The 144,179-nt window shown below is 40.6% G+C and overlaps 1 protein-coding gene across 1 annotated transcript; it reads left to right on the top strand.

The window, feature by feature from the left end:
* Positions 1-42,904: 42,904 nt before the first annotated feature.
* Positions 42,905-143,385, top strand: rap1aa (RAP1A, member of RAS oncogene family a). The gene is made up of 8 exons (XM_052034482.1): positions 42,905-43,006; positions 107,095-107,180; positions 112,078-112,146; positions 116,673-116,729; positions 119,324-119,464; positions 133,904-134,047; positions 139,764-139,879; positions 142,765-143,385. Exons 2-7 carry the CDS (start codon positions 107,124-107,126, stop codon positions 139,848-139,850), a joined length of 555 nt encoding a protein of 184 aa, XP_051890442.1. The 5' UTR covers positions 42,905-43,006; positions 107,095-107,123; the 3' UTR covers positions 139,851-139,879; positions 142,765-143,385.
* Positions 143,386-144,179: the final 794 nt, after the last annotated feature.

Genomic DNA, 144,179 nt, shown 5'->3' with positions numbered 1-144,179 from the left:
CAATCCATCTCAACTCAACTATACATCCTTCAATTCCTTTCTTCCCCATGAACTTATTCAGTTTTCCTTTAAAGGGTATGCAATTGAGGTGGCAAAGAGGTGCAGCAAGCAGATCTGCTGCTTCATAGCTCCAACGACCCAGGTTCTGTGTTGACCTCAGATGCTTTCTGTGTGGAGGGAGAGAGACAGACAGAGCGTGGAATTTGCACATTCTTTCTGTGACCTGTGGGTTCCCTCCACGTGCTCCAGTTTCTTCCTACATGCTAACGACTTGTGGACCGGTAGGTTAAATGGCCACTGTAAATTGTTCCTAGTGTGTAGGTGACTGGCAGAATCTGGGGAGTTGATGAGAACATGGGGAGAATAAAATGGGATTGTTGTAAATGGGTACTTGACGGTTGGCACAGACTCAGTTGACTGAAGGGCCTGTTTCAGCATATATGACTCTATGACAATCCAGTAACGCATTCTTCATTCTAACCACTTCCTTGATTGGGAGTGATAAACACTTCATCCAATGCATCATAGAGTGATATCATACTTATTTACATATACTACAAAGGTGTTTTGAATTTATGAAATTTTCTACTTCAGAAAGCTGTACGTGCTCATTCTTTGTTTACTATTGCTGGCTCCCTCATCACCAATGTCCGGGGGGGGGGGGGGGGGGTCACCACTGACCATAAACTCCAGAGGGGTAGCTACCAAAATAATGTGGCTACAAAAGCAGATCAGATCCTGCTCCTCCTTCTCAAGGGCAATTGTGGTTGGATAATAAACAGTCACCTTGCCAGCAATGCCCAAATCACATAAAATGAACAAATAATAAAAAATACTTTGAATGGTTAGTCCCTTTTGGATGCATGTTTGGATAAGACTACAGAGACTTTCCATCACAGACCTTATCAGCTGTCCACAAATCAAATGGGTTCACAGTGTAGTTACATCCAAAGAACTTTGAAGCAAAATAGTGGAGCAATTTCACTTGAAATATTTTGGGATTGCTAATGTGTATGCAGTAGCCCATAGTTTTGCCAATTGGCCCAGAAGGGACAAGGATCTGGAAGGACTAGCCAGCAAGTGCACAACCTGCCAAGACCACAGATTACACTCACCAAGAGTGCCAATCCAAATGCGGATGTGATCCATGGGGTCATTTTAGTATGATTCCATAGACTACTGTGAACAATGTATGGATTGTCAATCAAAATGGATTCAAGTAAAACATATATGGTCTTGCAACAACACTGAGTGCACTGTAGAGGAACCGAACATCGTTCTCACAATGCATGTCTCCCTGAGAAGATTGTGCCGGATAAGTGTCTGCAAATTTTGTTCAGCAGTTTGTGAAAAGAAATGAGTGATCACCCTCTCCTCACTTTCTGGCTCCACCTGCCTCTTATTTTTCCTTTTCTGTTTCCACCTATCACCCACTTGCCTCTCTCTCCCAACTTCACCCCTTCCTCTCCCTCACCTGGCTCCTTCCACCCATCATCCTTCAAACGTCCCCTGTCCGCCTATCACCTGCTGGCCCCTGTCTCACCACTCCCCCTCTCCCCTTTATACTGGCTATCTTCCCTCTCCACTCTCAGTCCTGATGCAAGGCCTCGACCCTAAACATCAACAATTCCTTCCCCCCCACCCCAACAGATGCTGCTCGACCTGCTGAGTCCCTACAGAAGTTTGTCTTTTGCTCCAGATTCCAGCATCTGCAGGCTCTTGTGTTGTTATCACTTCACATCTTCTAAACATTAAATAGAGAAGCTGAGAGATCAATACATACAGTGAAAAAGGCACCAAACAAGCAGGAGTCTTCTCAGAGTCTAGTTCAGCCAAATCTGGAAGTGGAGGTGGAAGAAAGAGAGTTGAAACAAACAGCATGATAAATGCTACGGTGGGAGGAGGTTCAGATTGTTTGATAAGGTTCATGAGCTGACACCATCAGGCAAGTCAGAATGAGAAAATAAGATATTCGAGAGTCTGTGGTGATATATAGAACATAAAACATAGAACATAGAACACTACAGCACAGTACAGGCTCTTCAGCCCACAATGTTGTACCAACATTTTATCATGCTCTAAGATCTATCTAACCCTTCCCTCCCACATAGCCCCCTATTTCTCTATCATTCATGTGGCTATCTAAGAGTCTCTTAAATGTCCCTAATGTATCTGCCCCCACAACCTCTGCAGGCAGTGCATTCCACGCACCCAGCACTCTGTGTATAAAGAACTTCCCCCTGACACCCCCCTCATACCTGCCTCCAATCACCTTAAAATTATGTCCCCTCGTGTTAGCCATTGTCGCCCTGGGAAAAAGTAACTGGGTAACTGAAGCAAAACGGGAGATCTTGAACTCCTGCCACACAGATTGGGGATGACGGCATGCCTGTCCCATGTGATGTGGGAGGGCAGATATGGTTCCAAGAATTTTCTCATAAGAGGAGGCAAGATATTCAGAAAGGTTCACATAGGCCTCTTGATTTTAAAATAAGATACCTGAGAGACTACTGAGGGAGATGGTCAGTTGAAATACCCTCTTGAAGTGAATCCTAAAATTGTTGAAGAAAAATTGACACAGAACATAAAACTGAAGGGAATTCTTACTGATGCTGAAACAGAAAGGATCCAGAGATCAATGAAGCTCTTGGATATGGGCTATTCAAGTCAGCTTGGTAGATTCTTGAAACATTCCTTCTGAGAATTTGTAGTGCACTCATAATGGTTCAAAGTACATGGAGACAACAGGATATTCCACTCAACCAGTGTCTGTTGCAGTTATCCTCCTTGAGACTAAACAGCTTTAACTTCATTTATCCACCCACAGCATCTGTTGAGTCTCTAAGATCATCTCAAGTGATGCTGATACAGTTATAATGATCAAAGAGAATTCAGAACCCAGTTACTGGTTAAACTTGTAAGTTTGTAAATGTTTTTTAATAAGTTTCACTATTTTCTTTGAAAAGGGAAGCTGTGTAGTATATATGAATAAGTATGATGTCACAATACAATATATTTGTAAGATATAAGGTATCTTTATTAGTCACATGTACATTGAAACACACAGTGAAATGCACCTTTTGCGTAGAGTGTTCTGGGGGCAGCCCGCAAGTGTCACCACGCTTCTGGCACCAACGTAGCATGCCCACAAGCATTTGATCATGCCTGTGTTATTGTGCATGCCTGTCCAGTCCGAGTAGAATCAGCCGCATGTTTTAGGGATCTCCAGTATTCTCCCATATTACCATGCACAATTTACATGTTACTTCATTGCTTCATTCAGACTAAGAATCCGCAGGGCAATTTACATTACCCCCTGAGTGAAAAAATCTCTCTTCATATTTGTCCTTAGTGGCTTGCACAACATCGTGAGACTTTGGCCAAGGGTAACAACCTCTAGGCATCTATCAGGTCGGACCCTTGCAGAATCTTTCTCACAAGCTCCAGATTCTTTCACCATCCACCCATACTTGGGGTAATTTACGGTGGCCAATTAACCTACCAATCTGCAGATCTTTGGGAGGTGGAAGGAAACCAGAGTATCAGGAGGAAGCCAACAAGGTCACAGGGAGAACATGCAAGCTCCACAGAGACAGCACTGGCGGTCAGGATTGAACCCCAGCTCGCTGGAGCAGTGAAAAGAGCTCCAAGCAGCAGGATGGTCTCCTCATCTTCGTGAATGGTGTGATTTTCTTCCAATTAATTTTGCCCCAGGATGGGAAGATTAACATTGGGAAGATGAGGAAGTGAAGATCTCATGACAAGCATTTAGGACAAAAATAGCAAAAAAAAACAAATGAGCAGAAGAATGGTGCAAGGTACAAAATAGTCAACCTCTCCCTGTCCAACAGTTTCCTGGTGAGCGGATTAATTTCTGGTCACCCCGCAATTCAACACTCAGGATTAGATTGAAAAAATAAGAGGGTTGAAAGGGTGTGGAACAGGGTGGATAAATGAAGTTAAAGCTGTTTATTCTCAAGGAGGATAACTGCAGCAGATACAGGTTGAGTGGAATATCCTGTCATAGTCTCCATGTACTTTGAACTATTAAGAGTGCACTACACATTCTCAGAAGGAATATTTCAAGAATCCACCAAGCTGACTTGAATAGCCCATATCTAAGAGCTTCATTGATCTCCGGATCCATTCTGTTTCAGCATCAGTAAGACTTTAAATTATTAATTGAATTATTAATCAGACAGGTTGCTTTGTGAAAATAGAGGAAAGTTAACCACAGGTCAAGCTTCCAATCAATGGTTTCCGTTGCATCCAATTGATTCAGATAAAGCAAGAGATTGTTTCCTTCAGCAAGATGGATTTATTAGCACTTTCCTTCTCATTTAATGGAACAACTTGCATTTGTAATAAACATTGAAACGTAGCGAAGCTATCAAGGTGCTTCACACCAGTGATGTTAAATAAGCTTGATACAGAACTGCTTAAGCAGATTTTGGGACAGGTGACCAGAAGGTTTAACTAGAGCCAAATTTAAAGAAGCGTCTTAAAGGAAGAGAGAGAGAGACACACACATAGAAAGCGAGAGGAAGGACTGAGAGTATAGAACCAGGCAGGGGTGGACAGTAATGGTGTAATTGAAAACAGGGAAGTACAAGAGGCCAGAGTTGAAGGAACTCAGAGATTTCAAAGAGTTATAGAGATTGGGGGAGGTTATAGTGATTGGAGGAAGGCTTGGCTATGGAGAGATTTCTTTCTGATTTAAGGAACCAACTCATATTGGATCATAGTGGATCCTCCATGTAGTGGGAAATTCCAGCTACCATCTATCATCATACATAGCACTCTTGCCTCAGAGGCAGAAGGTTCCCTCTATCACTATGCAGATACCTTAGCATACTACAGTGTGCGAGTGAGGAGAGAACACAGGAGCTGAGATCTTATCTTCTGTACAAGGTTCTCTCCTGTTGCATAATTTTGAAGGGAAAAAAGTTCTCCCCAGTCTCCTCATCAATATTTATACCTCAATATTACTGAAGGAGATTATCTGTTCACAATCAAATTGCTGTTGTGGGAGCTGGCTTGTATAAACTGGCTGCTTCACTTTATACTTGGCAATAATGTTCACATTTCAAAAGAACATTGTTGTGAAGCATTTTGGAACATCTTGAGGCTGTGAAAGTAGCTATGTAAATGCAAGTTCTTTCACTCCTTATCTCCTGAATCATTTTACAAACACTAATGTACTTCTGAAATGTAGTCTCTTGTTATATAGTGGAGAAAGTTTTAAAAATGAAACTTGATTCCACAAAGAACAATCAGTGCTCTAGTGTTGCTGAGCAATGCTTTTGCTCTTCTTCAATAGAACTGTGAGTATTTCAGATGAGATCTTGGTTTAACATCAAATCTAAGTCAACACAGCAGGAGAAAAGTAAACCTAGATCATCTCTGGAGAGTGGGACTCAAATCTGTAAGTTGCCTAACTCAGCTTTTTTTATTTCAGAAATAAACTTTATTCATGACAAAAAATCTATACAGAAGGAACAAGCACAACGCAAAACTTTTTGAATGTTCTTAGTGTCATTTGGTCGATACATTAGTAGTGTTAACACTTTTTTTTAAACCATAGCACCATTGCCACTCAGGTGGCCCCTGGGGTGATACACCCTTTCGTTGTTTGAGGGGCTTCCCCCACCCAACTCAGTCCGTCCATGTCCGGTAGTGGAAGGAGCCTAGACTGTGGGTCCTTCCCCACAGAGCCTTCGTGTTGGCTGCACTGAGCTTCCGTGCATCCCTCAGCACGTACTCCTGCAGCCTGGGATGTGCCAGTCAGCAGCATTCCCTTATGCACATCTCGCTGTGCTGGAAGACCAACAAGTTTCGGGCAGACCAAAGAGTGTCTTTCACCAAGTTGATGATCTTCCAGCAGCACAGCTCTTTAAACTGTCAGCAATGTTCCAGTGTGAGAATACTTTGAAAAGCCAAGTTTTTCTGAATTTTTATCAACTAATGTAAACCAGCCCATTTTCATCAACTACTCCCTCCACTGCAGGAGTCTGTGGCATCCAGCTTGTTTCTCCCTGAACTTGTGGTTTTAAACAGGATTTAATTTTCATTCTGCCAATGAGAACTGAAGAAAGAAATGTTATTTGAGGAAGGCAATGAGAAGTGGTGTTTTAGATCATCAAGACTAATGAATGGATTAACACCAGTTCATGTACCTGAATAAATTATTTAAATAGCTTTAACTTCAAAGCAATTATGAGCAGTAACGTCCACATGAGAACTATCGGAAACATTGCCACTCCTGATAATGATCATATATCCCAATGCTAGTGAAGCAGTTCTGATGCTGTGATATGCATCCTTCTCATTGAACTTTTGGTAATGGACATTTTTTAATTCAAGTCATATTCCTCTCAGTCACTTCATAAGTAAGTTTACTTACTTACACAATGGAAACTTTTGCAAACATTGCTCTCTGAACACAAATCGAAATAAAACTCCAACCTGAGTGATAGCTCTGCAGTCCCAAGATATTTAATGATCAACTTCTCTGCTTTAGGTTGAGGGCTAAATTACATTAACTGTTTTCAGAATGACATTTCATCCCATTATTTTCTCCTTTCCTCCTCTGCAAGTACCAACTGAAGAAAAAGGAGCAGTATAAGGCAAAACTACCAACTGAGCCAGTCCACATCCAGTAAGAATGTGTCTCATCTTCTACCTCAACATTACTATATCCCTATTCTCTTGATTTCCTTAGTATTCATGAATTCATCAATCTCAGACTTGATATACTCCACAACTGAGCATCAACAGATCTCTGGAATACAGAATCCAGAGCTTCTCAATTTTCAAAGTGAAGAAATTTCCCCTGGTTCTTAGTCCTAAGCAGCCGACTCCATATCCTGACATTGATCCAGGGGAATGAGCCTTGAGATGACTAAATTGTCAAGCCCTTTAAGAGTTGGTGAAGTTCACAGTTACTGGCAGGATTATAAGATGTTCTTCCTGTATCTGTGGGTTTAGACAATGGGGGCTATATTACTTTCTTGGCTGAGGTTAGCTAAGTCAACAGAAACTCAGATAATGAAGCAGCCAGTCTGTGACCACATAGCATTTGCTGAACAACATTGAGGCTTGATTGTAACAAGGGCCAAATAATGACCACCTCCAGCAAGAGAAAGTCTAACCATTTCCCATTATCTACAAACAAAAAAAATCACACACTCCATAACACAAGGCCACTCATTGACCACAAACAAAATCATAGAATCACAGAATAATAAAGCACAGAGGCATTAGGTCCATTAAATTTGCCCTGAATCATTAAAAAAGCAAAATACCATGTTCCATTGTTCCATTCTTTCCTCATGTACCAACAATTTCATTCCCCAAGTATTTTACTAATTCCCATTTGAACACTGTTACTTAATCCACCATCCTTTCAAAAATGTATTCTAACCATTCTTTACGTAAAATAATGTTTCCTCATGTTACCTCTGATTCTTTTGCTGACCACCTTCATTCTGTGCCTTTGGTCAACTTTTCAACCATTAGGAGCAGTTTCTCTTTAAATTATGTAAACATTCCATTATTTTGTCAAACTCCCTGCCGTTAGAACAACCCTAGCATTGCTGCTCCATGCAGGTAGCTGTGATCCATCATCCCTACACCATTCTACTACACTTCTTCGCCATCTTCTCCAAAACACTTCCTGTTGTTCCTGAAGTGTGGTGCCCAGATTTTGACTCAATACTTCAGCTGGAGCCAAAGTAATCTTTTTTTACATATATTTAATTCTATCATAACATCCTGAGATTTTTATTTTATTCTCCTTAAATTAATCCAGATTACATGTGCTTTTGTTAACCTATCCTATACCTTCCAACATTCTGTGCACCAGTTGTCCCTAGCTGTTCTTCTTCTTGCATCTCATTTAAAATTGTCCAATTTAATATATATTGTCTTCCCTCTACTCCTCCGAAATTTTACATTGAATGTCATCAGCCACAAGTCCTCACATCTTATTAGACTGTCTTTGTTCTCTTTAAGTCTATTTCTATCTTTCTCACTCTTTACTGCACTTTCAATTTTTGCGTCATCTGCAAATTTCAGAATTATGCTCTGAAGCCACAAGTGTAGGTCATTAAAGTACATCCAAGGCAATTGTGTTCCTATGACTGAACACTGTGGACTTTCACTGTGTACTTCCTTCCAATATGAGAAACGGCCATTATCACAACACTATTTGCTTTCCTGCAGATAATTTTTGTGGGAATGTTGCTGTTGCATGTTTTAACTCCCTGGATTTCAATGTTCCCATTAAACCTAATGTGTGATATTTATCAAGAATCTTTTGAAAGTCTGTTATATGTTATATGTAATATCAACTACACTGCCATCTTCCAACCAGTTTATCAAATGATCAAAGGCCAAAGGTTGATTATTGTCGGTCAGATGCTGTGTATTCTGTAATGAGTGCCTCACTTGAATCCACAAAACTTTTCTATCACCTAGAAGGGATGTCAGGCATATGGTGGAGTTCCCTGCATGAATTCACCTAAACGCAGTGCCAATAACTCCAAAGAAGCTTGATATAATCCACAACAGATAAATCTGCTTGATTTGCAGCCCATTTACTATCTTAACCATCAAATCCCTCAGGCCCTGGAATGCTATGGCTGCAAATGTGTGCTATCTGCAGATTATAACAGTGCACTCCAGTAACAAAGCATTCCTTCTTTGATAGCTCCTTTGCAATTGGTGTTGGAGGGCAGGACATCACAATGATGGACATGCAGATGATAATTGGAAGTACTTGGAGGACAGGAGTTTGATGGAAACAGCAAATTGTGTGGAACTGGTCCAGAGAGATTTGCCAAACCAAGCACTCTTCCTGTGATACCTGTAAATGGATTGATGATAGATATGGGGCAAACATGCATCTTCAGAGGCACCTTGCACGTGAGGCAATTGTGACTCAATGGACGAAATGCTCTTCTCCTCTGCTGCCAGTTCTACAAATTTCACCATTCTGATTCAATCTGATTGAAGCTTGAAGGAAAATTGGGCAGTGACTCCTCATCAAGTTTGTCCTGTACCTAATCTAGCAGCAACTGCTACTGAATCTGTGGAGCCCAGGTTATGCCTCCCTGCTTACTTAGGATCAGAATATTGTTGGATGTGGTGTGTAGTCAAGCTATCTGCTGCACTCCCACTTGATTGATTTAAAATAAGAGCTCAGAAACAGAAAAGTTTCTCCAACAACAATATTTACTTAGCTGCCTGAATCCAATGCAGCACAAGTAAATGAAATTAGATATAGTTCAGTACTGGGAAACACATACTGCATGTGTTTTAGACAGAAAGGCGTTAAATTTCTTTTTTTTAATATGTAGGGGAAATTCCATGATGCAAAATTGCAGAAACATTCATCAAAGATATTAGTCATCGCTATGATGTGACCAATTATCTCTGTTTTATCACTCATCCCATCAGTGTCAATTAAGGAGATATTTATCACTCCACATTGCGGCTTGTGACCTGCACTCCGTGAATGTCATAGAGTGACATTCACAGAGAGGTACAGCAGGGAAACATGCCCTTCAGCCCAGCAAGTCCATGCCCACTGTTAACCCCCCACTTACACCAATATTATGTTAATCCCACATTCTATAAACTCCCCCCAGATTCTACCGCTCACCTACACACTAGGGACAATTTACAGTGGCCAATTAACCTACCAACCCGCATGTCTTTGGGATGTGGGAGGACACTGAAGCTCTTGAAAGGAACCCATGCGGTCACAGGGAGAACGAGCAAACTCCACATAAACAGCAGCCGAGGTCAGGACTGAACCCAAGGCAGTGGCTCTACTAGCTGTGCCACTGTGCTGCCCTAAAGACTAAACCATGTTTCCATCCGGAGAACCAAAGGACTGCAGATGCTGGAATCTAGATGAAAAACACAATGATGCTGGAGGAAATCAGCAGGCCAGGCAGCATCCGTGAGAAAAGCAGGCAGTCAGGACCCTTCTTCAGGACTGAAGATAGGAAAAGAAGAAGCCCAATATATAGGAGGGAAAAGCAGAGCAGTGATAGGTGGACAAAAGAAGGGAGGCAGGGTGGGCACAGGGTGGTGATAAGTAGATGCAGGTAAGAGATAGTGATAGGCAGGTGTGGGGAAGGAGGGGAGAGCAGATCCACCGGGGGATGGGTCAAGAGTAAGGAGAGAAAGGAAAAAAAAGTAGAAAAAGAGAGCCTAGGAAAGGGAAGGAGAGAAGAAGCATGGTTGGGGGGGGGGGGGGGGGGTTTGTGGGGAAGGAGGGTGAGGATTAATTAAAGTGGGAGAATTCAATGTTCATGCCGTTGGGCTGCAATGTTCCAAGATGGAAAATGAGGTGCTGTTCCTCCAGTTTGTGCTTGGAATTCTCCTGGCAGTGGAGGAGGCTGAGGACTGACATATCAGTGTTAGTGTGGGAGAGGGAGTTGAAGTGACCGGCAACGGGGAGATATAGATTGCTGTTATGGACAGAGTGCAGGTGTTCTGCAAAATGGTCACCTAGTCTGCGTTTGGTCTGCATTTGCCAAGTTCCTCCAGAATCATCGTGTTTTTCATGTTTCCACCCAGGATTGAACTGGGCACCTTTCACATGTACAGCAAATGTGATCACCACTACACCACAGAAACCATAACATGTTCATGCATCTGCCTTTGTTCAGTGGTGGAACTCCTATCTTACAAAAAAGATCATGGGATCCAAACCTCACTCCAGCTATCTGAGCACATTATTTACTCCAGTTCACTATTGGAACATAACTCGCTTACATTTTGCATGCTATTAATAGGCAGGGATTTTTTTCATATACAGAATGTGGACATTGCTGGCATGACCAGCATTTATTGTCCACCTCTAATTGCCTCTGGGAACTCAGTGGTGAACTGCAGTTCACACCATACCTTTATTTTTAACGTACTTCTCAACTTGTCCTGCCGCCTTCCAGGATCATTATACAAGTATTCCAAGTATCTTTGTTCTTTTAAGAATTTATTATGTCATTTATATTGCTTCCTCTTATTGTCATTAAAATTATTCTGGTTTAGATAGGGCAAATAGTGGGAATGAATGGTTCAAAGACTAGGCAATACAAATTTCAAGCTTTGGGCACAAGGTGCAAGGGAAAATTTAATCTGGTATTCACTTGACTTAAGAATGGTGGAGCAAGAATCAATCACTGCCATCAAAACGGAATTGAATAAGCAGTTGAAAGGGAACCATGTGCAAAGCTATGGGGAAATAGCAGGGAATGGGGTTGGTAGAACTGTTCTGCGTAGAGCCAGCATAGACTTGATGTGCTGAATGGCTTCCAACTGTCTCATAGCAATTCAATGATTCCTAACAAAATGCTGTTGTACCTGCCACATGTCTGACCAAGTCTTTGTCCTCAAGTTTTTTACTATCCTCCTGTTACAATTCTGAGTTTTGTGTCATCCGCTGACATTAATGTCATGTCTGGCAATCCTAAATCCAGGTAAGAAATCTACTAATATATACCATGCGGAACAGTGGATCTAACCCTGAGAGACAAAACTGCACACTTTCCTCACAGGATCACAGTTTGTGCACAAACATAGACACAGAAAGCACATTAAGTGGGAGGTGCCTGGAACACACTGCCAGGGGAAGTTGTGGAAGCAGATACGATAGCAATGTTTAAGAGGCATTTAGACAGACACATGAATAGGCAGGGAAATGAAGGTTATAGACCACATGCAGGCAGATGTGCAGTTTAAATTGGCATCATAACCGACATCGTCAAAGTTGAGTTTATTGTCGTATGCACAAGTGCATGTATGCACAGGTGCAATGCAAAACTTACTTGCAGCAGCATCACAGGTACATAACATCAAAAACACAACATTCACAAGAAAAATATAAATTAACATAAATTATACAAAATTATACAAGAAAGAACACAAAGCATTGGGATTATATGATCATTATTAGAACAAAAAAAAATAAGGTCCATTATAGTGGTGAATGTGGTCATAGTGTTGCTGTACTGAGGTACTGATTAGGGTCGTGCAGGTTGGTTTAAGAATCAAATGGTTGAAGGGAAGTAGCTGTTCTTGAACCTGATGGTGTGGAATGTGTTCCTGTGTTGTGTTGTACTGTTCTATGTTCCATGTTAAGTCGACGCACATAGATGCACAACATCTTCGCTTTCCAATTCTCAGGTAATTTCATATCCGGGCAATCATTGATGCTTTAACCCTGGAGCTTCATTCATATATACTTGGACACTACCTGTAGGGTGCAGGGAAAGTGAGGAGTTAACATGGTCTGCTAATTTCAGTGAGCTACCAGTCAGTTTTGAACCGAGGATGGAAAATATAGACAGTGACCAGCATTAGGTGCTATACTGCAAACTGGCCATATTCAACCCCCCATACCTCATCAACAACAGAAACCAATCTTAACCCAAAATAATCAATTTAATTGCAAGTTGTTCAACACCTGATGATGAGCTGTTCTGGGATCAAAGTTATCTCATTGTATTTGATGGGATTTTGGAATCTGACAAACGGCCATTACTCCGGCAAAGTGCAACTCTACAATTAGTTGTGACCCCAAATCTATCAAGCCTCAAGCTGATTCATAAGATATCTTGATAATAGCCCCTATTTTAATGTTACCAATCATAAATAGGTTTTATTTTGATCCCATGCAATTGATTTAACTTGCCATCAGACCGAATAAATAACAGGGACCAGAGGTAGAGAATTGGTCATCACTAAACTTATTAAAGAACTATCATCTAAACTGAGCAGGCTTCTATAGTCAAACCAGGATCTGAACTTTACACTTTGCTGATGCTGCTTTCCATCAACTTGGCATAAGCTCGCAATCTTACTTATTATCCAGTATCACCTGCCTGGATATGGTAAGTTTTGCATAAATCCTTTTCCCTTCCAAGTTTCATATCCTTCACTTGACAGAAGAGACTACAAATGTGGGAATCTGGAGCAAAAGTGAACTGCTGGTGAATGGGTCAGGCTGTGGAGGGAAATGGACAGTCAATAATTTGGGTTGAGATCCTTCATCTAGATTCCATGTAGACTCCATGTGTAGAGCTCCAAACACTGCGCGTTGTCCCAACTATCTAACTTTAGAAGCCATAATCTAATATTATCTTATAATATCTAATAATGTCTTATCCCACTGGCCCCTATAACCCTCCTTTTTCCCCTCCCCCGCCCTCTCGATCTGCCCATCACCCACACATTCCTCACTCCGGTTCCTCTCCTCACCTCCTTCCCTTTAATCCATGGTCCACTGTTCTCTCCTATCAATTCCATCTTCTTCAGCCCTTTCTTCAGTCACTTTCACCTATCACTTCCAAGCCTATCCCCCCTCACCTAGATTCACCTATCACCTGCCAGCTGTTGCTCCACCCTCTCCGCCCACCCTTTTATACTGGCTATCCCCCCTCTTTCTTTCCAGTCCTGAAGAAGGGTCTCGACCCGTAACGTCGACTGTCCATTTTCCTCCACAGATGCTGCCTGACCTGTTGAGTTCCTCCAGCATTTTGTGTGCCACTCCATAATATCTAAACCCTGGTTGCTCTGCTCACTATTAGCAGGCCTCAATGGTTATTGGCAACTAGGACTCTTGCAAATGTTTTCCTTCAGACTGTGGAATCTAACAGTAATAGCAACCTCAGTACCACCTCTGGAGATTAGTCAGCACAGAGCAGGAGATGAGTGAGGGACTTTCTGGTCCTCTCGTCTCAGTCACACAGTGGCCCACAAGTGCAACTGCCGCAAAGTCGATTCAGCAAAAGAATGCTAGAAATATGAAGGATGCAATTGCACAGGATGAGATTGCAATAGAAATTAAATTGTTTTTCTATAATTTTCTATAATTAGAGAGTGGTGAGTGTGTGGAATGGGCTGTCGGAAATGGTGGTGGAGACGGATACGATAGGGTCTTTCAAGAGACTGTTAGATAAGTACATGGAGCTGAGTAAAATAGAGGGCTATGGGTAAGCCTTGTAATTTCTAGGGTAGGGACATGTTCGGCACAGCTTTGTGGGCCGAAGGGCCTGAATTGTGCTGTAGTTTTTCTATGTTTCTATAATTCTGTTGGTCATGATGACTCTGTTATGACTCAGTATCAGCAATATATGCAACAAGAGCTTCCTGCTGATAAAAGTTTACAGAATCTCTTGTTTTGTGACCTCGGGAGCTTTGGGAGCAGCTATTGTCACAATGTAGGAAGCAAAGCCGTCCGTTTGTATCTGGCAACATTGTACAAACAATGATGTGATAATAAGCAGATAGTCTGCTTTTGAGGGTTCATTACTGGTCAGGACACAAGTGAGAACTCTCTTCTCTTCAACTGATGCTCTGGGATATTTAACGTCTTACAAAGAAAGCAGATATAGCCATAGTTTAGAAGTTCCTTCAAAAATACAGGATCAGCATTTTATTTCCTCAGTAGTGACACTGGAGCATAGCTGCTGATGGCACAATGGTGGGAAAAAGAGCTTAGAAGAGGATTTAAAGAGGATTTTAAAAAGAATTTAGAAGAAGCCTGCAAAAGGACACAAACAGGTTAAGTGAAAGTGCGAGAAATTGGCATATGGGGTGTATTGTGATATAATATGAGGTTATGCATTTTCATAGTAAGTATAGGAAAAACACACCAGCCCAGAATTTGGTCAGCATTTCTGAAAGCTTGCTGGTTAAATAGTGCATGATGGCCCAATATTTTGATTGTGGACACATCACTTATAAATTATTCATCTGCTGCTGAAAAGGCCTTGCGTATTTATTGCCTTTCCATCGTGCTTATTGCAAGGGGGTTAAAATACAAACGTAGACCTTGTTAGGCATTGGTGAGACTGTACTTGGAATGCAGTAATGGTTGCCATACCCAAGAATGGACATACTTACCTTGGAACAAATGAAGAGTAGATTCATTACATTGATTCTTAGGTTGAGGAGATTGTCCTTTATGGACAATTGGCCTATACTCACAAGAGTTTAGAAGAGTGATAGATCTAACTCAAACATGCAACATTGACAAGGTAGATGCCAAAAAGTTGTCTTTTTTCCATCTGGAGAATCTAGAACCAGTCTCAGGACACGAGGCCAAGCTTTGTAAGCTGAGTTCAGAAGATTGCATCAGATGGTTCTGGTTACCCAGTTGTTAAGTTTATTCAGAGGTGAGGTAAGAAACAATATATTTGGACAGCAAAGTGCAATTATGGCACAGCTTCATGATTTAGTACATGGTAAGCAGTTTCCAGGGACTCCATGGCCACCCATGCTGGTATTTCTTGTGCCAGAGTGGATTTTGTGCTCAAATCTCTGGACTAATACTGTTTTTTTTTGACAAAACAACCTGAAACATCTTAGACTTTTGCCTCCTCCATGGAATCTTGTATCTTCCTCAGCATCAAACACTTCATGGATCTGTACAATTCTGTCAGTACAAGTGGCAGACGCAATGTTCTCAACCTCAGAATCCTCAACCATCCATTCTGGGGAAACATTCATTCCTTTAGTTCTCTCATTCATCTCTGCACAATAACTTACATTGTACATCTTTTGTCACTGACTGCACAATGAAAAAATTCTCACTAGAAAAGTTAGATTACAACAAATTTTAAGATGCAAAGAAAGAGAAGGCTATGATAGGGCAGAGGGCAGGAGAGAGAAAATTATAGAAAAGAGGATGGACCCTGATGAAAGAGGTTGTTAATGGCACTAGGCAGCAACAATAGGCAGGTCTGGAGGAGGTGTAAAAGGAAGGCAAATAAAAATTTGAAATTACCGACAGAAAAGAGGAGATTGAATAGAAGGAACTGTGTATGTTCGAAGCGCAAGATTCAAAGGCAGGAAGCGCTGATTAGCCAAAAATTACTTCAGGAAATTATCTTCCCCTATTCAGTACATCAAAATAGAATATTTAAAAATACTCCACTACATTTCATCTGGTGGGAGACTCGGTGACAGAAATGCCATTGAATACCAAGGCTTGGTGGTTGGGCTCTCTCTTGTTAGAGATGGTCATTGTCTGGCACTTCAGTGGTGTGAATGTTACCTACAACTTATCAGCCCATGTTTGAATGTTGTCTCAGTCTTGTTACAAAGCAGGCATGGACTGCTTCATTTGTTGAGGAGCTGTAAATGGCATTAAACAATGTCCAATCATCAGCAAACACTGCCACTTCTGAAATATGATGAATGAAAGATCATTGATGACACAGTCGAAAATGATTGGGCCTGGAATATTGCCCTGATGAACTCCTGCATGGAAGAGAACAGGCAGTGGGAATAATATTTACCTCGGAGTTTGCACAGACATGATGGGCCAAATGACCTTCTTCTGTAAATATCATTCTATGACTCAAGGTTCTGTGTCCCTGTTGAAATAGCTCCAAATCTTGGACTGGAAATTCACTAGTGCAGAGTGAGATGTGGTAGATGGCCTTTGCACAGTTTGTTGATTACCATCTTGATCATGGCCCCACTGCAGCAGAACTCAGCGGTGTCCAAAGCTTCAGGCCTTTCCACACTTTCCTTTCTGAACACACAAAGGAAAGTCTCAGGTAAAACTTTGGGCATGTGGTCTGGTGGGTGATCTCATGGAGGAGTGAGGGCTGGCAGTCACCTTGGGTTTGATATGGGCTTGGGGGCTAATCAGAAGTACAATTGGAGCCTGTGGTAGTGATTGGTGGGGTGAGTTCCACTATCATTTGAGGGGGGGTAGATAGGGGTATCAACCATTGGTCAAGGTCATTGGAGGAAGTGAAGGTTGGTGCAGTCAGTGGGGAGTGAAATGTGTGTGGGGGGAATGGGGCATGTGGACAGCTGCCAAGGAGACCTGAATTTAAGTGGACCTATTTTTGATCCTCAGTGCTGGACTAAGTCCTGCTCCAGGAGAAGTAGCAGTGCCCTTAAAATCTGGCTATTCTGAGAGTACCCATTGACAGCAAATATTGGAAAACTAGGTAACCCTCTTAAGGAGAACTGCATGGGGAAGGATGTCATTGTACTGTATGCGCTCCTGACACAGAAACCATGTCATTTCTGCAAGATCAAAGCACAACTGAAAGTTCCCAGTCAAATTTCCAGAGTGAAACAGTGAAAATGAATGCAGTTGAGTTCCAGTCTTGAAATAGCCAATTTTATTCAAGTAATATTGGGGGAAAGGAATTATGTGATGGAATATCTAGGCTCCTGCCTTTTCTTATCAGAGTGTCAGTCAAATCTCCATCTATAAGATTCTTAAGAACTTGGGGGCTTTCTGGAAACTATATCTGCACTGACTAAGAAATTGCCTTTTTAACTACAGATCTCCTACTAATTCATTTTATGCAAATTCTCAGTATTAAGGAAGTAACAAATGTGTCAATCAATGCCCTAAAGTCTCAGCCCCTGAGCTATATTGTACATTGTTTTCTTCCTAGTCGGACACAAGCTGAAATCTGATCATTTGTACTTTCACTGTCAGCCTCAGCCCTGGTCTGCTTCAACCCTAAGGTTCTTGAGCATGTGACTCTTTCATAATTTTGTAAGACAGGAAGTTTTGCACTGTGACCCCTGACTCCTCTGCTGTGTGTGGGGTTGGCCTAGAGAGCTGTCAGTTAAGTGTGCCTTTGCCATGGATGTAAACCTCCTTCAAATTAATTCGTGCAAAGTTCAGTGGCTGGAACATTCTTGTCTCTAAGCAGCGAATGTTTGCTAGCTTGTTTCCTTCTACTGACTCAAGAGAAATACTCCAGCTGACTTCTGATGCTAATGTTTAGAGCGTGTTTGTGTCCTGTGGATTAAAATCTTACAAAATGAAACTTAGCTTAACATCACATTTTAATATAAACTGTACCATGGCATCCTTAGTAAGATGGTTAAAAATTGCATATCAGCATGTAGCTCTCTGCCACTGAGTTAGCCTTTAGCTGAAGTATTTCCAGAACAGAAAGCTCCCTTAATGCATTTTACTTACCAGGATTTTGCCAACAAAATAAAGATATGTAGTTATGGGGAAAGTTGGATAGGCTGGGCTTGGTTTTCCCAGGGGCGAAGGATGCTGAGCAGTGACCTGATAGATATATCAGGCATCTGAGATGTATCAGGCATCATAGACATAATGAGAGGAATAGATAGGGTAAACTGTATGGATATCAAAAACAAGAGGGCATAGGTTTAAGGTGAGTGGAAGGAGTTTTAAAGGGATTTGAGGGGAAAGTGTTTTACATAGGGAGTGGTTGGTATCTGGAATGTGCTCCCAGAGGAGGTGGTGGAATCAGCTACGATGACTATGGTTAAGAGACATTTAGACAAACACTTAAATAGACAAAACACGGAAGGATAGGGACCTAATGCAAGCAAATGGAATTGGTGTAGATGGACAAAAAAGGTTGGCATGGAGATGGTAGGCCAAAGCACCCTTTTCTGTGCTGTACAACACTATGCTCCTACAACTGTAGTCTACATTTAGTGAATTATTGGAGGATTAACCAGGTTATCATTAGGATTTGGGTAATAGATAACTTGAGCCCAATAATAATGAGTTTGGAAAGATGTAGTTCACCAACCTCTTTTGGTTTGCTAAATATGTATTGAGTCTAACTATAAGGCCCAGTCAGACCCCTGCACAGGACCCTAGTGAATCCCACTGGAATAGATGAGTGGTAGAAACTGGGGGAGCTGATGGAACTGTGAGGAGAATAGAATGAGGATTGGTGTATATGGGGTTCATGATCAACATGGTCTCAGTGGGCTAAAGGGCCTGTTTCTTACTGCATGAGTATGAAAATGGGCAAAAGTGCCCTTGCAAAATGGGAAGAAGGAGAACATTTTAAGTGTATCAAATTCAGTACCTATCGGGGTTTAGACTCATTACTCTGAACCGACACTACATTGTATAATCTCTATCAATTTGATAGTGAAACCGTTTCACGTTGACAGAAGCTGCGAATAACAGCCTAACATTACCAGGAAACTGCTGAAGTTAATTAAGTTCAAGGATCACCCTGTTGTGATCTAAAATGATACTTTCTGTGAAAACATCAGAACACACCAATGGAAATAACACAGCCCCTTCATGATAGTCAGATTCAGAAAATATCCAAAGAAATATGATGTATTCTTTGATTAGACAATGACCTCATTTGCTAATAATTTTCATGCACAAATAATACTTAAAAGCAGTTTTACCCAAGTTAGATTGTGCTTGTAATATTTCCAGGTGAAATTGGCCCAGGCAATTCCATGCACAATCCACTTCAGTACATTTAAAACAACGCTACAGAATTTTACACACAGGATTATGCATTGAATGGGACCTATGCAGTTCCTAGCAGATGTTGCATGAAGAGCTCGCAACTGCTGTGTCATTACCATGGTGATCATTGGGAAATGTTTCAGAGCTTAAAGTACTCTTGTGGTAGCCACAGAACAGCTGCAGAAAGGCTCCCATAGAGACGAAGGAAGATCTGAAGGTGAAACATGGTAATCTTCCATATGTCTGGGCTCTACCCATAAGATGATCTGCCCTGATTAACTCCTGCCCTATGAGTGCCCTGGGTCACTTCAAAGTATGGGCGGTGATCAACACACACAGCAAAAATGTTATTTGAAAGAAGCTCTGTGACCAGTGGTGGGACTGCCACTAATGTAGATTCCATAATACTAACCATTGAAAACTAAGGCTGAGAGATGCTGCGTGCAAGACATTAATGTCACAGTGCACACCCTTTCATTAACCTCTCATTGCCCATTCCTGCATGGTCTGATAATTTTTTGCTAATGAAAAGACATTCAGGCAGGTAAACAGATGGAAAGGTTTGGAGGGACCTGGGCCAAACGCAGGCAGTTTGGAGGGATCTGGGCCAAACACAACTCAGTTAGGCGACTTGGTTGGGGTGGACGGGTTGGGCCAAAGGGCCTGTTGTCTGTGCTGTACAGCTGTATGACGCTAATGAGGAAGTTAGAAGGTCGCATCCAAAATCTCTGATTTCTATCAGCAATGGAGGAAACAGCTGGTGTGTTACATCTAATGTCACTAGGTGCATGAATGAAACTGGGAAAAGGTCAGTTGTGCGAAGATGAATTGTGCAGGGAAGCACTTGTGCCATTTTGCCAAAGAGCATGATTGCTAGTATGATCTAGCCTGGGAAAAATTGTTATTTTTTTGCCCAATTTGTGCATGGAAAACTTAAGAAAATGATTCCAATCTCAACTCTCAGATTGCATCACAATATTCCTTTGGGTATTTCCTGAAACTGAGGTTAACAAAAATATTTCCGTTGATATGTTCTGATGGTTTCATGGAATATAAAATTTTAGATGACAGGTGATCCTTGACTTTAATTTACTTCAGCAGTTTCCCAGAAATGTTATGCTGTTATTCACAGCTTGTGTAAATGTGAAACAGTTTCAGTATGTCAATGCAAATTATTTAATAATGTTGGTGCAAAGTAATGAGTCTAAACTCTGATAAGTACAAATTCCATGTACCTAAAATCTTCTGCTCTTCCCCCCCTCCCCCCCCCCCCCCATTACAAAGACATTGATTCCATCATTGCCTGTCACTGAAGTTGCTTTTCTAAATGGGGAAGCTTTCACAATTACTGATGGTAAACTCTCCCAATACTGTTTGATTCACAGGGGAACTTTATCCTGCCCTTCTACTGGTATCTATCCATTAGTCATTATATAATAACAGGAGGGAGAGTCCAACCAGTTTTGTTTCCTCAACAATGCAGAACTAATCCAGAATGAAACCTTGTATCTTGCAGGTTTGGGCAGTTTAGGAACCTTACTGCAACCCGTGTGACAGTGAAGCACTTCTTAATTTCATTCCCAATCTGTGGACATTGTTAGCTTTGCATTTCCCGCTGCCTCTTGAGAAAAAGGTATTAGGCTTCCTTCTTGAGCCTCTGCAGTCCATGTGGTGAACATACTGATATAATGCTCTTTAATACGAAGTTCTAGTACTTTGACCCAATCATGATGAAGGAATGGCTAAATATGTCCAAGCTGCGATGCCGTTTAATAGAGGAGAACTCAGTAGCAATATAATGTGCTTTCCTTGTCCTGCTGCATGGTAGAGGTCATGGATTTGGGAGGTCATGCCAAGAGGCCTTGTTGAGTTCCTGCTATGCATCCCATAGCTTAGCTGGTTATACATGCAGAGCAACCACTCAGGAACTGCTATTGTCTTCAGTGAATGAGGCAAGAGAAAGGAAATATAATCAGCCTAGGTTGGTCCAGGAAAATACATCCCAGTAATTACTGTCAGAAAGTGGATGCATGATTAAATTTCATTTGAAGATAATTTTAGCTTGGGTGTCCAGAGTCAAATTCCCCAATGAGTCTCAATGTCTTTATTTGCATATACATATTGCCAAAATAGTGGAAGTTGGCCAGAATTCAAATAAATATTCCCTAATAACACTCAGAGGGAGGATAGGGACAAAATTGAAAAATAAAGGAGTCCAGGATGTGGAACACTTCCTCAAAAGTCGTCCACCATGAGTTTTTGCAGGTGGGTTGCTTCTCTGCAAAACACTTCTCAGATAATCCAGCTGTGGAAGAGGCCTGAACACAGCACACTGATTTCCCTTCTCAGGTGTATTTCCCTTGCGGTCATTAAATTGAGGAACATTTGTGCTGAGAAGTAGAGCAGTTTTCATTTATGTTTAAGCTTATTGCTCTTAAGCTTGTCTGTTAACATCAAAGATAGATGAGAAACAGAACCATTCACAGTTGGTTCTTTGAGCACAAGGCAAGAAGAGTTCCTCCAGGGGAAAGAAAAGAGCAGATTGTTCTTTGATAATGCCTCTTGAGATGTTTTTTGTTCCTCATTAAATCCACATCATTAATGTGAGTGCCCTCCACTCTGTCTCATCAAGCAATTCCAGCACAAGTATAACGCAGGATAAATACACATTGTCCCATTAAACAATCCCAACAGATGGTACCAAAAACAATCCATAAATCACCCCTAACACAGTATAATATCTCAAGACACTTTACAAGAATAAAAATTATCTCTGAGCCAGAGTAGGAGACGTTATGTCATGTAAATAAAAAAATTGGTCAAAGATGTAAGTAGAAATAGAAAGGTAGGAAGTTTAATTCCATAGTTCAAAACCTAAATAACTGTGGGGTTCATCATGTGTATGATGGGTAAAGGAAGAGGAGGGTGCTCAAGATTCGTTGGAGAAGATTTGTAAAGATGGGGAAGAGTTGCAGAAATGAAGCTTATCCCCACTTCTGTTGTTGGTCACCTGGTGTAGGTATTCCAAGGTATTCTGACTCGGTCTAACAGCAAGGCATTATGATTTGGTGATATCCATTCTATCCCATCACACCTAGACTGATGCCCTAGCCTTGCACTCTACCTGCTGCCCCCAGCCTCCCTTCCCCCACCACTCTCATCCTAACCTTCCCACAAGGCTCTTCTAGAAACAATCTGAACTTTTGAGGTCAAAATGTTGTGAGCAGGACAGGTAATGAAGACAGAGAATTGTGTACCTACCAAATCTGGACTGGCGTTGTGTGCAGCTGTGGGGATAAATGCAAATGGAAATTAAATATGCAGTAGATCAGAGATCAAGATCAGAAATAGGAAGATAAGTTGTTATCTTTGTAACAGAGATTCTCCCATTCCCCTCCATAACCTACATTAATTTTATAAAGAAATTCTACCTTTGAATTCTTCCTCCAAAGCTAAAAACATTGCATCTTACACATTCCTCCTCCTCACATACTCATCTTGCTGATCTATTACAGTCTTGCCCTTCTAACATTTTTCCTATGGACCTGAAACTGCCAGAAGTGCCTTGCCTGCCACCTTCCTTGATCTACCAGCCATTAAAACCAAAAATTTGCATCATCTAGCTGCCACTTCCTGATTTGGACCATCTACTCACCCCACTTCTCTGGTGTTCTTTCCATATAGACAATGGTCCCTTCACTGAGATACCTCAGATTCACAGAAGGTGCAGATAGGAAATTAACTAAATTCTCTCATTATAGTCTTACCTAGGTGTGGTAGACGAACAGAAATTAAGGATTACAGAATATGAATAATTTGAGACGCAATATGTTCCCAGTGGAGCATGCTTGGCAGGAACAGACTATTTGGAATGCAAGGTTCCCAAAGCTGCAGGTTTGCGGGCCTCATTCTGGGTCAGTTGTGGAGAGATTTATTGCAGGGATCAGTCATCAGTTTCGTTAATGTTGTGTCTTGTGACTACCAGGATGATAGAAGATGAACTGCATAGACTTTGTCCATTTTTCATCCTATAATTCCTAGTCCGTAAAGTTCATACTTAGGTATGTTAATTGACCTTGGCTTTGCCAACTACTGGGGTCTGCAGTTAATCGCACGGTTTGGGCTAAGAGATGAACATTAATCCGTATCTGAACTTCAGGCCTGTGCAGTAATCAGTCTTGGAAGTGAAAGTATATGGGCATCTGGTCAGAACAGAAATAGGCAATTTTATTGTCCCCAGGATGTGGGCAATGGTGGCTAGTTGCATACTATTGCCCATCCCTGGTTTTCCGAATATAACCATTGCACTTAGCACTTAGGTCATTTCACTTAGCGTATGGAACTGCAGTAATACGTGGGCTGAATTGAGGTGTGAAATACTAAGTATTTCACATCACTTTAACTAACGATCTTTGGATTGCTAGTCTTGTGCCATTACAATTAGTGGAGAAGAAGTGTTTGGGGAGGGGGATGTTTGACAACCTTGACATTATGTGTCAAAAGCACATGGAGGCCCTGTGTAAATGGCAGAAGAAACAGACTATCTCACAAACCAGCCACTCATCCACCACATTAGCCACCACCTACCCCAAATGTGAAAGTCTGCTGTTTCCACCTCAGAATTCACAAAACCAGAGTGGGAGTAAATCATTCTCAATCACGAGGGTTACAAGGGACTGCCTAAGAAGAAGAAGAAGAAGAAGAAGATTGTCAATGTTTGTCCATGATGCTTTCCCATAGGAAATTAACCAACTAGCATCTACAGTCTAGGTTCACAATATGAAGAAGGAGTTTTTGGACAGGTACCTGGTGATGCTATGGGTCCATTGTCTGTACCAGTGCCCTTAGGATAAAGAGGAAAGAAAAGAAAATCAGGGAAAAGACAAATATTTAACCCACTAAAATGTTTGCTAAAGGGTTAACAAATCCCACATCCCACTAACCTGAACTGAGTCAAACAGGGAAGTTAATAACCTGACTGAACAAATATTTCTTCACTTGGTTACAGAGAGACTGCACTGTTGCTAAGCAATGGGAGGCAGGAGGTCATGTTCCCCTAATCACTGATCCTTCCAAGGCACTGTACTTGTTATTTTATAGAATAAAATTCAAATAAATTGATAAGATCTTCATCAACTTGGAACCCTGGGCAGTGGGAGTAACTACTTCTGTAGAAAACATTCACAGAGACAGCTTGTATTTAAGTTTAATTGATTTACCAGATATAGGGCCACGTAGGATAAGGTTCTTGAAGCACTGGTAACTCTGCAGGAGCATTTCAGATCATATTAGCTTCTAATATATATCAGCAGCCTCTCCATTTAATGGACTGCTGCACTAATAAGAAGAACTGCAAATTTTTTTTGTGGCTTTTCTCTCAGTGAACACAAATCCTATTTACATAGGACTGTTAATGCAATAAAATATTCTAAGTGCTCCCACATGGACATTTGATAAATTTGACACCAAGCCACATAAAAAGAAATTAGGTCCAAGCACTTGTTTGAAAAGTTAGTTTTTAAGGAGAGTCTTAGAGAAAGAAAGAGACAAAGGCATTTAGGGGAAGAACTCAAGAGCTCAAGGCCTGCATTCTCCATGTGTGAGACTAGATGAATCATAATTCAGAACAGGGAGACATAACATTGCAATTGAAGGCTATGATATGGCTTCCATTGGTTGATTGAAATAAGTGTTAGATAAAGAAGAATGAAGAATTGGAGGAGCACTGGAAGTTCTAGAGTTTGTAGGATTGGAGGAAGCATTTGGTAGAAAGGGCTGAGTTTATGGAAGGACTTGAAAACTTCAATTCGTTAGCGAATTGGAAGTCAATGAAAGTCAATGGGCATAATAGTGACAAGTGAATGGGATTTGGTGCAAAGTAGTATGCAGCCAACAGAATTTTTGATTACACTATCCAGGGTGTTGGAACACACATGGTTCTCACCCAACATCTATGTATTTGGCAACCAGAACTGGCCAGTGTGTAATCAGGGGTGAGCACCTATGGCTTTTTGTCCTTTGCCTCTAAGCTAAAGGTACGGAGGACAATTAAAGCACACTTATTACCACTATTGCAGGGTTCTGTTAATGAAGAGGATAAATTAATTTGTAAGAATGCGTCCAATTTCAATTTGTTGTCTTTATTCCTGTGATTGAATTCACTCTGCTGGAATCTTATCCTTATTGGAATTCAACAAATTACCAACTGTTTTTTCCTTGAAATGCTTGATACGTGCAATCAGTAAGAGAATGAGCCAGATTACATCTACCACACTAAAGCTGACCCACAACATCCTCCACTATTCCCTATTATTATTGATTCTCACTATTGAAATAGTGCTGTAATAACGTCTCCTGTCAGCTCCAGATTTGTCAACTATCCATTTTTTTAGAAACAGGAGGTGACTATTAAGTCATCATAATGGTCATCTCTAGTTGAGTCTGCCCCACCATCCCATTGAATCATGTTAATCTGTATTTCAAGTCCATAAGCATACTTTGATACCATAACCGTTAATATCATTGCACAACAAAAGTCAAATCATTGTGATTCTGAAATTTTATACTGATGCCCTGGACTCATCAGGTTTTTTGGGGACAGGGTGTTGGATTTCCAAAGTTTTGTCTGATGTTTCTTTATATCACCACTAAACAGACCACCTCGAATTCTGAGTTTGTGCCTCCTTGTTCTGGATTATATGGAAGATTCATTTGATCTATCACACAGAGAGCAAAATGGTAAACAACAACAACAATGATTTTTTTTTAATAAGTACCTTTTTTGTAACAAAACATCCCAAGGCACCACACAGCAACATTTTCAAGCAGAGCATGAGACTTCAATATGATAAGAGATTAGGGCAGGTGAACTAAAGCTTTCTCAGAGAAGGAAGAGGAAGCTGGAGGGTTAGGGATAGAATTCCGGAACGGATGTCCTTGACGGCTGCTGGTGAGGCAGTAATGAAATTCATAGATGAAACTCTATCCTGTACTCAATTATATTTTACTGAGAGGTATTGCACTCGATTTCAGATATCAATATTTATTGTGCATTATAGTAAACCTTTCAAAAGCACACATATTAAATTCACATTCTGACTGCTGGGACAATTATGCCAATCTTAGCTCATTGGTAGCATTCTCTGTCATGCAGAATTTAAACTGACTGCTCATTGCAGTACCAAGAGCTGAGATATTACATTTAGGTCCTTTCTGTCTGTTCTGATGGATGGAAAAGCTCCCGTGAATGGAGGAGTCCTCCTGCCCAGCATCTATCCCTTAGCTACAAATTATCTGGTCATAGCATCATGCAGAGTATTCTTGTTTTCTGTATGACAACACTTTGCATGCATTTCATTAGCTGTGAAGTGCTTTAGGATATCCTGGTTATATGAAAGCTGCTATAGAAATGTAAATTCTAATAAGCCTTTTATTTAATTTTGAGTAGTGCTTGAAGTATAAACATTATACACCTGTTTATTAGACCCACAACACCCCCAGAATACAACTTGTGAAGTATGATAATGCATTACAAAACCTATTGATTCTGCATTATATCCAATTAAACTCAATTGTGAATCATCTATAGAGAAAATCCAATCTTTGTTCTCAGCATCAAAAGACAGCAGCCTTTTAATTTTAATAACAAAGTCAACTGGAAAGCCTGCAGGAAAGAGCTTGAATCTATATTGTGCCTTTCTTGGCAGTCAAAATCTCTTCATAACCGATTGATTTATCTTAGAGCGCAATCAACGTTAGTGCCAGCAAATTCAGACAATTTGGATAAGGATAGGGATGAGGATGGGACCTTGGGAGGATTCTCCTTCACTTCTCTGAATAGAGCTGTGGGATTTTTACACCCATCCAATAGACCTTCAGTTTAATGATTTATCCAAAAGACAGAGAACTAAAAATTATACGGCACCTGAAATTTATTGATAATTCGTTGACTAAACTCTCACACACTTAAACACTTAAAAAATAAATTTTGTCAGCAACATCTTACCATTTTGGAGCTCATTGAAGAAGTTAGAAGGGCAGTAAATTGGGGGACGGGAAGAGAGGAATAGTAGAGAGAGATGCTTGGAGGAAATCATGATCAGGTAGCGGGTAGACGGTACTGGGGGGAACGAGGAGCAATTGAGAATAGGGATGTGCTAAGGATATGGGAGATGAGATCCTAAGGTGACAGTTGGCAGGGGTGCAGAGGATCAGTCAGACGTCATCATGGGATTGAGTAGGGGATATGACGGGATCAGTTGAAGGTTGGGTTGAATTGTATGGGTTTGAAGATGGGCATATCAGGTGGAGTCTATGGAAATTTTAGTTTTGTGTCATGGTGGGTTTGGTTGGAGTCAACATTTGGGGGGAATTGGTCAATGATCAGAGTTTGGGGAGAGTTTGAGAAGCAAGGGCTTGTTCCTTCCCCCTGACCAACCCTTGACTGGTTGGGGGAGGGAACAAGGAAGGTCAGGTTCAATGGGGATGGAGAGTCTGAGGTCACAGACAGCAAGCATAGGAGTGAGTGGGGGAAGTATTTACTAAGAAGAATGCTTAAAGGCGAACCAACCTGGGAAAAGGCAGACACTTGGGACTTCATTCAGCCCACATAAGGTAATTTTCCTTTCTAACTAATGCCAAAGCAGCCTCAACTCTCAGTGTGGAGTATACTTTTGTGGTCCTGTACATGTCAAAAATGTTGCATTGTATGCCATTTGACATTTTGTGTGTCCTATGCAAAGTGAACCTAGAACAATACTCTAGAAGTGTATTGGCTGTACAGAACTCTCTCAGTTTTAAATTGCTAGGCTAGGGTTCATCTTGAAGTGTCACAAGAGGAGGTTGAACTTTCACTCATTAAAAGAGAAGATTACAATTAACAAAGACAAGGAAACAACAGTATATGGTCTAGAAAAAATAAACTGGGAATACTAATTTGAATTAACTGTGCTGCTTGGACATCATAGGGTTTCTTAACATACTTTCCATGTTGATCAAGTTCAGAGAACATGTAGCATGTGTGTCAGAAAATACAGGACAAGGGACTTCTGATCCTTTTTGATGTCATTAAATTTGTAAGGTTTTCTAATTACGTCGGAGAAATAAAACACAAGAGACAAGAGAAACGTGATGAACATCCATCCACTTAGCCCAGCTAACTTGGTCCACACCTGTACCCAGCAGGTGGAAAGTATCTCCATGTGTCTGTCAGTCAAGGCCAAGTGTTCAAACTCATGTGGAAACAAAACTGAACGCCCTTGGGTTGTTATTTGCATTTTGATAGTGGAAGGACAAGCTAAAGTACTAACAACATTTTCTACTTGCTTCATTATCATTGGAATAGAAATTGGAATCAAAGAAGATTCATCTGTCCCATATGCCATATCTGAGGCGAGAAAACACACCATCAACAAAAATACTGTTTCTCTAGTTAGAGTTCAGTAAATCTTGCATTCGGATTTATTTTGGTTTCCAAGTCAGTAACAAGCATTTAGAAGGCCAGCTGTGACCCACTTAGGAAAATAACACTTCCTCAACACAGCCCTTGGACTAAAGAGAAAAGGAACACTCACTTCTTCAACATTGTGTGATATTTCCACTTTGCCCCCACCAACCACTCTGTAGTTTGTTTCTGTGGGTTGCATATTTATTGCTAATTTATGCTGAATTGATTGTGGTCATATGCTTGGAGGTGGGGGAGGTGCTCATGGGTTTAACACTAGATTGAGTTTGCAAATGTGTTTGATAAAGGGACCTTGGCAGCAGCAAAAAACATCTCTCCCTTTTGGGTTAGTCAGTGTTCAGATTGAGTCTCAGAGATGAATGGTAGTTTCTGACAGATTGCACCACCCGCTTGGTTCATGCCATGTCCTACATTCAGGGCTTGAATTCACTTTTGAAATGGTTCCCCTACTTTTCTACAAATGCAGTATCTGTACTGACAGGATGTGTTCTGTGGTTCTTGTGCCCTAGAGTGATTACCGTTGACGATGACGAGCAACTTCCTTGTTTTCCCTTCATTTCAGAGCTATGTTAGCATTACCAATTTAAAGGAGAAGTTTGCCATTAAGCACCTGAGCTGTATGTTACCACCCAGAGCTCACAGCCTTGCAGCCATCCACAGTCTGATGAATGTCACCCAATTTTTCCTACTTACTTTTTACAGTGGAATAATTGAGTTTGGTTCCGCTTTCACAACCCCTCCCCCTCCACCCCTTCCACCCCATCTCTCTTAGCTCTCAGTCACTGTGCTGTAAATCTTGATCGTGTTCATCCTGTTGAGTATTACATATGATATGATTATGGACACACACTTTCCACTGATTAGGAATACAAGATGATAAGAGGCACAGATCGAGTGGATAGTCAGAGACTTTTTCCTAGGGCAACAATGGCTAACACGAGGGGACATAATTTTAAGGTGATTGGAGGAAGGTATAAGGGGGGATGTCAGGGGTAAGTTTTTTACACAGAGAGTGGTGGGTGCATGGAACGCACTGCCTGTAGAGGTTGTGGGGGCAGATACATTAGGGACATTTAAGAGACTCTTTGATAGATACATGAATGATAGAGAAATAGGGGGCCATGTAGCAGGGAGGGTTACATAGATCTTAGAGCTGGATAAAATTTCGGCACAACATTGTGGGCCGAAGGGCCTGTACTGTGCTGTAGAGTCCTATGTTCTATGTTCTATAGGAGCAACAGTAGGCTATTATGGCTCTCATGCTTTTTATTAACATACAGATGTATGGAAACGATGAACAGAAAAAGACCCACTCGTCCATCCAGCCGGTTGAATGTAATTTTGATGCCCTGCACAATACAATATACACATTCCTCTTACATCTGGAGCCCCGTAATCTCCTGAGAGAGTACAAAAGAGATAAAATCCCAGGTGTAGCGACTCACCGTCCGAGCAAGCGAACCGGCTCGGTGGTCGGGTCGCGCGTCGTCGGAGCGGCGAGGCCCAAGATGGCGGTGGGCCTTCGTCTTCCCCGAGCGACAGGGAGAACCCGCGCGCGGGAAAGGTTTGATGACGTAGCGTATACGTCATTGCCATTTTGAGTGGGCGGGAACAGTCTCTCTTAAAATGCCCGCACAAGGCGGGAAAATAAACTAGTTCTTGTTCTGAAACCCTTCGACTAGTGTCTTGTTTTCACATTGCAGTAGCAGTCGCTACATTGGTGACCCCGACAGTCTGAACGGACATTGGACCCGCACAACGGACTACAACGCAGCAGCCAACGCAGTGGCACTCAAGCTGCCCACCTTTTGGACACTTCGCCTCAGCATCTGGTTCGACCAGGCCGAAGCACAATTCCACCTTCAGCAGATCACCTCCGACTCCACAAAGTACTACCATGTGGTCAGCTCTCTGGACCAGGAGACAGCTGCCCAGGTCGGAGACTTCATCCAGTCTCCTCCGGAGGAGGATAAATACCCAGCTTTCAAAGACCTTCTGATTCGGACCTTCGGCCTCTCCCGTCGTGAGCGCGCCGCCCGCCTGCTTCATCTCGACGGCCTGGGGGACAGATCCCCATCCGCCCTAATGAATGAGATGCTGGCATTGGCCGAGGGACACAAGCCCTGCCTAATGTTCGAACAGGCCTTCCTCGAACAACTACCTGATGACATTCACTTGCTGTTGGCCAACGCCAATTTCAGCAACTCATGTGAGGTAGCTGCCCGGGCAGATGTCCTGTGGAAGGCCAAATGCGAGAGCGGTTTGTCCGTCGGCCAAATCACCAGGCCGCTAGCCCAACGCCTGCCTAAACCAGTCCCAGCAACTGAGTGACCAGACCCCAGAAACACAGATGACGACACTGGCGACCAGCTGTGTTTCTACCATCAGAGGTGGGGCGCGGAGGCCCGTTGATGCCGCCCACCCTGCGATTTTCAGGGAAGCACCAGGGCCAGCCGCAGCTGACGGCTACAGCGGCTGACTGCCGACAAAGCCTCCTATTCGTTCAGGACAAGCAGTCTGGGCGGCGTTTCCTCGTCGATACTGGAGCAGAGGTCAGTATTTTGCCCCCGACCGGCCGCGATACTCGTAACAGGCAACAAGGTCCTGTAATCAATGCCGCAAACGGTGCAACGATTCGGACTTTCGGTACCCGTACACTTCAATTACAATTCGGCAGCAGCTGTTTTACCTGGACCTTTACCCTTGCCACCGTTGCCCGACTACTCCTAGGAGCCGATTTCCTTCGGGCCCACAACCTGTTAGTCGACCTGCGAGGGAAGCAGCTAGTCCACTCCAGAACTTTCCAGACCTACCCCCTGGGAGAAACCAGCCTACCAGCCCCGCGCCTGGACTCCATTTCCCTGTCTGGCAACGAGTTCACCAAGCTCCTAGCCGAATTCCCATCAGTCTTGGCACCTCAGTTTACAAATTCTAGGCCAAACACGGGGTGTGACACCACATCATTACCACAGGGCCACCCCTTCATGCCCGAGCACGACGACTACCTCCAGACAAGCTCCGCCTGGCAAAGGAAGAGTTCCGTCACATGAAGGAGCTGGGGATCGTTCGTAGGTCAGACAGCCCCTGGGCCTCCCCCCTGCACATGGTCCCCAAAGCCACCAGTGGGTGGAGGCCCTGCGGCGACTACCGCAGGCTGAATGATGCCACCACCCTGGACCGCTACCCCATCCCTCACATCCAGGACTTCGCAGTGAACCTACATGGGGCCCGCATCTTCTCCAAAGTGGACCTCGTTCAGGGATACCACCAAATCCCGGTCCATCCGGATGACGTCCCCAAAACTGCGATTATCACCCCATTCCGCCTCTTCGAATGCCATTCGGCCTTAAGAACGCCGCGCAGACTTTCCAGCAGCTGATGGATGCGGTAGGCCGAGACCTGGACTTTGTGTTCATTTACTTAGATGACATACTAATCGCCAGCCGTGACCGCCAAGAACACCTTTCCCACCTCCGCCAACTGTATTCCCGTCTCCGTGATTTTGGCCTCACGATCAACCCGGCCAAGTGCCAATTCAGACTTGAATCTATCGATTTCCTCAGCCACAAAATCACCAGCGAGGGGGCAACACCCCTGCCCGCCAAGGTGGATGCTATTCGCCAGTTTGCCCGCCCCAACACAGTCAAAGGCCTACAGGAATTCCTGGGGATAGTCAACTTTTACCATCAGTTCATCCCTGCAGCAGCCCGTATCGTGCACCCTTTGTTCTCACTGATGACTGGTAAGGGCAAGGATATCGCCTGGAACGACGAGGCTGCGGTTGCCTTCATTAAGGCCAAGGATGCCCTTGCAGACGCCACGATGCTTCTAAACCCTAGGACAGACTTCCCAACCGCCCTCACGGTGGACGCATCCAACACCGCGGTTGGTGGAGTACTGGAACAACTAATCAAAGGCCGTTGGCAACCCTTGGCATTTTTCAGCAGGCACCTTAGACCACCCGAACTGAAATACAGCGCTTTTGATCGGGAACTTCTAGTTCTGTACCTGGCGGTCCAGCATTTCCGGTACTTTCTAGAAGACAGGCCTTTCACGGCTTTCACTGACCATAAGCCTTTGTCCTTTGCCTTCTCCAAAGTCTCCGATCCCTGGTCAGCTTGTCAACAGAGACATTTGTCCTACATTTCCAAATTCACAACGGATATCCAACATGTCTCCGGAAAGGACAATGTCATTGCTGACGCACTTTCCAGACTAACCATCCACAACCTGTCCCTGGGTGTCGACTACACGGCCCTGGCTGACGCACAGCAAGCCGACAACCAGCTGCCCAGCTACAGAACCACAGTCTTGGGCCTGCAGCTCCAAGATTTCTTGGTCGGTCCAGGTCAGCAGACCCTCCTTTGCGACATCACAACAGGTCAACCCCGCACTATAGTTCCTGCAGCTTGGCGGAAACACGTTTTCAACTCGATACATGGGTTGGCACACTCGTCCATCAGATCAACTGTCCGACTGGTCGCCAGCAAGTTCGTCTGGCACGGCCTGCGCAAACAGGTCAGTGAGTGGACCAGGACTTGTCTGCACTGCCAGACATCGAAAATCCAACGACACACCAAGGTCCCGCCACAGCAATTCGAGCCTACCCATAGAAGGTTTGACCACATCCACGTCGACCTCGTTGGTTCTCTGCCAGTTTCAAGAGGAGCCTGGTACCTCCTTACCATCGTGGACCGGTTCACGAGGTGGCCAGAGGCAACCCCTCTATCTGACATCACGACTGATTCCTGCGCCCGGGCGCTGCTCACAACTTGGATCTCATGTTTTGGTGTTCCGGCCCACATCACTTCAGACAGAGGCACCCAATTTACCTCCAGCCTCTGGTCTGCATTAGCGAACATGCTGGGGACGCAGCTGCACACCACCACGGCCTACCATCCTCAATCAAACGGGTTAGTGGAACGTTTCCACCACCATCTAAAATCAGCATTGATGGCCCGCCTGAAGTGTCCTAACTAGATCGATGAACTGCCTTGGGTCCTGCTTGGCATATGCACTGCCCCCAAGGAAGACCTCCACACTTAGTCAGCTGAACTTGTGTACGGGGCGCCCCTGGTCATCCCAGGGGATTTCATACCAGCCCTTCGGGACCAAGGGGAACAACCCACGGCAGTCCTGCAAAGACTGCGCGAGAGGCTCGGCAACTTGGCACCGATTCCCACTTCGCGGCATGGTCAAGCCCCATCCTGTGAGCCCAAGGAACTATGAGACTGTAAGTTTGTTTTCATTCACAGGGGCACACCTCGGGCACCGTTGCAACGACCATACGAGGGGCTGTTCCGAGTCATCAGGAATAATGGGTCCACCTTTATTTTGGACATTGGGGGCAAGGAGCAGGTCTTCACGACGGACCGCCTCAAACTGGCTCATTTAGATCTACAACAACCGGTCGAGGTTCCAGCACCATGACTCAGAGGCCGATCTCCTAAGCAATGGCTAACACAGCCCGTGGACCTTGGGGACCGTATCGCCGGTTCTGGGGGGGGGGGGGGTTGTGTAGCGACTCACCGTCCGAGCAAGCGAACCGGCTCGGCGGTCGGGTCGCGCGTCGTCGGAGCGGCGAGGCCCTAGATGGCGGTGGGCCTTCGTCTTCCCCGAGCGACAGGGAGAACCCGTGCGCGGGAAAGGTTTGATGACGTAGCGTATACATCATTGCCATTTTGAGTGGGTGGGAACAGTCTCTCTTAAAAGGCCCGCGCAAGGCGGGAAAATAAACCAGTTCTTGTTCTGAAACCCATCGACTAGTGTCTTGTTTTCACATCGTGGTAGCAGTCGCTACACAGGGAAATTAAAGAAAAACCCTTAATCAAACCTGATTGATCAAACCTGACGCTGGTTTGTTTTAGTTACAAATTCAAGTCATTGGTCTTCAGATTTTATTATTATTTCCTACACTTACAACTAAACTTTAAAAGTAGTTAATTCCTGAGAAGCACTTTGAGATTTTGAATTCCTGAAACATGGAATTTAAATTTGCAGAAACAATTACAACATTTAAAAGGCATTTTTACAGGTACTTAGATGGGAAAGGAATAGAGGGACATGGGCCCAATGAGGGCAAATGGAATTAGTGTAGATACGCATCACATTCAGCATGGACGAGTTGGGCCAAAGGGCCTGTTTTTGTGCTGTACAACTCTGACTCTAAATGCAAGCTTGTTTTTCAAATACAGTTCCACTCTAATTCCAGTTCACTGTCTTTCTGCACTAGCTTCACCATACACATTCAACATTCAACAAGTGTACAACAGATCAAACTTGCAAGTAAAACATTTTTTTTCTTTCTTTCTTTCAATGACACGATGGCTGAGTTCTATCTCAACAAAACTGACTAACGGACTGAGAAACAATGTATGTCAGCAAACATAGAGATGAGAGGAAAACAAGTTGGCGCAATTTAGATTTGGAGAAGAATTTTGGACAAACCTGCCTAAGGAGGGGCAGGACTAGAAATGGTCCCACTGTGGGGTAAAGAGTCATTGTGAGGAATATGGAAATTCTAATCATGAGGATGGGAGATTGTTAATTTTACTAGATTCTATAATCAAGGGAAAATGTAGCCTACTTTGAGATTGGGAATTCCAAGTATTTTTGTGCCTCCCAGATTTTAGAACATTGGAAATAGATTGAAAAATCCATGATGGAAATTATATTTCACACTGCTCCAGTTACAGGGAAGAACAAGATCAGAGAAAAAGTTCAGGGCATTGGATTCAACTAAAGGGAAAGACCTGATGATATTCAACTCAGTATAACTCTTGGTGTCGCATGCTCTACAGTCAAGAAGAACAAATTAGACATCAACATGTGGGTAAAAAGGTTTCTAAGTTCTTAAACAAATGGTCTGGCCTTTATCGGAACTGGATCTGATACCATCTACTTTCCTTTCCCCACAGTCATGTGAGCTCTCTCTTGCTTTGTGGAAAGATCACATGACTATGGGGAAGAGAAAGTAGGTGGAGTAGAAAGCTTTTCAAACAGGAAGAAGAGGCAAACTGATCCACTTCTTTGATAGCAATGGATAATACAGATATTAAGCCATCAAAGGTTGCCAAATAAAGACATAGCCTTCTCGGCTTTACAACCCTCATAGGCAGCTAGCCAAGGAACACTTATCTCACAGGTCTGGAGATGAACAATGAACATTTGCACAAGCTGGAGGGTAATAGGGTGAGCATCACTAACTGGACTAAAATGGCTAACAAATACTGGCCCACATACAAAAAACAATATTTAAAAAAAAAATTGTTGAAGGGTAATTTCAGCCAATGATTTAGAAACCTGCCATAAACTGTTCTCTAGGATAGGACTTCACCCAACTCTGTGTCATTTCATCCCTTTCCACCATCCCACCCCCTTCCCCGCGGTGCATGCTATCTTCCAAACAAGTGCAAGAGGCCTGTCTTTGTCATATTATCTCACTCTAAAATTGGGAAATCCTGAATGTGAAGCTGAGCCCATCAATATTTTCTAGCTCTGATGATTACTATTGTCTTGGACAGTGAATAACTACTAACTTTCTTCGGAAATAAATGTCAACATTTGTCCACAACTGAAATTCTCAGAGGTCTGTAGCCACCCATGCCATCAAACAATAAAGAGCACAATAAGACACAACTTATCCAAGATAAGATTATCTTCCCAATACGGTTGTTTCCTGTTTTCTCCTTTAGCAGTGAGCATTTATATGACCCATGGCAGTGTGTTTCAATCTATCATTCCTTAAAGCAACAGCTTATTATGAAGAAACATTCTGGAAATATTTTTTTCAGTAATTTGTAAATATATTGTGGTGAAGTAAATTGCATTCATATGGGATAGAGGAACTATGCATTATATGAAAAGAACAAAAGAAATCTATTCTATCCTGGAGACTTTTTTGCCATTCAATTAGATGATGGGTGGTTTACATCTCAACTGCATTTCATTATATTTACTCCTGATTTAGATATCACATAAAATTATTGACATGTCTTAAAAATTCCAAGAACTTCAACATCCACAGCCTTTCCCAAATTTCTGCTACCTTTTTGCGAAAAACGTTTTTACTCATAAATGGTCCAGCTCTAATTTTCAGTTAATCTTTTTTGTTCTGGATTTGCAAAGGAAACAATATATTTGGCCTAACGATTCCTTTTAACACATTAAAGACTGAGTTCAGATCATGCTTTAACCTAAATCCAAAACATCAAGCTGATTTAATTTTCTCTTATTTCTGCCGCTTGGATTTTAATCCATTCTAAACTAACAGAAGAAAGACTTCCCAATATCATTGATGTAACAATCCTACTATAAGTTTAATCAACCTTACCAGGTCCATTTCATCACGTGCCCTCAGAACAAAGCTTACCAGCACTCAATTGGTAACATCATTTAGAGAGACCATAAGAATAGAAGGCAAGGGGAATAGGAATATTAGTTGGTGTAGTAGAAAATAAACCTGAGGCTGTGGTAAACATATCTGATTGGAGAGAAGTTTCAGCATAGAAACAGATCTTCCAGCCCAATAGGCTCATGCTAATACACATGTGCTTTACTAGCTCTTCACCTTAATAAAACTAACACCATCATCACATCTTTTTAAACCAACACTATCATCACGTCCCTTTATTCCTGTCTTCCTCATTGTTTATTTAGCTTCTGCTTAAAAATAATTTATGCTATTCACTTCAACTACCCTATGTGGTAGTGAGTTCCACATTCTCACTACCGTTTGGGATTCCCCTGAATTGCTTATTTGACTATGAACCATAGTTTTGACTCTCCCTTTCCTTATGTGTGGCATGAAGCTTGTGGTCTGGTGGGCAACAGTGACCCCTTCCCTCATGAATGTTCTAATTTCCCTCAATAATGTTAAAGTTGTCTTTGTAGGATTCCCTCAGCCGTCACTTTTCCTGTGAAAAGAGCCCTTGTCTGTTTGTTGATGGTTATAGTCTGATATCACTCTTGTAGGCCTTAAATAAAGGGAGCCTTACACTACATTGCACTCGTCTGGAAGCCGTCACATTTGGCACTGGTGCCACAGTGCAGTAGAATTCCATTGATAATGCTGTGGGCTATAATAAAGTTTTTACTCAAACAGGGAAATAATCTTGAAACAATGGAAAAACTCATTACAAGATGCTTGAGTCTGGATTTTTGGCTCTAATCCATCGCGTTAGGACCTTCCATAAAATAAATGTGTCCACACTAGTGTCAAAATGGGAATCATCAAAAATTTAGCCATTGGGCTCTCCCTGCTTTTATTGGGAATCTATTAAAGAGGATAACAATTTAACCCACAAACAATTTTACTCCTTCTTCCTCCTCTTAAGGGTGATGAATTACAATGTTTAAAAGACATTTAGACAGGTACTGTACATGGACAGGACATCTTCAGAAGGATATGGGCCAAATACAGGGAAATGGGATGTTCAAGTAGCAACTTAGTTGGCATGAAGAAGTTGGGCCGAAGGTCCTGTTTCTGTGCTGTATATCTAGATGACTCTATGAAGAATTGCTTCCATACCTGCTCTCTGGGTTATGAGGTGGCAATTCAAGCTAAGTTCTGCAGACACTGCCACAGGAGTGGCAAGAAGTGCCTAATGGAATGGGCGGGTGGCTAGCATGGGAGGCAGTGTGTTCTTTCTGTCATTTTTATTGGACCTCCTTCTGCTTCTGATGAAGAAATTAAAGGCTCTGAATATCATCCCAGATGCTTCTTCTCCTTTCTAACCAGTCATGGGCTAGGCACTGCCATGAATTGGTGAGAATGTTACACTTCCTTGAGGAAGCTTTGAGGGTATCCTTGAAGCATTTCACCTTGGTGTGACAGAGGTCAGAACAGAGTGCCTGCTTTAGGACACTGGTGTCAGGCACGCAATGAGACTTGACCAATGGGGACGACTGAATATAATTTGAGCCCTGATTCTAGGATATTGGCCTAGCAGAGACATCAATTTTGCTTTGCTTATTCTCGCGGTGGAAATGGAGAACTTTATGAAGACAGTGTTGAATGGTACTTTACTGACACTTTAAGGTGTTTGCTGAGGGTAGTCTATGTTTCTGAAATAAGCACGATGGAAGCGACCAACAATGCCCAGTAGACCTTAATGTGCTGAGTCTGAGGTCTTGACGTCTTGATCTTTGAATACTCTTTTCTTTTCATGACTAAAGGCTTTGCCGGTGCATAATAGTCAGTGGTGATCTTCGTCATTAATTTCTGCTTTCTCTGGGATGTGACTCTCAAGATATGGAAAGTTGTCCACATTTTCCAGGATCTCATTGTAAGCCTTTGTGGTTGGTTGGTGGTATCATGTATTAGGGCAAGTTGATCGAGGATCTTTGTTTTGCCAATATTTAACTTAAAGCCCATTTTCTCCTATGCTTCAGTGAAAGAGTCGGTTATTAGTTGGACTTGAGCATCTGAAAATGTTTGCACAAGTGTCACCTATGAGCTGCAGCTCAATGACTGAAGTTGGTGTCACCTTGGTTCCAGAGAAGACGTGACATTGTTGTATAGTTACATAGAACATAGAACACTACAGCGCAGTACAGCCCCTTCGACCCACAATGTTGTGCAGAAATTTTATCCTGCTCTAAGATCTATCTAACCCTTCCCTCCCACTGCATCCACCTGTGTTAGGCCTAGTATATCGGTAGGAGGAAGCCATTCAGCCTTTGAGCCTGTCCCCCTATTCAATTATATTATGGGTGATTACGGGAGAGAACAGTTAGATGCATATTAACGCACCTTAACTCCTCCACAGCTATGTATCGGACTACCAGAACGTGACTCCTGCTGCTACAAATTTACAAGGTGGGCTCTCTGGATTCCGGGTCTTCCATCGGGGAATCCCATGGATTTCACTGAGCCTTCAGAGTTATCAGTATGCCATCAGTGATGGACATGTAAAGGCCTTCTTCTCAATCCAATCTGTCCCCAGGAAATTCTGATAGCTTGCATGATAATTACACTTCCCACTCCACCTTAAATCATATGATTTTTGTAATTTGTCTATTTGTTGTATAATTTTTCAGTTGTTGTATACTGGTCAAAATCTTTTGCCCATAATGACAAGCCCGTTGAGTCATAGAGAGATACAGCATGGAAACAGGGCCTTCGGCCACTGAGTCTGTGCCAACTATCATGCACCCATTTTTGTATTAACCATCTCCTAAACCTTTTAGTCTTCCCCATCTACACATCAACTTTCAACCTGTCCGAGACTCTATCATTTACTTACACAAAACTTGAAAGACTGAGGAATTGAGGGTTATGGAGAACTAGTACAGAAGAGGAGTTGAGGCCAACATAGATCAGTCATAATCACATTGAATGGAGGGGCAGGGTTGAGGGGTGAATGGACTGCTCCTGTTCCTATTTTCTTGTGTTCATGTGTTCTAGTATCCTATGGCTCTCTGGGTGAGCCTGCTAACTTAATTCAATGAAATTATAGCTGGGAATTGACTACCTAGATTGGGGTGACTCAAACTTCCATTTATTACCAGGGGGGCAAGAGACCCAACCTAACAAAATGAGCAGAATTTTAACCCAGATCCTTGGAAAGGAAGAAGGAATGAACTTATTTGTAACTTTTAAGACCTAAGATGTTCCAAAATGCAATGAGGAACTTTTGAATTGTGTTCAATGCCACATTTTAAGAAGATATGGTTGCCAACTTGCTCACACCAATATTCCTCAACAACAATAGATAATTGACTGGGACATTTGGATTCAGAATTTGTGGAACACTTTCAGATATCACCATTGTTCTTCTATAAATAGTACAGCGTGATCTTTTCTGTTCAATTAAGAGACTTAAGGACAACTTCTACCCCACTGTGATAAGACTATTGAATGGTTCCCTTATACAATGAGATGGACTATGACCTCATGATCTACCTTGTTGTGACCTTGCACCTTATTGCACTGCACTTTCTCTGTAGCTGTGACACTTTACTCTGTACTGTTACTGTTTTTACCTGTACTACATCAATGCACTTTGTACTAACTCAATGTAACTGCACTGTGTAATGAATTGACCTGTACAATCGGTTTGTAAGACAAGCTTTTCACTGTACCTCGGTACAAGTGACAATAATAAACCAATACCAATACCAATAGAGAGCATATGTGACTCTGGTAAGCTAAACAGGAAAAGCTTGTGTGTTAATGAATTCAACCACCGCTCCTTCCATCTACCATTCCATGTGAGCCAGTCCATATGGACTGGTTGTAAAATTTGGAGGCTCAATGATTTGTGCAGGTCATGAGTGTGTGTCTCTTAATTCTGTAATTGTACAAAGTATTAACTTAATGACATGTCTAATGGTTGATGTGATCTTGCAAGTGTGCTGAGTCCAACTTAGTCTATGTTTACTGGTAGCCATATTTGAGAACTCCAGTATCTTGCAGCAGATTGCAAGGTGTGCTGGATATTTTGTTAAAGTGGTATGCTTATCTTCATAGTACTGCTCAGTTGAGTGGTGCTTTGTATTGGAGGTCAGCACCACCACTGCAGTGTGAAAGTGCTTAAACCTCCTGATTTAGTTTGTGTGTTTATATCTAAGTGTATTTGTACAATGAGTTCTTCTGACTCTGTGTGTGTATATGTGGTGCATGTTTACCTGAGAAACGCAAGTGAACCAGCAGCAACAACTTGCATTTCTATAGCAACTTTAACTAAAAAAGGACACTTTAAAGTAACTCCTTTCACAACCGTTGGATGGGCCAAAGTGTTTTATAGTCAGTGTATTGCTTTTTGAAATATGCTCACATATTGTACAATGCAGAAAGTTCTGGGTTCAGTCTGCACTCAGGAAACTCTCATAGACTACAGGGGTAAAGATCAGATAATCTGTTTTTTTCAAATGATATTGGTTAAAGAATTGACATTGGCCAAGATATGGAGGAAAGTTCACCTGCTGTTCTTCAAATTAGAATCAAGGAATCTTTAAATTTCTTTTGAGATAACAGATGGTATCTTGTTTAAACATCTCCGTTGAAATTCAGAACCTCTGCAGTGTTCCCTCATTACAAGGTACGACTTAGTTTGTGTTTGGAGTTGATAGATGTGTATGAGAATTGCATGAGAATTGATTTATTCTATGTGAGTTTGTGAGTTTGTTTGTTTATGTGCAAGTTTGTGAGTGTGAATCTGTTTGCTTGTGCGAGCTTGGATGTGAGTTTGAGTGTGTTGAGCTTGTTTGTGTAAGTGCTTGGGTAGGTGGACATTGGTCTGGGTGTGTGGATAATTGAGTTTGGGCCTATCTGAATTTGGGGTGTCTGTGTGTGTGAGCACTCATGTACACATTTGGGTATATATTAGTCTCTATTAGCTTGTGTGGGATTTTTAGGTGTATAAATAATTGTATATGTGTGTTTTAGGTACATGTGTACTGGGGTGAATGAGTGCATTTAAGCATGTGACAGCATGGATGAGAGTTTGGGTATCATTGTGTGTGTGTGAAATGGTGTGTAAGTTTGGATGTGTAGACTTGGTTAGGTATGATTTTAAAGTTTTGAAAGGGTGTGTGAGTGAATTTATATACACATGAAGCGTTTGAATGGGCATGCATGGAAGTTGTATGTGTACAAATATGTGTGAGTCAGTGTTTGGGGAGTGTGACAGCATTTGGGTTAGTGCATACAGTTGTGTGTGAATTTGAATGTGTGAGTTTGGATGTATGAATTTATAAGGGCGTGAATGAGTTTGGGAACATGGGTAGTCTTGGTGGCGTGTGAGAGCTTGGGTGTATGTTTGTGTTTGGTGGCTGCTTGTGAGAGTTTGGATTTTTATATTTGGTGACTATTATGTAAGAGTGAGTTTGGGAGTTTATGTGTGACATAAAGGTGTAGGCATGAGTTTGGGTGTTTTATGTGTAAGTGTGCATCAGGCTATACATGTATGATTTTGGGAGTGGGTATTTGTGTGTCATTAAAGGATGTTTGACCGTAATGTTGGGTGTGTGTGTGTGTGAGCTAGAGAGAGATTAAAAATGTGAGAGATTAAAATTATATGTGTGAGTGCGCGCGTTGAGCACGTGTGAGTTTGGGTATCTTTGCACGATTGTGTGTGTGCAGGAGAGAGACAGAGATGAGGGGTATGGGCCCGTGTGTGAACTTGGGTGTGTGCCTTTGCTTGTGGGGCCACTGCCGCTTTAAGAACTGTTTCCCTTTTAAGGCGCGCCAGAGCGAGGCTGGTGGTGACGTTGGGAGGGAGCTGGAGCGGGTGCAGCCGGAGCCGGAGTGACAGGAGCGGAGCGGACGGAGTGAGCCCGAGGTACCGGCTGTTGGGGGGGGGGTAGAGAGAGGAGAGCGGGGAGGGAGCGTGGCCGCAGGCCACCGCACCCCGGAGGGAGGACGGGCCGGTTGCGGCAGAGTAGGGCGGGCGGGCGGGACGGAGAGAGGATGAGGCGGCGGTCCGGCCAGGCGGCGCTGCTGCTGGAGCCACCGCCTTCCTCGTATCAAGCGGCCGCCACCGCTCCCCAACAGGCCCCGGAGCCCCGGGGGGGGGGGGAAGCAACCGAGGGCGTGTGAGACGGGGCGGGCCGTCACCCGGACTGGGCGTAGTTGGGGGAAGGGTGGGGGGTAGGGCTAATGACCCCGGTCCCGAGTGGGGGGGGGGGGGTAGTGGTGGCCCAGTCACTCTGGAGGCGAGGCCGCTGGGCCTGCTCCTCCTCCCCGCAACAAGCCAGGGCCCGGGAGCCCAGGGAGTTGCGCCCTTTGGCACCAGAGCACCCTTGGGTTCGGCCCGAGGGTGGGAGAATCGAGTGCCTCTGGTGCAGCAGACACTAGTGTGGCTGGGCTGTGTCCGGGCACAAGTACATTTTTTAACCAATAAATGTCAGGCAGGAAACCCCTGCAAAGTTTATCACTATTGAATTTTTTTACCGGCAAAAGCGAACATGCAGGTTGGGAAAAACCAGCAGAGCGATGTAATAAGCTTGTGAAACTTTATATCTGGAAAAACTCAATTAATTGGGCAGCATTCAGAATAGAGTGAGTGAAACAGGGTTAACGTTTCAGGTCAATGACTTTTCATCGGTCATCGATCTGAAACGTTAACGCACTCTATCTTTCTTTCTGTGACCTGAATATAACCAGCGCTTTATTTCCGTTTTCCAGCATCGTATTTTTTGGCTTTTCAATTAAACTTTGTTTCTGAGTCTGTTAAGAAAGCAGCGTGGTTGAAAGTTGTATGGTGTCAGGGTAAAGTTGTAGGCACAGATGTGTATTGGAGTTGGTTTATGCTGACTTGTTTGGGTTAAGTTTAGTAAAGAAAAATCCCAGTATTTGCATCGATCCACCTTCGATGATGGAGTAGTTAACTTGAAGATTTTGTCTGCTTTTTGCCTCCTTGTGGGTTAAGCACTTCTTGTAGTGACATGGTGTGTAAATAGATTTTGTTTCTTTTTGGTAAACATACTGAACACCCAAATGGTGGAAATCGTGTTGGGTCACTTAGAAGAAAATGTGATGTTTTAGGGAGGTCCCAATTATTATTCATTTTTTAGCATAGGTTTACCATTTGTATGGTCCAATCTAGAATATTTTTCAAAAGATATTTAAAGAAGCATTTTGAGGGAACATGCCTATTGATTTAATTTGGTGCATTTAAAGCATTTTTTTCCTGGATTATCTAGAGAATTGAGTAAATTTTATTTAATCTGATTTGTAAAATCTGATGTACATCCTCTTGAGTAAGAGAAGCAATTACTACAGAAATGAATGTAAGCACATTGTATAAAATGCTTTCTTGCCTTGCCTGAATGTTCTACCTTCTAAATCAGGTCATCCAAATGTGCTGTCCATATCTTAATTAACTCTGTCCTGTTTACCCACCATCCTTCTGCTTGCTGACCTACATTGGCTCCCAGTCAAGTGCCACTGTGATTTTTAAAATCTTCAGTGGCATTGCCCCTCATTTTCTGTAATCCTTTCCAGCTATATGACCTTCTGAAATATTCTGATCCTCCAGTTTAGAAGTCTACTTGAGTATAAAATTAAAACTTGACCATGGTCAAACCAAGCCAGAGTACTTATAATTTTTTCCATGCCTGACCTGGAGGCATTTGCAGGAAGAAAACAACTTCCTACATTGCTGTTGATCAAGAATGAAAAACACGTGTGGTAATACAAAGAAAATTGTCCTATTCTGGATGAGGTACTGAGCTGGGCTGGCACGGCCTTGCTTGAACCCAGCTTGGATTGTTTGGTCTTGTCAGACTCTGGTTGGGACTGTATTCCAGTTATAACCTCTTGAGCATCTCCACTTTTGATCACTTCACTATTGACTGCCAATATAATCTCTAGAATTCTCTTACACTGCCTCCTTTTTAAAACAATTTTTAATCCTACTTTTGTCATTGAACTTGATATTTGCTCATCTTGGATTAGTGTCAATGATACTGCTCCAGTGAGGTGTTTTGGAGTGTTTAATATCACTGCAAGCTGTTTTGCTGTGGTTTACACTAACCTTCTGTCCTTGTATGAAAAGGATAATTCCCTAAATATATGGATGAATTTTAAGTTCTCAAAACATCTTGGTTGGTGATGTGGATGGGAATGGAGGTTTTCTTTGGAGAAAAGTTGTAGAGTCTGAAAATCTGAAGTGGACTGTAAGCAGTAAAATTTCAGTAAATTGAAATTAAAGTTGGTATCTGTACACGTTGTTTGACCTTAGTATTTCCATTCCTTTATTTGAATTCTGGAAACCTTTCCATTTATACAAATTTTAAGACCTAATTTCTGATTTATTTTTTCTACATTTTATTAATATAAATAGCTTGAAATGCTTTGGAGTAGTGCAGGTAGAACTCTAATTTTAAAGATGTGGTGTATTATAAGAAATTTGTTACTACCTGTGACTTCTGTGTGTTGATTGGCTGCTGACTCCTTCCTTATTCTGTAATGTTTATGCAAAGATCCCCTTATGATACAGGCTTCTGATTAGTGCTTTGTAAGTCATTACTGTTGTCCTGAGATGAAAATGGTGGAATTTGGAAATATAGCTTCAGTTTTTTTTTGATGCCATAGTTTTGAAATCCTGCATAAGTTCAGTAAGCAAAATGGGTGAGTGTGAAAATTTGTCTACCTGAATCTGGCAATGTAGCAATATAGGTTTTCTGAGTAGCTCAGAGCACTGGAATTGTATTCCATTTGGGGGGGGGGGGGTGAAATACCAGTGGTTTGAGCATTAAATACTGTCCAATGTTAACTTTTTATGGCATAGTGTTATTTTAAAAAGACTTGCTGTTTCTGATGATACAGTGTAGCAACATGAAATTGCCAGTGAAGTGGGTTTTCTGTAGTGATAATTTCAAATAAATTAAAACAAATTTTGCCAATGATCTAACCTTTTTTAAAAGGTGGCTGAATGGAGTTATTGGGTTCATCTTGGTGTATTTAAAATGCATGCCCAATTCAACTTAATTAGTAATGCTTTTGATAGATAAAAAGGGATCTTTGTGGTTAATGCTTTATTGAAATTGGTATGTTCGGTGCCTAATGCCTTTTCAACCAAATGAGATCCAATTTATGTTTTATGCTTTTACATTTTGTTCTAATAGTTAAGTTGGGTGCTGCCTTCTATAGCTACAGTATTAAATGCCTTCTGCAACTACAATATTAGCAATAATTTCAGTATTAAACCAGATGTTGAATCTCACTGCAGCTGAAATGATTGCTTTTTGATAATGCTCTTGCTGTACCAGAAGAGTATCACAAAAGCCTACATGATTTGAAAGAAGCTTAAATTTTAAAAAAAACTAGCAAAGCCTCTCAACTTGTGGAGTTGAGCAGTATTTTGAGAAACCATTTTAAAATGGGGCGACTCGCAAGTTTCAGTCAACCTTTTCCTGCTAGAATGCGATTTGTGCAAGATGAATATCGATCCTTTCGATAAATTGAATGGTAAAGTCCATGTTTTTTTTGCTGCAGTTGTGCCATCAAATTGCACACTGACTGTTGGTTACTGTCATTACAAAACTGACGGGTTCTTGGATGTGTTCCTCGCCCAGGAGACGCTTAAAGCAGCATGTTTTGACTTGAAACTAAAAAAAGTGTGAACTTCCTGCATTCGTATTAACTGTGTGGAATTTTTTTTAATTCAAAGGAGGAAGCATTCTGCTTTGTCTTGTGCACATCCTTTTTGGATAATTTTGTACAATATGGAATAGGAATGTTCTTAAAATGGCATTGTGACAATTTAAACTTGTGCAGTAATTGGGGTAAAGGGTGAATTACAAATCTTGGCTTTTCAGTTTGTTCCCTATTGTACAGTTGCTGAGTTTCACCCTTCCCTATAGTCTTTCCTTCTCATAATTGAATAAATCCTTATTAATTGACTTTCCATGAGATTTGTGTTGCAAAACCTTTTTCCTAAGTTGCCTGCTTATAGGAAAGTAGGACCTGGTGCAAGACAACATGTTCTCACTGATAACTTAGTCCGCTGGGAATTGTAATAATCATAACAATTTTGAATTTGAATCCCTCCATGGCTTTTCCTGAAACTACCCTGTAACTTTCTTAATACAGCCTGTGAATTCTGACTAGTTCTGGGATGTTGGGTATTCACCTCCCCACTATTGATGATGGAACATTGGCTGTCAGTTCTGTTATATTCAGCTCGCATGTAAATTGCCCGTAATGTTACTTCACCTCTACTGTAAGCTATTTTCCTTGCTCATCTCTTGTATTTCCATGCACTCCAGTTTTGTGCTTGGATGTTTTGCACAATAAAACCAAGTTGTACCTCTTAAACTTCTGTGCGCACTTTTTTTGAAAACAGCCTTGGGCTACAGGTTCTGCAAGCCTGGAACCACAGTGCTCTGATCAACTGCATCCCGACCTTCCAGGATTTGTTTTGTTTTGGGGGGAGGGGGGTGGTGGAAGCAGGAATGGGAGGGAGTAGGAGGGAAGAAGCATATTTAGCTTGCAGAAATCATTTGCTCTTGTAACATGCTTTGTGTAGTACTGTCCTTTTTTGTACAATTCCTACATTTGAAATATTTTTGTTTTTTAAACTTGGCAGAATTTGATTGTCTCAGTTTTTGATGTCAAAAGGATGTGGAATATCCTTCAGACATTTTAATAAAAATAAATAAAGCACTATGATTTATTCATAATCTGTGTATTGGCTATCTTCTCATTTTGTAGATTGGAGTTGGTGAACAAATGATTAGTGGAAAGAGGCCAGAATTTCTACTTGAACTTTTTTTATTGCCCTCTACCCTACTTTTATTTAGTTGTTTGCTGAGTGAGTTAGTTGAAGTTGGTGGATCAAAATGGGGATACGAATGCTATTTTTGCTGCTCTCCTATCACAGTGACGGTGTATAGGTTCTGCATGTGGAAATGGTCAAATCATCATGACTGGCTACTTGGGTGTGATTTCTGACTTCCCAGTGCTTATGGAATTAAGTCTCTTTACTAAGTATCAGATACAAGGGAAAATTTAGATACCAGATGGTTTTGGCAAGATACAGGTATCAAATTATGTCTTTATCAAACATGTCCCTTGAAGATTGTTTGTTCTCTTTTCCCCTGTCCTGAACCCTAATTAGTAGAAATAATCTGTTGGATCCCTTTGTGTAATAAAACCTGAAGATATTTTGCATTCCTTGGATACTTATTTTGAGGTACCTTGTATATTTTGAAGTCACATTATCCATGTGTGTAAGTGCCATGTTGATATTTAGTGAAATTTCTTATTTGATTTTATTTTTTGAATTTAGACTTGGAATTGCATTATAATCCAATTTCAAATGTTGTGTAGACACAAGAGACTGCAGATGCTGGAAATCTGGAGCAACACAAAACGTTGGAGGAACTCAGCGGGTCAGGCAGCATTTATGGAGGGAAATGGACAGTTGACATTTTGGGTTGAGATGCTTCAACAGGACATGTCCTGATGAACAGTCTTGACCTGAAACCTTGACTGTTCATTTCCCTTTATAAATGCTGCCTGACCCCTTGAGTTCTGCCAGTGTTTTGTGTGTTGCTTTAAACATTGGCTCAAGGGTTACACCATGAATTTAAAGTTTTTTCATTTATAAGCTAACTGAGATATTACAAGTGGTGGAGATGCTTATTTTTGGAATTTGCAGGCTTAAAGATGAAACCTTTATTAATGTGTAATGTGTTCAGACTCTGTTGTTGAAAACATTAGATCTACACTTTAGTTGAACTTAAATTGATCCAAAATACAAAATATTTACTCCAGTTATATGAGAGACCCTTGCATAGCTCCAATGATGAACTTGAACTTGGAGGTCAACTTTTTTCAAAGAATGAAATTTATGCAAGTTATAATTCCCAGTACACTAAAATTTGTCGAAAGCAATCGGTCAACGTGTGGCAAAAACTTTCTCAGCTCCTAATTTCTTTGACTTCTATTAAACAAGTCAGCTTGGTGAGAGTGCTGGTGATGTGCCCTCTGAGAAGCAGGATATGAGTGTTTGGATCCAGAAATGAAGTACACCTTTCTGTGATGTCAACATTGGGTGATCTGATGGTCAGCCAAATCATTTAAACATCTAATGGTGGTGTTTGAAGGTTGTTCTAATAATGTCCTGAGCTTTATCATCCATCACAAATGGATTAATTGGTCATTAATCTGCTTTTAATGGGACTTGCTGTTTGCAGAAAAGCCTTAGCACATTGTAGGTAATAGTTGTAATGTAAAAGGCACTCGACCATTCTGGATGACTGAGGCAATATAAATTTGCAAGTTGTTCAAGACTCCTTGATCTTTCCAATATAATAAGGTCTGTTGCAAATGGAAACTAAGAAGCTCTGCTCTGCCCTTCCCTTTCCCCTTGAGGATGTATTTGTAATCTTGGCATGGTACCAGAGTTATGGGATACCTGCTTTGTGTGATTGAATTTAATTTCTTCCTAATATTTGGTAAATAAAGGAGCCATATGAAAACTGAACCCATTGTTTTCATCTGGCACAAATTGTGTTCTTTGGCTATTGACTCAATTCCTCTTTAAGGCTGAATAGGATCTTGGTCTTTAACCCTAAGTTTCTGACCATTCTGGCATCATCACTAAGATTGTCTGTTTCCACCTTTTGCAACATTGTCTGACTTTGACCCAACATCATTACTGATACCCTCAATCCATCTTTTTGATGTAAGATATTTATCAATGTACATTGAAACACGCAGTGAAATGCGTCTTTGTGTTACTGAGAATGTGCTGGGGGCAGCCCGCAAGTGTTGCCACTCTTCTGGTGCCAACATAGCATGCCCACAGATCCTAACCTGTATGTCTTTGGAATGTGGGAGAAAACTGGAGCACTCAGAGGAAACCCATGAAGATAGGGGGAAAATGTACAAACTCGTTACAGACAGCGGTGGAATTGAACCCAGGTTGCTGGTGCTGTAATATGCTATTGTACTGCTGCCCCCTCCCTACACATAGACTTGCTTATTCCAATGTAGTCCTGGCCAGTCTCCCATTCTTCAGCCTCTGCAGTTGTGAACTCCTTCATATTATGTCCTAACTTGTGCAAAGGCTTACTTATCATTGCTTGCTGACTCCTTTCAGGCTCCCAGTCCAGCAGCAGCACCTCATAATATTCTCATCCTTTACAAAATGGGCAAAGCCAGAGGGATTTATTTCCTATAGTCCTCTGAGATCAATTCATTGGAAGAAGATTGACCATGCCTTAATAGAAAAGGGCTACAGCTGCCTTTTAATGCATCCTTTAGTTTGGCTCCTTCCATCATTAGTCAGCATGCATTCAGCTGTGCAGGCTGTAATCTATGGAATTCTCTCCCTCCATCTTTCTACCTCATTCCTTAAAACTTATCTTTTTATCTATTCTAACATCTTGTGGATTGCTGCCAGATTTTAATACTGTCATGAAGCTCCTTTTGGGTATTTTAAATAGTTCAATGCAAGTTGTTGCTTACAGTTTGAATAAGTCTGTACACTTTTCAATTTTGGCAAGTCCCCATTATTCTGTAGCATAGATTTATTATATTGATTCCTGGGGTGAGTTGACCTATTCATTCTTAAAAGCATGATAGACTTTCAGCATCTACCTAGTCAGCTGCTGCTTGTTGGAGAATTGAAAAATGGCAAGCATAGCCTTGGAATTAGGGGCATAACCCTTGGGTCTGGGAAGAACATTCTTTAGGATTGTAAATCTTAATGCTTCCACCATCATGTTAAGGGTTTTGGGCAGGATCAGCTATGATTTTTGAATGGAGCAGGATTAAGGCATGTTGTGGTCTGAAATCTATCTTGAAAAGGGGAAAGTTGAGCAATAACTACTTCTCTTTGGTACCAGTTTTCAGTAGAATAGTGTTATTTTAACAATTTTTGTGCTGATTGATTTACATGCTTAAAGTTGCATTAGAGAATTTAGGATTATGAACTTCGGGGTATAAAGAGCAACTATGCCCTGCATTTGAGTACTTGGAAGTATTTGGAATTGCGCCCCATTTTTGAGCACCCCTTCCCTTAAAGCCACACCTCTCCCAGTAAAGAATTGATTATTTTTCTATGATGCTGGCTTTTAGCAACCAAATCATACAATGGTTTATGGCATGAGGCCCTCATTTGGTCCATGTTAACGTTGACTCCTTGGAGAGCAATCCATTGTCACATTTTGTTTGCTTTTTCCTTGTAGTTATGTAAATTATTTTCCCTTGGGTGCCTATCAAATTCCCTTTTGAAATCCCAGTTGACCACTTGATATCTTGTGTAGCATGTTTCAATACGAGCAATCTGTCTGTTGTATGATGATTCTTGGATCCACCTTGTTTTAGCACATTACATCAATTAATTTTGTAGGAATAGCCAATTTTCATTCCATGTCAAAGACTAATGTGGGATAATGAATATGTCAAATTATACCTTAAACCTGTCATGGTAGAAGATTGGATTTATAGTATTGAAGAAAAATTCCATATTTGATTTAAGCTGTATGGAGTTTTCAACTATCTTTCTTTTAAAAGATAGCATTGGAAAATCAATGCTGGAATATTGGGCAGTATTTGGAAACTGCTTAAGTATTCAACTATCTTTTTGATCAATTGACTACATTTTCTGCAGGAAAATAGTGCAGAACTGAAACACTGGTCAGCAATTCACATGCCTATGAAATGATTACTAAACACTTTCAAAATGTACCTGAATATTCTTTCACTTTGAAAATAATTGTTAGATCTCACAACATACTTCTGCCTCATGGAAACTAAAAATGTGATCTTCTTCCTGTTTGATGCAAAGAGCGCCAGGGTCTTGGGTCAGAACAAATTCTACTTGGCATCGGTTTCCTTAATTCCAGAAACTTGATTGTATAATGTTTTGTCCATTTCCAGGATGTTGGCAACTAGGTGAATGAATCCAAGTTGAAGTCTTCCCTCTGGGGAGTTTCCTTTTTGTGCACTTCTGTGGCATTAGCTCTTGTATTTAAACTGGTTAAATCTGTTAAACTCACACATGCCTTGCCTATTATACAAATCTATTTTGACACAAGAATTTGAGTCTGTACTGAACTTTTCAGTTACACTATATAGATATTGGTTTTTGGAACCTCGTTAACAGTTTTGTACTATCTGTATTCCATTATTAATTGGGCAGAAGGTTTCTTTTCAGGGATGGTGAAAGTGATGCAGTGACATTTGGCTTGCTTCCCTTTTTCTCTGCACCCCATCCATATGGCAAAAATGAGGTACTAATAACAGAAAAGGAAATTAAATGCTTATCTTTCATGAAGATAATTGGTGGAGGGAGAAGAGGAACTGGTGTTTTAGATGCTACATTATTTTTAAAAGAAAGGTATTAGATTCAAAAAAATGTGCAAAAGTATTTGTTAGCCTTGGGTAATGCCAAGGATGGGAATCTTTCCACTGACACTGAAGGTTAAGTTGTTTTGTATTTAATTTGGGATTCTGCTAGGAGGTTACTTATTAGGAAGCTGCACTTTCTTTCTCCCCCAAATGAAAATAACTTGCATTAAGAAGATGAAGTGAAAATAGAAAATGCTGGAAAAAAACTCTGCAGGTCAGGCCACATGGGGAAAGAAACAGAGAACGCTTCCAGTTGGAGACACTCAACTGAAAAGGAGTCAAATGAAGCTGGTAATGCTGCAGTGAGGTTGGGTAGAGATGTCTTTGGGTAAAACAAGGATAATCCTGTGTACAGCTTATTCCCATGGTCATCTGGTCAGTGGGTGAATGGGAGCAGTTAGACGGTGAGAACGTGGACAAAAAGAACCTAGACAAATGAATGTGGCAGTTGTGAAATGTAGCGTATGAAAACGAGCCCTGCAACTCAGGAGAAGAGGTTGGGGGTGGCGGGGGGAAGCTAATATTACAGTTGGATGACTGATTCTGAACTGTACTACATCAGTGCACTTTGTACAAACTCAATGTAACTGCACTGTGTAATGAATTGACCTGTACAATTGGTTTGTAAGATAAGCTTTTCACTGTATCTTGGTACAAGTGACAATAATAAACCAATACCAAATACCAAATTGAGTTGCATGAAGTTGTAGAATTCAATAGAGTCCACAAGGCTCAAAGATGGAGTATTGGCACTCTTTGCTGCATGGAATGAGTTGGGCAGGTTAAAATATTTTGAATGTGAAGAAAATATTCAGAGTTGAGGTTGGGAGGTGCAGCTGGATAAAATTTCATAGAACTTTTAGAAAATAAACAAGTGATGGCAATTCAGCTTAACATCTTCATTCTGACCAAAGAACAGCAGTCAACCAAATCCCAGTCCATTGTAGACACAAGTGACTGCAGATACTGGAATCTGGAGCAACAAGCAATCTGCTGGCAGACCTCAGCAGGTCAAGCAGCATGGGGCGGCGGCAGGGGGGAGAATCACCTGGCTCCGCTTGTCTTTTTTTTTGCCATGCACCTGCCTGTCTCCCAATTCCATCCTTCCAGTGCTTAACCTGGCTCCCCATCATCCTTCACCACTCCTTGGTTCATCAATCACCTATTGGCCCCTGTCCCACTACTCCCCCTCTTTATATTAGCTATCTTTCATCTCCACTCTCAATCCTGATGTGGGGTTTTGACCTGAACTCTCCTTTCATCCAGCACATCAACCTTTTTATCAGTTCTGCCAGCTACAACGAGATCCTACCACTAGCCACATCTTCTCCTCCCCATCCATTTCTGCAGGGACCACTTCCTCTGGGACTCCCTGGTCTGCTCACACCTGACCCCTGGTGCTTTCCCCTGCAACTGCAAGAGGTGCAACGTTTGTTTCTAGACCTCCGCCACCATCCAGGGACCTAAAGCGCCCTTCTGGATGATGTAAAGATTTGTGTACTTCCAGCATTTGGTGCTCCCAATGTTGTTGTTGTGCATTGAGACCAAGCACAGACTAGTCAACTGATTCACATAGAACCTGCACTCTGTCTATAATGAGCTCCCAGTTGCATGCCATTTCAATTCCCCTTCCCATTCCCACACTGACTTGTCTATCCCCTGCCTTTTTCACTGCCAGGCTGAGGTCCTGTGCAAACTAGAGGAACAGCACCTCGTTCTGCCTGGGTTGAATATTCCAAATTCATGTAAACCTTGCCTCTTTTGTCTTTCCCCCACTTTTTCATCCAATCCACCTTCAATCCTCTCATTTTTGTTCCCTTTCCCATATCACCTTCCCCTCCTGGTTCCATTCACTTATTACCCACACATTTTACCTATTGGATCTCTTCTCCACCCCCCACTTTCTCCCTGCCCTCCCCCCATCTTGCTCCATCTGCCTTTTTCCCCCCTCTATCTCCACCCCTCCCCCTCTCCTACCTGGTTCCATCTGCCTGTCATCCTTCACCCCTTCTCGCTTTACTCCTGGCCCATGTCTCACCATTCTCCCTCTCCTGTTTTGTTCACTGGCTGTCCTCCCTCTCCACTCAGTCTTGATGCAGGGTTTTGAACATAATTCCACCCCTTCCCCACCTCCCCCCACCTCACAGATGCTGCTTGACCTGAGTCCCTTCAGCAAATTGCTTCTTGACCCAGACCATGGTATGCAACATATCAAATGCCTTCCCTAAAAGGCTTTTGTCCTTTCCTTTCGTGAGTTCTGGAATCTTATGCCACCTTGCTTAATCTGCATTTAAATCTCTACTTTGTTAGCTTTGTTCCAAAGTTGGCCACCTGCCTAACCAATCCTCAACTTAAAAACTGACTGCTTTAGCATGCATTATTCTACCAACCTCCTATGATATTTCAACTGAGCATTATAGTGCAAGTACAACCAATTCATTAAATTATTTTAAAACTGAAGCAGGAGATTCTGAACTTAGTTCAAAAACTGGCTACTTCAGTTAAATAGAATTAGCCAATGAATCGGCTTGTGATGACTGCCATATTTTTACTTTAGTGCATAGCCACCTGTTTAACCAATTTTCCTTATTGCCCTTATTCATTTTACTTGAGGGTTCTAAATATAAAATAGGGAAGAAAAATGTGCACCACAGTCTGAACAAGGAGCAAATACAGTTTGAATCATAAAAGAACTAGCATTTTTTTCTATGTGCTAAGGATGTCCTGGACTGATTTGCAACATGTGAAGTATTGTTGAGACGTGAAGGACAATTTCCCTGCAGCAATATCCTTTCAACAGCAATGAAAATTTTTAAATGAAGCTTGTTGATGTAACTTGTGAATCAAAAAACTGAAGATCAGGTGAGATCTTTGAACTACTTGGGTCAGGCGAGATTTATGGAGAGTGGTATTTTCAGTTTAGTCACTAACCTAATAAGTTAACACCCATCTCTCAGTAAATGTTTGACCTAATGAGTATTTTCATATTTATTTCTGGTTTTGAGTATAGACTGTATTTGGCCTTTTTCTTCTCAGACTGTAAGGCATTTTATTCTAGATCATGTTTTTATCTGATGCAAATATTCCTCTTAATGGCTTGTTTTGGATAAAGACTTGGAAAAGTGGGTGTAGGAATAAGTGAAAATCCAAAAAAAAATGCAAGAAATCTGAAATACTGCTGGACATACAAGTTATATACCATCTGTGAAGAGGAATAGAGTTGATGTTTCAGGTCAATGACCCTTCATTAAAACTTGGAAAAATGAGAAAACAATTTTTTTAAACTGCAGAGAGGGTGGAGAGAACTAATGAAAATATCTTTGAAAGGGTGCAGGCCAAGGTTGGGGCTTTTAGTCCTGTTTACTTAATAGATGAAAGCAATTGACAGAAGAGATTTTGGTGGGGGGGGGTTTGATGGTGTCCAAATTAACTTGCTAGAACTTGGACATGTGGCAGTTGCTAGAAATTGAACTGCAAGCATGCTGTGAATGCCGAGCATATTGGACAGCATCTGTACAGAGAGAAACTATTGACTTCAACAATTTTCATATAACAACCTTCTTGTTTTGTCAGAGCTGATCAGTTCTGATGCAAGAACACTCACTTATAGTAAGTATTTCCGTTTCCAGTACTCTTTCTATTTCAGGGCTTTGGAACAAGCTTGTTCTTTATCCAGGCTCAAGTTCTAGCTCCTTCTGTTTGCAAATCTACAGTAGGTTTACTTGTAAAGCAAGGTACAGCAGAGTATCTCCCACTTCATTTTTGCCAGAACTTTGTAGTTTGTGTGGTCACAGATGGTTAAATGTATTGCAGCATTAACTGAATCTCATTCAAGTGATTGTAATCAGTATAGATAGATTTTTCAAATTAGAGGTCTCTAAAGTTACTTTCATCCATTTGATACAAATGAGGGAACTATTGATGCAATTATGCACCATAATGTTTATTTGATGGACTGAGTTAAAATGTTGGCTTGCTACATGTTATCCGAACATGGTGCATATTTTTGTGACCTGCATTATAGCAGCAGATATTTCACTAGACTTAGTGTCCATTAGTCTCTTTTTTTTGCAGCAGTATACATGCCAAGTACTGAGAGTTGCATTTTCCCCTCCTTGGAGCAACATATTCAAGAATACCATTAAAATCAGTTGTACTTGTACCATGGCCCCTGTTGGGCCATGTTGGAATCACCATACCTTGAATGAAAATGGATTTGTGGCGATTCATGTTTGTTTTGCATTGTGATCATATTTTCCAGCACATTAAACCAAGTATTTGTGATAATGATGAAATTGATAAAAGAAATTTGAATTTGTCCTTCAGTGGTGCTAACTTTTAAGGAGTCACTGAAACAGAAATGTGCTTTTAAAAGGGAACTGTATATCTTGGTTGGAAGTAGGAATGACAGTGAAGCTTTATCTGCTGATTTAGTCAGATGCTGTGTAATTTTCTTTCCTGTAGTTATTTTGAAATGCTAAACTGTGGGGAAGTTGGTTACTGTTCTGTGAACTCAATCAAATTGACAGGAATCACACTGGAAAATGTTCATGTATCTGCAGTATTGAAGCTATCTGCAGTATTGAAGCTATCTGCAAGCCTACTGTGGCAGTAACATTTATCAAATCTTATAAATCTTTATACTTGGACTGAAACTGGCCCTAAATAGAATCTTAAAAACAAAGTGGAATATTGCTGAGAATGAATTATCTTCCCTGCAGTAGAAAAATGTGAATACCACAAAATTGATACAATTAATTTTATCTCAACTATAAAATTCTCATTTTCCTAGAGCCAGGAACTGAGATGAACATTTTTACAATTTTTCTAATCCTTAATGTCATTAGTAGACAGTTTTATAATTTGCCTTTTGTAAAGTGCATGTATTGTAAAGGTGACTTCACCTTTAAGTGTAAATATTGAATTGCATGATATAAAGAAATTCTATTCTATTATACTTGTTATTGTGCTGTCCCTTTGAACCTCACCCTGTTTGAGCTACTTGATTTTTTTTAAACTCCAATAGTTCAGAGTTCTGTTCTTGTTTTGGTGGAAATCCATGTTCATACTTGCTGGTGACAATGGCTTCACTCCTTGGTTTGGACAGATAACTGTTTGCAGTACTGTTATTGATATTAGTACTTTGTTCAATATTGCTTCTATCTGAATGTTAAATTTTTCTACCTGCTGTCTTCTCTTGCAATCTTCATTTTGGGAACAATAGGTGAAAGGCTGTACAAATAACTCGTATAAATTTATCAGTGTTCTAATGGTGGAATAAATGGTGCATCCTTTTTTATACACCAGTGTAGGTTTGTTTGGCAGTGGTCACTGCTTGAATAATCCAGACTCATTTTGAATAGCTGTAGCTCAGATTTTGAAGAGGCAAATTCTCTAAGTTTTGAAATTTGCCTGCCAATCTTGTGTGGTATCTTGTGCTCCTTTGGAAACTTTGCCAAAAGGCAATAATCGATGGCTGTATAGTTAAGTGTCATGTATAATTATGCAATATTTGTGCTACTGTCTTTCATGTGAAGTCAAACTCATACCTACATTGTCACTTGTTAAATGTATTTCTCCAGTTGTTAACCATATTTTCTTGGTCTGGAAAACCACTTGATGAACATTCATTCTCTTTAAGATGGAGATTAGTGTGAGAACCAAGTTCCACAACTTAGTGAGTGGTGAGGTGGAAATGGCTTGGCTTTAATTTTTAAGAAGCTCTCTTGGATTTTCCACATTCAGAGGAAATTATTAGCCAATAAGTGGGTACAGAATTGAAATGTGATCTTGTAGCTTGGACTTTAAATATGGGGAGAGATGGGATAGGCTGGGCTTGTTTTTGCTGATGCAAAGGAGGCTGAGTGTTGACCTGATAAGTGTAGAAAATTAGAAGGGATATGGGGTATATAGTAAGAATCTTTCTCCCCACAGTAAGAGTATCAAAAATAAGAGTGTTGGGTTTAAGGTGAGAGGAAGAAGTTTTAAAGGGGATTTGAGGGAAAGCTTTTCCATACAATGTCAATATCTGGAATTTGTTGCCAGAGGTGGTAGTTGAATCAGAAAATCAAATTGCTATATTTAAGAGACATTTAGACAGGCAAGGCATAGGAGGATGCAGGCATGTAAATTAGTGTAGATTGGGCAAAAAGGTGATGGTGGTGAGCCGAAGGGCTTGTTCCTGTGCTGTACAACTGAGTAATCTGATGGCAAGAAAAGTAACAATGGAGTATGTTCTGAGATGTAACAGATGTTGGGTGTAAAGGGATATGGGAGAGGTTGGGTGTTCACCTTATAGAAATTCTGTTCAAAACTTGGATCAAATTTACATTTTTAGAAAAATAACCTCTAACCTCTAAACTTTTGGTATCACTATATCTGGTCTGCATCATCTGAGTATCTTTCAGTGATTAAGCATTCTTAATGAGTTTTGACAGGCTTGCAATGCAAAGGGCACCTTTTTTTTAAAAAAAACACACCTTAACTAAGCCACTTCAGTTTATTTTAGGTGTAGTCACCTGTAAAGAACACAATTGATTGGTACAGTGTGATAATGACTTGAAGCTCTTATTTCCTCAATTATTATGTATTATCCTGGATAGGAAGTTATTCATTGTTCTGTATTCTGTTATGCTCACTATTTCAATCTTGCTTGTAGTAAATCGACCAAGTTCCTTCCTGCCTTTGCAACATTATTTTGGTCTGCCTCCACTGTGGAAGCAGAAAAGTTCGCCACTAGTTATCCTTTGCTTGTATGTGTTATAATAGGTCCAAAGCCATCTTTCCCTTTACCGTTTTGTATTATTATTTGCAAGAAAACCCTCCTGGACCATAAGCTCCAAATGTGTTGGTGTCAAAGGATTTGGTTTATGTTTTCAGTTGTGAGATAGCACCATGTCCAAATATAATGCAACTAACTGTGACCAGCCCCTGAGGCATATAGAAGCTTTCAAAAGTAATACAGCACAATAAGAGTAAGATTAAGGTGGCATCTTGCCCCCAGAAAATGGAGTCTGTTAAATTGGGCACTTTGATTGTAGGCATGCTCTTGTGCTGAGTAACTTGACCTGAGTTCCTCCAGTGTTTTGTGTGATGCCCTTGTGCTGACTAGATGTATCGCAGCAATTTGTATTTTCTGTAGATAGAAAATATTAGACTAGATTCATTTCAAAAAGCAATCTTTGGGAGACTTGACAATTTAGTGTGAATTTGTTTACTAGTTTGAGCCACTGTAGATAATGCATGTAGATAATGCAGTTTGTAATTATGAGTAACTTGCATTTAATTTCTTTTTGCATCTTTTTGAAGTGCTTCATGAATGTTTGGCCACTTGTGTAGTGTCTGCAGGGCTCCGTGCAGTTCTGTAGTGTCTGATCCTACAGCTGTGGGGGAAGTGTGCTAGGATATGTTTATCTTGTAGCCATTGTGTTTAAAGCTCTTTATACTAATGTGGTGGTTAAGACTAAACTGAGCTGCATATAAAAATCCCAGTATTTAGTACCATTGATCCATATACTCAGCCATTTTTTTCTTGCAATTTGAGGTTGCAGTGACAGTCATTGTGAGCCAAGTTTATTGTGACAACTTTTTTTCTATTTGAGCACCCAATAAGTGTTCAGGGTCCTTCGGAAATGGGACCTGCCAAAATGTGTGCACAGCTTTTTAAGATGTATAGCCAAGGCATTTTTTCATTGACTGCATCTGGGAATGTCAAAGCACGAACTTAGCTGGGTTAATGGAACAAATTTTAACGTTTCTCCACTATGGTTAATCTGAAAGAATTTCAGTATATTATGAATGCACAGACTAATGTGATAGTTTGGATTGTTTGTACATGTGAATTAACACCATTATTAATTTGTCAGGGCCCATGTTGTAGCCAGGACGATACATTGGGCCCAGAAAGGCAAGGCAGTGAGAATGATTCCAGAAAGAAATGGGCCTTTTTGGCTGTAGATCTATTCTGGCACATTTGCAAGCTGTTGCTGGTTCTGTAGGACATTCAGCAGTATCCAGAGATCCAAGAACCATTTGAAAGTAACTAAAGGCATATGGATTCTTGGAGTTGGTACAAAAGCCAGGAAGTTTTGCTAAATTTGATAAAGCACTAATTTGGTGCCATTTGGCATATTGTGTCCAATTCTGGCCATTGTGCTTGGGAAGGATGTGAAGGATTTGAAGATGATTTAGATTTACCAGAATGGTTCCAAGGATAAGAGCTTACAGTTGCATGAATAGACAAGATAAACTGAGTTACTCCTTGGAGCAAAAGAGACTTTTGATATTTCAAATTAATGCAGAGTTTAAATCTCTTTCTAGCAATTGAAGGCTTTTTATTTTGAAGGTGTAGAATTTCTGGTGAATGTGAAAAATCTTCAATGTAATTATGATTTCAAATACATAGCCTGGGAGAGTAGGGATAATGGTTCAGCAGTAGCCTCCAAAATGGAATTGGGTGAATAAATGGAAGGGGGGTGGGGGTGGAGGGAAGAAATGTACAAGGATATGGGAAATGATGATTGGGATTAGTTTTTTTTGAAGGAGCTGGTTCAGTCTTTGTGGGTTAAGGCTCTTTGAATAATTCTATTGTCATTAATTGTTTTTCAGCTAAACTATTTTGTGACAGTTAAAGAGATTTGCATTTTGAAGTGTATGCCATTGGCTTGGGATTTGTGCTTGAGGCTCTTGGTCTGAGGTTTCATAGGTTGCCATGTTGAATACCATTCCTCCATTTTGTAGATTTGGAACTATTTACACATGGGACTCTGGGTTAATGCTAACAAGCTACATTTAAAACAAGTAGATGGGTAATTGTAGTTGCTAATGCTAACATCAAAGTATTTAAATAAACAAATTGGGACCTTGGTGTGAAAATTGCAGTAATGCTTCCTGTGCTTTGAGGCTAGCTTGTTGTATGCAACACTGACCACCACCACCATAAATGTGCATCATTTCTTGGCCTTTATTTAGGGAAAATAAATTCACAAGACAAGGGAGCAGAAGTAGGCCATTTGACCCATTGAGTCTGCTCCATGAGTTAAAGAAAAAAGGAAAAAAAGCTATTCCTTTCTAGCCCCAATTTCCTGACTTATCCCCATGATACCTTGACTAATTAGATAACCATCGATCTCCTTAAATGCCTCCACTGCTGTACGTGGCAAAGAATTCCATAAATTCACTACCCTCTGGCTAAAGAAATTTTCTCATCTGTTTTAAACCAGTACCCTCTAATTCTAAGATTGTGCCCTCTGGTCCTGGACTCACCCACCAAAGGAAACAGCTTAGCCACATCTACTCCGTCCAGTCCTTTCAACATTCTAAATGTTTCTGAGGTCCCCTCTCATTCTTCTGTACTCCAGTGAGTGCAGTCCAAGAGCCGACAAATGCTCATCATACGCAAGCCCTTTCATTCCAGGAATCATCCCTGTAAATCTCCTCTGAACCCTCTCCAACATCAGTACATCCTCCCTAAGATATGGGGCCCAAAACTGCATGCGGTATTCCAAATGAGGCCTCACCAGTACCCCGTAGAGCCTCATCAACACTTCCCTACTTTTATACACTATACCTCTTGAAATGAATGCCAACATAGCATTTGCTTTCCTTACTGTTGATCCTACCTGATGGTTAACCTTTAAGGTATCCTGCACGAGAACCCCCAAGTCTCTTTGTACTTTTGTACTTTGAATTTTCTTCCCAAGGTGCAATTTGAGCCTATGTAAATGAGGTGTTATGATTCTCTTGAAAGCCTGGTTACCTTTTGTCTACCTATTGTGTGACTCCTGCAGCCAGCTTGTCTGAAATTCATAAATCTGCAGTGAGTTTTGATTTTTTTTTAAACCCCCCCCCACCCCATGTTGTTTTGGACAATTGAGTGCTTAATGCATTTGACTGATTACAACAGTATGTTTTAAAAGAAAAAAATCTTCCTTTAGTTTCATTCGACCATTGTGTAGGACAAAATGGATTTGAAAAGGTTGTCTTAAGTGATATGAGCAAGCATTAGTGACTTTCTCTATTGTTGATTGTCACTCATCAGCCAATATAGAATGGGTCTGTACAGAAGCGATCCAGTTGCATCAGTATTAATTGGCAGTTTCTACAACAGAAAACACCATGGTGCAAGATGTGCTTAACATAATTTACTTTTGGTCAATTTCTCCTTGTATCAATTAATATTGGCTAATCTGAAGAGAAATCGATTATATTACTAAAAAGAATTTGTAGGAGTGAGTTTATTCTTTACTGAAATAAAGCTTGTATCGACCAGAAGTTACCAGAGCTTTGTTTCTGGCGTTTTCTGGTTAGTGGTGATGATTGCATAATTTCCCTATCTGTAGTTAAGGCCCATTTTATGGGATAAGGAAGGACTTGGCTCTTCAGTTTTGACATTGTAGGAGTTGCTGGCAGCAGCCAGATCTTGGTTTTCAAATCCTGGCTGCTTACTATTTTAGTCCTGTTCTGTGAAAACAATATCTCTGAATCTATTTCTTGAATTGTAGAAATAGCTTCAGAGTCTACCTGTGCACAGAATGAACAATTTGATTGTGGTTACAAGTGTTTCTGGCCCCCTTCTCCAATGATGCATCGGTGGTACAATTAATGTCTTTGAAATCGCCACCTAAATTCAGACTTTAAACTGGGCAGAGTTGTTTATAGAAAATGGCTCATATCCATGAGCTGTGTTTTGGATTCCTCCTTTCAGTGTTCAGTATCTTTTTTGCTTCCTGGCATGGACTGGAGGATTTTTCCCAAAAGAGATCTTTAACATTTTGTATGATGGAAGAGGGAGAAGGTAAATTGCTGAGTTTCAGATTTTCTGTATAACAAAAGATAGCATTGCAACCTGTGTGTTTTTTTTTTAAAACCATAATCTTTGGGTTGGTGGCCTTTCTTCCATTATATAATGTTTGCAAATGTCTAGAATTAAAATTGCAGAGGTGATAAATGCACTTTCTGTATGAGATGTTTGTTACAGGGAGATCTTGTACATGGAACAAGTTACAGATAAAATAAACCATGTCTATTCAAATCCGTATTTATTGCCAACACTATTCGTAAATTTGAGGTTGTTTTTGAGTATGGGACTTACGGGAAATGGCATTGTAATCAAGGTACTTAGTGAACAGGCTGAAAAAAAAAGCAGGTACAAATTGCAGCAACTTCTCCCAGTAAAAGCAAGGTTACTTTTCTGGGAAAAGGCAGAAAGTGAAAAATAGTTGCATGTAACTTGATCCTGAAAGCAATCTTGACACTTGCAGGAGTATAGTCGTGGACTTGAATGACAGGAATTGCCTAGTCACTTACATCCTGGTTGCTGATAGAATTGTCACCCTTTGCATCCTTCCAAACTGCATTATCTTTTAATGTTAGGTATATAGGTGGATAACCAATGGTTGAGTACCCATACAAATTCTTGCTGGCACAGGAATAGCTATAGCTGGTGCTCAAAGGTAGCACGTGCAAAAATTTGGTTTCGAGCCTTGCATTTTCCCCAGCAAACTATGATCTGATATGCTTGGGGTTTTAATGGGGTTGCATGATGCAGTCTCAAAGAACGAAGAGCTGCTTTTTTTCATCGTGACTTGCATTTAATTCCTGTGATAAATGTAATTTGACATTTCCTGCTCGAGACCAAATATAAATTTGCAGCCACAGGTGGTAGTTGCCTGGTTTCCGCTTGTGCTGCTTGCTGTACACAACAAGACCAAATGGTTTCACAATAATTGAGCAATTAATGGTGAGGTTCATGTTTAGGAGTTGTGAAATGTCGCTTTTCAACTTTCTTGCTTGTGAAAGGGCTGATCAGTGGCCTTAATTCTGTTCAAAATAAAACTAGCCCGTAATTTAATACTTCTACTGCAAATGCTGATAGTTGCAGCTATTGTCCTTTTGTAAATGTGCATAGTATCATTCATGTTCAAGTCTTGATATCATGTTTCCATCCATCAGAGCATCTTTTTTAACCTCCTGAATATTGTAATGACTGTTCCAGTTTTGGCACTTGATCTGAAACCCTCACCTTTTTGTCTTTTTGTTACCTGTAGAGTTGATGTTCAAAACTTCTAGTTAACACCCATCCTCTAGAATAATGCAGTTGTCTAACTTGTGCCTTCCTATTCACATTGGCAATGTACTTTTCATCCAGTTGCAATTCCTTGCCCCCTCCTATAGTCCTACAACTTGTCTCTGAAATTCTGATCTATTGTGTTATTCTTTCTGTCTCTTGATTCTTTTGCTCTTTTGAATGTCCCTCCACTTAAAACCCATAACTTGGATTTCTTTTGGCTGTCCTGCCAGGCATATGCTTATTTGAAGTGGGACAATATAGTTAGTTTGAACCTTGGTAACTTCTATAAATTACTATGGCTAAGAGACTTGCATTCCAGAGCCACAGTGAGAGTGCTGTCCCTCCACATCTAAGTAGCATTTCACTGAATTTAGTAATAAGGAGCTGTGGGGAAACTGAATTAGACTGGGGGGGGGGGGAATAGTGATACCTACAGAAAGGATGGTTGTATTTGATGCTCAATTCTGCTCTAGGACACTTCCACAAGAATTCCACCAGATGATGTCCAGGTTCAGTTGTTTTACACATTCTTTTCTCCTGAGGTCAGAATTGGCCTATTCACTTGATTGTGAAGATAATTGAATATTGCACCACAACTTGGGGTAGCCCATGCCTGTAGGACATGAAGAAAAGCATTGGCTAATAATTGGCAATACCATGTGCCAGGCAATGAACATGTCCAATGACTGAGTCTAACCACCTTCAAGTGGTTGCAAGAGGAGTTAGAAGCTAGGTATCCTGTGGAAAATGACTTGGCCACAGAATACAAGTCAGGAATCTGTCATTGGAGAAATAGTTCCAACAGCATGTATTTAATGCCATCCAGACTAAAACACCCTGCTTGACTGCAACTACATTCACCACCAGCATGGTTGGCCTTGTGTATACTCCAGATACTCAGCAAGGCTTTTTCAGCAGCACTATTGAAACCTGCAACCTCCACCAAGGGCACCAGGCATAAGGGCACATCTTCATTTGCAATTTTAAAAAAACACACCAAATACTGGAGATACTTGGGTTGGGCAGCATCTATGGAGAGAATAAAAATTAAAGTTTCAATTTGATCGTTAAACAGCACTAAATGAAAGGATGTTGACCTGAAATGTTAACTGTTTCTGTCTAGAGATGCTGTCTAACCTCTATCATTTCACTTTTGGATTTCCAGCATCTGCATTTTTTTATTTCTAACCATAATCTGCAGGTTCCCCAAGTTTTTAATATCATTCTGACGTATGACATTGTTCCTTCATAGTTGCTAGGTCAAACTCTGAAACTCCTTGCCCAATAATGTTAAAGAACTTTCACAGAATTACTAGTTAATGAAACTAACTCTCAACTTGAGTTGCTAGTAATGACCAATTTGCACTCCCTTCCACCCCATGCTCAACAGCCTGCAAACGAATAACACACCTTTTTGAACATCTGCCTTAACTCCTGGCAGTAACAGTCTGTTCATGACTACTCTTGGAAACTAGTGGAATTTTTATCTATTCATTCAAGGGATGTGGGCTTTGCAGACTGAGCCAGCATTTAATTGCCCATCCCTGGTTGCCCTCTAGAAGGTAGTGGTGGTGAATTGCCTTGAACCACTGCAGTCCTTGAGGTGTGGGTATACCCACAATAATGTTGGGGAGAGTTCTAGGATTTTCCCCCAGGGATGGTGAAGGAATAGCAATATGTTTCCAAGTCAGGATAGTGTGTGGCTTGGAGGGCAACTTCCAGGTGGTTTTCCTATGCTTCTGCTGCCCTTGTCCTTCTAGCTGGTAGAGATTGTGGTTTGGAAGGTGCTGTCTAAGGAGTCGAGTTGCTGCAGTGCATCCTGTAGATGCAGTAATCTGCTACTAATGTGCATTGGTGGTGGAGTGAGTGAATGGATGGGGTGTCTATGAAGCAGACTGTTATGATGTATGGTGTCGAGCTTGTTGAGTGTTGTTGAAGTTCCACTCGTCCACACAAGTGGAGAACTATTCCATCATACTCTTGACTTGAACCTTGTATATGGTGGGCGGGAGTTGGGTAAGTTGCTTGTTGCAGGATTCCCAGCCTACAACCATATTGTGTATATGGCTATTCCATTCAGTTTCTGGCCAATGGTAACCCCCAGGATATTGATAGTGGGGGATATGATGCTAATGCCATTGAATGTCAGGGGGTGATGGATTTATTTTTCTCCTGTTGGATATCATTGCCTGGCATTTATGGCATGAATGTTACTTGCTACCTATCAGTCCAGGCTTGGATATTGTCCAGGGTCTTGCTGCATTTGGTTGTGGACTTCATTGTTTGAGGATTTGTGAATGGTGCTGAACATTGTGATTTGAAGGAAGGTAATTGAAGCAGTTGAAGATAATTGGGCCGAGGACACTATCCTAAAGCTCCCCCATCATTGGATAGTGAGGATAATTGTGCAGGTTGCTCCTCCAGTGAGCTGTTTAATTGTCTGCTACCACTTGCAACTGGATGTGGAAGGACTGCAGAGCAAAAATCTGATCTTTTGTGTGATCATTTAGCTCTGTCTATTTCATGCTGTTTTGTTATCCCAACTTTAAGTTCCCACTCCTGTCTGCTGCAAAATCTGTGCCATGGATTAATTTTGTTAAAATGCATTTATTAGCAGTATACTGCCAGGGAGAATTCTCCTGACTCTCATGCAGAGTCTTTATCGGAGGTCTCCACAATAGAGGGGCCGATATTAATTTATACAGTGCTTGTCACACACTTAAACAATGCGACTGCACCAATTTCAATTGGGGAGCCTAAGATTCACACACATTGTTTAAGACAAACCTCACTCATTGTTTAGTATAATTGCCTTACAATCAAATTCCAGACACAGTAATCACCACCTGGTCTTGAGTCGGGGGCTTGTGTGCGTGGTATTTTTTTCATTAGTTATATGTACGGTCACAATTTCTTAACCCTTTGGCATGCAAGTAGTCCTGTCTTGTCTTCACCAGGTTGATTTCTTAGTCTGAGGTATGCCTGGTGGTGCTCCTAGCATGCTCTCCTGCACTCTTCATTAATTAGGTGTGATCCCTTGGTGATGATAGAGCGGGAGAAATGCCAGGACATGAAGTTGTAGATTGTGGTTCAGTACAGTTCTGCTGTTGCTGATGGCCCACAGTGCCATGTGGATGCCCAGTCTTGAGTTGCTAGATTTGTTTGAAGTCTGCTTCATTTAGCATGATGGTAGTGTCACACAAGTGTATTTTTGCTGAAGACAGAATTTTGTCTTGTGCCACTGATACTGTCATTGACAAATGCATCTAAGACAGCATTGGCGAGAATGAGAAAGTAGGTTTTTCCCTAGTTGGTTCCCTCACCACTTGCTGCAGACACAATCTTGCAGCAATGTTATTTGGCACCTGGCCAGCATGGTCAGTAGTGTTGCTGCTGAGCTACTCTTGGTAATGGACATTGAAGTCCCCCACCCAGAATACATTACACCTTTTCCACTATCAATGTTTTGATCTATGTGGATAGTATTAATTCATCAGGTGGCGGGGAAGGTAGGTGGTAATAAGTTTTCTTGCCCAAGTTTAACCTGATGCCATGAGATTTCCTGGGACCCAGAGTAAATATTTTGGACTCCCAGGGCAGTTCCCTCCTGACTAATATAGCACTGCCACCTCTGCCTTGCCATTGGGACAGAACATATCCAGGGATGGAGATGTCATCTGGGACATTGACTGAAGGTATGATTTCTGTGAATATAACTGTCAGGCTGTTGCTGGACTAGTCTGAGACAGCTCTCCTAATTTTTGGCACACTCCCAGATTTTTGCTAAGGAAGACATTATAGGGTCAACATGGCAGTTTTTATCATTGTCGTTTCTGGTGCATAGGTTGATTTGGATGATCTGCCTGGTTTTATCTCCTTGTGGCTCTCTAGTTTGTTACAACTGAATGGTTTGATAGGCCATTTCAGAGGGCAGACCTTTTGCTGTAGGTCTGGAGTCGTGTCTAGGCCAGACCAGGTAAGGATGGCAGATTTTCTTCCCTGCAAGACTTTTGTGAACCAGATAAGTCTTTACAACAATCAACAATTGTTTTCATGGTCATTAGACTTTAATTCCAGGTTTTGAATTCATTAATATCTGCTGTGGTGGGATTTGTCCCCAGGACCCCAGCACATTGCTCTGGGTTTCAAGATTATTAATCCAGTGAGCCATCGCGTCCCTGTGAAATCTCATTGCATCGGGTTAAAAGTGCTATATGTTTCTGGTTGTAAATTGGAGCTGTGGGTGGTTTGATACAGGTTGAACAAAGGAGATATGCTTTCTAATTTGTCCCAATGGCACCTTTTTTGTCATTACTTCGTACTTCAATCCAGAGTTATTTAGTGTTTTTGGGGTTCACATTAAACAATCCTGTTGTCTTCAGGCATTGTGTTCAATTGCAATTTAAGTTGACTTGTGAAAAATCTCAATTTTGTAAGCTTCATTCATTCATTGCTCCATTGTTTTTTTAAAAAAAAGTCCATGCCAAATGTATGTAAAATAAGAGATCCTGCTTGTTGCCTTTGGGGAGATGCATGTGTCATGTACATTGCAGGATAAGTTTCAATTATTTTCTAAATTGTACTGAAGTCATATTAAATTCTCATTGCACAAGCATTTTTTTTTGGTGTATTCCAGTCTATGCACTTGCTATTTGTGTTCCCTTGTTAGTTGAAATTAAAGTGGATTTCTTTGTGGTCAATACTTGTAATGGGAAACTCTAAATTGCAAAAGCACTTTTGCTGCACATGTGCAGCAAAAGCACTTTTGCTGCACATGTGCCAAATGCCCAGAATATACCACTAAAATCATGACGTTTAAGGTTATTTGAGCCATTGTAGAAGGGATCTTTTTCCCCTAATACAGAAATGATGAGGTGGGTGGTGCTGTGTAGAATTAGCACTAAAAATGTCTAGCCTAGCAAGTGTAAGTGAATAGCATCTAGTAAAGATAGCTTTGAAACGTTTACTCAGTTTATTGCAGATGTCAACTTTTTAATAGTTTGGACACAAAACCTGCACTGATACTTGCAAGCCAACGAAAGGTGTTACAATTAAACTTCAGGATTTGAAAACGGGCATAAGGAAGTCTTATTGCAATCATACAGGGCCTTGGGTGAGATTGCAGGTAGATGTCAGGGCTAATAAAAACAGGCAGGAGCGAAGTAATAGACACAATGGAATGGACAGTTTGAGGTGTATGTATTTGAATGCTAGCAGTATTATGGGTAGGGGTGATGAACTTGGCATGGATCAGCACATGAACTATGATGTTGTGGCCATAAAGAATTGGTTGAGAGAGGGATAGGAATGGATGCTTAATGTTCCAGGGTTTCTTATCTTTTAGAAAAGATAGGGAGGTAAGAGTGGGGGTGGAGTTGCACTAATCAGGGACAATATCACAGCTGCACTCGGGACATAATGGAAGGCTCATTCACTGAGTCTATATGGGTAGAACTCAAATAAGAAAGGTGCAATCACTCTGGGGATAATACTACAGACACCCCAATAGCCACCAGAACATTGAGGAACACATGCAGGCAGGAAAGGTGTAAAACTAATAAGGTTGTTGTGGGGGACTTCAACTTCCCTAATATAAACTGGAACTTCCTTAGTGTAAGAGGTTTAGATGGGACAGAATTTGTTAGGTGAATCCAGGAGGGTTTCTTAAATCAATATGTAGATAGTCCAACGAAAGGAGGGGCCATACTAGACCTGGTGTTCAGTAATGAGCCTGGCCAGGTGACTGACCTTTCAGTGGCAGAACAGTTGGGGAACAGTGCCCACAACTGAAGTTTTAAGATATTTATAGATAAGGATAAGTATGGACCTTGTGGGAGAGTATTAAATCGGAGCAGGGCAAATTACGAGAGCATTGGGCAGGAACTAGGGAGAATTAATTGGGAACGGCTGTTTTTGGGCAAGTCCACATCTGTCATGTGGAGGGTGTTTAAAGACCAACTGCACAGTACAGGACAGGTATGTTCCCTTAAGAAGGACAAGGATGGCTAGGTAAGAGAACCTTGGATGTTGAGAGGTGATGAATTTAGTCAAGAAGAAGTATGTAAAGCTTAGGAAGCTAGGATGAAACACAGCGCTTGAGGATTATAAAGAAGCCAGAAAGGAACATGGAACATTACAGCACGGTACAGGCCCTTCGGCCCACAATGTTGTGCTGACATTTTATCTTCCTCTAAGATCTATCTAACCCTTCCGCATAGCCCTCCATTTCTCCATCATTCATGTGTCTAAGAGGAACTCTAAGGAAATTGGGAAAGCCAAGAGGGACGATGAAAAGTCCCTGGCAAGTAGGATTAAAGAGAATCCCAAGGCATTCTATACATCGAGGATAACTAGGGAGGGTTTCAGACAACTAGAGGATAAAGGTGGAACATCCACTTGGAAGCGGAGGATGTGGATGAAGTCCTTAATGAGTACGTTCATCAGTATTTACCAAGAAGGACATGGAAGATAGGGAGATCAGTAGGGAGCATGCTAATAGGCTAGGACATTTCGAGATAAAGGAGGAGGTAGTATTGGGTCTCTTAAGAGATATTAAGGTGGATAAGTCCCCAAGGCCTGATGGGATATACCCCAGGTTATTGAGAGAGGCAAGAGATGAGATTGCTGGGGCCTCGAACAATATATTCATGTCCCCTCAGGCCACAGGCAAGGTCCTGGGGGACTGGGGAGCAACTAATGTTGTTCCATTATTCAAGAAGGGAAACTGATAATCCTGGTAAATATAGACCAGTGAGTCTCGTGTCAGTGGTAGGGAAGTTACTGGAGAGGATACTTGGGGATAGGATTTATGAGCATTTGGAAAACCATAGACTAGGGACAGTCAGCATGGCTTTGGGCAGGGCAAGTCGTGCCTTACTAACTTCATTTGAGTTTTTTTCACAAGATGACAAGGGTGATTGATGAAGGTAGTGCTGTGGATGTTGTATACATGGATTTTAGTAAGGCATTTGACACAGTTCCTCATGGGAGGCTCACCAGAAGATTAAGATGCATGGGATCCACGGTCAATTGGCCATTTGGATTCAGAATGGGCTTGCCCATAGAAGACATGGTAGTGATTGATGGGGTGGAGGCTTATTCTAGCTGGAGGTTTTTGACTAGTGTTCCTCAGTCATCTGTACTGAGACCTCTGCTGTTTGTGATGTACATTTTCATCCAGGTCATTTATATACATGGGTGGGTTAGTAAGTTTGCAGATGATACAAAGGTTGGTGGTGTTGTGGATAGTGTGGAAGACTGGCAAAGGATACTGTGGTATATAGATCAGTTGCAGATATGGGTGGAGAAATGGCAAATGGAGTACAACCTGGCCAAATGTGAAGTGTTGCACCTTGGGAGATCAAATGTAAAGAGACAGTACACTGTTAATGGCAAGACCCCTAAGTGGTGTTGGGCAGAGATCTTGGGGTCCAATTTCATAGAAAATGGCTACACAGGTTGATAGGGCAGTAAATAAGGCATATGGCATGCTTGCCTTCATTAGTTGAGGCATTGAGTTCAATAGGAAGTTATGATGTAGCTCTATGAAACTTTAGGCTGCATCTGGAGCATTGCATTCAGTTCTGGTCACCATTATAGGAAGGATGTTGAGGCTTTGGAGAGGGTGCAGAAGAGGTTTACCAAGATACTGTCTGGATTAGAGGGCATGCACTGAGGATAGGTCGGACAAACCTGGGTTGTTCTCTCTGGAGTGGCAGAGGCTGAGGGGAGATCTGATGGAGGTTTATAAGATTGAGAGGCATAGATGGAGTAAACAGCCAGTATCTTTTCCCCAGGGTTAAATGTCTAATACCAGAGGGTATGCATTTAAGGTGATGGGGGGGGGGGGGGGTTAAATTCAAAGATGATGTGCGGGGTAAGTTTTTTCTTACATGGTGGTAGGTGCCTGGAATGTGCTGCCTGGGGTGGTGGTGGAGGCAAATACGATAGGGGTGTTCAAGAAGCTCTTGGGCACATGAGTGTGAGTGAATTGGTAGGATATGGACATTGTGTAGGCAGAAGGCATTAGTTTAGTTGAGCACTTTATTGCTAATGTAAGTGGTTCAGCACAACATTGTGGGCCGAAGGGCCTGTTCTATGAAATCCACGTGGCCCCAGGGAGAACATGCAAACACCACAGTTTGTACCAGAAGTAAGGATTGAACCTGGGTCACTGGAGCTTTGAGGAAGCAGCTCTGCTGGCTGTGCTACAGTGCCACCCCTAAATGAGATTATTTCAAGAGGGAGGTGAACCTTTGGTATTCTGCACTGTGGAAGGCTGTGGACACTCAACTGTGTTGATTCGGAATGCAGATTGATTGAATTCTGGTTACCAAGGACATTGAGGGTTATGGGATAGTGCAGGAGAACGATGCTAAGGTGATTAGCCATGATGGTCCTATACCTCAGTATCATGAATGGCAGAGCAAGCTTGATAGGTCAGATGGCCTCTACCTATTTTAAGCTATGTCTTGAGTCCAGAAGTTAAAGTTTTGTTTTATTGCTGTTCCTGTGAATAAATGAATGTGAGGTGTAGTATGAATTTTAACTGGATCTGTTGTACTTGAATAAGGTGTTGGCTGGGGTTGTGGGGTAAGAGTGAAAAGAAGACTTCTGGTATAAAGCAGTCATCCTCCTTGTCAAATATTAAAATGCAGTTTATTTCATCTATGCTGTTTGTGTATCCTCCATTTGGGGGGTGTGGAGGGTAGAAAGAGTGTATAAGAGACTTGTATACATTTGGTACTGACTTCTTAACTTTTTCTGCATTCTGGTAATTGTAATCATAACTTTCATTTTAATGCTGTTTATTTGGAAAAGAATACAATGCTGTTCATGATATTCACGGGTTGTAATCAACATTGGGGATTGGGGGATAGGGAAATTCCAGAGCTTGGAGCTCAAGATCTAGATCAAATCCTGTCATGATGCCACTTCCAGATGTTTGTCCAAAAATTGTATTGGAATCTAGAACAAATTTTAGTTCTATTACTAGAATTTTATTAACTAATTATGGAAACAATGATTTTTGTGGCTTTTTTGCTTCATTTGAAGTATCCACTTTTATATAGCAACTTGCATTTTCAAAAATTCTTGTCCAAGTACAGTTTGTACTATAAAGCCCCAGGAATGCTGATCATTGCAGATATAATTGATGGAAATTATTCCAAATATCAGTTAATATCAAGTCCTTTCTTGAAAGCTAAAATTGTTAACTGTAGCCTTTTGTATTCTAGTTGCAACATTGTAAGAAAGGATCTCTGAATTGAATGTTGTCATGTGGCTGAAATTGAGGCACATTTTGCTAATCTAAAAGCAGTACAATTAGATGTAGGGTTGTTAATTTTTTAAAAAATCATGCTATTTAATCTCCTTTTAATCGGGAACTTTAAATGTTGATATTATATGGGGAAATGCATTGGCTTTACAATTTAATTGTTAGATAGCTCTATCTAGTTTGTTAACTGTTCTTCCTCTTCCTTGCTGTGCCTCACCTGCATACCACCCTAAAGAGAACTGAAGAAAGTTCCTTGTGGACTGATAGGCATTCAAAAAATTGGTCATCCAGTCTGCATTTGTTCGATGCAGTACAGTATGTATACACTGATATTGCAAGCACATGTAAGTTGCTGCTTTGCCTGGAAAATATTTGCATCCTGGATGACAGGAGGGAAAAAGATTCAAGAACAAATGTTACATCTTGTTCTAGCTACATAAGAATGCATATTGGAGGGGGAACAAGTGTGACCTGAAGGAAACAGTCATTTCAGAATGTTGAAAGGGATGTTTTTAATGACATGTTAGTGTCAATGAAATGAGGGTGGGTGATCCATTGAATGAAGGTCTGGTATGTTTTAATTTAGAACTTTTCAGAAATAGCCTTATACTTTGCTTTGTAGCTAGTCACAGAGCACTGCTGATAGCTTAGTAACAGAAAATCTGTTTTAGTGATATTTGTGCTAATGGTTCAAATACTTGTTTACAAAAAATATGATTTTAATTTAAGCAATCACTTTAATTCTTGCTCATAAGAGCAGCAAAATATGTTGACAGTGAATTAGTATTGGTTTATTATTGTCACTTGTACCAAGGTACAGTGAAAAGCTTGTCTTACAAACTGATCGATCGTAATTTAAATGTTGAATTAGTTTATTACTGCAGATTGTGTGATATAGGTGCTTAAATCTAGATGGGTTCAGTAAAACTGTCTACCAACATTGAAACACTCAAGGCACTTTAATCATTTGATTATTATCTTTTCTAGGTAGGTGTATTTGATTTCCAAGAGTGAACCTCATTTCCTGAGTCAGAAGGGTTTGGTGGCTGTAGTTAATATTTCCATACTGAGCTGTTGGTGTTTCTCAGTATAAGTTTTAGGGTTCCACATAAAGACAAGGTTGGTACACTGTTGTTGGACAATATGTGCTGTTGGTGGAGTCGAAACTTGCTGATGTTACCTAGCACTTTTGGGTTCTGAGGATGAGAATTGGCAAGTTAGTTTATTATTATGGTTGATTTTTTTTTTAATTTGACCCTTTTAGAGAAGCATTTGGGGTGGGGGGGGGGGGAAATGTAGCTTCAGCAAAACTTATTGGGATTTGGGAGTTAAAAGCTTCAAAATTAGTGAGTGACATTTGTTTTGGCTTGCAACTTGATTTGGTTACATCATTATAGGCTATATTGCTGCTTGGTGGGGAGCTCCAGGATAATGCTGGTTAGCAAGCTGAGCCTTGCAGGATATGGAGAAAAGTTCTGGGAAAGGGAGCAATGAGTCCAACTTCACTTAAGGCTGGGCATATAAGATAATGCATGTCTCATTTTGAAATTTGGATGACTGTTTGCTTTTCTCAATCTCTGATGTACCAGTTGGAATTCAGTATGTGTTGCACTCTGCATTCTGGTTACAGTTTTACTGAAACTTATCTGGGCATGCTGTTATTAACATGTAATGCTAATTCATATGACATGCACTAGATCTAGCAATGTGAAAGACTGGTTTCCTCTCTGTTTTGTACCATTACCACACGAAAATAACATTACATGTGGAGCAGAATTAGAATGCACTTCATTAGAAAGTTTATTCAGAATTTGGAATGCAGATTTAAATCTTTAAAGACTTTGGTAATTGTTCAATTCAGCTAATTTTAAGGGATGGTGCCACTTTAACTAGAGTTAAACATCAAGAGTTAAATAGCCTTAACATATAAACAACTAGAGTTAAATAGCCTTAACATATAAATGTTAAGGCTATTGGATATAGCCAGTGTTCTAGTGTTGTGCTGGGCCAAGATAATCTTGTAATATTGGCTATTTCTTCAGAAAGTAATTGGAATGATGTGCAATTATTACAACTTTCCTGCAAGGAAGACAATTACTTAAATGCTTGAGGGGAGCGATCTGGAAAAATTCTTGAGTTTTTTGGAGCAGATGGAGTAGCAAAAAAAAAGTTCATGAGCAAAGGTACAAACAATTGCTACAGATATTAGAGATTGAAATTAAAACAATGGTGAAAATAGCAGGTCAATCAGAACCTAAGGATTATGGAGAGATTTTGGTTGATGACTTTTCACCAGAATTACAAGTGTACTTGCCTGTTACAACCTGGGAATGTGTTAATGCAGTTATTTCACTGTAAAAATATTATGGGCTGTCCTTGTCACTAATAGTAGTACAGAAATCACAGATGGTTCAATAAAATAAGTTTTGATTTGAGCACTTGAATATTATTGCCATTCCATGCAGTAGTTTGGAGCTGCTGGTGTTGTATATTCTTGTGAATGGAAACTATGCTTGGGCCACTGACAAGTACAGAAATTAGTATTTACATTTGTGGATACTTTACAGCAATTTTATGCAAATAAATAGCTATACTATAATACATTGATATCTGAATTCGAAATATTGCCTTTCACTTTTGGCTTGCTGGAATAATAGTAGACAACCTAATTGCCTGAATCCAAATCCACTTCTTTATATATTGCTGCTTCAATTGTTGCACAAATCCCTTTTTCCAGTTTTCAGGGACCTGAAATATTAACTGTTTCTCTTTCCACAGGTGCTGTCTGACCTGCTGAGTTTCCAGAATTTGTTTTTAGATTTTAAGCATCTGCATTTTTTAAATTTATTCCCTCCATTTGCATTTAATACAAACACAAATTTTGTAATAGAAACCTTTTTAAATTGAAGAATTGGCTTGAAGGATGTGAAACAGATGATAAACTGGGAAGTCGAACATTTGAAGTGATGAACTGACCACTTCCCAAGCATCACATGTACAAGTATTTAAAATGTGTTGATTAATGTGTAGCTTTTACTCTTGGGTGCGGGTTCCATTGGCTTTTATGCATGCAAGCTCAACAGACTATGTTGCTATTTGCTAATTATGTTCTTCAGTTCCTTCCTACAGTGTTGATGTGCTATACTTGAACATTAGCATTGCTGTGTGCCATTTGTTTGCATTTGCTTAAATATCAAGGGACTGCACTTCAAACATAAGCACTGAAGAACTTGCAGAGCAAGGATATGTCAAGAGGGAAATGTTATCGTTGCATGTTGCTTGTCTAACATCAAGGTACGATGTGAATCAAAACTACTACAGCTGATTGAGAGATTTCAAACCTTTCTATTCAGCCCCATCAAAGCTGCATTTGGCCTAACCTGTTCAGGCCAAATAAGGTTAGTGCTGAATCTTTGTCATTTCCATTCTGACCTGAGATTTAATCACTTACCGTCTCACCACCACTTGAGCATGCAGCCTATCACTACCTTGTGCTGAAGCATTTTGTCATGCTCTCCTGCATTCAGACTTTTGGATAACTTAAGCACAGTATCTGACTTCTATAGCTCGACAGTTTTTTTTTGTTTGTGTTCCCACAACTTGCCCTAATTGCACCTCTTTCTCCCCCCCTCCCCCACTTCAACTTCTCTTAGAGATGCCCTCATTAACTTTTTATAGGTTACTTATTCTCAATGGTCTGGCCTGCTGCTCTTTCTGCAGCTCCATATCCCAGTCTATTCTTTTAAGTGCCTTGTATAACTTTTTTTGCATTTGTACTCCACTGATAGGATGTGCTTAAGCTTATACTGAAATGTCTTGACAATAGCCACCTTTAAAACCTGTCTACCATCTTGAGAAATTCCCTCTGTCTTAAGTTTATCTTCAAATTTCATTTTCTGCTCCAAACTATAATTGTTTTGGGCATAATACCTGAATTCTCAATTACTTGATTCCTCTCTTGCTGTATGTTGTCCTAACTTGATGATATTTGTGTAATCTAGCAATCAGAACTATGCATGTGAAGTTACTGAAAATCACTTTCCTCCACCTTCAACTTCTAATGGAAGTTCTATTGAAATGAAATGTCACTTTGCTGTTCACATACTTGGAGTGTCTGAAAAACCTATTCTTGCTTTGAAAACTTCTACTGTGACTCGGCTGACATTTGGTCTGGTATAATTGTGTTACTCATGAAGTTTGACATTTGCATACTACTTGTAATAGACTGCCTTGTTTTCACTATGAATGTGGATATCTTCAGAATCTGATTGAATATTGTTGCTAACTAGGCTAGAATGTCAGTGTTGTAAGCAAAAATACTGAATAGTACCCGAAGAGCAAAAGAAGGATGCTGACAAAAAACAAATGCTGGAAATACTTCAATTTCTCTACAGATGTTAGACTTGTTAATGTTTCTGGTTGTTGACATTTTTACTAGTCTGAGACTAGAGAATAAAAATGGAAATTGGTGGTCCTGTCTGTGCATTGACTGAGGGGGTTGTTTGGTGTTTATTTCAGTGCTAATGAAGATGGCAAGTAATGACCTTCAACTTCATCTGTTTGGACCTAGATACAAGATTTGCAAAAAATCTCCTTGTAATTTAAAGCTTTTTTTCAATGCAAAGGTTTCTTGGAGTCTTTTGCGCATGTGTATGAACAACGCCATCTGGTTCCCTAATGGTCTGATACAACGTGGGCCATAGAAATCTAGATCATAGCAATAGTTGGAAATATTTCCATCTGCCCTTTCTCAAATGATCATCACTCACTCATTCATCCATTTTTTGTTCAATGGTAGAATTTTCCTTTTATTCCAGTTTTGTTTTCTTTGGAATTGATACCTTGCAAAATATTGGGTTGGTTAGTATGTTTAATACCTGGCATGTTAATTGATGCTCCCAATGGTATGGTTTTAGGGCAGTTGGGATACAAAGATCCCTGAAGGTGGCAGGAAAGGGAAGTAAGGTAGTTAAGAAGGTGTATAGGATACTTCATGCCTTTTGGGCACAGAATGCAAGAGCAGGGAGGTTATGGCACATTTGTATAAAACACCTAGTTAGGCCACAGCTGAGGTGCTGCATCCACTTCTGGTTGCTGTATTCTAGGAAGGACGTGATTACACTAGAGAAGGTGCAGGGGAGATCTGTTAGTGTGCTGTCTGGCATGGAACATTTTGAGGTGAGATTGGAAACATTGGGTTTGCCCTCCTGAGTGCAGGATGCTGAGTGGGGATTTGATTGTATATAAAACTGAGGGACGTGGGAAGAAACCTTGCCATAACAGATCTTGAAAACAAGAGGACAGGGCAATAAAATGAGGAATAGGAGGTTTAGAGGGAACCTGAATATTTTTTCCATCCAGAGGGTGGTTAAAATCTTGAATGCACTGACTTAGAGTGGTGGAGGCAGAAACTCTTGCAATTTTTAAACTCTTGCAATTTTAATCCCAAGTCATAAGGCTAGAGAATAGAATCAGTATAAATGGCTACTTAATTTTCAGCTGGACCTGATGGGCTTAAGGACTTGTTTCTACTCTGACTTGGATTGCATTAAATAAGCAGAAAAATATCTAAAGTGACCTTTTGAGTCTGCTCTACCCTCCTTCAAGGTCATAGTTGATCTTTTACCCCAGTGCAAGAAAATGAAATTATATCCTTCAGTTCCCCTGAGTGCAAACTGGAAGATTTGAAGACTGTTTGTGGGTGGGGGTGACTTCCTTTTGGATCAAATATTGCTTAATACTAGAACACATATTGAAAGGTTCAGTAAAGGCTGCCATTTTAATCTGCATGGTTTACCCAGGTGATGGTCGTGGAGATTATGTATTTATTTTTCTAATGAAGTAAATATTTATTGGGCAAGGAGAAAATGGAGAATTGTATGAAGTCATTTAAAATGGTCTTTATGCTTATCACTGGTAATGATTTTGTCGTCCTCTGAATTCAGCTTTATTCTCCTGATCTCCTCCCCACCCCCCCCCCCCCCCCCCCCCCCCCCCATCCCATTTGTAAGGTTGAGACTGATAAATGGTCTTTTGTTCAGATCGTGAACCATTGGATTAGTCCACCTGGTCTCCCGGTACTTTGGGTTATCTCCATTTGTTGGAGGCCATCTTTAATTTTTGTGGATATGGTAATTGATGTAGGCATCATGGCAACATGATTGGAGCTGGATGCCCAACAGGGATTGGGACTGTTGGTTTGTTCAGAGGGTAAATGCCTACTTAAGTTACATGTGCTGTTTCTACATAAATTGTGTAATGTGTGACTGACTTCATGGTTTAATCAGAGTATATGGTCTATTGCGACCCTGAAGTTGGAATTTATGAAATATTAATGCCTTTAGCTAAAGGAAACTTTGCTTTCCATAAATGTGCATGTGTCCATGAGGAAAATTTGTCAGGTTTCATCCCATAACTACCCTATTATTCATGGCTTGTACTTGCACAATTGTGAACATAACAGATATAACCACAATACCCTTGTGGTATCACTGGCATATGGCAGTCTCCAACACTTTGCTCAAAGAATGACTATTTGTCTACTGCTCGCTTGGCTTTAAGTTTATTCCTGTGACACCCACGTCTTATGCGATCTTTGATTTTTATTACCTGCAGTGGAGGGGTGGTTATTTGTCCTATACTAGCACTCGTCCAGAATAATCAATAAAGCAAAATTATTGACTTGCTCTCAGTTTCACGGTTTTGCAGTCAATACCAACCATTCCAATTTTTAGGAAACCTTTATCTCCAACTATTCTATGGCTAGACAATACATGTTTCAAAGGGTCAGAAATTCACTGAGTTGTGTTTTAATTCTGGAAAGGTTCTCGATCCACATTTTTATCAATATCCTGCATTTGTATTACATTCTTAATGTGAAGCATAACAAAATTTGATACAAAGGCTGGAAATACTCAAGTTTGTTTCATAGTTGAATGTGGAGGGTGGGGCTAAGGAAGAGCAGGTTGGGATGGAGGTAGCATGACAGTCATGTAAACCACACACTCTGGAATTAACAGCAGTTGAATGCTTGGTTGCCAGTGGTGGTGTGATTTTAAAATATGCCTGAGGGCAGAATTATTGCAGTGTAGAGGTCCCCATGGCTGGAGGAGATTTGGTCGATAGAAGGATTTGTGAACAACACACTTTCAAATCTGGTGTTGTTGAAGTACAATCAAAGACGTGAACATGGTGTAGGTTAGGACATTTGGAGGCTATTTCTTTATTTAACCTTAACCTCCAAAATAAGTGCTGAGGCTCATTTGTGCTTGGACGGTAGCCCTGGCTGATATCAACTAAAGGAAACTAAGTTGCAATGTACTATTATTTCAAAATCCATTTTGGACAAATAAAACATCTAAGCAAATTTGAAATGGTGGGTAATGTGGAATTTTGAATACAGGTGATACCTTCTCAATGTGTCCTCCAAGCACCTTTTGGGTTTTAGCACGCAAGAATTAAAGTTATAGTGCTGCAGGTGGATTTGATCCAAACCTCTGGTGCTGTCTATGTATGTAGATGAGTGGTAGAATTTGGTAGGGTGGAGTTGATGAGAACATATTATAGGGAAAATTGGGGAATTGAATTCCTCTGACCCAGCATGAACTGAGGCCAAAATGACCTGTGTGTCATAAGAAAATAATGGCATTATGTACCACATACTTGTTTTGGATAACCATAGATCATAGTCTCACTGTTGCATGCCTTGTAATCATCAACGTTGGTGTGAAAGTCAAAATAGCTTTTTTTAAATTAAGTGGATTAAAATTTGGGGAACTGAGACTGCAGATGCTGTATTCTGAATGTGGAGAGGAAGAGTTGCCCAGCTTCATTTCCTCCACTCTGTCCTGATGCAGGGTCTTAATCCAAAATGTTGACAATTCCTTTCCTTCCCTTCCACAGATGCTGCTCGATCCACTGAGTTCCTCCAGTTGTTTTGGATTAATATTTGGTTGTTGGGTGGGAAAGATGAGTGCTTTATGACTTTCTCAAACAATAAGTGAATGGAATAGAAAATAGAGGTGACGTTTTCAACAAACTTATTTCCAAGTGAGAGCTACACACTTGATCTTGTTTAGGAACAAAGTGGATGGCTTTAAATAGATGTTAGTATGATGGGCAAATTGTTCACTCTGGTTCCCAAATTGACTTGGCCTGCAATGTAATTGATATTAAATGCATTTTGGATGAGTGCATGCCTCTGTTCCAATTGTACACAGCATTTAATTAAAATCAAAAACTATGGTAATTATTAAATTCAACTTATTTCAAAGTAAGATCAGTATGTAATAGCTTCTGTTCTAAAACAAAAGTTGTTGAAATGAAAACCTTGCACTTGAGTTCAAGGTCATTGGAAATATGAACATGCAATGCTGTACAATATTGGTGGAGGTGGGCAGGAGGGGAATTATTGAACTGAATGATGCCATTTTTCAATGTCAAGAATTGATGTGAGGAAATGTTTTGCAACAGTTGCTGCTGTATGATTAGCTTATCTGATTATTTGGGTACATAATTGGACAACCAACTGGTGTCATTTACTTCCTGAATCTGTCAACAGTGGAAACTTATTTGATCTTGTTAAAATGAATGACTTGGTTGTGGATGGTGATGAAAACATTGAATATTTTGGGGGTGGGGAGAGCTTCTTCTGATCTTGTAAACACCTAGAACAAAATTTCTTTAACTTGGCTCACCTCATTTCCAAGTCTGGTCTCAAAGCAGCTTCATGAGGCTGAAATGGCTGTCATGTTATGATCTTTGGCAAAGTTCTCATTTCTGCTAAAATTGAAGTTGACATTAATGAGTACATTCAAAACCTGACCTTGTATATCTGTTATGTAACAAACTTCTCCATTGCAAAGATTTTGTAATATCTGTGTATTCATAATGTTATAGTCTGGATACATGTAGAAATGAAAACAACTTGTTTGGAAGTAGAACTAGTTAATTTGTTTCTTTTTCAAAAAGCAGTCTTTTTAAATGTGGTTACTCAAACTTCCTCAAACCTTTCCCACTGTCAGCAATAACTCTTGGTTATGCTTTAATTTTCACCACTGCTCCATCTCATGCCTTGAACCCAAATGCCTAAACAGCAGTTCTTGTTTTATCGTGCTTCAAATGTGTCAGTGAATACACAAATAGGGTAAGTGTAAATGTGGTTGATTTAAAAAAAATATGCTGGAGGGAGGGCTTTGGATCCCTGTTTGGGGTGTGCTACCTACACAATTGAGGTGGGTTGCATCTTGTCAGGACTGGGATCAATCTTCTCAGGAGCTTTGCTCGTATCTTTTAGGAAGTGTTTAAGCTAGCTTGGAAGGGACCGTGACAACAGCTTCAGAAAGGAGAGAATTTTAAGACTGGGTGAGGAAAGTAAACATTCATTGAATGCTTGGGAGGTGGAGGAAATGGCATTGCAATATCAATTAAAAGTAATAATTACAGTTGTTGGGACTTGGACAGCATTCAGGCTGATGTGGAAAGTGACATTGCCGTGCACTTGTTAGGGATGGGCATTTGTACCACACAAATTTAATTGCCATAAATAGCATGGCTACAAAGAAGATCAGAGGCTGGGTATCCTCTGGTGACTGATTTGACTTGTACCCCAGAGACTTTCCACTATCTGCAAGCACCAGTAAGGACTGTGGTGGGATACTTTCCATTTTCCCTTGATGAGAGAAGGGCCAACAAGAAACTCAACACCATTCAGGCCAAAACCAGGCTTTCATACATAAAACTGAATATTTATTCCCTCTACCAGTGCACAGTGGCTGTACTCTATACAGTCTAGAAAATTGCACTGCAGTTACTTGCCCAAACTATTCTGACAGCACTTCCCAAACCAGTGACTTCTACCAACAGGATGGACAAAGGCAGCAGGAACATGAGAACACCACCTGCAGATTTCCCCTTCAAGTTGCACACCATTCTGATTTGTAAATATATGGTCAGTCCTTCATTGCTGGGTCTAAATCCTTGAATTTCCTAGTCAACAGCACTTCATCAGAAGGATTGTAGTGGTTTAAGAAGGCATTTGTATTCCTTCAAGTATATTGGATCCATCCTGTGGTGTGAAAACTTTTATACAACATGATATCTGATTTTTTTTTCTTTCCAAGATCTGTATCCCTTTACCTGTTCAACTCTCCTCTTGAATCTGTGGGCATGTATACACTAAGGTTCCTCTGTTCTTCATACACCTGGTATTCTATTATTTATCATTCCCCTGCCTTGGCCTCCCAAAAATGCACTATCTCACATTTCTCTAATCTCTACAGCTATCAAAGATGCCTTCCAAGCCACCTCTTGCCTTCACTTTGGTAAATCAGACCACCAGGCTGTATTCTTCCCCGCATACAAACAGAAACTGAAAAGGGAGGATCCAGTACAGAGTCATGCAGTGTTGGTCTGAGGAAACAGCTGAGCCTCTGACTGCTTTGAGTCAGTAGACTGGTCCATGTTCCAAGACTCAGCTGCCAGCCTTAATGAGTATGTCACCACCGTCACAGACTTCATCAGCAAGTGTATTGAGGACTGTGTACCAAAGAGGACGATACGGGTGTTCCCAAACCAGAACCCATGGATGAACTGGGAGATCCATTCCTTTCCGAAGTCGAGGACTGCTGCATTCAAATCAGGTGACCCTGACCTCTACAAGAAATCGATATGACCTCCAAAAATGTATCAGGAATGCCAAGCGACAATACTGGTCCCAGACCAGCCGTCGGTTGTGGCAGGGCTTGCATGCTATAATGGGCTACAAAACTAAGTCAGGCAGCATATTCAACAACAACGCATCCCTTCCTGATGAGCTTAACACATTCTATGCACATTTTGAACAGAAGGGGAGTGGATTGTCACCACCCACCCTGACAGCCTCCAATGTAACTGAACCAGTGGTCACCATCGAGGACGTAAGATCAGTCTTTCGGAGAGTGAACCCAAGGAAAGCATCTGGTCTGGATGGTGTCCCTGGCTGCTTTACTCAAATTGTGCTGATCAATTGGCGGGGGGTATTTGCAGACATATTTAACGTCTCCCTGCTTCAATCTGAGGTTCTCACCTGCTTTAAGAAGACCACTATCATCCTAGTACCCAAGGAAAAACAAGGTAACGTGTTTTAATGACTACTGACTGGTGACTCTGACGTTCACCATCATGAAGTGCTTCGAGAGGCTGGTCATGGCATGCATTACCTCCAGCCTCCCAGACAACCTTGATCCACTGCAGTTCACCTACTGCCGAAACAGGTCTGCAGTGAACACTCCCTCCCTGGCCCTGCACTGGAGCATCTACGTTAGACTATTGTTTATTGACTACAGCTCTGCCTTCAGTACTATAATTCCGAGCAAACTCATCACCAAACTCAGACCTGGGACTCGATACCTCCCTCTGCAACTGGATCCTTGACTTTCTGACCAATAGACTGCGATCAGTGATGATAGGCAGCAGCATCTCCAGCACGATTATTCTCAACACTGGTGCCCTGAAGGAGAGAGAGCGTAGTGACATGGTGTCATGACAAAGAGCTGGTCATTGACTTCAGGAAAGAAGGCGGTGTACATGCACCTGTCTACATCAATGGTGCTGAGGTCGAGAGGGTTGAGAGTTTCAAGATCCTTGGAGTGAACATCACCAATAGCCTATCCTGGTCCATCTACACAGACACCACAGCCAAGAAAGCTCACCAGTGCCTCTACTTCATCAGGCTAAAGAAATTTGGCATGTCCCCTTTGACACTCACCAACTTTTATTGATGCATCATAGAAAGCATCCTATCTGGATGCACCAAGGCTTGGTATGGCAACCGCTCTGTCCGGGACCGCAAGAAACTGCAGAGAGTTGTGGACACAGCCCAGCACATTACAGAAACTAGCCTCCCCTCCGTGAACTCTGTCTGTACCTCTTGCTGCCTTGGTGAAGCAGCCACCATCATCAAAGACCCCACTCACCTGGCAAATTCTCTCTTCTCCCCTCTCCCATCAGGCAAAAGATATAGGAGCCTGAGGGCACATACCACCAGGCTCAAGGACAGCTTCTATCCCACCATGATTCGACTATTGAACGGCATTGACCTTGTATGATGAGATGGACTCTTGACCTCACAATATACTCTTATGACCTTGCACCTTACCTGTAATGCTTTCCCTGTAGCTGTGACACTTTACTCTGTATTCTTATTGTTTTTACCCTGTACTACCTCAATGCACAGTGTAATGAATTGATCTGTACAAATGGTATGCAAGACAAGTTTTTCACTATACCTTGGTACAAGTGAAAATAAACCAATACCAATATGGAATTTTGATTATAAGTATTTGTCCCTTTAAGATGCAACTTATCAAAGTGTGAAAGCAAAATGCTGGAAATAATCAATGCATATGGGAAGAGAAAAGGAGCCAACGTTCCAGGTCAAAGACTATTCATCAGAAGTGAAGGAGACAGAAGATTGTTAAACTGCAGGGAGGGTGGAGGAGGAAAGATATCTCTAACATAAAACCACGGTGGCCATGGGGATAAGCTATAATCAAGGTTCTAGTCAGTGAGTGAATGGGAGTAGTTATAAAGTGAGAACATGGACAAGAGAATATGGCAGTTGTGAAATGCCCAGCAGTAGGCTAGGCATGTCCTTTACTACTGGGGGTGGGTGGGGAGAGAAGAAAGAAAACATAAGCTGAGGCAATATTGCAGGTGTACAATTGTTACAGAAATCAAGTTACAGAAGCCTTGTGAAACACTGGCATTCAATTTGCAGGGGCAATAGGGAACATTCCATTGCCTGCCACTTTAATTTGCCATCCCACTCTGACCTATTGGTCTGTGGCGTTCTGTACTGTTAGTGAGGTCTGATGTAAGCTTGAACAGCATCTTAACTGGGCATGTTGTAGCCTTCTGGATTCTATTGAATTCGACAACTTCAGATAACTTCTGCCTGTTTCAATCAAACGTCTCTGATATTGCCTCAACTTGTTTTTTTTTTCCCTTTTTCCCCTGGGAAGGGAAGACTGGGCATGTGAAGTACAGAGAAGGAAGATAACTCCCACATTCTTTAGTGTATGTTCTCACTCTAACTGCTTCCATTCACTTATTCCCCTGATCACCCTGGTTTTACCCAATCAGTGACATCCCGGACCACTGCCCCCATGCAGCTTAAAACACTTCTGTTTCTTTCCCAGTTCTGACAAAGGGTCTTTGACCTGGAATCTTGGCTTGGATGCAGCCAGAGCTGCTGAGTATTTGCAGATTTTCCTGTTTCTATTTTGGATTTCCAATATCTGCAGGCTTTTTGATTTTTCACTTGCAATAAAGTGGTCTGTGGCTGCTGATGGAAATGGCTTGTGTTGTCAAAATGAGTAGTAAGCCTGAGGATTGGGGAAAATTTTCAAATTCAAATAATTAAGTTATTGAAAAGAAAATGGGGTTCTGTACAGTACAATGCCCAATGTTCACTAAAAGCATTGAAACTTTATTGATGAATCTGGAAATTAAAGGGTATTTGCTTCAGATTGGAAGCTCTCTGCTGGAGTGTGTGTATGTAAATGAAAATAGCTATTTTAAGTCCAGTTCAACCCCAACACTTGAGTTAATGGTCAGTTGGAATTGTGGTCATATCAAACTTTGATTCTGCGGTGTCCCAGGAACTGAAATGCTCATCTTTAGTGTGCTGAGTGATGGATGGAAGAATTTTTGTAATTGATTTGTTCTGATGAACTTGCTGCATCGCAATTGTTAGCAGTTACTGTTGGGAGATGTGATTAAATCTTGCACATGGGACAATATTAATGAATCTGGCTATTGAATTGTACTATACATTTATCAAATATTCTCTTATCTGCATGTTTCTATGCCAGGGTTGCCTTTGTTACATTAATGGATGCAGAAAGCAGTTTTTTTTTATAATTACTACTGATCCATCAGGAGCCACTAATTGACCACCCACATGAAGAGAAGATACATTAAGGCTTGTCTGAGGATGAATTTGATTTGTCCTGTCTCCTAAGCAAAAATAGAAACTTGAAGGAAACTAATGTTAGACATTGCCTAACCAAATGCAATCTTAAACTAAATACAGCTTCATACACTTAAAGATTATCCATTATGAGAACAGGAACTGTGCTTTGATTCTAAAATTTTGACAGTATTGCCACATAATCTATTGCTAACATGAGTATCTGACTTTACTAGTTTGGAAATTTGTAAATAAGGACTTTTTGCAGGCTGGTTCAAGCATCTACATCTTGCTTTGCCTCAATTTTACATAAAAGAAATAGCAGAAAACTTGTCTTTACCCAATCAAGAACTCTCCATCAGTTCTTATTTCTCCACGGAAATGGTGTAATGCATAATAGAAACATTTGAATGCAATTTCTTAACCTATTGGAGGATTTAATTCCAAGTTCAAATTTGACCAATCACTAGATATTGTGTTCACGTGGATATTATTGTAGGGAAAATTTGAAAACCTTCGGTAGTGTCAAACTCTACCACCTTTGCCACAAGTCACCTTGCATTACATATTCAACTCCAGCTTTATACCAGACAAGATCAATGTGGTTACAGCAATAACATTGAACTGTAGTGAGGATTTTGAATTCTTCTGCAAATTGCTGAACAACCTATTTAGCGTTGTGAAGTAGAGTTACTTTGTGGGTGTACTTGGCTTTATTGCTGTGACAAAATAACAACATGTCAGCATCTTAACGTGAAGCACCTTTGGGCAGGCACGGTAGTGTAGCGGTTAGCGTAATGCTATTACAGCACCAGTGACCTGGGTTCAATTCCTACCACTGTCTGTCAGGAGTTTGTACGTTCTCCCTGTCTCCGGGTGCTCTGGTTTCCCCCCTCATTCCAAAGACGTACGGGTTAGGAAGTTGTGGGCATGCTATGTTGGTGCCAGAAGCATGGCGATACTGCAGGCTGCCCCCTGAACACTCTACGCAAAAGATGCATTTCATTGTGTTTCAATGTGCATGTGACTAATAAAGATATCCTATCTATCATTTTGTCAAGCAAAGTTTATCACTGAACCACATGTCAACAAGTCCTGCAGCATCAATGGGGGGGGGGGGGGAGGGAAGAGTTGATCTTTTGGGTCACTGGTTATTGACCTAAAACATTAATTTTATTTCTCTTTTGTAACTGCTGCTTGACCTAAGTATTTCCAGTACTTCCTGTCTTAGCTGTAATTTGTAGGCTTGTAGTGGATTCTTGTTAACTTCTCCCTGAAGTGGAGGCACAGAAGTTGAGGATAGCAAAGGTCAGAAATAGGCTAAGTGAAAGCAGGATGAAACTTGATGATTGTTTAAAGTGATAATTGTAGTTCTGTGCTTAAAATGTACTGTCTTCTATCATAAGAATCAGGATATGTGTACATGTGTGTTGTCCTCAAGTCTAAAGCATGATTGAATTGATATCAAGTAGTGATGCTATGAATTTAATTAATCTACCTCTTTTTTAAAAAAAAACCCTTAAATTAGTTAGGCCAGAAGCAATGTTTCCTCTGTGCTTGGACACCTGTAACACCTGGAATAACCTTGGACAAATTTGTGTGCATAATCACACCATGCTAAAATTCACTCTTTAATGCCCATCTGTGGAACCTTGCCCCCATCACATCTCTTGGGTGGATCTGCCTCTTGGCTAGAGTTGTGCATGCAGACTTCCTATTTAAATTGGTTCAAAGCACATACAAAATTTAATGTGTATTCTGGAATTCACACTTTAGATTACTTGCTGACATAAGACCATGCAGACTTACAACCTTTCTCTGCAGCAGCACTTGAGTTATCAAAAGTTTTGTTTTAGTCTGCAATTCCACTATATCCTTTATTACATTCAAACCAAGAATTGCAAACTTCAACAGCACTTGAATTGTAATACTGATCTTTTCTCCCTTTTCATTTTTGAACCATCCCATATTCATTTGTCTGCTGACAGTATGCTTACATTTCAACATCTTCAACTCCACTCACTTTCTCCAAATTAAAGCTGTGGTTTTGGAAACTTGCATGGGTCCAAGCTTTCCCTTCTCCTTGTGATGTATGTAACAGTCCTTATGCTTCCTCCAACTTTGTTACATTCTTGTGCATTGGTGCTGCTTCCTGCACTTGTACAGAACTTAAATTTCATTACCTTTTGCAGCCAATTTCCACCCTTCTCTTTTCACATGATCCAAATCTGACTCTTCTCTTGACATTTCTATTTTCATCCCAGATGTTAGCAATCAATCCATTACAAGCCCACAGGCTACCACAGCTATCTTGGCTACATGTCCTCCTATCCTGCTTCTATTAAGGATTTCATTCATCCAGTTTCTTGGTGTGTTTTACATGTTTTGAGCCTTTTTCATGCCAGTGCTTTGATGTCTGTCTTCATGGAGGTTTGCCTACTATAATTGACACTATTCTTAGCTGTTTTTGATTTTCCCACCCTTCTGTCCTATCCTCTCTATCCTAGGCAAGGATAGAGTTCCCCTTAAATTCACCTTTCACCCCACAACCTCTTAATTCAGCAGATCATCTTTCAAAATTTACTCCACTTTCATTGTTCCACCACAGACATGTGCCTCTTTCTTTTTCTTCCCGCCCCCCCCCCCCACCCTCTTTCAGTATTCCATTGAGACAGTCCTCCTGCAACTTCTAGTTTCTTCTATGTCCAACCAGTCCTTGTGGCATTTTCTACAACCAAAGGCAGGTGTCAAAGCAACAACTTTTTTTTAAACCTTTATTCGCTTTCCGCCTTCCAGGAACCCAAACAATCTTTTCAGGGACATGGGACGGGACATGATGTTGTGCTGATATTTTATCCTGCTCTAAGATCTATCTAACCCTTCCCTCCCACATAGTGGCCGGCCCGCGCCCCCCCCCCCCCCCCCATTTCTCTATCATCATTCATGTGTCTAGCTAAGGGTCTCTTAAATATCCCTAATGTATCTGCCCCCACAACCTTGCCGGCAGTGCCTTCCACATACCCACTGCTCCCTGTGTGTTTTAAAAAAAGAACAACTTGCCCCTAACATCCCCCTCGTATCTTCCTCCAATCACCTTAAAATTATGCCCCCTCATGTTATCCATTGTTGCCCTGGGGAAAAAGTCCCTGACTGTCCACTCGATCTATGCCTCTTGTACACCTCTATCAAGTCACCTCTCATCCTCCACTCCAAAGAGAAAAGCCTTAGCTCACTTAACCTATCCTCGAGACATGCTCACCAATCCAGGCAACATCCCGGTAAATCTTCTCTGCACAGTTGAAGCGTCAATTTGCCTGTATTGTATTTAGTGCATGTGACCTCCTCAATGCAGATTGGTGATTTGCTTTGTAAAATGTCTTCATTCTGTATGGGTGACAGATTCCAGTAGTCTGTTACTTCCCCATCTCACTCTCACTCTAATTAGTCTTTTTCTTCTGATACTATTCCAGTAATGCCCAGCATAAGATGAAGTCCTGTTGCTCAAGCTTGTGGCTGGGTATGTTGCAGCCAATGCAATCTTGTTTTAATTTGGCAACTTCAGGTAGCCAGTCTTTCCTGCTGGAGCTGGCTGACTTTGATGCAACTACCTTAAGTTGCTGCATAATCCCAGCAATTGTTGTATTCTGCATTTGACAGTTCCAACTTTTTGTTTACTCTAACTGGAGATGCAAAGTAATTATTACCTGGACAACCTTGATGTCCAATCAAACATTGCCCCTTTTTTTTCTACCCCTCCCCATCTCTGCAACTCGACATGCTCATTTTCTCTCTCTCCCCCCCCCCCCCCCCCCCCCAGTTCTGAGTCATGATCTGAAATATTTGGTTCCTTAGATACTTCACTGAATTTTGTTTTCAGCACTTGTGGTTTTTACTGCATACATTTAAAATTTATTGTCACACATGTAAACTGTACCATTTCATTTTTAAACATGCTGTAATTATGAAATGCAGGAATAACTGATGGTTTGAAGCTTTGACAAGGAATACATTGGTTTACTTCCGTGCATTCTAGTGACTGCTGGGTGCAGTAGATTTTTTTGGAGGAAGAATGAATGGGTATAACTTTCAACCATAGGAAATTCCACCATAATTTTTATTTTGACTTGAATAAATGGGATAAGAATTCATGGAATGTTTGTCTTGTTTCTCCTTTTGATTTCTCCACACCATTCCAAGTTTGTTCAGTAGGGAAATTTAATAATTAAAAACCAGAGTTTTCATTTTTTTGAATAATGGAAAATACTGTAAATACTCAAGTCAGGCAGTGTCTGTGGAAAGAAAAGTTGGAGTCTCAGGTCATAAACCATTTTTGTCAGACTTTTCAAACTTATGTGAAGATTCCCTTTTGAGTACCTCCTGATTTGTCCTGCTTAAGCATATTGCTGTCTTGTTTAAAACCAGTAAGTACCCTATATTTGCTCTTAACTTATTTCTTAACCTTGTGGTGCTTCCTTTCTTGCATAAAGAATCTGAAGCTTAAAATCATGTGCCAAAAATGTCTGCCCTATAGCCGGGGCTCAAGTTCTAATGATCTGTAGGACATTAAATATTCAAGTTTTGCTCATTTTAGAGCAGTAGTCAGTAGTGTTCAAGAAGAAAGTGGCATTCAAGATAGCACTGGTTATGTTGCTCTCGTCTCATCTCTTTTGAAAGCTCAACACCTGCTGATGTTTCATTCAGGGTGCCAGAATCTTTTGACCAGCCTAATCTCTTAGCCTTCATCCCACCAGCCAACTGTTTGGCAGAGTTATTTGGCAATTACAGTACTTTGGCATTTACTGCATTGAAATGTGTAAGAATGTTATTCTTTTTCTCTCATTAGTCTTAAAGTATATCTTGTGTTTAATCCTAAATTTTCAATATTAACAGTACACTCTATAATTTGGTATCCTAGTTTTGGGGTGGGGGGGGGGGGTTGGGAGAAGACCCATTGAAGATTTGGTTATCTAACTTGCTTGAGAAATGAATTATACAACTTGTCTGGGACAAAAATGACATGCAAATTCAACTTCAAGTGAGCATGAGAACAGCATTTAATTGTGAGACAGCCAAGGAGTGGGTTTAGTACACTGTGCCATTATTTAGTTCCAGCCTGGAGAGCAAAATCTCTGGTTAGTGGTGGAATGTTTTGGTAGTGATGGAAACAATTATCAATTATGCAGTTACTACTTTAGAAGACTCTTCTGTTGCTGCCAAGTTCATCATGTATGCAAAATCTTGCAAACTGGCATATTGCATAAACTACATGATTTACTTAATGTTTTCTTGTATCTTTAAGCATACCAGATTGAGAGAAGTGTTTTGTGTAAGAATTCCAGCAATGACTAAGTTATATTAGATGTAAAGTATTTTAAAGTCTTAAGAGTGAGGTGCTTAGAAGGAGGAGGAGGATCCTTGTGATCTGGCCAACATGTTTGTCAATTAATTGTTCACTTTGGTTTATTGCTGTTTGAGACCACTGTATATTGGCTGTTGTTTTCCATGTACATTTGTGGCTAGATTTGGTAGGGGTGGGGGAAGAAACTTTTTTTTTGCACGTTGTCTTTCCAAAGCCCGATTTGAAGTTGTTTTTTCCTCAAATGTTAGACTTGAATTTGTGGTATTGGGATTTTAAGTGCTGATGTGATGCATAGTGCTGGAGGAACTCAGCAGGTCAGGCAGCATCCATGGAAGGAAATAGTATTTTTTTTCTGGCTTCTGAACATTACTTTTGCAAGCCATTGGTAGATCAGAACTAGTAACTGGGTACCAATGCAGAAATTGCTATGGATATCTTGTGGGTAGAAAATCTCCCTTCTGATTTTCATTATTAAAATCAAATCATATCTATAATTTCTAGACTTTGCATTAGTCTGATCTCTTGTTATCAAATACGATGTATGTTGTATATTTGCATTACCTAATTACTACTTGATCAGTCCAGTTTTCTACCCTAGTGCATTTCAATGTTTCCAAACATACAAATGTATGAAGCTTGATAGGGTAGATAAATGGATAATGTTTCCCCTGGCTTGGAAGCATAGAAGCAGATGTCTATCTCAAGGGGTTGGTCATTTGGAACCAATGAGAAATTTCTTCACCTAGAGAGTAGTGACTGTTTAGAATAAATCATACAAGTGGACTGCGGAGCTTAATTGCTTGCCTGCACAGTGGCATGGCGGTTAGTGCTGCTGCCTCCCAGCTCCAAGCACTTGGGTTTGGTCCTGACCTTGTGTGTTGTCTTTGTGGAGTTCTGATTCTCCATCCCATGGGTTTCCTCTGGTGCTACAGTTTCCTCAAGTCCTGAAGTTGTGCTCTTAGATTAATTGGTTACTATAAATTGGGTTAATTGGCTACAGTAAATTCTCCCAGTTGTAGGTGGTGGCAAATGAAACTGAGTTGGGCATGTGAAAGAATAGGTTACAGGAAAATGGAAGACTGGGTATGTTGAGACCTGGCAAAGGCCATTCAGCCATTTGAATCTATGCCACATCAGTTGGCTCAAAGTTTATCAGAAATTAGCATTTCATTTTACTTTGCATTGAATTCTGAAATATAATATTTCAAGTGAAACCATGACTGCTGCCAAAAATGCTACAATGGAAGTCATTTGTCTATCCTTCTAGAATAGTATTTGATTATCCAGATTGTTTTGATCATTTATCCTTGAGCATTTGGTGTAGTTAATAGATCATCATCTTGCCTCTTCCATTCCACCTCCCCAAATGTACAGTATTGCCTTCATCCATGACCAACTGTGCCTGCTATCCAATTGAATTCATTTGTCAATAATTCTATTTCTGTATCATTTTACATTTCTTCAAATCCTCATCTTAGTCTGAACTCCATTTATACTTTTGTGCTTTTTTAATTGTACACTGTTATGAGTACTTAACCTCTTTAGTTTACCCAATTTCTTAGTCTTTCAAATGTCTAACAAATAGTTGTCATGTCTTGTTTCCATGACTTGTTCTTTGAATGTATAACAGTCCAGGATTTGCAGTCGGTAGTAAACTGCCTATCTGTGCCATTGAACTATGCACAGATTCCACACTTGCATCATTCAGATAACCCATGGGTTGCTTCCTGAATAAATATGTTGTGACCATCATGGTGAAGTTCTGTGCCAAAAAACCCTGACAAGTGAGTGGGAGATGAACAAGCAGTGCCCACGATATTGAAATGCAGTTTGATAGTCAGCGTAGCTGTACATTGGGTTTAGGAGGTTGGGGACAAGTGAATCCCTTGATGACTATAAAAAGATTTAAGGATACTCGGAAATCAGGAGGGGGATGTGAGATGGATCTGGCAGGTAGGATTAAGGAAAATCCCAAGAGGTTCTATAGCTATATTAAAGGGTGGCTAGGGAGAGAGTAGGTCCTCTTAGATCAGCAGGGCCACTTGTCTCTCTCAAGCTGAAGGAGATGGGTGGGACTCTTAATGAATATTTCTCCTTGGCGTTTACTGAGGAGAAAATTTTGGTTGCTCATGAGAAGGGATGCAAGTGATGTTTTGGAGGATATATTACCAGGGAGGTATTTGCAGCCTTGCAGTGCACTTAAGGTGGATAAATCCCCAGGGCCTGACTGAGTGCATCCTCTGATTTCATGGGAGGCTAGAGGAGAAATTGCAGAGGCCTTTGTGGAGATACTTCATCGTTAGCCACTGGTAAAGTTCCCAAAGACTGGAAGGTGACTAATGTTTAAGAAAGGACAATCCAGGGAACTATAGGCTGATCAGCCTGACTTCAGTAGTGGGGAAGTTGCTAGAGGGAATTCTGAGGGACAGGATCTACCAGCATTTGGATAGACAGGGGCTGACTCCTCATCAGAATGGCTTTGTGTGTGGAAAGTTGTGCTTGACGAACCTTTAAGTTTATTTGAAGAGGTAACAAAAAAAACTAGATGAGGGTAGGGCAGTGGATGTTGTCTATGTGGGCTTTAGCAAGGCCTTCAAGGTCCTGCATGGTAGGTTTTCTGGAAGGTTGGGTCCTATGGAATCCAGGGTGAGCTAGTTGGGTGGATTCAAAATCGGCTCGGGTAGGAAGCAGACGGTGGTGGTAGAAGGTTGATTTTTCTAAATGGAGGCTAATGATCAGTGGTGTGCCGCAGGGGTCGGTGCTGGGATCCTTGTTATTTTGTTATTTATACAAATGATTTGGATGGGAATGCACAAGGCGTGATCAGTAAGTTTGCGGGTGACACAATTAGGAGGTGTTGATGATTTACAGGGGGATCTTGATCAGTTAAGGAAGTGGGCTGAGGAGTGGATAAGTGCGAGGTGATGCATTTTGGAAAGTCAAACCAGTGTAAGACCTGTACTATGAATGGTAGGGCACTAAGGAGTGTAATGGAGCAGATGAACCTTGGAGTACAAGTGCAGAGCTCATTGAAAGCAGTGTCACAGGTGGACAGGGTGGCAAAAAAGGCATTTAGTGTACTGGCCTTCAGTCAGGGCGATGAGTATAGGAGTTGGGACATCGTTACAGTTGTGCAGTGGTTGGTGAGGCTGCACTTAGTACTGTGTACAGTTTTGGTCATCCTGTTATCAGAAAGACATGGTTAAACTGGAAAGGGTGCAGAAAAGATTTGATGACTAGAGGGCCTGTTTCAGGGAGAGGTTGGCCAGGCTGGTCTTTAATCCTTGGAATGTAGTAGAATGAGGGGCAATCTTGTTGAAATGTTAAATTCTGAGAGGTGTAGATAAGGTGGACGGTAACGGTCTTTTCCCCAGGGTAGGGGAGTCTGAAACTAGAGGGCATAGATTTAGGGTGGGGTTGGGGGGGGGGTTAGATTTAAAAAGGACCTGAGGGTCAACTCTTTTACGCATAGAGTGGTGAGGGTATCAAACGAGCTGCCAGATGAAGTGGTTGAGCTAGGTAGAATAGTATCATTTAAGATGCACTTGGATAGGTACATGGAGGGGCAGGGCTCAGGGATATGGGCCAAACGCAGGAAATTGGGACCAGCTGGGAGGGCACTGGGGTCAGCATGGATTCATTGGGCTGAAGGGCCTGTATCTGTGCTGTTTTGCTCTGATTTTTCTCTGACTCTATTCAAGAAACATTCGAACTAAATTTAAGTAATTAAAGTGAGTTTGTTGTGTTAATTTCTTCAAAGCATTCTTCATTAAAATGAATAGAAATGCAGATCCCATACCAGTTCCAACCTGGTGCATGTTGCTCAGGTGAATTACCTATCATTCTAAGTGCTAGAAATTTTTGGCCTTTGTAGTTTTTTCACTGGATTCCAGTGGTGTGTAGTCTTAAGTCCTGGCCAATAGCTGTCAGGACACTTTGGTTTCTCACCTGTTTGTGCACACTTGCACAGAAATCCTGAATGTGTGCAGGGAAATACCAGCAGTTTTCTGTAGAATTAGTGGCATTTCTCTGGGTGGATTTTGCAGTGTTATTGGGCTCATCTTATTTCAGATGTGTCTAGTTTTGCCCCTCAAAACTACAGACAAGTGGTCTGATCCTCCGCCACACCTATTTTCATCTTGCATCTGCTTTCTAAAAAGCTTCAGCATTCCTTGCACTTGGGATGCCTCATCAAGGAGCATCTTCCCTTGTGACTGTACCCTTAATGTTCAAGCCTTTTTATATTTCATTCAATATTTCTGCTTCATACTTGGTCCATACAGTTAGAAAATGGGCGAGTGGCAAATGTGGATGTGCTTGACCTGCTAGCATGTCCGACATCAAGGCCTTGCAGAATTATTGCAAGGCCAATGTGGGTGCTACGTTTCCATAAATAGTGCTGAGTGGGTATGTAGGTAATTTGAGATGTGCCCTCTTCAGTTACACAGAGCTTCCGATGCATGGACTTGAGATTCTTAATGATTCTGAATACTGTTTCTGTACTTTGTGGTTTTGTTTATAAATTTCTAGTAATCAGTAGGGATCTTGCATTTCCAGGAGGCTTGAGCTCATCCTTGAATCTTTGGTAATCTATTCCTTTTGACGGGTTGGTTTGTGGGATGAGGTGGCCTGTCTAATATAGCTGACTGAGTGTAATTAGGCCTCATGCTGGGGATATTGGCTTAGAGGGCACTGAAGTTGATCTACTTCCAATGAATTTGGAAGATTTTATAGAGGAGGCATTGGTAATGCCTTGAGGTGCCTTCTGTAGGTAGTCTATGCTTCAGAAACAGCTGAAGGGCAGGGATCACAACTGGCTGGTAAACTGTGATGTTGCCAAGTCTGGAGTCTAGATCTTCAATACACTTTTTTTTTCACCCCCCTCCCCCCCCCCCCCCCCCCCAGTCATCCTAAAGTAGTGCAGGCATACTGAAGGCTGAAATTCATCATTAATCAGTGCATTTGAGAACTGTCTCCCAAGATATGTAAAGTGGTCCATGTTTTCCAGAGTCTTGCTGTGAACCTTTTAGAGAGCACCAGGGGCAGATGGGTAAAGAGCCTACATCTTGCTGGTGTTGAGTATAATGCCCATTCTCTTGTATGCTTCAGTGTATGAATTGGCAAATGGCTTGGAGTCTTTCCATGCGCAAATCAAACAGCAGATAATCTACAGCACACATGGCAAACTCTTCCAGTTATGTTACCTCCATTCCAGAACCAAGGTTGCCTAGTTCAGTCAGATGCAGAACATAAATGACACTTGTGTGTATGTAGGCACTGTCTTGTATGCTTCAGTGAATAAGTCAACGATGACTGAGCTCCATGCATACGTATGCACAGAAGTTGTCTGCATTCTGCAGCTTGATGACTGAAATTGGGCTACCCTTGGTTCTGGAGTGGAGGTGACATACCATGAGCAGCTTGCCATTTACGCTAGATTAATTCCTGTTTGGACATGTTCAGAGGCCAAGCTCCCAGCCACCATTAGTTCATTCTCTGAAGTTGCAAGGGATTGCTGTACACCCAGCATTTACAAAACCCATTGCTGTGGCAGTCTGCAAGTCCCACATCAGCCATGTCGGCTGCCTTGGAATCCACTGAATTGCGGTATAAGTAAATCTTCAATCCTGAGGGACTGCTTAACAAGGTGGCTATTAGAATGCAAAAAATACTATTACTGAAAGGAATTAGATAATTGAAGTATCACAAAGTATATTGGGCTTGGAGGAGTATTGAACTAAGTGGCCTGTGGCACACCACTAGTCGCAGACCTCCAGTGTGAGGAACAACTTTCAACTATCACTTTGCTTTACCATTGAACCAGTTATGAATCCAATTAGCTAATGTTGCAATTGTTGCTTTTTATTTCATGATTGTATACATGGATCATGAGGTGATTCATCCCAATTGCAGATGGGTTTATCTGTTAGTTAAATGTTAAGTGAATTGTCAGTACTTTAGTAAAATCTAAATTGCTTTAAAGTGTTGGATTAAATCCTGCATTGACATTTCTTGGCCTTGTACTTTCAGAAAGGTGTGACGAATTTGAGACATTTGATATTTTATCTTTTAGGGCAAGGGAAGGATTTCTAAACTAGTAATCTAGAAACTTTATTTTGCATTTGAAATAGTTGTCTTTATTCCTTATTTCTCCCTCTACATAAGTTTACAAGCTTTTTTTAAAATACGAGTCAATTCATCTTGACCAATTTTTATTAGAAGCTAATGATCTTGCATAGCATATGCAGACAACAGATTTCTAATTTCTCCATTTGTGGATGGTTCGGATCTTCTCATGGAAAGACACTTGATCTTCAGACAGCACAAGCAACAACTTGCATTATCAATTAGTAGATATTTTGGATTTTCATAACCAATATGTTGCACACTTGGTTAGAAATCGGTGTCAATTTGTACTCTACTGAACTAGAATGCTTTTGTGCACCACATTTATATTCAAGTCTCCATTTATTGGCTTTCTTACAAAAGTATTTTTACGGATCACTTTCCTTTTGTACATCATCTTTCCTACTTAGCATCCATTGTGCATCCACATTGTCATTAAAATATTGTATTTAGTGCTGGAAGAATAAGAAATGAAAGCAAAAAACTATTTACTACCTCCATGCTGCACTGCTTTTCAATAAAATCGTGGCTGATCTTTTGCATCAAAACACCCTGTTCCACTAACCCCATCTTCCTAGATTCCCTGAAATCCAGTAGGTTCCACAGCATTCATAGGTAGAAAATTCCTTGGATTCACTACCCTCTAAGAAATTTCTCATCTGTTAATTGCTGATTCCTTATTGAGATGCCATCTGGTTTAAACATCTGAAGAAAACATGTTTGCATTTACCTTGTCAAGCCCTGTAAGAATATTGCATCTTTCAGTGAAAGATTATTTAATTGTTTGTAAACTTAAGAATAGGACCAGTCTACTTAATATCTCCATGGGTCCATTCTCATCTCTTCCACCCCCCCCCCCCTTTAATTTTTTTGCATTAACTTCCATCTGTCATATTTGCATCTAATCAATGTCCCCCTGAAGTCTCTGCATTCTTGGAATCCACACTGGTCCTCAGCTTTGTTTCATTAGCACACTTGCTCTCTGCCAAATTTATAAACAGAGAATGTAATCCTGGTTAGGATAGCATTCCTGTCAATGGTATATTCAGCAATTTTATGACACGGTACATTATTATCACTTTCTGTAGTTAAAATATTCTGTCATTGACTTCCATTTATTGTGCCTTGCATAGCAAAACTATCTTGTGCACATGTCCAACAAAAGATTGAAGCTAAACCCCAAGAATAACAAACTAGCCCTTCTGCTGTTTAAAATGTTCAATCTCTAACATAGTGCTGATGAAAGGTCATAAGCTTGAAATGCTAACTGTTTGTCTCCCACAGTTGCTGTTTGACCTGAGTATTTCCAGCATTTTGTATTGTTTTCCAGTAGCCATAGTTTTCTTCTGCTTTTGAGGTTTAAGCAGAATGTGTGGCTGGTGGGAATTGATTTTGTAGTAAATTCAGAATGCATTGGTTTTGACCTCCCATTAATTTAGTTGAAACTTGTCTGTTCTTTTTCAGTTGGGTGGTGGATCAAAAGTTGGTGGTGTAGAGCTTGGTGCTGTCTGTACACCCAAAACTGCTATTTCTCTGGTTGATGCTGTGTTAAGCAAGTGGCTAATGGTAAATTCTTGGGACTGTAGAGGTAATAATGCAGATGTTGAAGGAACCCTTAAACCCATCTGGTTCCATTCTGGTGTAAAATCAGCCAGTTTGGATTAATATGTAGCTCCAGATTGTTAATTGTTTGCTGAAATGGAAATTGATAATTGGTTCATTGTCATGTACTGAGCTACAGTGAAAAACCTTTTGCATGCCGTCCATACAGATTATTTCATTACAACAGTGCATTGAGGTAGCACAAGGGAAAACAATAACAGAATGCAGAATAGAGTTACCGTTACAAAGTACAAGCAGACAATAAGGTGCAAGGCCATAATGAGGTAGATTGAGATGTCAGCGGGATAGAAGCTGTCCTTGAGCCTGGTGGTTCGTGCTTTCAGGATTTTTATCTTCGGGTGGGGAGGGGGGGAAGAAAAGAGAATGTCTAGGGTGGGTGGGGTCTTTGATTACCTTAGCTGCTTCACCAAGGTACTGAAGTGTAGACAGTCCATGGAGGGAAGGCTGTTTTCCGTGATGGGCTGAGCTGTGTCCACAACTCTGCAGTCTTGGGCAGAGCAGTTGCCGTAATAAACTGTGGTGCATCTGGATAGGATGCTTTCTATAGTGTATCAGTTTAAAAAAAAAATGCTGAGGGGCAAAGGGGACATGCCAATTTTCTTTAGCCTCCTGAGGGAGTAGAGGCACTAGTATGTTACATGGTTGGACCAGGACAGGCTGTTGTTGATCACTCCTAGGAAATTGAAGTTTTCAACTCTTGACCTCTGTGCCATTTGATGTGCTGAAATAGACCATTATATTTCTATGTCCAGGACCAATGGACTGCAGCCAAGGGCTTTAAAGGAGGTGGCTGCAGAGATGGTGGGACCAATAGGTTGAAATTTTTTCAAAACTGGATAAATTTTGGGAGGATTCCAAAAAATTGGAAGAGCCAATGTGACTCCCTTCTAAAAGGAAGACATGAGGCAGGGAACAATGAGCCTATTAATTTAATATCTATTATTGGCAAGATGCTAGATGATCAAATGCTGTAATGTGGAAATAACTAATCGTTTAGGAAAGCTGAATATAATCTAATTTTGTTAATGTGGTTTTAGGAAAGGTACATATTTGACAGATTTGCTTGAATTCTTTGAGGATGTGACTGAGAGTTGATGGAAGGGAACTTGTGGATGTAGTGTATTTAAATTTCCAAAAAGCATTTGACAAGATGCCACATGAGGCTGGTGCATAAATTAAGAGCCCAAGGTATTGGAGGAAGTGCTTTAGTTGGCATGAATTTTGTGTGATAACCAGTTTTTGAATAAATGAGTCCTTGTCATGCTAAAAGTACCCCAGGGATTGGTTCTTGGCCTCAATAGTTTAATGACTGGAGGAGGGAATAAAATGCAAGATTTCAAAGTTTGCTGCTGATATGAAAATAGGTAGAAGGGCATGTTGTGATTCTGCAACAGGATATAGATAGTGATTGAGAGAAAACCTGGGAAATAGAGTTTAATGTGAAGGAAACATGAGGTCATGCGCTTTAAGAGGAATCAGAAGGAGAATTATTGTCTAATGGAGAAAGACTGCATATGAGTGAAATTCAGAGGGATGCAGATGCTCTAAGTTGTCATAAATTGGCAGGCAGGTCCAACAAGTAGTTAAGGCAAACTGCAGTTTGTAAAGGGGTTGGAGTTTAATAATGGGGCAGTCAGTGAGGCTACACCTTGAATATTGTGCATAGCTTTAGCCTCCTTGCCCAAAAAAGGATATAATGGGATCAGAGGCCAGGTAGATCAGGAGATTCCAAGGATGAGAGGGTTGTCCTATCCAGAAGCTTGAATTTGTCCATATTCCTTGGAGTTTAGAAGAATGAGCGGTGACCTTTATTCAAACACAAGATCCTAAGGGGGCTTGACAGGGTAGATGTTTTCACAAGTGGGAGAATCATGAACAAAGGAACATAATTGCAAAATAAGGGATTGGTCATTTAAAACTAATGTGTGGAGAAGTTTCTTCCCTCTGGGTAGTAAATATATGGAATTCTCTGCCCCTGAGGGTGTTAGAGGCCAGATCATCAGACATATATTTAAGGTGGAGTTAACTCCTCTTCACCATAAACCATCAATTCCTCAATCTTTCAAATGTTGAGGCCAGTTTAGATTAGTTGATCATCTTGGATGGTGGACCAGGCTTGAGAAACTTGGTGCTCTCCTCCTATTTTGTGTTCATGAATGCCTTCACCCCTTTAATTATGCAAATATATACCTTCATGTGTTGAAAACTCTGGTGCCAGAATTGGCTGTTGAATATAAATTACACCAAATTACACTTGTAATTAGTTTGAGATTAAAATGTCCTTTTTTGGAAGAAAGCTACTGCTATACTGTACCTGAACACTAAATCCAGGAAGATATGGGCAGCTTTAAATTTCAATTTATGGTTGAAGCTGCAACTCTTCACAATCTGTGTTCTTGTGCACTCTCATGTTGCCTCAAGGAGATGGAAGCCAAGAGTAATTTCCTCTGGAGCCAATTCAGTGGCATGGGTTCATTTTAACAGGATTCCAGTTGGAAAAAGTAAATACTGTGTTTTCCTCCCCCTCCTTTCCCTTGACTTTTTTCCCCTGTACTGTCCCTTCTCTCTGGTACCTTAAAAGTTTGAAACTATAAAAATTTAAAACTAAAAGTTTGGCAACTTCACACAACCTAGATTTTGTTTGAATGGTACACTTGGATTTCTAAAGGAAAAGTAGCAGTCATAAATTAAGGGCTGGAATGTCCTAGTCACATTTACAAAAAAAAATCCTGGTAATAACTGGGAGTTTTAATGTCCACACAGTCTCAAAAATAGTAAAATGGATTATCTGTAGGAACAAAATGGTCAGATGTGTTCTTTTTCTTCCCTGACTCTCCTACTTGTGCAGTTTTGTATTTTATGACCTTACATGGAAAGAACATTTTGCCAAGAGGCTACTGTACAACCTAAGATAATTGGTGAGTGATGTCATTGTTTTTTTTGGAAAAAGGCTGATCTGTTCATCGGGTTAGCCAAGATTCGGCTTGTAGAATGTAAACATGCAATTCATTGTTTATTCCAAGCTGTATCACAACAGAATTTTTTTCTCTCTCCAGTGAATTTTGAACACAAGGAGATTATCTTGTCCCTGCTCACTGCAAAGTATTCTTAGCTGTTTGAAATTGTCAGGAGGGGATGCATTTCCATAAAGGCTTTTATGGAAAAAAAATTTGTTAGCATTGTTGGGGGGGGGGGGGGGGGGAGGAGGGAGTGGGGGGGTGGTGGGTGGGGGAGGAGGGAATTGCCAGCAGTGGAACAAATAAGTGTTCTGTAATGTTGAAGGAATGGAATCAAAGTTTGTAGTGGAAAACTGAACCAGTTTAGAAATGTTTAAAATATTTTTACAGGTTTTTGTTTGACTTTGATAAGATAATCTTATTGAAAGTAACCTTTGGAGAGGAATAGTAAAAGTGCTGTTTTTTTTTTGTAGTTTGAAAAACAACATGGTAGCATAGTGGCAGGCACGGTAGTATAGTGGTTAGCGTAACACTATTACAGCGCCAACAACCCGGGTTCAATTCCAGCCACTGTCTGTAAGGAGTGTGTACATTCTCCCCGTGTCTGCGTGGGTTTCCTCTGGGTACTCTGGTTTCCTCCCACATTCAAAAGACATACAGGTTAGGAAGTTGTGGGCATGCTATGTTGGCACCAGAAGTGTGGCGACACTTGCGAGCTGCCCCCAGAACATGCTACACAAATGTATTTCACTGTTTCGATGTATGCGTGACTAAAAGATATCTTAACATTTGCAGTTTTAAATTACCAACTGGAAATTTTGGTAGCAGTTGTATCTTTTTTAAATACTGAAGCTAAGCCAAAGGGAGGTGCATACACAGTGATATTGGCAAAACATTGGATAGCAAAATATTGCTACTGGTCTGCCATCTGTTTCAGACTTAGAAGGATCTTGTCAACGGCCTATTATTTCAGTCAATAGGCCACAAAGCAGTTGTTCTGGGTGATATATTTCTCCAAACATGTCTTCCACCACCCCCAAAAATAACTATCTTTTTATTTAGCAGCATTTGTCAATTTTTTTGCACCTGACAAAATAAGCAAATTGTTTCATTGTATCCTTAAATGTGATCTGAACAGATTTGAAATGGTGAATTTTTAATTTTGCAATAATTTGTCCATTGTGTAATATATGGAAGACCAAGAACCTGCTGTATAAAGCTAAATGCCATGCAAATATGTTGACTTGAATCATTTCTTTAATTCAATTTAAGGGGCTTGTTTTCGTGGATTAACTCCTAAACCTTAATTGCAATGCTTTGCTTGTAAATGGTTTCTATTTCTCATGGAACAAGAAAAATGATTGGTCTGAAGTGTGAATTGAGGCTAAGTACTGACCTGCACACTGAGACCATGAGGAAATGATTGAGTTGAAGCCTTGAGCCTGAGATGAAGTGATCAACTTGAACTGCTTTGTTTTATGGCCTACAAACACTACAACACTGTCCTTTAACTATATGACTTTAAGTTATCCCAGTCCCATTTTTAATTTCATCTCCATTGCAGGTATGTTATGCCTTCGTCATTTGAAGGCTAAGATATAAATGAGCATTGTTTCTCGTCTTTTCAGATTGAGATCTAAATGAGTATTTTTGCTGTAAAAGAGGATTAGTCTTGATTGTGGAATAAATTTGAATTGATGCATTTTCAAGTGACATTCAAGCAGGGTCGTACAAAAATCTGATCCATCATTAGCTGTGCCAGGTCTTTGCAAAAGCTATCCAGTTGATCCTCCAGTCCTGCACAGCCCTGAAAATGTTTCCTTCAGTGTACCTTAATTGCATTTCTAAAGTCTCTATTTGCAACAGTTATTGCCATTCTATCTGGCAGTATTTTGTATGTCAATGGAGCAAAAATCCTCAATGTATTGACCTAAATCTTTTGATGATTTAGTAAACAGCATCACTAGGAAATGTACTATGTGATATCAAGACTATTTTAAAGCTCTTAGATGACAAATTATATTTTCAGAAAAGCTGTGTGTGCAGTACTTTCAGAAGGTTTTGATGATTATGGCTTTCTGGATTTGAAGTGGGCTGCTCCACGATTCAATGAGAAATGTGCATTTTATCATGATGCTAAATCCAGAGTGGTTAGCTGTCACAATATTTTATTAAAATGTACTTGCACCACGCAGCTGCATGTGCATAAGTTGCTTGAGGAAGAATCTATCCTGAGCAATATTCTTTCCATTGCACAGATCATAATTTGAATTTTGATGTTAGTCTTGTGCTTTAGTATGTTCATAATGCTGCATTTATGTGGTATAGGTATGAGATTTTTGACTTGAGTGCTGTATGTAATTATAAATTACTTGTCTCTAGGGTAATTAAATAATTCTTTGGCTGTTAGCTTTTAATCCCTGATAAAGATGATATTTCGTTAATTTTTTAGGCTTTATCTTCCACATTCAACCACTTCCATGATTTTTTTTCCAGTGAAACGTAGCTCAGATTTGCATTTTTCCCCCAGCGAGAATCTGCCAACAAAATGGCTAATCATTTTACACCAGTGAGGTTTAAAAGCAGTGTAAGCTTTTTCAGTTTAGCAAGTCTGACACAATTGATCTGATTTGAGTTCTGGGGCAGCTTGTCTTTCCAATTCCCATTCTTCTATTTAATCCTCGGGTGCTTGTTATCAAGTGGCATCCATTTTATCTAGCATGCGCCTTTCGCTTGACATTGCAACATTGTTAGTATTAAGAGATTGTAGCTGTCCTGTAATGATCAGGCTTTGTTAAAGGCATATTCTCCAAAAATACATTAAATTTAAAAGTAGTAATTGCATTGTGTCAAACATTAGCTCGTAGATTAAAATGTTAGCAGACTATTACATTAAAAACACATCTTCATCTATATGGCTGAAGACATGAATTTAATCACCTTTTGGTTTTTGCAACAGTTTAATTTGTCAACATTGGTAAATGAAAATTGACTTGCAAGCAGGCTGTTCATGAAATAAAACTCCCATTTATGCAGCATCTTTCAACATCACCAGGATGTCTGTGCTTTACTGCCAATAAAGTTAAGTGAACTCATTATGTGATTAGAACCATGAGGATAAAGTGGCAGATGCATATCTTAAAACTTTGCTATAATATGTGGATAGTATCCTTTTCTAAGCAGACTTTTCTCTTTCAGGTAGTGACGCTGTTTAGCAACGTCACAGGATGCGCGAATACAAACTGGTTGTCCTTGGCTCAGGGGGTGTGGGAAAGTCTGCGCTGGTGAGTATGAATAATGGAACTGATAGTCCAGAATTGCCCTATACTGTATTTTATTCCAGTGCACAATGGGAGTATTTGGAAAGCTATAATGTTACTTTCACTAGGGGCTGGATTTTCTCCATGTGACTTTGACCTGAGCTTCTGATGCCAGGTTTTCTCGTATTTTATTCCCTTCACCTGTAATATTGCCCTTTTTTTTCTTTTGTCCCCTGCCCAAGTCCATTTGTGCTGTAACCTTCATCCAAGCCTTTATTACCACCAATATTAAATACTCTAGAATGACAAAACATAAGAAGCTATTTGTATCCTTCTGTCTATATTGGCCATTTGGTAGACCAATCCTGCTCTGCTGTTTCCCATTAGACCTACAGATTTTTCCTTTTTTGTTTTAAGTAATAAGTGAATTAATAAATGTCCACTACCCTTTCAGGAAGTGCATTTTAGATCATAACTTTTTTAGATTTTCATGCTGTTGTCTAGCTCTGGTTTCACCTCCAGTTACTGACCTTTACTACTGGAAAACATTTTCATATTTACTCTATCTGAATCGATTTTTTGAACACCTATGAAACATCCCTATTTTTAAGCAGACCTTTCTTGCAAATGTAAAGCTGCTTGTCCCTGGTCCCATTCAACTAAATCTCTTCTAAGCGCTCTCCAAGAGCTTGTCAGAATTGAATGCATTATCCCAGCTGAGATGTAAACAGTGTTTATGCATAATTTGCCTTTTTGAATTCTATTTGGATTTGATACAGAACCTGTGTCTTCAGCTTGTCCTGCAGCATTCAAAGGTGTGCTGATACCTCTAAGATCTCAGTTTTAAAATTATACAGTATTATGCCACTTTTACCTACCATAATGCACTGAATAACTACATTAAATTTCATCTGCTATGTTTGCCCATTTTTGCCAATTTGTCCTCCAGGGGTCTATTATTCCCCTCCATTGAGAGCACATCTGCTTTTCATTCAATGTGCTGTCTACACCCAAATCACAATGTATAACCAAAAGAGCAGTGGGATTAATAAAACTGCAGAATACTGCTGAAACAATTTCTGACCCTCATTGCACCTACACTACATGATTCTCTTCAAAAAAAAATCTCCATCTAGTTAGTCAAACATGATCTGTCTTTAACAAATCCATGATGACATTTATTGGTCCATGCATTTTAAACTGGCAGTTCATTTTATCAAGGGTTATTCCTTTTTTTGTTAAAGGCTTGTAATTGGTAGCTTGTAGTCATTGAGTTTGTCTCACTCCATTTTTAAATAGTGACTTCCAATTCTCCAGTCTTTTGGGAGCAAGCAACAAACACTCATCAGAGCTGCTTCGGTTTCCACTTTGCTCTGTAACTAAGGATACATCCGCATGAACACTGGTGAATCCTTACTACCATCACTTACTACCATCACTTTCCATTTGCATTGACTGTAGCTGCTTTGAAAACTGATGCAGATACTCATTTGGCATCCCAGCCATAGCCTATAGATAGAGAGAGAGAGATATATAAATAAAAAAAATTAAAAATCTCCTTTTTGGGTACTAATTAACTTTGCCTTTGACCACTCTTAACTTGAGATTTTTTTAATTTTATTAACCACCAATCTAAGTTGCATTGTAATTCTCCCCTTTCGTAAAAATGTCTTGCCCTTTCTGTATCAACTGCATGTGCCTTGAATGTGAGCATGTGCTAAGCATATGCAGGGATTAGAAAAACAAGTTAACTCTTCACTTAACCAACCCAAGGTTGAAATGCACAGGTGAGCACTGTGATGAGGTGAAACTTCTTGCAATCTCCAAGGAAAGAAATGACACATCAAATAATTGAACACGTCTTCATTCTGCATCCAGCCATGTACCTTATTCTAACTAGGGCAACTCGCTAGTGTTCAGACGCTTGGGTAATTCTTTCATTTGCCCCACCCTCCCTGGCCTAAATTTCCTCAATTCCTTTTAACCCCATTTACCATGATCAGAGGCACTGATTAGTACAGTTCTTTTGCTAATCTTCCTGTGAATGGATTTAAGTATTGCAGATGATGTCATCACTGAATCACTTCCATAATAGCTGTTAGAGTTCTCTAATAGGAATGAGTTTGAGTTGTACTCATGAGCTAATATTTGTGCATTACTAGTGATTTGGTAGTGTTCCAGCAGCCAATTTTTGAAGTTTTATTAACACCTTATCAAGATGTGCTATTTTGTGTGTATAATGCTTTTAATGTGTATAAGCAACTTGCCAGCTGACTGTTATTGGAAGAAAAGGGAGTCTTTCTAATGTTATACAAAACTGCCAAAAACATTTTTCAATTGGTTTTGAGACCTTGCTGTGTGTGAATTGCCTGTCACTTTCACAATCATAACAATAATTGTACTTCATAAAGCACCTTGTTAGATGTATAATATTCTTTGAAATAGTCAGCTATAATGTTATACAAATTCAAACTAATTTTGCAAAAGTACTTGTGCTAAAATAATCCTAAATGTAGTGAGTGATATAATATTTCAAGGCTCGACTCTGCCTTGCAGTAGTGTTTATCATTTAGTCTTAAAATACTGAGATGAACAACAGATGCTATGCTTTGATAAAGTGCTTCTCTAAATCTTCCAGGTTGAATGTGGTTTGGATATCAACTGAAAATCTAAGAGCTTTGTCTCTGCATAATACTTGAATATTAATTTTCTCTTCCTGTATAGCATTTCCAACTTTTAAACCTACAACCTATTTGATCTGTAAAGTATGGGATTCCTAAATTCTTGACCACATAATGCATGTGAAGGTTGTTACATCTTTGTGCTGTTCTGATAAGGAATAGACACCTTGTCGACAACCTTAACTTTGGGTTTCATTGAACTCCTATGAATGCAGTAAAGTTTGGAAGATCAATGCTCCATTGTTGATCTTCACCCACCGATGTGTAGAAATGGCTTTTCACTCCTTTCACAATTACCTGCTGCTGCACCCCCACCCCTGAAATATGGATTCTGGATCACCAGGGAAGGGTAGAGGGATTTGAAAACGAGGGAGAATTGCCAGTGCTCATTTGGTAAGTATAGGAGAAATAGGAAGAGAACATGGAGCAGAATTTTGGATGAGTAACTTTATGAAATGAGGGAAATCAGCCAGGAATACATTTTTTAAAAAAAAGCCAAAATGAAAAGTAAGTCTTCAAGGCAAAAGTGGAGTCTGGCAGTGTTACAGAGGAGATAATAGGTGGGTCCTTGAACATGGTGACGTTAGGTTGTTTGAAGGTCATCTCAAGTCAAATATGACAAAGTTGCAAGTAGTTTGATTTTAAGAGCTATGGAAAAGTGTTTGTAATGAAAACTAGAGGCAATGAGCCATTAGTTATTTGGAAAACAAGATATTCTATGAATTCTTTTTATTTTGCCTTGATCCTTAACGAGAATAAAATGAAGCTTTTTTGGCATTCTGTTTTTTGTTCCAGTTTCTAGCATCTGCTGTATTTTTGTTTTTTTAACAAACTTAATTGCCTTTTCTGATAGCTGATGCCTGCCTCCCCACCCACCCATAGCCTGCCTGTGCCCCCAAACCCACAATGTGCTGTTTCCAAAATCAAAGTATGTTGTTGCAGCTCTGATTGCTGGAAACACTCATTCATAGTTATTAGTTGTATTTGATTTTGTATGTCACATTAACAGCTGGTTGGATGTCTGTTTCCAAACATGAAGATACCAGTGCTTCCTGCATGATTAGTGCCTGTTTAATTTGCTGAATTTTAATGTGCTACTATCTTGAGCACCAATTGTTGACATTCTGTTGGCGGTGGTGTTCTAAAATCTTCATCAGAAGAGCTGAAGAATAATAGTGAGCTAAAATCATCGATTTTGTACTGTACAAATGAGTTAAATTTCATTGCACTGATCTTGTCAGATGTCAGTGACTTGTGATCAGCTTTCTTTTCTGAATTTTTGTGCTCGATTCTGCAAGTGAACATTGCTGTTCCTGCTAATGTATTTTTGAAAAGTAATATTTGCACAAATATAAAGGCTTTGTTTTGAGACAGGCAGTATTATCTAAGCCAACATATCCTTGTTTCAAGCTGTTTTCCATTCATAAACGATAACATTTTTATCATGGCAAAAATAAGCTAGTCCGACTATGACCTGGAAAAAACAGCCTATACAGATTCTAGATAAATTGCCATTTAACAGCAGATTATTTTGGTCATACAGTTCACTATAACTGAGCTGCATTTGTAGAGCATTTTGCTTGATTTATATCATTTTGATACTTTTGCTCAAATCTGTTAAATTCACCTTCTCTTCAAAGATGCTGCTTGATCTGGTGTTTCAAATAACATTGCTAGATCTTATAACTTCAAATGTATCATAAACCAGGAATCATTTTGAGAACAACAATTTCCTGAATAACTTGATGCTTGTATTTGGCATTAATGACTTGTGGCTTAAACTTTGGGAGAAACTCTAGGACAATACTCGTGATTAACCTTTGTACAATGTATTCAAACTTTCAGATCTGATTCAGAAAACTTTACACACTGGAGCTTTCTTATAGCCATCATTAGTCCAGTTGATTTTAAAGACTCCTAAACCATTGATATTTATATTCTGCATTCTGTAGCTTGATAGTGCCATGATGAACATGACAGAGCACTTGCAAACTGCATGAATTCTTGATCTTTTTCCATAGATTTGCTGTTATCAGCTGTTACCTTGTCTGTTTTGGTTTTGTAATTGTAGCAATGTTTGTTCTGTTGGCCATCACTTGTTCTAAATAGGCAAGGTACTATTTGTGTCATTCTTTCCTTTTCCTTCCCAGGTATGGACTGTACTCCAACTGGGGTTAAACTACTGTTCTATATGGTTTATTATTAGTGCACATTAAACTCATTAGTTTTTTCTCTTTCAGACTGTACAGTTTGTTCAGGGAATATTTGTTGAAAAGTATGACCCGACAATAGAAGACTCCTACAGAAAGGTGAGATTTGATGGTATGTGGTTGGTGGTGGGATTGAGTGTGTGCATGTGATCTTCCTCTATGAATGGCAGTAAACTATTTTTATTGCACTTAGCAAAACATTTGGTAATTGGTTTATTATTGTCATATGTACTGAGATGGTGGAAAAATTGTTTTGCTTGCCATCAATACAAATCATTCCAAGTACATTGAAGTAGTAGAAAAGGAAAAGCAATAACACAATACAGAATATAGTGTTAGAGGTAAACAAGATGCAAGGTCCATAACTAGGTAGATTGAGAGATCGAGTTCATCTTTATCACACGAGGCCCATTCAAGAGTCTTTAACAGTGGGGTAAAATTGATGCGTGTTAGAGTGTAGGTTTGATTTGCTGAGGAATGTTTCATAACCAGGTATTGAATTTTCTAAGCTATTAGAATTGCCTGAATTGTTTGTAACTCCAGTACTTGTCACTATAGTGATTTTGTCATTTAGATTTTCTAAGTTGGGAAAACCCCAGGGCAATGCTGATTAGTCAACAGGATGTTACTGGTGATGGAGCGTTTTAGTGATTTAGGAGAGGCTGGATAAGCTAGGTTTGCTTTCCTTGGAGGTGTTGTGCCAAACTGTCATTTGTAGGTAGTGTCTATAATACAACTAGCGAAGGGTACACTGAGTTTTGTTCAAATTACTTGCCACGGCAACTTAAAAGAAATTGGACTTTGCCAGTGTACTGCCTTCAAGGCAAACTGATTGGTCTTGGTCAGACTGGCAGCTTCCCTTTTGTTCTAAGTTCAAGACTTGTGGGTGCCTCTTTGCCAGTGTTGGGCCTAGGATCTCTGCAATCCCAGATTCTTGTGCTGCTTTAGGTTTTGGTACGGAATTAAACCCATCTCCCTTCTACTCCATTCTCCAATGAGACTACCACATGGATAGTCCAGTCCAGGTCCAAACAATTTTGTCTAACTTTGTACTGTTGCAGTTAAACTATTGACTTCCACAGTATCATCCCCAGTTCCCACTTCAATTGTGTGACATCTGGTTGTTGGTACTGAGCTAATCAGATACAGAGGAGCATGAAATTTGATTGCTAATGATGGTCACATGGAGAATGAGATCCTTGTATGAACCAACTCTCAGCATAAGTATTTTGTCTTAATCTAGTTCTCTAAATTGTTTATTGCCATATTACCAGTTCATCTACCTGCTGTTGAGGCTTTAGATGCCATTGGAGATGTCCTGGAGTGGACCCATTGTTTCTCATCTCATAAACAAGGCCACTTCCCAATTAATGAGGCCTGTGAGACCTTCAGTCTTAATATCCTCCTCTTCTACTATCCTCTGCCTCATGTCAACAAGCCAGATTTGGATCCAGTTTGCCAAAGTACCAAGAATCTCATGCAGCCTGACTTTCTGGGCTAGTGTACCATGCAGGACCTTGTCAAAAGCCTTGTTAAGTCCATGTAGGCCACATCAACTGTCCCGCCTTCAATTTTCTTCATAAACTCCTTGTATTCCGTAACATAAATAAAACTACTTGTATCAAAAGCCTTTATCAATAAAGAAACTGTTTTACATAACTTGTTACAATGCCCACACACCAGATGATCAAGGAAAAAAACCATTTGTGAACACAATAGAAGACATTCAGATTACAAAGACTTTCACCATTCTTTTAACTAATCTGCATCTTAACTCCAGATCCCTTCTTTAGTTCCATAATCCCTGAATAATCTTTTCTGGCAATCTTACCAAAAGTAAATGTTGGTACCAAATGTGAAATAAGTGTTAGAAACACTTTGGTCTAATAGCATATGTAGAGAAAGAGATGGGAGTTAATGTTCTAGGTGGATGAACTTCGATCAAAAAATCTTACCTATTTCATTTTTGCAATTTTAATATCTACCTGAGTTTTAATTTTTTGAAGTGTTTGGATATGTGAAGTTTTAATTTCAACATTTAAATAGTGACCCTTCCCTAAATTAAAATATCAGTTAGACAGCTGGGAGTTTCACCCTTGGCTACTGAGGCTTGGCTACAGAGCATTAGTTTAGAATTTTTAAAATAGAACAGCAGAGGAGGTGGTGGTTCATCCCACCAAGACTATAACTGTTGATATAGCACGAAGAAGATCATTCAGCCCTCCCAATGCTAGTTCCCAATCGAACACTGTGTTCAATTTCATGCCCTATGCTGGATTTGTCAATGAGTAATCCAGTTGATCTTGTCTCCTCCCCGCCCCCCCCCCCCCCCCCCCCCCCCCCCCAGCTGTGTTACCTTAATTTTTCTATTTTTCTTCACAAATGTTGAAGGACAGTTGGATTTGCAGCATATTCTATTCAATTCATCTACAGCCTAGGATGGAGCCTTACTATGCCATTCAGGATTTGAGCAAATTCATCTTTTTTAAAAAAAACTAAATTTATCTATAATATTAGGAATGAGCAAGTGGGAATGCAGCAAATTGCATTTGAGATTTGCTTGATTGAAGGACTTGATCTGAGGCTTTCAATCTGTTCTTTATTGCATAGAATTGTACATGCAGGATATTTTGTTCCAGCTTGTTTATGTGCAATTTTGCTCCCCATGGTCCCATTCCTCCAACTACCCCAGTTGTCATGTACTCCTTTTCTGTCCTGTGTTTATGGTTTCCTCCTAAAATTTCCAGACAACTAATCATTATTTCTTGCAAAATTGATTTGTTGAAAGATTGAGAAAACCAGAAAATGTATAGTGTGGGTCTTATCTTAACAGGGATGGTTATCTCTCCCTGTTGATCTTGGGTATCCTGTGCCACTATTTAATTTGATCACATTGTGACTAACACAAGGAAATGAGATGTGATCTTTGTTTCGTACTGTACCTATCAGCAGACATTCCCTCCGTCCTGTTTTTGAGCTGATCATTAAAGTGATTTTTTTTTATTGCCTCTATGTTATTAACTAGTGGTCTCAGGAGATGAAGGTGATGAGCAAATCAGACTGCTGTTCCCACAATAGACCATAGTTTCCTGAGGGGAGGCCTTGCAAAGCAACACAAGGTTACCAGTATTTTTCAGTTGCTTTCGGTAGATGTGATCAATGGGCCTGAAATTATTTCTGTTCCACCTGCATTTTTTTTTAAAAGTAGTAGCAGTGATGACTTCTCTATCTGGTTGTGGTGTGTCAATCTTTTAGTAAAAGCTCACTAATTTTTCTGAACACCTTCAAATCTTTTTGTAAATGGAATTGTTCTCAGTTGAAACTAAAATTAAAGTAAATCCTATACATTGAATGCTTCCCATTTTGAGCTGTTATTAATAGACGACATAATGGGCACATTGTTTAAACTAGTTTCAGTTTTGCATGAATGTGGTCCAGAAACAAAATACTGCATATGCTGAATGTGTGAAATCAAAACACTTCAGTCAGGTAGTACTGAGGAGTGTTTTCTATGTTAATGACCTTTCATTCAAAATGGATTTAAATCAATGCTTACATAATTTTCAAACTTCCCTCAATCATTAGCAAAGATTATTCCAGAACAAAAATTGCTGCCATCAGACCCTGCAGAATTAAAACACTTTCCATAGTTTCTGTAAATATTTATAAATCTGCATTTCAGCAGTAAATTGAGGAATTTAATCAGTTCACAACATAAAATTCTGATTTCGCTTCAATTTGGCAATCTTTCTTTGTCTCTGGGATGGCTGGTATGAAACCTTGTAATAAAATGTCACATTGTGTACTTAGTTCCTCATTTAACTGGATATTAACATGACTCAAATCTTTGCACGTGCTACATGGCCAGCAAGAAAATTCTATTCGCCAGTGACAAGTTCCTTAATTTAAGTTTCTGAAATAAAATCCTGAATTTAGTCTCCGAAGAAATTTGTTGTTAAAGCACATTTTTGTGTCCTTGTGCATAATAAAACAGGAACTACTCAATTATTAAAATTCGAGGCTCCAACAGTCCTGGTGCAGGGTTTCGACCTGAAACATTAATTCCTTCCCTACCACCCCTCCCCTCCCCTCCCTACCACCACCCCCCCCCCCCCCCAAAAAAAACTCCCCCCACAAGTTCTTGCAGCAGATTGTTACTCCAAATTCCAACATCTGCAATCTCTTGTCTCTGGGTTCTAAAGTTGTTTCCTTTATGGCTTCCACTCCACACAGGCCTAGTCAGACTGAAATGGGAAACCTAATCAAGGGGATAAAATCTTGAAATTGGATTATTCAGCATTGAAATCAGAAGGCATTTTTGCCTCCCCAGTTAGTGGAAACTGGATAATACTTGAAAAGTCTGTATCAGTTTTGAAGCTGAAATCTGAAATGTTGAGCATGACTATTGAGAGGCAAATAAGTGGGATTGACATGCAATTCAGCCATGATCTAACTGATTGGAGCAGACTTGAGGCACTAGATGACCCACTTGTGTCCATCTGTCTATAATAAATGCCAACATTTTGAGAATTCATTTATGAAGGGTATTGTTGCATTTTAATCATAAGTTATAAATCAAGCTAACTGCGGAAGATTTAATTAAGATGTATTCTGTCTTTTTGCAGCAAGTTGAAGTAGACTGCCAACAGTGTATGCTTGAAATCCTCGACACAGCAGGAACAGTAAGAAATCTTATTAAACAAATTGAGTAGCTCACTGCCTTTAATGTACTGTTTTGTAGTATTATATGGATGGTCAGGAAATTCTTTGTTAATTGGTCACTTAATTATTAATTGTCCTTTTGAATGTGGAGTCTTCAGTTCTGCTCTACTGACCAGGTTTATCCTTACCAGAAGATGCCACTATAAACATGTAGTTTGGTAGGCAGCTGATTACATAAAGTTGATCTGATAATGTTTCCTTCAGCTTTGATATTTATTTGTTTGCCTGTGCAATGTTGGCAGAGCAATTATTTCAGTGGGAATTAAGAATCAAAATGGATTTGCACAGTTGGGGAAGGTTCTTTTTTAAAAAAATAATCTTGAGGGACTTTAGTATTCCAGAATATGGTTTTACTACAAGCCTTCATTCACCCTGCAAATGATCAGATTTGAATTTCATTTCATTAGTGAACAAAATGGGATATGAATCCATGATGTGATTTGCCCCATCCCTGTTAAACTCTGCTTGCTATGCCAGTCTCTCCTGGCTCTGCTGAATAGTTCTCACTATATCCGCACTATTCCAGTGTATGGATCAAAGGAACATTAATTGTCATTATCAGCATGAGTGCCTCCCTAAAAGTTGGTTTTGCAAATGGCATAGACCAGGACATTCAAATGGTTTGAAATATGCAAAATGGATCTTGCGGCACTTGCATGTGGTGATTAAATAACATATTGCAATTTTTGTCTCATTAATTTTCTGCAAGTAATTTCCATGTATAATGTATTGCATGTAATATTCTGATATGCTACGATAAATGTCAGATATTTGGTGTCTCTTGCCCTGTATGTTGATCTTTTCACATTGGCTCCCTTCCATAATCAAAATACCTTCTGAGTGTCCATTGAGCTGCTGCTGGAGACTGGGGAAGTCTAATAGTTCTCCTCTACTTGAATCTTTAGTTATTTCAGTGTGTCCTATGAGCAAGCAGTATTTTCAGTCATTAATTGCCATTTGGTATTTATTTGCATTTTCATTTGAATCCAAAAATGTATAATTAATTTTAATCTGTGTCTTGAGTGATGCAACTCTTCAATTCTCGGTCTGGCATCTAACCAAATAGAATTAAGTACTGATGTTGAAAGAGTTGCATGTCTCTGTACCAGAATCTCCTATCATTCACATAGCAATGATGTTACTGAACAATTAAGTGATGTGGTCAGGTTAAAACTGAGTGCCAATAAGACCAAGATTCAGCAAAAAAGGACCAGGCAGCCAAAAAAGAACAAGTGGCCTACCTAAACATGAACCAGCAAATTCTGTGTAGTTTTATTTTGGGCCATGCTTACAAAGGATTACATAGAATTGTGTTACTGAAACAACAACAACAACAACAACAGGCCAATTGGTCAATCCAGTCTTTGGTAACTTGCGCTCAGCTTGAAGTTTCTCCCATCTTTCCTCTACTTAATATACAAACATAATCCTGTTTCCTTCTCCCTGATGAGGATGCCCAACCTCTCCCCAAAAAATGCATCTGTGCTACTAGTTTCAGGCACTCCATGGTAGAGATTCTACATGCCTAGCACTCTTGGATAGAGGTTTCTTCTGAATTCCCTTCTCTATTGTAATCCTAAACATGAAAGTTTGTGTTGTTGGACCCAACCTGAAGTAGCAGCCTACCAGTTGAATGATGCAGCCTGCCCAACTTCCCAATTGTGGATAATTCAAACTTTAATTTTCCTGGGTGGGGGAGAGGGCAGTCTCTCTAAATGTTAGAGAGCTTAATTTACTAGAATTCTGTATCCTGGCTGACAGAACCAACAGTGGTTCTGTCCTGCTGACTGAGCTCTGGTGCTCCCTCTGGTGTTTAACCAAATACTACAATATTCAAATTTAAACTTGACTTTTCAAAACTTCAAATCTCAAGTATAAGATACTTCAGAAGTTTTTTGCAAACTGGGTGAATGTGGGTAGTTCTTTGTGTGGATTGGTGATGGAAGGCATAATGGAGAGACAGCGCAGGTAGCATGGTTGGGGCTGTACTACATGAGAAACCAAAAGTGCAAATGTGTGTTATGGTTTAGGATATGCACAGCTAACTTGTTACTTATTGCTTTAGTCACAAACCATGGTTAGAGCTGCTTAATGTATGAGACTAGAAAAAGCTGCAGTTTTAGTCCATTTGTGACCCAAATTCCTTTGTCATATGCAACAAAAGATTTGATTTTTACTCTGTGGTAGTAGTCCTGTCTCTAAGTAGGTTCAAAGCTTGTACCACACACTGACCTGACAGAAGGATAATGGAGCTCTGATTCCTAATAGAGGTTGACATCCACAGGAATGCTCCATTTGGTAGATGTGAGTGACCCCTCTGTTTACCCCCTCCCCAAACTTTTATAATGTACACTTCGTGATAAAATAGGAAATCCTCTTGTAGTATTGGACTAACAGCTGGTAAAGATGGTTGCATCCAGTGTTTGATGCATAGCAACAGGTCACAGGAACAAACTTGAAGGCATTGGATTTCCTTATTTGTATTAATACTTGGGTGCTCATAAGCACTGTAGAGATCTTTAAACTGATCAAATATTGTTTGTTTTCCTTTCAGGAGCAGTTCACAGCAATGAGAGATCTGTATATGAAGAATGGCCAGGGGTTTGCACTAGTATATTCTATAACTGCACAGTCAACGTTTAATGACTTACAGGACCTGAGAGAACAGATCTTGCGAGTCAAGGACACTGAAGATGTAAGTAGACTTGATTTTAATTTTGTCTTCTGAAATTAAGTATTTCAATTCTTGACCTATCACAATCATCTTGCCTATACAATTTAGTTCCAATCTAATAGTTTTTGTCTGATTTTGCCAATACATCTGCTACCTGCTTCGTACCTGTGGAAATAGAAGACTTTATTTGCTGTTACACTGAAAAGTTCAAGCTTTCGTTATTTTGATGCTGATTCAGCTTGTTTAAATGTACATTTACGTTTTGTTGGTATGATTGGTATTGGTGCTTATTATTTTCTCCAAATTCCGTCCTCTTACTAACTTTCATTTTCTGGGAATGTTTCCAAATTTTCAGCACTTGACTTTTAGACGAGTTTGAAAAATTCCATGTTTTTAATGAGTTGCAGACAATTGTGTAGTCTCTTGACGAGTTTAATAATTATTCTCTAGTAATTTACAATTCTACAAATCAATGTAATGAAGTTGAAAACACATTAATATGAGGATTTAATGTGGTTATAATATCCATTGTTTATTATTCTAACAGAATATAATGTAAACAGATCTCCTAGCTCCTCTTTGCACCATCACTGATTTGGCAGAACCCTTTTGAAACATTACAAAATGTATTCCCTTCATGAAATTTGCAATTTCCTTTTATCTTCAAAATATCCAAGCTTTGTATGAATTGGCACAATATTTAAGTTGCTTTTCTGCAATGTTCATGCCAAAGTGCATAACTATATAATAGAGCTGAAGATATGATATTGCAAGTATAGGCTGTCCTGGGTAATGGATAGTTTCCATTTTTATAGATGTCCATAAGTTGATTTTTGTCTGTAAGTTGGAAAAAGGCACATAACCATACCTCTCCAGTATTGTAATGAATGGCATCAAAAGCACATAAGACTGAGAACAATTACAACTAGAGAAAAAGGAAACTAGTAAGAACAAACATGTACATGTGTTGGACTTCTGAATTTAATAATGTTATGGGAATTCATTTGTACGCAGGGGTGTCAATAAGTTAGGTGTTCATAACCTGGGGATGGCCTGTTTGAAACTTGGACCTGGTCCTTTTGGGGGTGTGGGGAGAGGGGGAGGAGGCAAAGGGAGAACATCAGCTTGCATTCATTGATGCAGTTCAGCCCAGGTTGAAAAGATAATTACCTGTTGTAAAGGAACTAGATTTGGCCACTTAACCAAATTTTCTCTATCCTCTTACACCCCACCCCAAAAATAAAACATTTTAAACTTTACAATTTCATCTCTTGTACATGGGTTGGATGCTGTAGCAGTTCTACAACATCAAATAGTCATATTACCTTTTGGCTCTTTTACATGTGATGCAGCAGGTTTTGTGTGCATGTATGTGCAATCTGTACTTCAAGAGTAAGAAAATGTGAACTGTTCAGTTACTTTTTTAAAATGGTGTCCTAGAAATATTTCTATGCAAAGTTGTTTTGTGTCAGTTTCTATGTACAAAAAAGTTGCAAGATTTCAGTAGAGCAGAAACCAAACTATTTCCTGTTGTGTTTGTAGTGCTTCCAAGTTATAACAGGCACATCCACCCTTACAAAAGGGCATACTTTCATCGTATGCATGTGTCTGTTGCTTTCTTCCTCCACTCTTTAATTTTGCAAACTTAGAACAGATCTCCATGGAACTCTGCTGGATGCAGCCACTGCCTCTTCCCATAGCCACCAAATTCATCATCGTCACGATCTGCGCATTGTTGAAGTGGATCATCTCGGGACTATACAGTGCTATTCAGCTTCACCTTAACTCAGATTTTTGTGCAGAACCTTATCAAATGTCTTGAAGATCAAGTCACTTATTCAAAAGTTGTTAGTGTCTAATAAAATTGGTTTTAGTGAGGCGCAATCTATTTCTCCTGTACATGGACTGTAGAAGGACTGGAATGGCAGTGTAATAATGCTTGTGTATTTTAGCTGTGTTAGCTTAATGGAGCTATTTTCTAAATGTCACTCCTTTATTTTAAATTGTAAGATCGCATTCATCTGCCCTCTTAACAGAGCCTGTTATTTTTCAACCATTAAATCTTTAGTCATAGCTGATTACTGCACCACCTTGGGTGTCATTGTAATGTATTTACTAACAACTATTTAAATAGTGTTTTTTCTGTCATAGTTTATCATGATTACTTTTGTATTCAAATATTTCTCTTCAACCTCACTGGCTTATCACAGAAACTTGGAAGCTAACTTAGCTGTGCAGCTTTGAATAAATCACTCAGATTTGACCTCTGCACTACAGGACATTTAACTTGCAAAATATATTGGATGAAATTCCTCACTGAGGATTACTTGCTACCCCACCCACTTTCTCCTGGCCACCAAGTATGAAGAATTCTTCAAAAAAAATCTTGTATTGACATAATTTGCAAGGAAGTCCTGGCTGGTATTCAACTTTAAAGTATTGGAATGTTGGTCTTGGCTTCTAACCATGATCAAGTGCTAAAGTCTTTGTTTCTGCTGTCTACAGAGAAGCACATTTTGTTGCTGCGTGACTCTTTAGAATTTTTCTTATGTTGGTAAATGTGAACTAGTTTATACTTAATTGAAATTAGGAAAACATTCCTTGTGTGGCCTTGCTACTGGAAGAGATGGGTGTTTAATAAATTAACATGAGCATATTTGGCTTCTGGGAGTGGACTAAATAGTGAAGTAAAGTGTACTAGTGACTGCTCAGATTTTAAGTGAAATTAATGTTGGAGTTGGACCCTGCATGGAACCCACGTGGGTGCTTTCCTGTATCACTGGCTTGAGAGGTAGTCTGCCCTTGTGAAGCAGGTCTTTATATTTTCAGTTCTTGACATTGTTCATGCAGGAAGATGAAATGAGTTGTTTTAGTGACAGCTTTAGTAACAAAGTTATTGTAATTGCACTTCATGAAGACTGTTCTGAAGTCAGAAAATGAGTCTTCCTAGAAGAGAAGGAAATTTTGTGTTTGGAGATGATGCAATGGATTTAGTCCTGACAATGTAAAAATGTGTTCACTAAGAACTTTTAATCACAAAAATATTTGATATAGGTTTGATAAGGAAGTTGGGATACAGCTAAATATCCCATGAGCCAATAATTGGACAGGTCCAGCTTTTGTATTAAAAAAACATTGTTAATTATCTCCTAATATCTTAAGATTGAGGTGGAAGCAGGAGTTCATACATTCATTAATGCAAAGCAAAAGGGCAGAGTGAACTAATACTTGGGTTTGCCTAGACACATCCTTGAGTAGTGAACAGGATGTTAAGGCTATTTTTTTTTAAAATAATGCCAACAGGATTTGCAGCTTTACAAATAGAGTACAAACACAAAGTTTTAAGGCTTGAACCTCAGCTGAGGTCCCATTCTGGGTGAGATGCTTTCAGAAGGATGCTGAGGCCATGGGAAAGGATAAGAGGATTTCCTACAATGGTACCAGCAGTGGACTTCAGTTATGAGGGACTAGAGAAGTGGAATTGTTCTGCTTGGAAATGGGAGTGTTTTTGGAGATAAGGGGTGGATGAGGTTTGAGATTGAGGGTTTGGAGTAAAATAAGTGAAATGAGCTACAGTAGGATCTGTGTAACGAGAGCACAATATAGTTATGTGTATCTGAAGACTTGGTGACTTTAGTATTGGATAATTTGTTAAATTTAAAGCTGTTTTGGGGGCAAGAAGTGGAGTACAAATAAGTTAACAGTTTTACAAAATGGGCCAAGGATGATGCCCAATGGTTTCTTTTTGACTCAACTGGTGAAAAACCCAGGTGCTATGGTTAATGCCAATCCTTCCCAGCTCGTCAAATTGACTGGTGTTATGTTTGACACTTGCAATTATCCATTCACCAAAAAAACTGCTGGTGTAAATGGTTCTTTGTTAAAATGCTCTACCTAAAATGTAGTAGTGGGCAATCTGTTGCTAATGTTACAGTAGGAAACTACTTTCTACAAATATGGTACTTCCTTTTTCATTGCTAGAAGTTACAGCACCAAAGATTCAAAATTAAACTCAATTTATATAAACTGATTAGCATTACTGTTTCAGAGCAAGACCCAGAATGTAGTGTGTGCTTTTTGACAGTGGTGAGGAAAAAATGGAGTAATTTTGGATTCTAATAAACTGTCTTCACTAAAGGGTGGCTTAAATGCCCATTTTGTTTAGGGAAGGTGGGGTGGAGAGAACTAATGGTAAATGCTAAAGTATTTAATCTTTTGTTCTTTTCCTTCCAACCTTGTGCAAAAGCACAGTAGTGTAACAGTTAGTGTAATGCTTTACAGTGCTAGCGACCCGGGTTCAATTCAGGCCACTGTCTGTAAGGTGCTTCGGTTTCCTCCCACATTCCAGACGTAGGGGTTAGGAAGTTGAGGGCATGTTTTGTTGGCGCCGGAAGCATGGCAACACTTGTGGACTGTCCCCAGAACACTCTACGCAAAAGATGCATTTCACTGTTTCGATGTTCATGTGACTAAAAGTTCACTTATTTGCAAAGAGTGACCAACGATACTTTGACATTCAGAGAAATAGTGAGTCTAGCTACCTGAATTTAAAATAAAAATGCATTGCCTCTGATATTTGAACCCAATAAGTACCTAGTTTTATTTATGTATATTTTTTATAGCTAAACTTGTGTGACTTGGAGCATTGAAATGGTTTGTAAACAAACCCAAACAAATCTAGCTGAAGGACTTGTGGATTCTTTGACATTAATGATACTAATTGAACATATGCCCTTGAGCTGTGTACTCAGAAGCTGGCAACCCAAGAAACTAGTACTGTTCGCATTTGTGCTTTCCTCATTTTTTTTTGGTCTTGCGTGAATCAGGTTTGTATTGCATAGGTTTTAGAATGTGATCACAAGTAGGTTCATTTTTGTTCAGCAAAGAATGATTAGACTGTTCCAAAGTTGAATCTTTGCATTTAAAACCTAAATTGCAGGAAGGTGTTCATAGTCTTGCATTCAATTTGCCTTGATATTGCAGTTTTGTTCCTGTGAAATCTTAAAGGCCTCATACTTTCATGTGACCAGTCTGTAATAAACAGTCTGAGATTTGATTGTTGGTGAAAGTGAAGTGGTTCTTATTTTTAAAACTTAATCAGAAATTGCTCTTAGAGGAATGGGTGTGTGCTTTGTGGTAATGTATTGCTTTGAAGCTAATATTCCACTGTGGACATCTGCCTTTTTGGTTGGTTGCACAAAAGTGTTTCTGCTTTTTAAGCTCCTTGATTGTCACGATTACAGGGATAGAAGAAAATCTATTTCCTGTTTGATCACTTTTTTTGCAAGTGTACTCTATTCTCACGAATGGAATTGCTGTAAAAAGGAAATGTTAATAATTTTACATAGTAAGCCAAACGTTGCATATGTTTAACTTGGTACAATTGGCCTCAGTCCTAAGATTTGGTTTACTACCTTTCCACCATTACAATATGGAATTGGGGTTTTTGGGTGATGACTACATCTGGAATCTTCACTTCAGAAAGGATGTCAGTGCCTTGGAGTGGATGCAGAGAACATTTTCCAGAGTAGTAATGGGGAAAGGGAATTGAGTCATGGAGAAATGAGAAACACCTGGGTGGTTGTTGTTTAGAAAAAATGATTAAGTGGAAATTTAATGAGCTCAAAATAGAGATCTTCAGGGATGGAAAAACTATTAATTGGAGGCTAGTACTGAGATAAACATTGGAGAGTTGGCAAGTGGGTGGTAAATGACTTGAACAAATGATCTGGAATGGTCTGGATGAAAGGGTGAATTTGGTAGTAACTTTCAAGAAGGGTGTAGACATTAAACATACACTTTAAAGGAAAACTTGCAGGGTAAAGGGGAAGAAGCTGGAACTAATTGGTTAGTTCTTTCAAGAGCCAGCAGAGTATAAAGTGACAGTTTTGAAGGATGCTCTAATGTTCTGAAATTTAAAGACTATTTTGTAGCCACATGAAATATGTTAAGGAGTTAATGTGCACTTCACGCATGGTATAATGAACTTTAATTTTACCATGTTACCATAAAGTGCTGATGAGGGCTTTATGGACACTATTTATCTTGATTTGTAAGCCATGTATTGTAAGATTGCGATAAGTTCTGATTGTATCCATATACAGTAAGATACCACACTGTAGCACCAAATGTGGGCATGCAGTAAGATTCTATAGTTGAGTGCATGGCCTTTTAAGCAACTGTTCTGTGTTGGAATACAGAACAGACTTTTGCAATAATAGTAATGCTATTTTCTATTCTGCAGCCAAGCAGAGGGGGAGACAGCAGCTTCAATCGCACCTAACAATGTGATTGAAGAGAATGTAGGATCCTAAGGGGGAGAAAAAATTAAACTGGCAGATTCTGGATTTGAAACAAATGGGAGAATGCTGGAAGATCTCAGCCAGTCAAGCAGTATTTGTGGAACAAGAAAACAGTTAATGTTTTGGGTCAAAGAGCCTTCCTTGGAACTGTTCCCCTAAGTTGGGCTCTTGCCTTGGCAGAGCAGTGTGGAAGGCTAGGGTTTGTGCCAGATTTCCAGCACTGCAGTGCTGTCAGTAATGCCACTCTCCATATGTAGTGCTTTAATGCCCTTTTAACACTAATTCCATTAGCACTCTTGTTCCTGGAACTGCATTCTGAGCACTAAGCAAGGTACTATTGTATGAATGATATTTGGGAGCGAGTGTCACTGCAAGCATGTCTGTCCAGCATGAGGCTGCTTTATTGGAACAAAAATTTCTTTACCAATTCAAAACCCTAACATATTATTTGTAAAAAAGAAAAAAAGAATCAAATTGTGTAGTACAAAACCTTCAGCCAATTCATTAAAAGGCAGTTTATATTGTTGGCTTGCATCATTTAGATGTTTTGTTTTTCCCTCCCTCACTATTTGCACAGGAGTGAAGAATTTGTCAAAAAAAACATTGGGCTAGTTTCTCAATTTTGTGGTTTAAGAATGCAAAATCATTTGTTCTGACTTGGTGCTGAAGTAGAAGATGAATTGTGGGACAGACACAGGGCCAAATGGCCTATTCCTTTTTTTTTAAAAAAAATCAATTTTCAAGTGTTTGAAATGATTAAAAGCATTGAACCTAAAAAAAATTGCCTTTCCCTGAAATCTGCAGGTGGATTACACTAGGTTTAACTTGGAATGGGGTTGGAGTGTTTTTCCTCCTCCTCACCTCCCCCACTCCCTCCCCCCCCCCCCCCCCCCCCCCCACCCCAAATGTAATAGGGAGTCCGGAGATGTCACTCTGCACGTCCAAATGGCTGAATGTTGAAAGTTGAATGACTGCCACCCATGGTGACAAGGCCAAATTCAGTCCATGGGGATATGCACTTCTGTGCCTACATGGCAACTGTATAGTACATCTGTCCATTGTAGCAAAGCAGTTTGCAGCCAGAAATTTATTGATTTCCAATGGTTATCAAAGTTTGCCAGTCCTTGGACCAGTTTAATTTTGGATGAGCATCTTGCAATTGGTAAGCTTTTGTAGGACAAGCTTTCAGTGAGCCTGCGACAGAAAACTTTAACTTACAAACTGAGCTGTACCTTGATATAATGTTGGGAATGCTGAAGTACTCTTCACCATAGATGTCTAATTGTGCATCCTCTTGAGCATGTGTTCCAAAGAGTTTAGCAGCTGACTAGCTCACTTTTCTGCTAATAGCACTCCTTAATCTGTTGCTAGGTGATGTATGAAATGTCTGAGGTGACTCGTCCCAGCTTCCACATTGGTCTGAGATGTAGTGTCACTTAAGACTGAGTACTCAATCCCTTCCATGGTTCTGTACCCTTTTGTCCTAAAGGGCTGTTTTTAATTGTGAATATGCAGTCTCTGTAGTCAAATTATAACCTTTTTTCTTAGTATTTAATTTGTAGCAATTATTGAAAGAAAAGGCTGAGCAAAAACACTGTGAAATGTATAAAAAGCAATTGATCATAGCAGAATCCCAGACCATATGACCTGACTTCATGGCACACCTAACAGAGGACGAGCATTTGCTACCTGGCCTCCTCACTACTTTTATATAATAGACAGGGAAGGAAATGATTAGGATGGATGCTGTTCCAGTTATGCCTATTGGATAGTTGATTATGGATGCATTTCTATAATTAGAACACTATTATAGTTTACCAACAGTGCAGGTGAACTTGGTGTGGAAAAAAAGTGGCATCACCGATGATTTTTTTTTGAGTTGGAGGGTGTGATTTCTTTGTTTTGAATTCCAGCAGCGTACAGTTTAAAATTTTAACTTTGCAGAACAGCAGTCACATTTCAATGCTCACCATGGTATTGAAATTGCATATGTTAGCTGATTCTGTAAGTCATTGAAATGATACCTTGCTGTGTGCCAGACTTTTTTCCCTTGTGTATTGGATTCCTTATGTCACTGTATTGGATTCTATTACATGTGCTGTACTTCAAGAGTGCTGGTGTATGTTGAGAGATTAAACGAGGTCTCCTTGCAGACGGTTCTGTCTTTGTTAATGGATGTCATTGGGGATGTGACTGATCTCAACATTGATTTTAATTATCTATAGTTAAATTTTAAAATTGAAACTGGGTTGCATGTAATCCAAAGTTGCAATGACACATGGCTAGAGCAATGAAACAAAGTTTGTACATTAAAAACAATTATTTAATTTTAATAATTCACAATCTTGTAGCAGGTAAACCAAAGCAAGCACGTGCATCATTTTAAATGCATTAAGAAAGATGGAAAGAAAAGCCTTGCTTTTTAAACTGTTTTGAAACTTCCATGCCCTGAATGTACTTTCAAAGTAATGTGATGTCAGGTAAATGGTAGCCAGTGAACTAATGCACTTACTAGTGTATGAGGGACAAAGATCAATCAAAACAGAACTATCTTGCTTGCTTTTATGAAACGGTGTCACCTGAGGACAGACGATGCCTTGTTTTAACCTCAGTTTTTTACAAAGGCAATTTTCATTATCAAAGTAATTTATAATAGGAAAAATTAAAGAACTTGCATGTAACTTAAATGTGCAGCTAGCTCTTTCACCATTTTTAATGAACACTGTTCTTTTTAAATATGCATACGTCCTATTTTGACTATAATTAGGGTGCAAAGTAGAGTTTAGTAATTTACACCCTAAATCAGAGACTAGTACAGTTTTAAAGTCAAAGTTGAGTTTGTCATATGCACAAGTACATGTATGCACAGGTGCAATGTAAAACTTACAGCAGCATCACATACAGCATCATAAGCAGCTTACACAAGAAAAATGTATAAAACAATTTTTACAAGAACACAATTAAAACTAAGTCCATTTTAGTGCAAAGTAATCAGTGTTGTTAAACTGTAGTGATTAGGATTGTGCCAGTTGGTTCAAGAAATAAATGTTCTCGAACCCAGTGGTGTGCGACTTCAAGCTTCTGTACCTCCTGCCCAATGGTAGCTGTGAGCAGATGGCATGGACTGGATGGTGGGAATCTTTGATAGATGTTGCCACCTTGAGGCAGTGGCTCATACTTCCAATGATGGGGAGGGGTGTGCCCGTGATGTATTAGTGGATGTTCATGGGCAATTCTTCACTTTTAAATCAAATACAATCATTGAATGGGACTAAATAAACATTGTACCTGAGGTAGAATGTTAATGTTTTTAAGCACAAATGTGAAAGGTAACTTTAAGTCACTGCTTTAGTGGAGCAAGAAGGATATTAAATCTCGCTTAATTTCTCTTCTAACATTGCACACCAGTGATTTAGATTTGCATGGGTTTTACAACTTCTGTTTCGGTGTAAACATGCAGTTACATTAAAATGGAAAGTACTAAGAGTTGCTGTGCTTTTGGAATCATTGGCTTAGAATTCAGCAAGATATTTAATTTGAAGTACATTAAGTTGCTTCATTAAATATTATGGTTTTATCAATTTGTTAACCCCAAAATTTTAGAATATAGACATGACAGCATAGTACAGGCCCTTTGGCTCAGAATGTTGTGCCAACATCTTATTCTGCTCTAAGATCTATCTAATCCTTTTGTCCCAGGTAGCCCTCAATTTTTCTATCATTCATGTATCTATCTAAGAGTCTCTTAAATGTCCCTAATGTATCTGCCTCCATCACCTCTGCCAGTAGTGCATTCCATGCACCCACCACTGTTTCTTTTTAAATTAAAAAGCAAAAAAAACCTGCCTCTGACATCCCCCCCCCCCCCCCCCCCCCACCCCTATACATTTCCTCCAATCTCCAATCACCTTAACATTATGCCTCCTCATGTTAGCTATTTTTGCCATGGGGGTAAAAGTCTCCGACTGTCCACTCGATCTATGCCTCTTATCTTGTATACCTCTATCAAGTTGCCTCTCGTCCTCTTTCATTCCAAAGAGAAGAGTCCTAGCTTGCTCAACCTATCCTTTTGACTGTTCTTGGACTATTCATAAGATTTCTTGGAAAGTTTAGAATGTAGCAGTTAGCGCGACGCTATTACAGCGCCAGCAATCAGGGTTTGATTCCCGTCGCTGTCTGTAAGGAGTTTGTACGTTCTCCCATGTCTGCGTGGGTTTCCTCCGGGTGCTCCGGTTTCCTCCCACGTTGCAAAGACGTACGGGTAAGTTAATTTGGGTTTAAAATGGGTGGCGCAGACTCGTTGGGCCGGAAGGGCCTGTTACCACACTGTAAATAAAATTTTAAAAAAAATTGAGCCAGTTCTTTGGATGATCCTACATGGCAATTTTATAATTCATATTCTGATTAAAATCAAGAGTCTGTGGGGAAAAATTAATTATGGAATTTGTGACACTGCTGAAAAAGATAATTGTTGGATGATTCAGTTCATTTCTGCCCAGCTATAAGATTTTCTCCTATTGAGAGGAGGGATGTGTGTTCTTACTGAAAAAAATTGTTAAAATGGGAAGAGGCAGTTTTCCTTAAGGATGTGATTTACAATTGAATTGTTTAGAAGGCCATATTTACGTCTAAATCAGGTCATGAAATGGCTTAATTGTAAATCCAAGACTTTGCAACATGAGAGCTCATTTGACAGATTTTGTTGGCAATTTGAAAGGGCTATCCAGACCCACACCCAGTTATATTTCCAAATTAGTCATCTTGTACAAGAAGTGAACTTGAGATCTGCCACGGAGCCAAATATTTCAAAGGATTTTATTTAAGAAAAATGATTTGTCCATGAATCATGGACCATTGTTTTTAGTGCTGTTTAGTGAGATATCTAAAAATAATACTGGACAGATATTGTTTAAATCTTCCTTGGCATTGAAGAGCAGCAAAACTGTTTAAGGGAAGTCTTAAAATGTTGAGTTAGTGTGGTGTTCTAAAACTAGAAGTGTTTTGGCTTGCCCATTTGTCCCCTCCCCGCTACAACTGGTATGTATGTCCACTGTAATAGATTCTTTTTCAGCATTACAGCACATCAGTGTTCCTGCAATTACATGCAAACTTCTAAAACAAAAACACTTTGCCTGTTTTTGCTGTGCTGCCTTGTTGCCATCCTGTTCTTTTTTCAATTGTTTATACATGTGTTGAATCTATGTAATATTTATTGTGCTAATCTCAGGTGTACAGCCATTGTTTACATTTTAGTTCCTGTCTAATGCCAAGGAGCAAGCTTTGCACATCTTGATTATGCGTATACACACCTCCAATAGCTGGATTCTGAAGTTATTAGAGGATTTAAATTGAGAAGAGATTAAGTTGAAAGGATTTGAATGATCAAGCAGTTTGCAACCAAACAAAGTTTACAAAGTGGAAAAAGTACAAGTGGACATCATCCCTTCCAGGAATGTATTGTTTAGCTATGGTAGCAGGTTGGTGCCCTGATGCTGGGCTGATCAGCATTGATAGAGCCAAATTCTCTTGTGGAGATGTTAAACTTCCAGTCATTTTCAATTCAATCATGGAAGCCCACTTGTTGCCCAACTCTCTGGTTTAATGAATCTCAACTTGCTGGAGATCATGTTGTGAAGTTATGGTCAGGGAGTTCCAGGATATGACTTCTGCAGTGGAAGAATGTTAAGTCAGGATGGTACTTAACTTTAGTGTTCCCAGTTTTCCACTGTCCTCATCCTCTATTTTGGAGGTGACATTGAAGAAGCCTTGGCATAGTATTTTTAGAACATAGAACAATCACAGCACAATTCAGGCCCTTCGGCCCACAAAGCTGTGCCGAATATGTCCCTACCCTAGGAATTACTAGAAATTACAAATTTTTGTGATAATCTCCTCTACTTTAGTGATGTACCTCAAAATTTGGAGATATTAATGCTGTTGAGTATAAAGGAAGTGTATTAGACTTGGTTAATTCATATTTGTTTGCAAGTGATCACATCTACCATTTAAAGCTGCTGCAAATGGATCAGCCCACCTTGGTGAGGATGATGCCAAGTAGCTTTTTTCCTTTTTCATTGTTTCTCATCTGTCTAGTCTAGTAGCCTTGTCCTTCAGATGTTGGTCAGTGGTTGTGATACTAGACTGATGTATTCTGTGCTAGTAAAGGAAAGCAGACAAGTTTTCTTGTCCACTTTGGTCTGATGCTTAAACTGTATCTGGATTACAATGTTGTGACTCCCAGAATTGCTCCATTCCAACTTGAAGCTCTGTGCTTCCTCCTGGTGATGTAGGAGTTCGGGATGTTGCCTCTGGCGTGTTGAGCTGTTGCTTGATTAATCTGTAGGATGGTTACCAATTGTGGCATAAGCCCCCAGTTGCTTGTGTAGAGGACTTTTGGCTGCGGGTGCCTTGGTTGCATCAATGTCTAGTACCCAGGATACTGCTAGGTGATCTGGCTGATTTTGTTGTTTCATAATTTGTAACTTGATGGCTTGCTAGGCCACCAGACACCTGAGTCAGGTGCATTTCTCTGGGTCTGAAATCTCACAAGTAGAAGGGCTAAGAGCTGCATATTTCTTTCCCCAAGGGCATTGCATTACTAGATGCTTCCTTTAAAAAAAAATCATTTGTTTCATGGTCTGACACTTTTTTCAGATTATTCCATTAAATCTACATTTCTGATTTGGTAGCATAAGGACTGTGCTGTCTTACTACATTAATGCTTTTCAGCTAAAGTGTTCATACCTTTCTGCATAAGATTTTAAATTTCACTTTAAGCGATCTCTGTCCACAACCTCCTCTTATGGTGACAGAAGTTTTTTAAATGGAAATAGTGCTATTTGAGAATTGTAAACATGTAATGATTACTTCAATTGTAACTGAAGTTGGGTTATTTCTCACCATGACATTGTGAAAATGGGATCAATAAGTTGTTTTGGGGACTAAAACTGGAAAGTGATCACAATGTTGGATTTTTAAAAAAATATATAATTATTGATGCCAGACAGAAGCTGCCTGTCACTCTAATTCCTTCTGATCTATAAGCATTTCAATATATAGTTGATCATTTAAGTGGAGTGAATTGGCTTATCGAGCTTCCACTTGGTTGGGGGGGGGGGGGGGAATCAATCGCCTAGAAACGGGGATTAGTGGAAATGTTGAATGGATATTGTGGAATCACTAGCTCATGAGTCGGGACCATCGCCTTCCAACATGAGCTAGTTCAATAAATGTTTTTGGGGTGGAAGTGGGCAGGTGGTTCTAAAATTTGATGTTGGACCTCATGAAGGCACTGTGCCAACTGTTAATCCAGATGCAGTGAACCTTCATCCCAGAAAATGGGCTTTCCAGACTTGTCATATATTCTTTATCATATTATCGCCTGGTCCATGCCAGTCCAGTGGAATCATCTTTGATAACTCAACTTGATATTATAAAGACTTGTGCACTAAACTGTAAATCAGATCTAAACATTACTACTTTGTTCTAAGTGGATGCTAACCAGAGTATTGTCAATTTATTGAAATTTGTTTACACTAGCTGGTGCTGTAACTTGGTCACTTGTATTGCCTTTTACAAACTAGTGTGGTAATTAAGGCAATTATTACCAACCCAAATGCTTTGATATCCAAAAATTGGACTGTCATCTTGGAGCTTGAACTAAACCTACATTGGAGAAGCTAGTCAGGAATTTGATGGCAGTCATTGGAGGAATGCAGCATGTTCATGGAAGTTTGCTAAAGTGCAGGATTATTTCACCAGTCACCCAGTCAATATTTCTAATGTTGATGTTGGGCTGCACAGGAAGTTAAGCACTCAAGTTTACAATGGCTATTGTAACTGCACTTTAACTTCATCTTTTTCCCTTTCAATAGAATGTGAAGTTGCCACTGAAATTGAGATATTAAGCCTTAACCCATCTGAGGTGAATCTAATCATTTTGAGCTCCATTATAATTTTGGTTCCTTGACACAATATTGCTATAAGTAAAAGTATTGATGAGTAGGATTATTTTAATCCATAAGGGGAAGCATTTGTCTTGTCCTTTGACATACAATCCAAGTAGGTAATGTAATAATACCAAATAAAGTAGGAATATTAAATTTTGACGCAAGAATTTTTAAACCAAAGTCTAGTATTGTTACTTGTTTCCACTCAGGTTCCCATGATTCTGGTTGGCAATAAATGCGACTTGGAAGATGAGCGAGTAGTGGGAAAAGAACAGGGCCAGAACCTAGCAAGACAGTGGAACAACTGTGCCTTTTTAGAGTCCTCTGCAAAGTCGAAGATCAATGTTAACGAGGTATGTACAGATGTCCATTCTGTAAGGTTCAACTTAAGTGAGTTTGACTGGTTTCACTTTACATGCCAGTACTGTCCCTCCATTCTCTGAGAGATTAATTTGTGGATTAGTTATACTAAGATTGATTAGTACAGTAGGTTGGAAAGAGATCTACTTAGAATGTAGAAAGGAGGTTTACTTGTCTAGCTGTTCTCTTGCTGGCAAGCGAATGTGTAATATAAAAAATAAATGTTACTGAGGAAGATTTCTCTGCCATTTGGCATACAGTTCCCATTCTTGGACAAGGTTATGAATTGAGTACTTGCCTCTTGTTTTCTTCATGTTATATTCTATCCTTTAATCATAAAGGTCATAATTTGCTGTATAAAGGAAGGCTGTTTAATCATTAAGATTGTGGCGACTCACCGTTTAGTTGGTCGAACCGGCTCGGCAGTCGGGTCAGGCGGCGTCGGAGCGACGAGGCCCAAGATGGCAGCGGGCCTCATCTTTCCCGAGCGACGGGGAGAACCCGCATGCGGGAAAGTCTTGATAACGTAGTACTTATGTCATTGCTGGTTGGATTGGGCGGGAACAGTCTCCCTTAAAGGGCCCGCGCAAGGCGGGAAAATAAACCAGTTCTTGTTCGACAGTCCTCCGACTAGCGTCTTGTTTCATTTCGCGGTAGCAACCGCTACATTGGTGACCCCAACGGTCCAAACGGATTTTGGACCTGCGCAATGGCCGACAGCGCAGCAGCCAACACAGTGGCCCTCAAGCTGCCCACCTTTTGGACACTTCGGCCCAGCGTCTGGTTTGACCAGGCCAAAGCACAATTCCACCTTCGGCAGATCACCTTCGACTCCACGAAGTACTACCATGTGGTTAGCTCTCTGGACCAAGAGACAGCTGCCCAGGTTGGAGACTTCAACCAGTCGCCTCTGGAGGAAGATAAGTACCCGGCTTTCAAAGACCTTTTGATTCGGACCTTCGGCCTCTCCCGTCGTGAGCGTGCCGCCCGCCTGCTTCATCTGGATGGCCTGGGGGACAGATCCCCATCCGCCCTAATGAATGAGATGCTGGCATTGGCCGAGGGACACAAGCCATGCCTGATGTTCGAACAGGCCTTCCTCGAACAGCTCCCCGATGACATCCACCTGTTGTTAGCTGATGCCGACTTCAGCAACCCCCGTGAGGTGGCCGCCCGGGCAGATATCCTGTGGAGGGCCAAGCGCGAGAGCGGTTCGTCCGTCAGTCAAATCACCAGGCCGCAAGCCCGGCTCCAGCAACCGAGCAACCACACCCCAGGAACGCAAACGACAACACGGGTGACCAGCTGTGCTCCTACCATCAGAGGTGGGGTGCGGAGGCCCGTCGATGCCGCCCACCCTGCAAGTTTCAGGGAAATGCCAGGGCCAGCCGCCGCTGATGGCTACGGTGGCTGGCCGCCGACAGAGCCTCCTATTCGTTCAGGACAAGAAATCTGGACGGCATTTCCTCGTTGATACTGGAGCGGAGGTCAGTATTTTGCCCCTGACCGGCCGCGACACTCGTAACAGGCCACCCGGTCCTCTACTCAATGCCGCCAACGGTACAACGATACGGTCTTTCGGCACCCGTACACTTCAATTACAATTCGGCGGCAGCTGTTTTACCTGGACCTTTACTCTTGCCACTGTCGCCCGACCACTCCTAGGAGCCGATTTCCTTCGGGCCCACAACCTGTTAGTCGACCTGCGAGGGAAGCAGTTAGTCCACTCTAGCACCTTCCAGACCTATCCCCTGGGAGAAATCAGCACACCAGCCCCGTGCCTGGACTCCATTTCCCTTTCTGGTGACGATTTCGCCAAGTTCCTAGCCGAATTCCCATCAATTTTGGCACCTTCGTTTACGAATTCTAGGCCCAAACACGAGGTACGACACCACATCATTACTACAGGGCCACCCCTTCATGCCCGAGCACGACGATTACCTCCAGACAAGCTCCGCCTGGCAAAGGAAGAGTTCTGTCACATGGAGGAGCTGGGGATTGTTCGCAGGTCAGACAGCCCCTGGGCCTCCCCCCTGCACATGGTCCCCAAAGCCACCGGAGGGTGGAGGCCCTGCGGCGACTACCACAGGCTCAATGACGCCACCACCCCGGACCGCTATCCCATCCCTCACATCCAGGACTTCGCAGCGAACTTACACGGGGCCCGCATCTTTTCCAAAGTGGACCTCATTCGGGGATACCACCAAATCCCGGTCCATCCAGATGACGTCCCCAAGACTGCGATTATCACCCTGTTCGGCCTGTTCGAATTCCTTCGGATGCCGTTCGGCCTTAAGAACACCGCGCAGACCTTCCAGCGGCTGATGGACGCGGTAGGCCGAGACCTGGACTTCGTGTTCATTTACTTAGGTGACATACTGATCGCCAGCCGTAACCGCCAGGAACACCTTTCCCACCTCCGCCAGCTGTATTCCCGCCTCCGCGATTTCAGCCTCACGATCAACCCGTCCAAGTGCCAATTCGGACTTGACTCTATCGATTTCCTTGGCCACAAAATCACCAGCAACGGGGCAACACCCTTACCCGCCAAGGTGGACGCTATCCGCCATTTTGCCCGCCCCGACACAGTCAAAGGCCTACAGGAATTCCTTGGGATGGTCAACTTTTACCATTGGTTCATCCCTGCAGCAGCCCGTATCATGCGCCCTCTGTTCTCGCTGCTGGCTGGTAAGGGCAAGGACATCACCTGGACTGACGAGACTGCAGCTGCTTTCGTTAAGGCCAAAGACGCCCTGGCAGACGCCACGATGCTTGTACACCCTAGGACTGACGTCCCAACCGCCCTCACAGTAGACGCGTCCAACACCGCGGTGGGTGGGGTACTGGAACAGCTACTCGAAGGCCGCTGGCAACCCTTGGCATTTTTCAGCAAGCACCTTAGACTGCCCGAACTGAAGTACAGCGCTTTTGATCGGGAACTCCTAGCACTGTATCTGGCGGTCCGGCATTTCCGATACTTTCTAGAAGGCAGGCCTTTCACCACTTTCACCGATCATAAGCCAGTGTCCTTTGCCTTCTCCAAAGTCTCCGATCCCTGGTCAGCTCGGCAGCAGAGACATTTATCCTACATTTCCGAATTCACAACTGACATCCAACATGTCTCCGGAAAGGATAATGTCATTACTGATGCACTTTCCAGACCGACCATCCACAACCTATCCTTGGGTGTCGACTACACGGCCCTAGCTGACGCACAGCAGGCCGACGACGAACTGCCCAGCTACAGAACCGCAGTCTCGGGCCTGCAGCTCTGAGATTTCGTGGTTGGTCCAAGTCAGCGGACCCTACTTTGCGACGTTGCGACTGGTCAACCCCGCCCTATAGTCCCTGCAGCCTGGCGGAGACGCGTTTTTGACTCGGTACATGGGTTGGCACACCCTTCCATCAGATCAACTGTCCGACTGGTCGCCAGCAAGTTTGTCTGGCATGACCTGCGCAAACAGGTCAGTGAGTGGGCCTGGACTTGTCCGCACTGCCAGACGTCAAAAATCCAGCGACACACCAAGGTCCCGCCACAGCAGTTCAAGCCTACCCGTAGGAGGTTCGACCACATGCACGTCGACCTCGTGGGCCCTCTGCTGGTTTCAAGAGGAGCCCGGTACCTCCTTACAATCGTGGACCGGTTCACGAGGTGGCCTGAGGCAACCCCCGACTGACATCACAACTGATTCCTGCGCCCGGGTGCTGCTCACAACTTGGGTTTCACGTTTTGGTGTTCCGGCCCACATCACTTCAGACAGAGGCACCCAATTCACTTCCAGTCTCTGGACTGCATTAGCGAACCTGCTAGGGACGCAGCTGCACACCACCACGGCTTACCATCCTCAATCAAACGGGTTGGTGGAACGTTTTCACCGCCATCTGAAATCAGCCTTGATGGCCCGCCTGAAGGGTCCTAACTGGGTTGACGAGCTGCCTTGGGTCCTGCTTGGCATACGCACTGCCCCCAAAGAAGACCTCTGCCCTTCGGGACCAAGGGGAACAACCCCCAGCAGTCCTACAAAGACTGCGCGAGAAGCTCGGCAACTTGGCCCCGATTCCCACCTCACGGCATGGTCAAGCCCCATCCTGCCAGCCCAAGGATCTATGGAACTGTAAGTTTGTTTTTGTTCGCAGGGGCACACCTCGGGCGCCATTGCAACGACCATATGAGGGACCGTTCCGAGTCATAAGGAATAATGGATCCACCTTTATTTTGGACATTGGAGGCAGGGAACAGGTTTTCACGGCGGACCGCCTCAAACCGGCCCATTTGGATCTGCAGCAGCCTGTCGAGGTTGCAACGCCGCGACGCAGAGGCCGGCCCCCTAAGCGGCAGCTGGCACAGCCCGCGGACCTTGGGGACTGTATCGCTGGTTCTGGGGGGGGTTGTGTGGCGACTCATCGTTTAGTCGGTCGAGCGACGAGGCCCAAGATGGCGGCGGGCCTCGTCTTTTCCGAGCGACGGGGAGAATCCGAGCGTGGGAAAGTCTTGATGATGTAGTACTTACGTCATTGCCGGTTGGATTGGGCGGGAACAGTCTCCCTTAAAGGGCCCGCGCAAGGCGGGAAAATAAACCAGTTCTTGTTCGACAGTCCTCCGACTAGTGTCTTGTTTTATTTCGCGGTAGCAACCGCTACAAGATCATAATTTAGTGTACGGAGGCTATTTGGATCACTGCTGGAACTCTGATCATTTATCCAGTTGTGGCTTCAAATGTTCTGAATAGTCTTTCCCATTCCTCCTGGCATCATGAATATCCCTCTATCTTCAATCCCCTTTTTGTTTGATTTCAAGGTTTTTGTCTGTGTGGGACTGAATGATGGAACAACTTTATCGCAAGTCTTCTCACTTGTAAATGTTATGTAAACTCTTCTATTTCAGGATCTTCATTCCCTACCTTAGGGTCAGCTAAAAATTTGACCAAATCTTCCAGCCCAAATTTTTATGTAAATAAGCAGACACCCTGCCCCTCTCTCAACAGCCTTGTGACTGAGACACCTCCCAAAACTAAGATGGTTTCCCCCATTGTCATTGCTTTGCCCTTCATCAATTCTTGCCCCCCACACTCATTTTGTTTTTCCTCCCCCTTCCCCCCCCCCCACCAGACACAGATTTGCATTTATAAAGTGCCATTTTATCAGTGTTCTAAAACAATTTGATTTAAAGGAGATGGTTTAGAATGAAGTTGCTGTTGTAAAATATGAAAATTTGTTTTAATCAGGGGATATGACTCCTAACAGTTCATTCTGCTGCATTGATATATAATGCATCTCCTTCAGATGTTAAAGAAATAGCACTTTTCCACACCACCCACCATTGTGTATAGAGTCATAAAGAGATGCAGTATGGAAACTAACTCTGTGGCCCATCAAGTCTGTGTCATCCACCGGTTTACACTAATCCCACTTTTCTCTCCCCACATTCTTGTCATTCCACCCCCCCTGCCAAAGTTCTACCACCCACCTACACACTGGGTGTAATTTACAGTGGCCAGTTAAGCTACCAACCCACACTTTGGGATTAGGGAGGAAACTGGAGCACCCACAGGAAACCCACATGGTTACAGGAAGAAGTGCAAAGTCCGCATAGACAGCACCCAAGGTCAGGATTGAACCCATGTCTCCAGTGCTATGAGACAGTGGCTCTACTAGCTATGCCACTCTAATTGTGTTTGTCTCTAAGTAAAACATATTCTGTTTCTACAGATCTTTTATGACCTGGTCAGACAGATCAATAGGAAAGCGCCAGTGGAAAAGTTGAAAAAGAAGAAATCCCAATGTATGCTGCTTTAAACTTCTGCTATGCAGCAGGTCTGAGCCAGGTATGATCTTAGTCATTCATTATGTGAGTGTACCATTGAAATGTCACCTTGCTGCAGGTGACAATGTAGGATGGGGATGTCAGTTTTAGCTGCAAATCCTCTTCAGTTTACAAAGAATTTTTATTTATCTGCTTGGTATCTTCTGTCCTTGGTATCTATGCTCGAAGACTCTACCATCAGCTTCCTCTCAGCAGAATTTTCCTCCAGCTTAATATTGGGAAGACTGAAGCCTTCCCTTTTGGTTCCTGATTCAAATTATTTCTTAGCCACTGGATCCATCCTTGTCCCTGGAAGTTTTCTGAAACTAGTCACAGAATTCTGTCATCGTTAAGATTAACTACTTCCAGCTTCATAATTCCACTTAGTTCCACCCTTGTCTCAGCTTATCAACTGCAACTTTCATCTAAGTATTTGTTACTTCTAGACTCTTCCACTGCTGTCTAGGTCAGCCTTGTTTTATTCTCTAAAGCTGAGGTCACTCAGGATCTCTGTATTTGCTCTCTGAATTAATACATTAATTTTAAAATTTGCATCCCTCATGGCCTCCCATCTTGTAATCTCCAGTCCTATATATTGACCTAAACTTTCTACTCATCTCTACACTTAATTGCTTCACCATTTGTGCTGTAACATTATCTGCAATTTTTAAGCTTTAGAATTTCCAACCTAAATCCTTCCATCTCCTTTGCTTTTTATTTTAAAACTCTGACCCAAACCTACCTCTGACCAAGGTCTTGTTCATCGGTATCTCTCTTGGTACCATTGTATTGATTTGTTTAAAGCTCGTGAAGTGGCTTGAGACTTTTTTTACTACATTAAAGACCTCTGTATAAGAGGAAGTTGCCAGAACTGGAGGAATGGAACTTATTTCACAGACCTGGTGGGGCAACGACAATCTAGTCATGGGGGAATTATCCCTTCATTCAGCTTGGTCTTCTGAAGGGAAAGCTCTTTTTGCCACCACCCCTAATGCATCCCTCCAAATCCCTTTTAAGTTACCAATCTGAAATGCAGGTTGAAAATTTTCTCCACAGTACTCCATAATTGTATCAGTTTGAATGAATTGGGAGGTTGTAAAAGGGAAGATTGAGGTTTGCATATAAGCATCGTGTTCAAATATTTGATCTTCGTAGAAACAGTTTTATATTTGGTGTCACAAGATGTCTTGAGACAACATCTCAAAGGCTGATCAATTTATCTTGCACAAATTGGGTAATATCTGTTTTGAAGAGTGAAGTGGTTTAATGAAAGAATTTCAGGTGTAGTATCCAACAATAGTGAAAATTGGCAATGTGTAAGAAGCAAGAAATGGGAGTGCTAGGATATTGCCATATAATATATGGTAGTGGTGTACTAAATGTATTTAAGCAGTCTTATTTCTCCATTTATTTTACAAGGCATGTGATTTTCAGCTATTGCTTGATGTGTGCTTTCATTAAAATGTGGAATTAGTGTCTTTGAAATAACAATGGAGGTAAGAATGCTGACCCAGAACTTGCTGTCAGTGGTGATCTGCCTGACTTACTATTGATCTGATCCTTGTTCAAAATGGCAAGTCCCTTGTGCTTTATTGTATCACCAGATGGGAGAGACCAGTCTTGCCTGTGGTGCAGTTGAGAATAAGCTGCTCCCCTCTGGCTATCAAACAAGAATTAAGAATGTAATGTGGAAGTGCCAGATAGTTAAAAATCAATTAAAACCTTAAATGTAACACACGCCTAATCTTTATTCAATAAAGACAGTAAATTAACAACACTTGGCAGCCTTTTCTGCTCAAGTGAATGGGGTCCCTATTCCTGTTTAACTACTAAAAACCACAGTGGCCTTTCACTTGCCCTTTGCACCCTGAGGAGACCAACATCAGAACAGTTGAGAAAATTTGTATAAAGTTCCCAGGAAGTTTGTAGCCCTGTTCATGTGGGAATCCAGAATCTCCTGAGACTCCTGGTAGATGTCAGCATTTGGCATAAAATGCTAGCATTTCCAGGAATTGTTGTAAATTACCCTCTCCATTTTAGATACTTCCAACACTTAGGTTAAGGTAATATTGGTTACATTAGTCAAGAATATTGATATACTAGCCAATTGTATCTTGGTAAATTCTTGATTAGTGGACTTTTATTGCTTCTGAATTAACATTCTGGCTTCATAATGCTTTGCTATTTAGTGGTTTTAATTCCAGTTTGTTTGTTGATTTGTGCTGTTTGAGCTAGTATTTTCTGATTAGGCAGGACTGTTTTAGTAACTAAATGTCCCAATTGTGTGAATGACATCCTGTTTAAATTTGCTGCAAAGTGTATGTTTGCCAGGTTAGTACCTTAAAACTGATGCTGTTTGCCACAGCTTTAAATTTACCATCCTGCTCTTCGTAAAAGGCAACATCAGATATTGAATGGATAACTAGAGCTTTACTGATCAGTATTTGTGTGGCAATGTACACAAGGCCATTGCAATCCATCTGCTCAATTTCCAAGGTCAAAATTACAATATTACTCGTATCCCTCAATTGTTTTCTCTAAACAATACCTCTTGTGTCCCTCAATTGTTTTGTCAAACCTGTTTCTCTTGAATTCATAGTTACCATTTCAAGCATTCTATGGCCATCATAGACTGAAATTTGATTTCACTCTTAAAAGCTTGGGTCCACTGTTAACATTTGTTCCGAATGGGTAAAGTCCAGGTTTGGAGTGCTTTTTTTTGAAAATTCTAATATACCAGATGCCAAAGATCTTTGTTTTAAAGTAGTCCATTTTCCCACTTCTAATTGACATGGAAACTGAGGCTGTTAAACTCTGGATGAATTGTATTCTGGTTTGCAGTATTTATAAGTTTGCAATGGTAATGTGAATTAGCTTTTGTGACTAGCTGTATTCTTTTATTTTCAGGTATGAAGAACTGTTGCCTAATTGGAAAGTGCCAGCGTTTCCAATTTCAAAAAAAAATTAACATATCTGAAGAGGCTTCACCCGTTTTTATATCTTCAATTTAAAAAGATCTCCAGAAGACCGTTTGCACATACTGTTCCTGAAATTTGCCATGTGCATCGCTTGAACAGACAGTATTTTCACCTTTTTGCATAGTGGTTATAGCCAATGTGGATTTAATGATGAGTTAGTTGTATGATTATACAAAAAAGCATGGACACATTTCCAATGTTGTAGATGTTGCAAGTGAAATTAAGAGTTGATTACATATTGGCCTTTTATCATTGCACCTCTTCTCCCTATCAAGCACTAATAGTTCATTGATGGTTTTTGACATTTTTAGTCCATATGGTTCCTTGATGGACTTATCCCAACAGTTAACATCTACTTTTGGTCATTGTGACTCCATTTTATATTGGGACGTTGCAGGATCACCTTACTTTCACTATACAATTGTATTCTAATTAAAAATGTTTTGTGCATATTGCTTTGGAAAATGGGGTCTTTTATAGGAAAACTGTGGAAAGCTGATTTCTATGTCTCTTTCAAAGCTCAAATATATTATACTAAACCAACTCTAAATTTGCTTCCTGGGTCTCATTTGTTTCCTTTTGAATCTAAGTTTAAATTTTTTGATCAGTGTGCTGCGTTGCAGATATGGCAGGATGTTTCATTCTGGGAAATTCTGGCACTAGACTGCTGCATGCACTATCTTACACTTCTCCCTCCCCTTGTGCAACAGACTGTGCCAGGCCTTTTTCACCTGCAAGCTTTGAACTTAACATGAGTTTGAAAGACATCCTTGAGTACATAAAATGGTAAATGGATCAGAAATTTTACACATTGTTAATTCATACAAGTTCTGAACTAGTGCTGTTATTAAACTTCAATGGTCTATGAAATTTTTGCTGTTAAGACTTCTGGGACAAGTAGTTTTTCCTTTTCAGCTTGTCTTGGTGAGTAAGATTACCAATACTTTGCTAACACAGCAATTTGAGAGGAATTTTCACAAAATGTAGTGCCTTAAACTTAATTTTTCCAGGTGTATCATTGCAAGCCTCCCATACTGCCTAATTGCCAATCTGGTAACCGGCTCCTATTCTACCCACCTCAATTTTAAAATCCTAGCATTATTTTCAAGCAAGTAAAGACCTTCCTGCCATGCCTGCATTAACGTATCCTTTTCCAGTCTGAGCCTTCAGGGTCTCAGTGCTTCTCAGATACTGCCTCCTTGTGTTTGTACCATAGCTGTTTTCAGACACCTCGGTCTCTAAGTTGTGGAATTCATCCTTAAATCTCTTGCCTCTAACTTTTTGGAATGCTGCTTAAAATCCAACCTTGTGTCATCTGTTCTGAACTTCCTGGCTTTTGCAAAT

Source organism: Pristis pectinata, chromosome 20, assembly GCF_009764475.1.
Source record: "Pristis pectinata isolate sPriPec2 chromosome 20, sPriPec2.1.pri, whole genome shotgun sequence".
Taxonomy (NCBI): Eukaryota; Metazoa; Chordata; class Chondrichthyes; order Rhinopristiformes; family Pristidae; genus Pristis; species Pristis pectinata.
Note: the sequence above shows the minus strand (reverse complement) of the source record. Positions and strands in the feature narration are given on the sequence as shown.

What these genes read in the sequence shown, in the direction of transcription:
- rap1aa (XM_052034482.1), top strand. Translation starts at nt 107,124, where the DNA reads ATGCGCGAATACAAACTGGTTGTCCTTGGCTCAGGGGGTGTGGGAAAG. An exon ending in TAGAAGACTCCTACAGAAAG is followed by an intron (nt 112,147 to 116,672) that starts GTGAGATTTGAT and finishes GTCTTTTTGCAG; the next exon opens with CAAGTTGAAGTAGACTGCCA. An exon ending in CGAAGATCAATGTTAACGAG is followed by an intron (nt 134,048 to 139,763) that starts GTATGTACAGAT and finishes CTGTTTCTACAG; the next exon opens with ATCTTTTATGACCTGGTCAG.